Source organism: Halichoeres trimaculatus, unplaced genomic scaffold (assembly GCF_033239565.1).
Source record: "Halichoeres trimaculatus isolate MK-OKI-2021-1 unplaced genomic scaffold, fHalTri1.1 fHalTri1_scaffold_6, whole genome shotgun sequence".
Classification (NCBI taxonomy): Eukaryota; Metazoa; Chordata; class Actinopteri; order Labriformes; family Labridae; genus Halichoeres; species Halichoeres trimaculatus.
In genome coordinates, this window is record NW_027437184.1 from 35,259,088 (window position 1) to 35,401,564 (window position 142,477).

The 142,477-nt window shown below is 40.9% G+C and overlaps 4 protein-coding genes, 5 non-coding genes and 1 pseudogene across 15 annotated transcripts; 3 read left to right on the forward strand and 7 right to left on the reverse strand.

Annotated features, from left to right (window-relative positions):
* The first annotated feature begins 15,324 nt into the window (after nucleotides 1-15,324).
* LOC141791404 (uncharacterized) lies at nucleotides 15,325-25,476 on the forward strand. Its single transcript, XM_074671839.1, has 2 exons — nucleotides 15,325-15,579; nucleotides 23,873-25,476. The coding sequence occupies exon 2, from the start codon at nucleotides 23,887-23,889 to the stop codon at nucleotides 25,066-25,068; it is 1,182 nt and encodes a 393-aa protein (XP_074527940.1). The 5' UTR covers nucleotides 15,325-15,579; nucleotides 23,873-23,886; the 3' UTR covers nucleotides 25,069-25,476.
* Nucleotides 25,477-27,947: 2,471 nt separating this feature from the next.
* On the forward strand, nucleotides 27,948-34,792 carry LOC141791403 (uncharacterized). The gene is made up of 2 exons (XM_074671838.1): nucleotides 27,948-28,208; nucleotides 31,994-34,792. Exon 2 carries the CDS (start codon nucleotides 32,008-32,010, stop codon nucleotides 33,241-33,243), a length of 1,236 nt encoding a protein of 411 aa, XP_074527939.1. The 5' UTR covers nucleotides 27,948-28,208; nucleotides 31,994-32,007; the 3' UTR covers nucleotides 33,244-34,792.
* A 5,150-nt stretch (nucleotides 34,793-39,942) lies between these two features.
* LOC141791251 (excitatory amino acid transporter 3-like) lies at nucleotides 39,943-42,737 on the reverse strand (annotated as a pseudogene).
* Nucleotides 42,738-46,346: 3,609 nt separating this feature from the next.
* Nucleotides 46,347-46,418, reverse strand: trnap-cgg (transfer RNA proline (anticodon CGG)). The gene has a single exon. It is a non-coding gene; the product is annotated as a tRNA-Pro (tRNA).
* A 3,030-nt stretch (nucleotides 46,419-49,448) lies between these two features.
* On the forward strand, nucleotides 49,449-63,892 carry LOC141791232 (mitochondrial fission factor homolog B-like). 6 transcript variants are annotated; one of them, XM_074671510.1, is made up of 9 exons: nucleotides 49,449-49,489; nucleotides 53,307-53,345; nucleotides 54,783-54,972; nucleotides 55,161-55,285; nucleotides 56,638-56,744; nucleotides 59,954-60,178; nucleotides 60,911-60,997; nucleotides 62,982-63,051; nucleotides 63,391-63,892. In XM_074671510.1, the coding sequence occupies exons 3-9, from the start codon at nucleotides 54,783-54,785 to the stop codon at nucleotides 63,520-63,522; spliced, it is 936 nt and encodes a 311-aa protein (XP_074527611.1). In that variant the 5' UTR covers nucleotides 49,449-49,489; nucleotides 53,307-53,345; the 3' UTR covers nucleotides 63,523-63,892. The 6 variants fall into 6 exon arrangements, with proteins under 6 accessions (XP_074527611.1, XP_074527613.1, XP_074527608.1 ...); XM_074671512.1 differs by lacking the exon at nucleotides 49,449-49,489 and having other exon boundaries at nucleotides 53,294-53,345; nucleotides 59,954-60,017; nucleotides 60,114-60,178; XM_074671508.1 differs by lacking the exon at nucleotides 49,449-49,489 and adding an exon at nucleotides 53,473-53,553 and having other exon boundaries at nucleotides 53,295-53,345.
* Nucleotides 63,893-66,487: 2,595 nt separating this feature from the next.
* amot (angiomotin) lies at nucleotides 66,488-115,657 on the reverse strand. Of its 2 annotated transcripts, XM_074672531.1 has the most exons (14): nucleotides 115,324-115,657; nucleotides 95,348-95,604; nucleotides 92,048-92,108; nucleotides 86,635-87,673; nucleotides 81,409-82,066; nucleotides 78,628-78,772; nucleotides 77,928-78,020; nucleotides 74,986-75,131; nucleotides 74,318-74,467; nucleotides 73,806-74,002; nucleotides 73,460-73,588; nucleotides 72,837-73,075; nucleotides 72,484-72,738; nucleotides 66,488-70,026 (listed from the first exon to the last, which is right to left on the reverse strand). In XM_074672531.1, exons 3-14 carry the CDS (start codon nucleotides 92,106-92,108, stop codon nucleotides 69,893-69,895), a joined length of 3,246 nt encoding a protein of 1,081 aa, XP_074528632.1. In that variant the 5' UTR covers nucleotides 95,348-95,604; nucleotides 115,324-115,657; the 3' UTR covers nucleotides 66,488-69,892. The 2 variants fall into 2 exon arrangements, with proteins under 2 accessions (XP_074528632.1, XP_074528633.1); XM_074672532.1 differs by lacking the exon at nucleotides 92,048-92,108.
* A 12,475-nt stretch (nucleotides 115,658-128,132) lies between these two features.
* Nucleotides 128,133-128,204, reverse strand: trnaa-ugc (transfer RNA alanine (anticodon UGC)). Its single transcript has one exon. It is a non-coding gene; the product is annotated as a tRNA-Ala (tRNA).
* Nucleotides 128,205-128,768: 564 nt separating this feature from the next.
* trnaa-ugc (transfer RNA alanine (anticodon UGC)) lies at nucleotides 128,769-128,840 on the reverse strand. The gene has a single exon. It is a non-coding gene; the product is annotated as a tRNA-Ala (tRNA).
* Nucleotides 128,841-130,020: 1,180 nt separating this feature from the next.
* trnah-gug (transfer RNA histidin (anticodon GUG)) lies at nucleotides 130,021-130,092 on the reverse strand. The gene has a single exon. It is a non-coding gene; the product is annotated as a tRNA-His (tRNA).
* A 1,135-nt stretch (nucleotides 130,093-131,227) lies between these two features.
* On the reverse strand, nucleotides 131,228-131,299 carry trnaa-ugc (transfer RNA alanine (anticodon UGC)). The gene has a single exon. It is a non-coding gene; the product is annotated as a tRNA-Ala (tRNA).
* Nucleotides 131,300-142,477: the final 11,178 nt, after the last annotated feature.

Below are 142,477 nucleotides of genomic sequence, written 5' to 3' on the forward strand. Positions count from 1 at the left end.
AGTGAGGCCAAAATACTGCATGGAGAGCAGGAATCATCTAGCGCCTGTCTTCAGTCAGAGCCGACCTAAAGAGCGGGCGCTGATTGCACTCATGAGGCACAGGTGTGAAGTGAGTGCCGCTGCAGGAACAGGTAGAGGGAGAGGGAGAGTTGCCCAAACACAGAGGGAGAGGAAGGGGGAAACAAGGTACTCCAGAGACCAATGAAACCAGGGATCACCACACTAACTGTTCTATGGGCAGTGATTCAGGAAGGTGCTTAAGGTAGGTTATGACTTCATCTACAAAAAGCCCAATCTAATGCTCTGTATACTTTATCCAAACGTCTTTCAGTTCTTGGTTTTTGTCCAACTGCATGTGCCAATGGCTCTTTGAGGAGAGCAAACAGGGTTGGTGACAGATAGCATCCTTGCCTAGTTAACCTCTGTATTCTGAATTTTCCTGTTAAATTACTGTTTATTTTAATTCTGGCAGGGGGATCTTGGTATGGTGTTTTTAAACAATGAACTTATTTCTTATTAAATCCAAATGGTTTCAATACTTTGTATTAGAACAGTGTTACCCAATCCTGGTCCTGGAGTACCCCTGCCCTGCATGTTTTAGATGTGACCCCACTCCAGCACACCTGATCCAAATGAATCGCTCGTTATCGGGCTCGAGCAGAGCTTGATGACGAGCTGATCATTTGGATTAGGTGTACTGGGGTCGAAAACATAAAAAACATGCAGGGCAGGGGTCCCCCAGGACCATGATTGGGTAACACTGTATTAGAATTTCAAATTCACAGCATCTATGCTCACTGGTACGTAAAGCCTTGTTTTAAACTAATGAAAACGAAACTTTTCAGAAAAAAAGAGGACTTGAATACAAAGCAGTCAAATGATATATTCAAGTCATCACAACAATCAACAATATAAACATTTCTATGAGATGTATTAATTTTTTACAGTTTGACAACAGCCAATCTGGAATGACTGGGTGCCCGGAATTTTTTGTACCTATACTGCAGCCAGCCACCAGGGGGGAGCAGTTTTTGTGGCTACCCCACTTCGAACCGAGCAAGATGACGCCTATATATATATATATATATATATATATATATATATATATATATATATATATATATTTTTTTTTTTTTTTTTTAAATTTACTGTCCATGGTTTCATTCTCTGGAACCGGAAATACAAATGAGCTCGGGTTTACCCTGCCCCTTCAGGAAGTAACCTGCAGCCCAAAAGTTCTGTTGGTTGCATGGCAGCCATTAACCTGACACGCCATACGGACAGTTTCATATATCCGCTACGGAAATATATCACTATTCCATCTGGGTAGCAGCTCTTCAGATTTGTTTTCAGAGGCGGGACCTTCAAAAAAAATCAGCAGCTGGTGATTGGACAAACGTTCTAATTGACAAACTCACCACAGACCAATCCGCTTCAAGCCACGTTATGACGTAGCTTATGGTTGCCGACGAACAACTACAGGAACACGAGAAACAGCTGTGAAAATGTTGTTAGACGACTGCTGCTGTTTTTGTAAAGTTAACATTAGAATCAAAGGAACGCTGACAAATACGAAAGTCTGCTGACGTCACGTCTTCTCGTAACTTACGCTGCTCCCACAGCTCCCGCCTCTCTTCCCTGATTGGGCCGGTCAGAATTTAGCCGAGTGAAATCGTTGGTCATTGGAGCCTGACAAGATGGATCTGCAGGATATCAGAAACTGAATCAGGCAGGTCCGTCTGCTCTGCAAGGTTAGGCAGCCATGGTAACTTTACTATAAACAAACCAACTGCCAGACATGACAGCATCATTCCGTTCTGGAGATGTGCTGTATTTTCAAAACAAATTGCTTGAGGAGAGATTTTCAGAAAAGGGGGGCAAGCAAAGAAGGGAGTGGGTGGATCTTTGGCGGTGATGTAGACACGCCAGTTCCACATATTTCCGTCAGTAAACCATATTCAAGTTGATTTTATGTTATATGTCTCCTTAAAAATGTAGACTAGACTAACTTAAAGCTTTTTTATTCAATGAAAGGTAAATTAATTGGAGAAAGGTATGAAAATTAACTTACATTAACTTTGTTAAGCTGATCAGATAACACAGTCAAGATCTGATCACTTGAAATACAGGGACCATCATGAAATCACATTCATCCAATGAATTATTTTTGGAGTGCAGCCATTTTCACTCATTGCAGTCCACTGAGTCCTTATTTAGGCCTGTAATAACAAGCTTCTCTGCACACATTCCCAAATCAATGGCTGCTCCCTAAAAGTTCATTTAACTGTTTCTAAACATCTTTTAGTGCTGTTGATAAACAAAACACTTGAAAAGGCTGCTTGATAGAACATGCAACTTCCCTAACAACACATGACCACTGTTTATGTGACACCCTTTAACCATGTGATATTAAACATGTCAACATCTCAAACACTTCAGGGTGAGACCTGTGAAAGCCTTTTGTGAGTATTCAGAAAACAAACCATCCCATAAACCATGAATTGAAGCTGTTTTTATTCATTCAAGATGTTTAGATTGTAGCATCAGTTTTCTGAAACACTTTGTAATGCTGTGGGAAAATAAGAGCGAGTGTACAGAGAATATTTTACTTTTTCTATTTCAAAAGCTTTTATTAGTTTGTAAAACTTGAAAACACAAACAAATGAAATGCTTATACAGGGTAAATGCTGAAATCCTGAGGTTAAATTCAATACCTTTTTAAGACTTTTTTAAAAACCTTTTAAAAAGTCCTAAGACCTTATCGCGACTTAAAGCTGTTGTCAGCAACCGATCTTTGCAGTTGTAGTTTGCATTTTAACATAAATTATGTAACCTGAGAAGAAATAAAGCTTGAAAGAATAAATGAAACTAAATGTAGGTTAATTGACATTCCCATTCCCACAACAAGTAACAGAAGTTATTTAAGACCAACTTAAAGAAAAAAAAAGCTGAATATTTCATCATCATCAAAATTTAGGACATGCGCTTATGATTGTGTTATTTGCTTTCCATCAGCGCTACATACGGATGGCTACTAAACTACTGTACAAACTGAGTTTGTCGTCATGTTAGCCTACGGATATGTTTGGCTGCTAGCGCTACGTATAGCTCACGCCTCACAAAATGACAACTTTGCTTGTTGTCACGTTTTAAACAACAGCGCTACGTAACTGTATTGATAAATACCTACTCTTGTTGCGTTGTATCCAGTAAAAAGTTGATTTGAACGAAGAAAATTTGTTCCAAAACAAACACACACTGTGATGAGTGTCACGAGCAGAATTATCGTCCAAACACCAGGTGCGGTTATTTTTGAAGGTTCAGACCCTGAAAATGTTTTCGAACAAGATGGACTTTTTCCATGGTGGCTATATGGAACTGTCTGTCTGGCGTGTCAAGTTAGTTTTTAAAAATTTAATACCTCATGACATTACGGTTAAGACTTTTTAATACTTTTTAAGGGCCTTAATTTTCCCACAACTGATTTATCAACTTTTAATACTTTTTAAGACCCTGCGGACACCCTGTTCTAAACATTTTTAGTCCAAGTTATTCTGTAGAGTGGTGGTAAGTGAGGAGCGTCCCAAACCCTCCAGCTCAGAGGAAGGAGAAGAAGTCAACAACGTCCTCTGAGCTGGTCTGGTGGGGGCGCTCCTCCTCCTCCTCCTCTGGGCTGGTGGCTGAAGACAGCGGTGTCAGGGGGTCAGTGGTCTCCTTGTGATCATCCTCCTTGTGTAACGTCCTCTCTGAGCTGCAAAAGAAAAACAATGAGGAAACCTTTGAGCACAACTTTTAAGACTCTTTTCCTAAAGGATGTATGTTACAATCTGATATTAAAAAATGAAATGATAACATTCCCTTACTGAGTGCATTAAAAGCTTCAGCTTCAGCCTGCTCCTTTTCAGACTACCATGTTGTTTTTTTGCTATTTCTTGCTCAGTAAATAAGTTTGTCTGAATAAACTTAAACCTTAAACCAAAAAAAAAAACAAAAAAAAACAAAAGAAAAGCTAACACCGCTCTGTGTCTGGTCCTGAGCTCATCAATCCTTGCACCGGTCTTATTGGTCCTCATCCTTTCTCCTGTAGAACAAGAGAGTAAGTCAGCAGAGTTAGATAAATAATGACTTTTTAAATCATTATTAGTTATTTTTAGAAGATGTTAGCGTGTCTGAGGGTTTTCTGTATCAGTACTCATACCTTACCTCTGTACCACCTACAAATCTCTAACTTACCTTCACTTAGTGGAAAAAAATGACATTTAATAAGAAAAACAATCTCTGTCCATTAAGCTGTGAAGAACATTTCAAACATTAACATTAACAGATACTTACCTCCTGAACAAGCATCAACATTTCAACCAATAAATGAGATACTGTGTTGTTAGTGTTTGTGTGCATGTTTGTGCGTTTGTGTGCGTGTATACTTTCCCTTCCTGCAGTTAACAGGCTCTCTGTTTTAATCAGAGTCGCTGTCGTTGGTCCATCCTGTGGACTGAAAAGGATGGTGCCAGAACCTCCTGTTTGAGCCGGAGCTGAGGCCTGACGTTGAAGGAGCTGGATCCTCTGGGTTCTCTTCACCAGCCGTCCTTGCTCTCTTCAGACCTACCTGCTCCGGGCTACTCTCCTCCCAGTGCCTCTTCAAGGAGCCCAGGCCGGGGGTGGAGGGGGCACACTCTTCTGGACCCTGGAGGACAGATGAAGGACCAGGAGGAGAACCAGCAGGGTCAGAAGGACAAACAGGAAGATCGGTAGGAGGAGCAGGTGGGACCTCCTGCATGAGGGGGCTATGAGGTCTGATGTCATCTTCCTCCTCTTCATCCTCAGACATGGAGCCATAGCCTGAATCTTCACTGCCTCTATCCCCATCAAACTCCACGTTGGGCAGCTGCAGGTCAAACCTCTCCAGGACCACATCAAACGCCCATTCGTGCAGCGGGTTGATGTTGGGCAGCTGTGGGAAGTCATCGTTGTTGACCACCTGCAGCTGCGTCCTCAGGGCGCTCCGTGACCACGTTCTCATCTGGAGAGAAAAAAGTCAGAGCGTTTCAGAGCATGGTTTAAATTTGAACTTGCCCTTCAAAGACTGAATATTTGTTGAAGCTGAGGGACAGTCTGAGTAAGACAGAGACACTTTAGTATTGCAGAAACTTCACACAGCTCAACTCCATCACTGACACACACACACACACACACACACACACACACACACACACACACACACACACACACACACATGCACACACATGGAGGGCGGCTAACACTCACATCACACACTGAGTAGTTCCTTTATTTAAAAAATTACAAGAATAATTTTATGTAATGTGTTGATCTTAGGTCATTTTTCACAATATTAGAATTTCTTTTTCCTGAATAAGAATATTTGAAAGGGGTAAAAAGAAGTCAAATCAGTCAGATGTGACAGAATAAGCTCAAAGAAAGCTGCAGAATCTCCTTCAGGTTCACTGCTGTTTTAGTGTTCACTTCACAGCATTAACTGAGGTGACAAACATCAGTGTGTCAAAAGAGGAACTAGAAAACTGTACCAACTGGCTCTGATAAAAACATTTCTTAGGAAAGCATCTTTTACTGATAACCACTAAAACTCTAGATGAGAGAAAATGTTTGAACACTTCATTAAGAAGACAAAAAGCTCAGACAAATTTGAAATCTGTTTACAAAATGTGCATCAAGCAGACATTTTTCAATCAACTTAATCAACGACTTTATTGTTTACGCCACAAATCTCTGAACAATGTGGTCATGAATTTCACAGGCTTTGCCCTACACACATCATTACATTAATATACTGTCAACAACTTCAGAAAAGATTTTTTTTTCAGTTTTTGTCTTAATTGGCAGTTTTTTGATTCCCTTTCGAAATAATACAATTTATAACGAGCAAAGAGTGAGTGTGTGTTGTTTGATAAGTAAACACAACAATTCAAAGTCCAAAAACAGTCAGTTCACTTTTATAAGATTAACTTGTTGATAAACACGATAAACTAGGGCTGGACAATTAATTGGATTTTAATCGTGATTTCAATTTTGCCATCTGACAATCATAAAAACAATATAATCAAAGAAAAACAATTAATGTGCCAAGCAGATGTAGATCACCAATGTATGCAAGTTCCTGTGCTTCATAGCTCTTCTGTGTTCCATGTGCAGCCACAGCGAGTGTGTGTGACTTATGCGTATCAATAATACTGTATGTGCCACTTGCTGGTTCTTTAAGGTTGTGTTTAAATCAGTACTGAAGTTTTTGAATAAATGAACAATTGTGTATATTAATTGTGATTTCAATATCACTTAAAATAATCGGGATTCTTATTTTTACCATAATTTCCCAGCCCTACGATAAACTATGACAATAAAAGTTCAGTGTATGGTCTCAACAGGTTTATGTTTTTATCGTCTCCATGGCAACGACAAGAAGCCTTTTCATGATTAAAAAATGACTGAATGATTCAGCAATCTTTTCGAATATTTCAGTGAAAATTTAACAGTTTTAATGCCCTGAAATTAAAATAATTGTGTTTTAAAGCCACTACACTAACTGCTGACACATTCCAATCCCAATCTTTCCCTGGATAACTGAGTCATTCCCACCATCAATAAAAATCATTTTACTGTGAAAAATGGTGGAGTGACAGTCAACTCTTTCTCACACTGATTCTAATCAGACGAAGTGAACTTCTCTGTTTGTCCTCTGCCTTATGGGGTACCACAGGGGTCGATTTTAGGGCCCCTGCCTTTCTCTTTGTATTTACTGCCCCTCGGCTCTATTCTCAGAAGGCATGGCATCTCTTTTCATTGCTACAAACGATAGTCAGATATATGTGCCGTTGAAAAAGAATGACACTTTCTCTGTCACACCACTTCTGGCATGTCTTAAAGACATCAAGGCCTGGATGTCTTTGAACTTTTTAAATTTTAACGAGAAAAAAACACAAGTAATGGTGTTTGGTCCCAGTGGCCTGTGTGACCCCCCTCCTGTTGACTTGGGCCCTTTGGCAGACTATTTAAAGCCAACAGTGTCAAACTTGGGTTTTAAGATGGACAGTGATTTTAAATTGGATCATCAGATTAGCTCAGTGGTGAAGTCCAGCTTCTTTCACATAAGGCAGCTAGCTAAAGTGAAGCCTTTTCTTGCACAGCAGCACTTCAATACAGTAATCCACGCTTTTATTACATCTCGGCTGGATTACTGTAACGCGCTGTACCTGGGAGTCAGTCAGGGCTCCCTCGCACGTCTCCAGTTAGTGCAGAACGCAGCTGCTCGGCTTCTAACAGGAGCACGTAAGAGGGAGCACATTACTCCCATCCTGGCCTCCCTCCACTGGCTGCCTGTGCATTTTAGAGTCCATTTTAAGATTCTTTTATTTGTATTTAAATCTTTAAATGGTCTGGCCCCCGTGTACCTCTCTGAGCTCCTCCATCCCCACGCTCCTTCTTGGTGCCTCAGGTCAGCTGATCTGCTGCTCCTGGAGGTACCGAGGTCAAAGCGTAAGCTCAGAGGGGACAGGGCTTTCTCAGTTGCTGCACCCAAATTGTGGAACGAGCTCCCCCTCCACATAAGACGAGCCCCCTCACTGTCCGCTTTTAAAACAAGTCTTAAAACCCATTTTTATTCTTTGGCTTTTAACCCAGCTTGAGACTCTGCTCATGTTTTAGTGTTTTTACGGTTTGTTTTAGTTTTTTATTAATTGTTTCATTGTTTTAAATTATTTTTAGAACAATGTCACAATTTATTTTACTATGTGCACCTTTGTTTTAATGATTTATTTGTTTTATTTACTCATTTATTCCTGCACTACTTTTATGTACAGCACTCTGTTTCAGCTGAGGTTGTTTTAAAGTGCCTTATAAATAAAGTTGAGTTGAGTTGAGTTGAGTTGAGTTGAGTTGAGTTGAGTTGAGTTGAGTTGTTTGAAAAGTTCTCCCAGATTTCTGTCCCGGAAACTTTAAAGAGTCTTGTCAACAAGAAGCTCTCATAAATCATTAACTAAACAAGTTTGATTCAAACCTGCACGGTGGTGAGCCATCAGGTCGGCTAGCCCCAGCAGCTGTTGGCCCAGGCTGGGAGGTGGTCTCCTCAACTCCATTTCAGACCAGTGCAGGTGTCCTCAGTCGGTGATGGATCCAAATGGGTTGGCGTTTCCAAAAAGAAAGGAGGTTTGACGTCTCTATCCTACAATTTCCAAGAAGTTAGCTTTCTTCAGACAAAGTTTAGCAGTTCCCCGCCTCAAAGTTCAGGTGCAAAAGGGGTTCTACAGAGTTCTGCACGCCGTCAACCGCGGCGGTTCTGATGCAGGTACGTCCGTGTGTGCGTCTTAAAAATTAAAATTATTTTTCCCCCTTTTTATTAAATATTAATATTAAATATTAAATATCCCTGCAGGCCGCGAGACTGCAGCCGTGAGACTGTAGCCGTGAGACTGCGGCCTGCGAAGCTGCAGCTGGACCCTTCTCATTTAAACACAGGAAAGCTGTGTAGTTAGCTGCAGCCATTTAAATACAGGCAATATTCTCTGTAACCCTCTTTTTCCTCTGTGTACATACCAAACTTCTTGTGCGCACCTCTTCCTTTACAGCGTCTTTAGTGCCCTAGTGTTTTTCTATATTCTTTATTTAAATTGTTTTATAGTCTTTATTTAAAGTGTTCTCATTCTGTATTTTTAAACTGTTTATATTCTCTTTTTTAAATATTGTATATTTTTTAGTCCATGAACACATGGCAAATAAAAACATTAAATCCTTGAATCCTGAAACCTCAGACATCATGTATTTTTGTACAGCATTAATAAATCGTGTTACACAAATCTCTTATCTCTAATCAATCATGTTTTTCCCTTTCACTGTCATGGCTATTGTTGGAAAAGAGGTGAGGTGTATGACATACATCTAAGTGTTACTTCTACTGTTTTCCCACACTGCCTTGCAGGGTACCTCTAACTGGGGTAATCTTCCCACACTGCTATCCTGACAGAGCCACTTTTCCCACGCTGCCTTACAGGGTACCTTTAACCGTGCACTAAGTCATGTTCCCACACTGCTGTCCTGACAGGGTACATTTTCACACTGCCTTACAGGGTACCTTTTACTGTTCACCTCAGTCAGTTTCCCACACTGCGATCCTGACAGGGTACCTCACAGATAGTTTGTCACTCAAAATGATGTCTTAGCTCTAAATTTCCCAAATACTTAAATTAATTCTTGTTGGAGATGTGATGCTATCAATCTGACCAAAATACCTTAAAATAATTAATCTGACTCCAATCTCCTCTCACCTCTTTCGGTGCAGTTCGTTGATGGGGAAGGATCAGGAGACGTCCTGGTTCTCAGTTGAACACAAATTTATTAACAATAGGACAAGAATATGCATTTACAGAGATCTCTGGTGCAGCCTCATTCCCCTGTTCCCTACATGTTGCAGAGATAGTTCATGAGACTGACCCCGACTCTCTCCCTCAGCACCAATATATAGTCACTAACAGAGTTTCTCTAAGGAATGTAGGTTCAGTCGTCTTCTTATTGGCTCTCCAGGTGTTGCCCCCCTCTTACTGGCTGCTGGCCGTCTTCTGGCTCTGTCTGTGACTGGCATTCATCAAGTGGGTGATCAGCCCCCCTTCACTTATCTGTAGAGAAACTGTTAGACACACAAATCTCGCTTCCTTCCTTCCTTTAATTGTTTACCTTTCTCACTTTGACTGAAACACCTCAACTCTAAAAAAGTAACAACTGACTTGCGTTATTAGTGTTACACAGTTACTTCTTTTTATTATTGGGTATAAACATTAACTTCACTTGTGGTCACTCTACACTCTGGGTGCTCCATAAAATCCCAGGAATCCCCAGCCCCCCTCAAGTGTTCTGCAGTATGTACCCCAACAATGAGCACATGGGTACAACCAAGTTAGTAAAAGCACATCTGTATAGTATTGTTAATAAAAACATGTCTACATGGGCTATACATTCTTTGCATTTTGAACTCATTTCAACATTGACTCAAACATAGGTTAGGCCTATTAAAATCACGGAAACTTAGGCTATTCAAATGCAAATCATGAACATCAGCTCACACAGAGCTTTTTTTTTTTTTTTTTTAGCTAAGTGACATTAAAACAAGGCACCCAGAAATGATGTAGCAAGAAATCACTATTTCTCTTACGAAGATAAATGCAAGTCTGAAACACAGAACTTAGTAGGCTGTATTGACTTTTTATAACATGTTTCTCTGTAGCTTTACAGTTTACTCCAATTTTGTATTATTATTATTCATTTTATTATTATTTTTGATGCTGAAGAAAAGGTCTTACACAACGAAATCATAACCTTACTTAACTTCTTAGTGAAGCTGAAGAACAACTTCTTTCTTTCTTTCTTTCTTTCTTTCTTTCTTTCTTTCTTTCCTCTATATATTCAGAGTAGATAGAACATATGTCCTACTAGGCGCTGCCCAAGTAGCTGCCTGTTGCAGCAACTCTCTCGTCTTTGTCCGTTTCTTGTAATTTCTTCGTCTCTTTTTCGTAATCTTTGTATTTGGAGTGGATCATCACTCTGTATGGTTCATTGTTGGTCATGGACACCAAACTTTTTGTGGCATTGGCGGTATTTTTTACTACTTTTCTCCTGTGTTTGTCTGGAGATCCTACATGTAACCATGGCTGCATTGTTTACATGCGAAATTAGCTGTTAGCAGCCTGTAGCATGTAAATGCTAACTAGTGTAGGGCTTGATGATTTCCCTCGAGGTGAGGAGGAGGAGGTGAGGACGACGTGCTGGTTCTCGGATGTGAGCTGGGAGGTGACGACGTGGACCTGTCCTTCCATCCATCGTTGTTGGGAACGTGGGACCTAGCCCCGGGGGATGGACAGACTAGCCGTGCTAATCCAGCGGCATCGTGCTGTTCACGGACGTGGCTGACGGAGCTGACATCGGACGCCGCGACACATCGGAGGAGCTTCGCCTGCTGTGGGCAGACAGGATCCAGGAGACAGAGACTGAACAGACTGCTAGGGAGGCTCAGTCCTGGACCCTGTGGAGGTGGAGACTGGCTGGGCTGGAGAGTGGTGGACGAGTGGTGGACGGGATGTCGTCATCTAATTTCTTATGGACATTTTTGCACTTTCTATACTCTTTCTTACTTTTGTTTTCTTAAATGCTGCGGTGACTCCTGAATTTCCCCTCGGGGATAAACAAAGTTTTTTCTATTCTATTCTATTCTACTCTTTATTATGTCTATGATCACTACAACCTGCTAGAGACGATTTCAAGCGGCCCTTTTTTTGGATGAAACCAAGTACAAGGAGGGGGGTGGATGTTTTAGGGGTCAGGGTAAAAGGAACAAAGGGGACTTGCTTTGACTTGGAATAAAATGCTAGAGATAACAGATAACATTATTAAACAATAGGGGGGTAGTCGGGAGAAATCAAAAGTTTGGAGCACAGTGGGAAAAGGGTTTAAAAAAGTTACAACCCCGCCCCAATCAGGAGGTCTGCACGATGTTTTCATATTAAATCTGATTTGAAACATCACACTTCGTAGACGAATTGCGAAAAGAGGTAAATTGAAAAATGAGATAAATTGGCCTGTTAAAGGTAAGTAATTATCGGTTAACTACCGTCTAAAATGGCAAGAGAAGCTTCTGGAAGCAACGTCTCCTTTGACTTGGCACATGCCAGCTCCACTGCCGTCCTCTTCGGTAAGTAAAGCTAAAGCTTTAACTGGATAAGCTGATGCCTGTTGTTCTTCTGTGGTACGTATGATATTGAATTTTAACATTTCAAGAATTTTTTGTCGAGTTTTCAAGATCTAACTCCTGCTTAAAGTGTATAACAATATTTCAACTGTCTTTGTCACCATAAAATTTCATAAACAACATGTTACAACAAGTTTTAAGCTGTTATAATATTTTATATTATTCTTCAACCCTCACAAACAGTAAGCCGGTGTTTTTCAGTAGAAACAATGACGTCACCTTCCGCTTCGTGCTTCACACATACAACAGGACAATAGTACCCTTGTTATGGTACGGCCACACCAAACGCGAATTTGCGGCGCAATTACATACAAAGTCAATGCAAAGATGCGCCAAACGCCCCAAACGCGGGTGGCGCGTTTGGGGCGTTTGGAGCGTTCACGCGTTTGGGCGGTAGATGCGAATCCGCTCGAGTTCAAAATATTGAACTATTGACGCAAATTCGCGTGAAGGCTTGCTGTGGCCGCCAATCAGCGATAACATTCCCCCACAACGTCATTGATTTGTTGACGGTTGACGCTCCCTCCAACTGCTCAAGCTACAACATACAAAAAATGGAGGAGAAAACAATCTGTGCGGTGTGTCATCATCCAGAGTTATACGATACAACGTGTGTACTCTACAGAAACCAGAAAAAAAAGCAGCAGGCTTGGGTGAAAGTCTCTGAAGAGACAGGTTTTGAAGGTAACCTCTGTAAACATTTGTTCCCAGCTGGATCTGCCTGCATGGGTCATCACTGAGTCTGACTGTGTTTTCCTCAGAGGAGTTTTGAGCCTGATAGAGAGGAGGAAAGAGCGGGGCAGGGGCAGAGCCAGGGAAAAGATGGAAGTTCTCTGCGGTCCTCTCTTTCCTCGACTCCTTCATCATCCCCCGGGAGACCTCCAGGAACATGGGTTGGGGGTCGGGTGGTCGGGGGTTTGGGGGTTCGGAGGATCGGGGATTGAAGATGAGATCGTAGGGAACAGCCAGGCAGAGCTGGTGGATTACCAGGGAGAGGCAGCAGGCACTGATTGTGATCTCCAAAGCTTTCACACACTCTCCTGTCCTGCTTTTGAAACCACAGCTCATTGTTTTTCAGATGCTCTTTTGGGCTTTCGGGTCTTCAAATGAACGGGCTCTCTACTCCGCATGCGCAGGAACGCGCTAACGCGTGTTCGCCCCTCAGCTTGTCAAAATAGTCCAGCGTTGAGACTCGGGCATTCAGGCGGCGCGTGACAGGCCATTTGCGCGAATAAATTGGCGAGTTCACGTTTGGTGTGGCCGCGGCATAAGAGAGGCATCTTCGTTGTTCAGAGCGACTGTGCCCCCTGCTTCCATGGTTAAGGACCTCCCAAACGTGCACAAAATAGGAAAGTGATCACTTCCCGTCGAGTCTTCTTCCAGGACCTTCCATTCTCCCACTCTTGCTAGCACTGGGGAAGCTAGAGTTAAATCCAGACAAGACATTTTAAGGGAATTGACATCATACAGAGTCGCACTTCCATCATTCATCATTATCAAGTTTATATTATCTAAAAGATCCTCTACCACAGTACCATTAGCATCCTTCCCCTGGCTCCCCCACAAGGGGTTATGGGCATTAATAGAGTCTCCTCCATAGGAATCTCTGTGTGATGGCCAGGGCCACACAGGGGTAACAGCTCCACTCAATTCATTCCTTAGTTAACAACACTTTTTCTTTGAAATAAACCACTGACACATTAGGTTGCTTTAACATTAGTTTATTTCAGAATTTAGTCTTACATTGTTTAAATTTAGAGCGCACATTTTTACAATGCAAGATTAGACACATTTCTGTTGCACTAACCATCATTTCTTTGTTTTGAGTTACCTGGCTGCTGGGGAAGAGCACTTCCTGGAGTGAGCAAAAGGCGAGGCCAAGGGCAGCCAATGCTTTTATACTGGAGGCTGTCAAATTGGAAGAATCCAACTGTTCCGATGTCATGGGGGGGATTTAGGGTTTCTTAGTTTAGTTTTGTATTAGGTTGCACATAGTCTTGTTTTGTTTTCCCCTTGTGTTTGAATTGGTTTGGCCAAACCACTATATAAGTTGTCCTATTGTTTCATTGTGTTAGGTCTGTTTGTTATGTTCACACCTTAAGTTCAGTTTGAGTTGAGTTATATTAAGTTGACCTCTTTTATAGGCTGAATTATTATCAGCATAATTTTTACAGTTCCTTTTCTTTTTGGGTGAATTAAAAAAGAACTTACTTTTTCAAACAAAGACACTCCTTTGTTGCGTCCTTATTGCTTGGTCCCTGACACTCTGACGCACCCCTGCTCTGGTTTACTCTTACCTCACAGGCCACACTCAGTTCATCCAACTCAAATCCTTCTCTTTGCAGTCCTCCCTGTTACTTGAGTTGTGTCCCAAGGCTCTGTCCAGGGGACCCTACTCTTCATCATCTACCTTCTTCCACTTAGCAACATCTGTAAATTTGGTATTCATTTTCATTGCTTCATTGGTTCAGGTTGGAATCCCATCTGCAACACTTGTCCAGAGCAGGAGGTGGCAGTAATGCACAAAAGAATATATTCATCAGAGAGCAGGATAACCCTGATGATGTGGGCATCATCTTGAATGGTGCAAGTTCTGGATGAGCTGGGGAACGTCCCATTCATTGTTACTGGGGGTGCATCTGGATGTAACTTTGTAAAAAAAAAATTGTATAATTAGTACCAATTAATTTTTTTTTTTTTGTTGTGACAGCTCTAGAGTGAGCAGGGCATGTAAGATCGTGCTGTGTATTGGGATTGTGCTCCATGGTGCAGACCATGTATCTGGTGATTTTTATGGTGTGTTTTATGTTAGTAAAAGAGATGTTTTGATGGGCTATGCTATGTGACACGGCTTATCTACAAGGACCCAGGCGCATGACTTGTGTAAGCTTGAAGGATTTATTACAAAAAGATTCTTAGAACAAAAACCAAAATTCAGTCTCCTGAAAGCCACAAAAGTGAAGTCTTTTGTTAAATAGTTCATATAAAATTGGAGAAAATATGTTTAGACTTTCTTGACCCATTCATTTCAATGGGCTGTTCCTTAATGGTGCAGTGTTGCCTGCAGGCAAAATTAAGACATGAAATTTTATTTTTTTTAAAAACGAGTTATTTTTAACATTTTTCGTTTTTTTTTGTTTGTTTGTTTTTTTGTTTTTTTTATGGCATGCATCATAAACTGCGAAGGCCATAAAGTGTTTTTCAAGGGTTTATGAAAAAAAAAATGTGTTAACATATAAATAAATAACTCTTTTTTTATTACTGACCATTATGGTCAGTACAGTGGCAACAAACCCATATATATATATATATATATATATATATATATATATATATATATATATATATATATATATATATATATATATATATATATATATATATATATATTTATATATAATTTTATTTTTTATTTTTTTCTTCTAAGAAAACCCAAAACATTTTAACTGGCATCACTATGGGTAGCATAGGGGGTTAAACAGATATCATCCCCTAGGTGGCAGTAATGCGGCGATCACGGATACGAACTACGTATAACCCCACAGAAGAAGTTAACCTTTCCCAAGAGTCTCGGGGAGGCTCCCTGTCAGACAACAACCCAGTGAAACACACCAGCGTTTAGTTTTCTTTTCCTCATGTACTCTTGGATGTGAGGAAATTTAAGATTCAAGGATCTTAGAGATTTGTTCGAGCAGCGGCTGCTCACTGCGGTTTGCATAGAGAGAACAAAGAACACCGTCTGCATACGAAGAGGAGCTCCAGCCAAAGAAAACGACTGGATTTGATTTTTGTTCCTGAGATAAAGCTGCGCCGAGCAGGTTGGTTTCTGAAAGTGTGTGTGATAATGTTTCGGGGAGTCGAGCCAGCAGCTAAAAATCATAGACGTAAGCTCTGAATGAATACGATTTAATGTGGGTGTGTGTCAACACATCCTCATCAGAGTATTCATTTCTTTTTTAAAGCTGTGTGAGAAGGATGCTTCCAGCCTCAAGTCAAAGGGTTCATTCTCAATCCGAAGCAGAAATTCAGGTCGAAACTGATTCAGGCTTTTTGAAACGGCTTCGTCCGGTGAAAGCTTTGCCAGTCGCGCTTGTCTCCTCTCTTGTGTCAACAAATCCATCTGCAGTGTAATGAATCACGACCAAAACCAGCACAGGCCGAATATCCTCCATGCTAGCAGGCTAACTGCGGTACTACACACAAAGATGGCGGCTTGTATTTTCCTTCTACGACAGAGTAGAAGTCCCTAAACCCTGAGACCTGAGCACTTACGGACTTAACTAAGATCACCTGGGATGTGCTGAGTGCCTGAGTGTAAAAGGTCTTCAAACAGTGCTGATCGAATTAGTACAGCACTTCACCACTTCTCACACATCCTGCATGTCATAATGCAGCACATTCTAGCAGCAATAACTATTATTGAACAAGATTTAGATTGAAATAATTGATATTTTCCCAATACGCTCCTAGTAGTCAAAACAGCTAATCCACCAAACTGAAAGAAATATGAATATACAAAATCTGAATGTATTCTTTAAAGTGCATGTTCTGTATGTGCAAAGTTATGAATATTTGGGAAGATCAAGGTGGGTTTATACATTTATTCTTAAAGACAGGCAGACCTTTGTTCATACACAGTCTACGGTGTAAATGCAGATGTTTTTCACTGCGCTTCAGCGTTCTGGATGAAACGTTGTGTAAACGAGGCCTTAGTAAAATAACCTACTTTAAGTATAACACACATGTCAGCAGATTACATGAGATGTGCCTGAAATAGTTACATTAAACAAACACAGCACACAAACACAAAAATATAAAGAATTTCTTGTGTAGGGATGGGTACCAAATTAGGTACTTTAAGTAATAAATAATAACAATACATTTTATTTGTGGACGTCTTTCAGAATAAGTTGTTTGAAACAAATAAGTTTTAAACTGGGATTTGAAAGTGGAGAGACAGGTGATGTCCTGGGTGGTTTGAGGGAAAGAGTTCCAGAGAAGAGGGCAGCATGGCTGAAAGCTCAGGACCCCATTGAAGATATGCGGGCAGAAGGTGTAGCAAGGAGCTTGGAGGAAGAAGATCCTGGAGAGTCCTGGAGGGTCTGTGGGTGTGAAGTAGTGCTGCACGATTTGGGGAAAAGGTGCGATTTGCGATTAGGTGGACAATATTGCGATTGCGATTGTGCTTGCGATTTAATAAAAAAAGTTGTGTCATGATGAGTCTACAGACTTGCTTGGTTATCATGGAGAAAAATCTGAATTGCATGTGCTGACATTGCGATTGCGATTGCGATATCCTCTGTTGCGATTACGTAATTGCATGTGCTGATATTGCGATTGCGATTGCGATAATCGTGCAGCCCTAGTGTGAAGGAGATCAGAGAGGTATGGAGGTGTGAGGTTATTAAAAGCCTTGAAGATGAGGAGGAGAATCTTATAGTTGATGTGGTATTGGATTGGTTGCCAGTACAGTTGATAAAAAACATTTTACAGGTTAAGTCTCTATGTATTTTCTGCACTATAAGGCGCTTCGGAGTATAAGGCGCACCTTCAATGAATGGCCTATTTGAAAACTGTTTTCATATATAGGGTGCATCGCATTATAAGGCACATAGAATAGAAGCTACAGCAGGGGCCTGTCTGTAGGTTTGTTTATACTCAACTGGCAATTCCAAGTGGTGTTGGGTGATAGGTTTCAATTGCACCAGTTGTGACCAAACAGAATTTCTTTCCTCACCATGAGCACAGGGGTCTGTACTATGAAGCTGGATTAGCTCTCAGAGAGATAACTTCCAGGATAAGTTTCGGGTTTTCCATACTACGAATGTGGATCTCTTTTTATCCAGACACGTTGCCCTGGTAACTGATGCTGAACGCCAAACCTGGTCCGGAGCAGGTTTAGTTCCAGGATAAGAGCTCACGGGGTGTGACAGACCGCCCGCTGACCAATCAGTTCTCTCGGGCGGGCATGAAAGACTGCTCAGTCACCAATTTGCTTAGCCTGAGTGAAGTCTTCTGGCGCGGGACCGCCCCCTGTCTTTTTGGCCCAACATTTTTTGTTATGGGCTGTGAACAAACAATATCTTACTGATCATCATAACTGAGACATTGTCAGGGAACAGTAGAAATGTGTGCAAATGGAATCTTTCATACTGACCACTTTGAAGGATGTTTTTATATTTATTTTTTATTTGCTCCCACGTCCTATTTTCCCCACTGCTATTGCATTTGCAATACAAACTGCCTATAATGAGCGTTTTCCTTGGGATTTGTAGTAAAGTGGACTCTTTCTAATTATGAGGTCAGATATGATGCTGATCACACATACACTGACTGACAACATGAATGAATAAGGACCTGACTGCCCGTGTAGTCACATGATGAGATAGGTCTATTAATATCAGCATTTTGGAAATTTACGCCTTCACAGAGTCGGTGATTTTTTGCAGCAATCCCTCCGGATTATACTGCGGTACTCCTCGTATTTTTGCAGGATTATTTGCTGCTCCTCCGCTGTAAAGTAGGCTACTCCCTACTCCATTGTGGAAAATGCTCCGGGTCCGCTAACCACGCCCATTTTGTGTGGGCGCGCACAGATCCCAGCTCCCAGCTGGATTCACTTATCGAGTTGATAACGAGCTTCGTAGTACAGCAGATCTGGATAACGGAGATCTGGTGAAGTTCAGCGAGTTGTCACAGAGTGATCCTGGATGACTTAATCCAGCTTCGTAGTACAGGCCCCAGGTCTGATCACAAATACAGCAGCTTTACAAGAACTTAAAGCTCAATACAAGTGCTAAAACCAGAAGAAACACTTCAGTGAATAACTATGTTTTTATCAAACTGTCAACAAAAATAAAATCTGAATATGATACAAAACTTAAAAATACACAGTACTTTACGGATTTAAATCAATAAGTGCAAATGACTGCTACAAAACTTAAAAATACACAGACCTTTACACATCTAAATAATAAAGTGAAACTAGGTAGATAGACAAAATAAATTATTCTTCACTGGAACTGAAGAGCCATCCATGTTCACAAATGTATCCTCTGAGTTGGATCAATAACAGTAAGTATGGTAGACATGGAAGGCATCTTAAATAGTTTAATATTGTGTCATAAATGAGAGGATGAGGATGTCAGCATGTCACCTGTCTGTCTTATCTGTCACAGCCTTTTTTGCATCATAAAGGAGAGGCTGTTGGCCAGCCAGCAGCAAACAGGGTGATAATTAACTTATAAATTGTTTAGTCTTTTAATGCACATAATCACAATCCTTGGCGTTCTGTAGTCTGTGTCTGTGTGTGCACCACATCAGGCGGAAAGCTTAACCAGCGTCTTGTGTTTATTCAAAGCATCCTGTCAGACTACGGACAAAGGAGCTGACTTTTGCTTTTCATTTTCTCTGTGTGTCTGTTGAACAAGTGAAGTTATAACTGTTCAGTATTTCAATGGAAGCTACTTACTGAACCGCGATCCGCAGCTCTGCCTGTGCGTCTGTATTTGTGTGCATGTGTGTGTGCAGCATCCGTGCCAGGATAAAGAGTGTAGCTGGCTCCCGGCCACTCGAACAAAGCAGACGAACTCGACAGGTGCACTTTCCTTTATTTAATCGGCACCGTGAAACTGGATAAATAGAACAAGAGACGTTCATTACAACTTAAAAAAAATCGCTCAATTACAAAAATAATACTAAAAAATACTTTGTTGCACAAATTCATTTACTTGAAACACACACACAAAGTCTGTTAGAAATTCAGCTATAGTTAAAATGCACTTTGCATTACTCGTCAAAAAGCATCACAACATTATTGACCATATTACAATACAAAAACAAAACAACACACGTACCTCACTCAAACATCTTTTCACTGATGGGGAGGGGCTTTTCTCCAATAAGGGCCATGAAGGAGATCTTCCAATCAATAAACTTCAACGGCTCACCAGTAAATATTGTTGGCTCTGGGACTGGAAGCCGGCTGGAGGTGAGTGAACTCGTAATTGCTTGTACAAGACTGGCTTCCTCTTGAACTTTCAGTGGGTCAGACAATACAAGACCAGGCCGAAAAGGTGTGGCTTGGGGATTATGAACACATTTATACTCTGTGTTTTGACTGTTATGCAGAAACTTGGATTCAGATTCCTCTTCGCATCCCTCAAGTACATCATAGCTGTTATAAACCTTTACCCGAGCTTCTGCTATTTTGACTTCATTATCCATTTGCAACTGTTGCAGTTTTGTTTCTTCCTCTTCCATTTTCAACTTTGCCTCAGCCTCCTTCTGTTTGAACTCTACCAACATTTGTGTTTCTCTTAGTTTCCATTCACTCTTCAGTTTATCAAGTTTGACTTGTTGAGCATGTAATACTTGCAGGGACTTTCCTTGCTGTAGCTTGGCAGCGAGATCTGGAAGTGGTGCTCAAAACCTCACCCAATTCTTGTGGTGACTCTGACATTACAGTTTCGTTTTTTGTTCTGCCAAAGATGGAACCATACTCCTCCTTGTTTAACACCATCCTCAACCTTTCTTTTTCCAGTCGATCGTTGAATGTTGTGTCCGTGCTCTCCTGTCGCTTGTTGATGAGCTCCAGCACATCTTTGGTTATAGCAATGCATGCATCCATCTTCTTTGTAATCTCTGGAGATTTAATGAGGTTGCGCAAAAACCACTCATAACATTCAGAGACTGTGGAGTGAGTGGACTGTATGACACATTTGGTTTCTTCCAGGTCCTCAGATGAGCAGCACGTCTTTAGCTTGGATCTTACTTCCTTTGCTGCTGTTTTCCATAATTCATAAGCCTTGTTGAAAGCCTTTTCATTTTTCTTGGCTTGATTTCCCTGCAACTCTTTGCCCTTGTCTGTCAGAGTTCGCTCACGTGAACTGGACCTAGTGGGTCTTGTCTCTGGAGATTTTGTCGCTTCGTTTACAACTGATGGCATTGTGTTAAAGGTGTATCTGTTTTACTTTCAGATCTTGGAGTGTTTGTGTCAGATCTCAAAATTGAGAAGAATGGCTCTTTAATCCTAATTTATAGGCTGCGTTACCACCCACATCAGACATCAATACTTATTAGGCACACCAAGTTAATAAACAGAACAGCCCCATAAACACAAATATCGACAACTTGAAACCAGGACAACAGTTTCACCCTTAGAGTTGCCCTAAATTCAGCCTTTATGTTTGCATTGATTTTTTTTCTTTCTTTAAATTGCACACTTCACACTGTGTAACACATATTTAAGGCTATACATATGTTTAAAAGATGATTCGAAGTCCACATAAAATCCACACATGTACCAAAAAACGCACAGCTTCAAGGCAATTAAAGTCTGTATTGCCAAACTTTATTTATAAGTGCGTGTGTGTTTGTGCTGAACCTCTGCTTCCAAACGTCTCCCACTGCTGCCTGCGTCGCTGAATCTTACGCCGTCAGTGGCCGCGAGAACGCGCGGGCACGAGCGTCGTGGTCTGAAGAAGGAGTGGTGAGTTTCACTGTAGCTGGCCCCCGGCCACTCGAACAAACAGACGAACTCGACAGGTGCACTTTCCTTTATTTAATCGGCACCGTGAAACTGGATGAATACAACAAGAGATGTTCATTACAACTTTAAAAATCGCTCATTTACAAAAATATATATACTTTGTTGCACAAATTCATTTACTTGAAACACACACAAAGTCTGTTAGAAATTCAGCTATAGTTAAAATGCACTTTGCATTACTTGTCCAAAAGCATCACAACATTATTGACCATATTACAATACAAAAACAAAACAACACACGTATCTCACTCTGCCGACCAGGGGTGCTAATAACTCTGAGGCAACCTGGATAATCTCTGGTGGGAGCGTATACATGCTACCAAAGGAAACAAATAATAAACAACCGGCCAAACTTCAAAGAACGAAAGAATGAATGAATGAATGAAAGCAAACGGGAGACACCGTGACGTACCATGCTGTGCTGTTCCAAGGAAGAAGCTCGAACAACAACACAGGAGTGCGTCGCTTAAGTACTTCCTGATAGCACACCTTCTGGTCGGAAACAAAAAAAAGGCTCTATGACGGAAAACACAATCAAAAATAATATACTAACGACGTTGCAGAAAGGGCAGCCAGTTACAAAGAGATTGGATCAAACCACTGCGAGGATCACGCGGGGGGTGGGGGTGATCTTTCAGTATTTAAAATCGTCAAACAGTGTGTTTTAAGTAGCGTGACTTGTATTATACCATTAGAAAAACATTACTATACTATTAGAAAATTAATTACAACGGATTTTTTTTTTTTTTTTTTTTGGGGGGGGGGGGGGGGGGCAACTTTATGGAAGTGGGGACATGACCCCTGCATCCCCCCCCGGGATTTGCGCCTATGAGCTACAGTAGTGGCTGGGGTTGTGTTATGCATCCTCCAGATAGAGCTGCGCTAAAGGGAATGTCAACAAAACAGTCAGATAAGTCAGTCAAACTCAGGCTACATCCACACAGAGCCACACATTTTCCTGTCCAACTATTTTCTGTGCCGTGCGCTGTAAAGAGGAAGCCATTTCTGCCGTCCACAAACACAGTTTCCAGAGATCACTTAACATGCCAGACCTTTGGGGGGCACTGTATTGCTCTAACAAATAACAAGAGAAGAAGCCTGGGCCAGCTTGCGAGCTAAAATTAGCACTTGGCAGAATTCCTCTTAACCAGGTCTTACCGCTGTTACTTCGGCGACGCCCCCTGAACATGGTAGCCATGATTAATCAATATTGATCCATTTATAAGGCACATCGAATTATGAGGCGCACTGTCGGCTTTTGAGAAAATTGAAGGTTTTTAGGTGCGCCTTATAGTGCAGAAAATATGGTATTCTGTTTGTAGAACCAACTTTCGATGGGCCTAAAATCAAACGATACTATGTTTAGGTACTTAAACGCATCCTTGTGACTGCGAGGGAGTGGCAGAGTTGGTGATTTTCCATGCTGGACATGAACACAGCATTGCAAGTTTACATATTGAGAAATAAATGTTAAATTGAAGAAACTTTGAGATTGTATTATTAGAATAAATATATTTATTCTTACTTTAACACGGACAAAGTATCAAAAATTGGTACTGTTTAGTACTGATACTGATTGCCAGGTGCTGGGCATCGTATCCTTTCATATTTGAAAGGGAATCATCCTTGTTCTTGTGTGTGTGTCCTTGTGTTGGTGTGCACAGAAAGGGTGTGAGTCAGATGTTCAGTGAACAATTAAACTTGTTTTCTTCATTAATATAAAATAATTTATTCAGTTATTAATAGGTCACGCTATATGTCTGTCTTTGTAACAATCCTACAGTTCTACGACATTTGGCAAAGATCTTGTCCAAAGTGATGTAGAACAGCAGCAGGTGTAGCCTAATGTTAGCGTACGATAGCTCCTAGCTGCGTTGTCCATCATGTCTCTTTGATGGGGGTTCATTGACCTATTTTGTTCTAGTTTTGTTCTTTGGTGATTGTACATCACTGTTAGCTGTTGTCCACAGGGCTCGGGCTTAACATAAATGTTAAATTCTAGAGCTTTGCTTCATTAGCTTATCAGTAATAGCCAAAACAACAGTGTAAATACTGTAGCATCAAGCTAATGGAGAGACACTGTCAGTAAAGTTAGTAAAAATCTGATCCAATCAATTGTATTTATATAGCACATTAAAAAACAACAAGGTTACAAAAGCACTGCACAATAGATAAAAACAGGAAATAAATAAGTAGGATTCAAATTTCAAGATAAAAATGTGTGATATTTTTTCTCATGATGAACGATGCTGAAGCGCTGTCTTGTTGTCTGAGACTGTGATAGCAAAGAGATGGTGATGTGGTTTATCATGTTTGCACTGTGACTTTTTAATTTTGTCTTGTAACTGAAGCTTGTATAAACATTTTTGTACTTCTGGATCCATCCAAAGTTAGACCCCTGGGAGAGAGTCCTCTGTCACTTAGAATATATATTTCCATATCTTTGGTTAACAGGTGTGTGTAAACAGGTGAACTCCACCTTCAGTACTTCTTTGAGATTTGCTTTTCCATCAGGAAGATGATTTAATGTCTCATTAATGTTTGTTCACTGTGTCCTGCAGATGTTCAGCTACTAATGATGATGAAAAAAGAGGAGCTTCCCCCTGAGCAGCAGGAGAGGAGCCCCCATCCAGACCAGGAGGATAATGAGTCTCCACTCATTAAAGAGGAACAGGAGGAAGTGTGGATCAGTCAGGAAGGAGAGCAGCTTCAAGGGCTGGAGGAGGATGATACCAAGGTCCCGTTTACTACAGTCATTGTGAAGAGTGAAAATGAGGAAGAGGAACCCGAGTCCTCACTGCTTCATTGGAGACTAACTGACCACGTGGAAAAAGCAGCTGAAGAGGACTGTGGAAGAGCAGAACCAGCAAGAAACTCAGATCCAGACAGAGATTTTCAAGCAGAGATTGAGGTTAAGATCGAAGCCTCCTCAGATTCTGAATCAGAGTCTGAAGATGGAGAAAATGACTGGAAAGAGACCGAAGACTGTCTAACAAGATTAAATCCTGCTGCAAACAAAAGAGCACAACATGTAAAGTCACACACTTATCCTGAACCTGGAGAAACCGATCACATGGTTTCTCTGACAGAAGAGAGAATTTTCAGCTGCTCTGAATGTGATAAGTGTTTTAAATACAAAAAAAATCTGACAAGACATATGTTTGTTCACACTGAAGAAAAACCTTTCAGCTGCTCTGAATGTGGGATAAGATTTCACCACAAAGGAAATCTGACTTCACATATGTTTGTTCACACAAAAGAAAAACCTTTCAGCTGCTCCGAATGTGGAAAAACATTTAAACACAAAGTAAATTTGACGAGACATATGTTTGTTCACTCAAGAGAAAAACCTTTTAGTTGCTTTGAGTGTGGGAAAAGATTTCCCACTAATGGAAATCTGACTTCACATATGTTAACTCACACTCAAGAAAAACCTTTCTGCTGCGCTGTGTGTTGGAAAAGATTTAACCATCTTGGCATACTGAAAAGACACATGTTTGTTCACTCTAAAGAGAAAGCTTTCATCTGCTCTGTATGTGGAAAAGGATTTAAGCAAAAAAGAAGTCTGACAGCACATATGGTTATTCACTCAAAAGAAAAACCTTTCAGCTGCTCTGAATGTGGGAAAGGATTTAACCATAAAAAATATCTGATTGCACATATGGTTGCTCACTCAAAAGAAAAACATTTCACCAACTCTAAATGTGAAAAAGAATTAAATAACAAAGTAAACATGATAACACATAATAATTCCTAATGGAAAGGCACTGCTCAGCTGTTAAGGTGGGGTGTTGTATTTCCCTTAAGCTGAATTTGGAGCTTTACATTGCAACCCACAGTTGGGAGAAGACTTCCTCAACTGCTCTGAGTGAAACAGATTCTCTTTGTGTTCAGTTATGAAATATGTGTTATATAAACTATGTGAAAAGTATAAATTAAGATAAATTTGTGTCTGCAGATATGATACATATAAATGTATTTATTTTTAAGACAGTTTAGTGTACCCTTGGTGGTGGTGGTTTTAGGGGTTAGGTTTTTAGAGTCCGAGCTTACATTAGACAAGAGTCCTTTATTTTACATTAAGAGGCAAAAACATTTTCTGAGAAAGAGAAAGGAGGGCAATAAAAGGGAGCTGCAAAGGTTTCAGGGGGTTTGCCTTTTTTTTTTATAAGAAAACAATTTATTTTCATTAAAGTTTGGCCTTCTCTTAAGATGGCCAATCTCCATGCAAGGTTGAAGGGACAGTCCTGCAACTTTAAAATCCCTAAAGTGATACTCTGTGATGGAACAAGTTGGGTCCTATCACAAGGTTTAGGGCAGAAATTACCCCTACAGCAGTGTTTTTGTGCAGCAGAAGCCCAGAGCGCTCGCACCAAACACCCCCTCCCTGCTCGTCTGCCGTTTTCCTCTGCACTCAGATGGGGCCATATTTTACTTGAACAAAAACACAAATAAACAGACTCCCACCGAAAAAATCTGATATCGGTCTGCATTTTTCTTCACGGCTGACTGAAAAAAAAAATTATATTCCCGTACAATGGCTGAGTTGAATTGATATGTTCTGTACTTATTTTTCTTTTCTAACAGTTTGAGATCCACATTGGTTTTCCTACATGGTTTTAAAACATCCTGCACTGGATGATCCAGATCATGGCTGTAACTTAACCCAACATATCACTGATAAATGTGTACTTGTCATTTCTAGTGGCATCTCTCCAATTTCTTCTTGTAGACATGCTGTTGGAGTTGTTTTTAGTGCTCCTGTGCATAACCGTAATGCCTGATATTGGAATTTCTTTGTATTTCTTTGTATTGCTGCTTGCTGCTATTGCATAAACAACACTCCCATAATCAAACACTGATTGTATTAATCCGGTGTATATAGTTTTTATTGCTGCTCTATCTGCTTCACAATCACTCACACTTAACTAAACACCTTATGGCATTTAGTTTTCTTACACTTTACAACTTTTTGAATGTGTACTGTCCATGTTAGTCTTTCATTCAACCACATTCCTAAAAACTTGAAATATTTCACTTTCTCTCATTCTTGATTATACAATTTTACTTTCATGTCACTCCCTATTCTTCTCTTTGTGAAAAAAATTGTCCTTGTTTTATCCACTGAAAATGTAAAATCCCCTTTATCCATTCCTCAATTTTTTTTAAATAGCTCCATGTATTTTCTACATGTGTGTGTGTGTTCAGATCTATACAGGTGCAAGCTTACTCATACAGTTACCAAGTTAGGAGTCGCAGTTACTGTACCAGAGTTTCAGATCAAAGTGGGGAAGAGAATCAGTGAGGGTTCATCTGTTGGATATATATGGGTACCTGCACATATAGGGATCAGAGGAAATAAACAGGCAGACAGGGACGCAAAAAGGTCACAAACTACAATTTATTTTATTTCATTTATTTATTATTTGTTTTGTTAGTTTAACTGTAGTCTTGGATGTTTTGGTCCACACTCCTTAACAGTAGGTGGCAGAAATGTACAATTTTGTTTTTTGCCAACTGGCAAATAAAACCCAAAGTAGAAGAAAAATTTAGCTTCTTGGTGAAGGGTTGGATGCTTTGCCGGTTGGACGTCAGCTTGAGGCGGTAAAATCAAATGCAAGAATTGTTTGCAAACAGTTATTTTGGAAGTTTCTGGTGGATTGTGGATTTGGCAGTGGGCATAATCTGGTGAGTGAATGGGTGATGATGGCTACTCCGGGAGTGGATGAGAAGGATGATATGGTTTTAGTAGCTGGACACCAGTGGCGAGTGGGAGAGAGAAGTTGGGCGGGTGTGGAAGCCAACTTGGTAAGAGAGTTTTTGAAGAAGATAGCTCTGATTGAAGGCAGTGGCAGGGTGGTGAGGAAAAGGGCTTTGGTTGGAGAATTTAAAGTTATGGTAAGATTCAATAAGGAGGACAACAGATCAGTCTAAGCCCGATTATGCTGTCAAAGGAGCTTAGAAAGAAAATCGGGGAGGTGGAAGTGGTGAAAACTCTGAGAGATGGAAACCTGATGATAATATGCAGATCGGAGGAACAGAAAAACAAAGCCATGCAGATTGAGAACATTTGCAAGAAAAAAGTGAGGGGGACATTGATCCTGGTGAAAGGGTTACGTGAGGAGTAATAGGTGGCATACCAGTCAACGAAGACCTGGAAAAACTCAGACGAATTATTGATGAGGGGAATGTGAGAGGGATTAAAAGACTGCAACAACATATAATGGGGAAAGAGTAGATAGTTTATCTGTCCTTCTCGAGTTTGAGGATCAAGGAACAGAAATGAAGAATGAGATTTGGGCATACTGGGCTGAACAGTACATGATTTAAGATAGGGTAACATGCAACAGGTAGATGCAATTGTTTGAAATGGAAACTTGTCAGGAAACTTATAAAAATTAAAAGTCTACTTAGTGTTGAAATTTTTGAGACAAAGTTCAGAAAGAAAGGATTTACAATTATCATTTTAATATTTTAGAGAAATTAATGCGATGAGCAGGATAAAGTTGTTTTGTTTTGTTTTTTTTTAGTTGAGTTGAGTTGAGTGACTATCAGAATCCACACTCCACACCAGGTGGTGGCGGTAATGCACCATTTCGTTGTTTGCCAACCGCCAAGAAAACCCACAAAAGAAGAAGAAAATGCTCCTCGTCCACTACACTCTGAAAATCTCCTCAGAGAAGGACGTACAATTTTCTGTTTCTTCGTTGACTCTTGGATGTGAGGAGATGCCAAGATTTTATGGTCTTAAAGATTTCTTCGAGTGGCGGCTGCTCGCTGCGGTCAGCAGAGATATGGATGAAGAAAGAACAACATCTGCATACGAAGAGGAGCTCCAGCGCCAAAGAGAACTACAGGATGTGATCTAAATCCCTGAGACAGAGCTGCACAGAGCAGGTAGGTTTCTGAAAATGTTTCGGTGAATCGCTCCAGTAGCTAAGGTTCAGATAGGTGATGTTGATTTAGATGATTATCTAAATGCGTTTATGAAGGATGTATTCAGCTCGAAGTCTTCAATCAAAAGGCTCATCCTCATTCTGAAACAGAAACTCGGGTCGATCTCTGTCTTCTTGCTTCACCCGGCACAACGGCCAGTGTTCCGCTGGTCGAAGCTGATTCAGGCTTTTTGAAACGGCTTCAACAAACCCACCTTCAGAGCAGTGAATCACGATCAAAGCCAACACAGGCCGAATATCCTCCATGCTCACAGGCTAACTGCAGTGCTACAAATAAAGATGGCGGCTTCTCTCTTCTTTCTATGGCAGGGATGTCCAACTCGTGCCATGGAGGGCCAAGAGGCTGCAGGTTTTCTTTCCAACCAAGAACTCCACCAGCTGATTCCACTGATTAGCCCCTGCTCTCTGCTTGAAGGTGAGGTAATCAATGGAATCAGCTGGTGGAGTTCTTGGTTGGAAAGAAAACCTGCAGCCTCTTGGCCCTCCATGGCACGAGTTGGACATCCCTGTTCTATGGTGTCACTTTTGCTGAACACTTTTCGTTATTGTCTTACTGCCCTCTACTATATAATAATAATAATAATAATAATAATAATAATAATACATTTTATTTAAAAGCGCCTTTTAAAACACCCAAGGACACTGTACAGGATAAAACAACAATAACATCAATCAAATCATCACACAAAACAAAACAAAACAAAAAAACTAAAAACAGCAAATAGAACAGAATGTGATGGATAACTGAATGAGAGGGAAAATTCAAGGTATGGTATATGCAGAACGAAACAGGTGGGTTTTGAGTCTGGATTTAAAAAGAGGCAGGGAGGTGAGATTTCTGATACTCTCCTCGAAATCCAGTCTGAGTGAAGCCAGGGGACAAAAATATTTTTTCTCTCTCGAAATTCTAATTTTTTTAAGGCAAACAAAAAAATCTCTGACATACTGTGATACTTTCACAAACTTTAAAAATACTGTGATATCATTTTTGCTATACCGCCCCGCCCTAACTGCTCATGTTATTGTATTATTGTTATGATCTGTACTTCTGTCCATGCCCCTCCCACCCCAAGTTATCTTTATCTTGATCTTTACTTGGCATCTTCATCTCCATGATGTCACCAATCTGTTTCTGACGTGTAATTCTGAAGCTAATCATCAGCTGTTGCCATGCTGGAAATGAGATGGGCTTTGAGGCGCCTCACTAACAGCTGCAGGGTGCCTGCCTGCCAGTCCTCTGAGCTGTGCCTGCAGTTGTAGTTAAAGATCATATGAGGTTTTCAAAGTGAAGTCATTTTTTGAGCCTGTCTGTTTTTGTACGTGTTTATTTCTGTAGTTGGCCTGGGCTGATAACAAATTTAGCTATTGACGATAAACAATAATATTGGCAATTTTATTTTCAGACCAAATTAACCACTGATATAAAAATAATATATCATAGTAATGCAACACACCCTTTTGGATGAAATAAAACTTTTATTTCTCATGAGTATCTTTTTGGTATGGTAATGGGATATCAATAACATTTAAATATCCTAAAGAAAAAAAATAGACTCTAAGTCAAGAATTGGACTTGGATTAAAAAAAAAACTATTGAAATGCAGCATTTCTTTTGCGATGTGAAAATGACACTTTCTGTGTCCATGTAAATTCTCATCATGCAGGTCAGAGTTATTCTTAACACTCCAAACTGAGGCAACTGGACTGTTCAGAGTTGGTGGAGGCTTCATCAGCTTCATCTCAAACTGTAAACAGTCCAGTTGTCTCAGCTTGAAGCGTTCAGAGTACTTTCTATGAGCACACACCATTTTTGCTCTTTTCTGTTTGTATTTCCTCTGACCATTAAACTCCTCAGTGAGCGCTGACTGTCAGGACGAAGGCTCTGCATCTGCAGGTGCAGTTTTGTCCCCAGCTGGGAAAACTGGGTCAGGTGGTTGTATTGTAGGTGAGTTCTACACTGGGGCTTTGGCGTTTCACTTTACAGTCATCTTTTTTCCTCCTAACATCTGCTACGTTAACCTGCGCTGCCTCTGATGAGCTCATGAGGCTCACTTGTTGCACTCTGTGTGTTTGGGCAAGGCTGATGCTAGCAGCCCTGCCTCACCCCGGAGACCAAAATTTTGAATGACTGACAGCACTGTTCATTCTGCTACGGACCAAACACGGCCAGGTGCTGAGAGCGATGCACAGAGTGAACCCTCTCATCTTCCAGCCTGTTTGGAGGAGAGAGACGAGGAAAACAAACACTTATGCACATTGCAATACATGGAGGCCTAAACAATTATTAAGTTTATTGCATTTATCATTCGATTAATTGATTTACTGACTATTGTCCCAGGCCTGATCTGCAGTACAAATGGTCTTTCTTGGCTCAGTTTGTTCATGGCTTCTGATACTTGTGGAGCCAGCCCTAAGAGGACACTTGACAAGCTGTTTTGGTGCTTCTGTATTGTCTTCCTTTCTCACAGTCAGAGGTTGCCACTTGGTTTTGACTGAGGTAGAGAGGTGGGCTTTTGGCATCCGTGCAAACCACAACAAGGTGCCAGTCATGGGTTATAATAGGTTATAATCCATTGACAACAGGAACAGGATTTATCTAGTGTCTTTAGTGCCTTTGCTAGGCGCCGCCCTGTTGGCTATGGCTGCCTTTTGCAGCAGCTCTCTCTTTTTTGTCTGTTTCTTGTAATTTTTTTCGTCTCTTTTTTTTGTCATCTTTGTATTTGGAGAGGATCATTACTTTGTATGGCTCATTGTTGGTCATGGACACCAAACTTCTTGTGTCTTCAGCGATATTTTTACTACTTTTTCTCCTGTGTTTGTCTGGAGATCCTACATGTAACCATGGCTGCATTGTTTACATGTGAAATCAGCTGTTGGCAGCCTGTAGCATGTCAATGCTAACTGGTGTAAGCCCTGATGTCTTCCCACAAGGTGAGGAGAAGGAGGTGAGGACGACGTGCTGGTTCTCAGGTGTGAGCTAAGAAGTGAGGACATGGACCTGTCCTTCCATCCATCGTTGTTGGTAACGCAAGATCTATCTCCAATAAGATGGACGAGCTAGCTGCGCTAACCCAGCAACAGAGGGAATACCAGAGGGCAGAGTAGCATCATGCTATTCACAGACATGGCTAATGGAGCTAACATCAGACACCAACGCCATGTTGGAGGAGCTTCACCTGCTGTGAGCAGACAGGATGTGGGAGACAGAGATAGAGCATGACTGAAGAAGCTCAGTCCTGGACCCTGTGGAGGTGGAGGCTGGCTGAACTGGAGAGTGATGGACTTATCGTCATCTATTTTCTTATGGACCTTTTTGCACTTTCTATACATGTTCTTACTTTTGTTTTCTTGATTCCTGAATTTATCCTATGGGAAAAATGAAGTATTTTCTATTCTATTCTATTCTATTCTATTCTATTCTATTCTATTCTATTCTATTCTATTCCATTCTATCCTATTCTATTTTATTCTATTTTATTCTATTTTATTCTATTCTCATTGATCAGATGGATAAGGTGGGTTTATATTAAAGAGTTAGACACCAGTGAGAGTCCTCTGTAACTTAGAAATGTATTAATCCATATCTTTGGTTAACAGGTGTGTGTAAACAGGTGAACTCCACCTTCAGTACTTCTTTGAGATCATTGAGTTTTTTCTTTCAGATTTGCTTTTCCATCAGGAAGATGATCTAATATCTCATTACTGTTTGTTCACTGTGTCCTGCAGATGTTCAGCTACTAATGATGAAGAAAGAGGAGCTTCTCCCTGAGCAGCAAGAGAGGAGCCCCCATCCAGACCAGGAGGATGAGTCCTCACTCATTAAAGAGGAACAGGAGGAAGTGTGGATCGATCAGGAAAGAGAGCAGCTTCAAGGACTGGAGGAGGCTGATACCAAGGTTTTGTTTCCTTCAGTTCATATGAAGAGTGAAAATGATGAAGAGGAGCCCGAGTCCTCACTGCTTCATCAGAGACTAACTGACCACATGGAAACAGCAGCTGAAGAGGACTGTGGAAGACCAGAACCAGCAAAGAGCTCAGATCCAGACAGAAATTTACAAGCAGAGATTGAGGTTAAGCTCGAAGCCTCCTCAGATTCTGGATCAGGGTCTGAAGATGAGGCAGATGACTGGAAGGAGAACAAAGACTGTCTTAAAGGATTAAAATGTGAAACAAATGAACAAGCAGAGACTGAAAAGTCAAACAATAGCTATGAGCTGAATAAAACCAACTATGTGGTTTCTCTGACAGAAAGGAGACCTTTCAGCTGCTCAAAGTGTGGAAAAGGATTCACTCGTAAAGGAGATTTGGTCAGACACATGTTTCTTCACTCTCAAGAAAAACCTTTCAGCTGCTCTGAATGTGGGAAAAAATTTAACCAAAAAGGAACTCTGAATTTACATATGTTTGTCCACACCAAGGAAGAGAGACCTTTCATCTGCTCAGAGTGTGGAAAAGGATTCACTCGTAGAGGAGACTGGGTTAGACACATGTTTATTCATTCGAATGTAAAACCTTTCTGCTGCTTTAAATGTGGAAAAAGGTTTAACTACAAAGTAAATCTGACGGCACATATGACTGTTCACTCAGAAGAAAAACCCTTCAGCTGCTCTGACTGTGGAAAAACATTTAACCAAAAGAAAAGTCTGGCAAGACATATGATTGTTCACTCAAATGACAAACCTTTCTCCTGCTCTGAATGTGGTAGAGGATTTAGACATCAAGGAAATCTGAAAGGACATATGGTTGTTCACTCAAAAGAGAAACCCTTTAGCTGTTCTGAATGTGGAAAAAGATTCAACCAAAAGAAAATTCTGACAAGACATTTGTTGGTTCATTCAAATGAAAAACCTTTCCGCTGCTCTGAATGTGGAAAAGGATTTAACCAAAAAAAAAGTCTGATAAGACATATGCTTGTTCACTCAGAAGAAAACCTTCCAGCTGTTTTGTATGTGGAAAAGGATTTTACCATAAAGTAAGTTTGACAATACATGATATATAAATGCAGATGCTACTCAGCAGTTTGAGTGTGGTGTTAGATTTCCCATTTTCCCCCTGAATCTGGAGCTTCACATGTCAATCACATGTCATTTCGAATATCTACCTGCTTCTACTATTGCCTCTGGATGAACTTCAAGTGTGTAATATTAAATATTTATTCTAATGTTTGTTTAGAAGTTGAGTGTAGTTTTTTAACAGAGAACAGGATTCATGTTAGTCAACAGCTTTAGACGAACACACTTGACCAGGAAGCCAGGTTAGGTTTCAGCAGGATTCTGAGATTGCAATCACGTATGTGATCCTGAACATGCAGCGATGCAACGTCAGTGTTTTCAAAGAGTGAAACAAAACCCAGATTTCAAAATTCAGGTGAACCAGTCTGAGCTGAAAATGTGAAAGTATTGGGTAAGCAGAAAGTCTTTCATAAATGCCCAGTGTACAATCATCCTGTTTATTAAGATAAGTTTAGTTCACAGGTTGGCAAACAGCCTACTGGTCACTAGGGGTGGGAAAGATAGTTGATTTACAATATATCAGGATTTTTTTGTCTGACAATATCAAAATTGTGGTTCTTTGTCAAAATTTTTTTTTTTTTTTTTCAAATTCATCATTTCAGTCTTTGTTAATAAAGTGAATTGGAAAAAAGTAACCACTTTTCTCCAGCAGAGGGTGAATTATTTCTCTCTGACTCAGGTGATGTGCACTTTCTGGGAAAATATGGCTCCTGATTGAGTCTGTAGACATCATCATCATATTTCACTTTTTCACATCGTCTGGTGTTAAAAAATCAAACTAAAAACCACAAAAATCATAAGTATTGAAGAATCGCAAATTAAATAAATTTTCCCCCGAAAAATAGTAATAGAATCAACTAATGAGAATAGCGTATCGTCCAAGTCCTACTGGTTACACAGATTAAACTTAGTATAAAGGTGAAATATTATGCTTTTAGTCATACATTTTACTTTGTTTAGTTGAGTTTCAAAATATTTAAGTGTATTTAGGACATAATTCAAATGAAAATACAAACATGACAATGAAAACGCAACACAGGAAATAAATTTCCATTTCAAGAATATTGGTGCAATATTTGTGTCATAATGTAAATTAAATACCAAATATTCAATTATCATTTTCATCTTCAAGATTGAACTTAATGTGATGTTATTCAATATTAAAATGAAAGGGGTGTTTGCATTTATTATTCAAAAAATGGTTAACTACTGGACATAATCTTGAGATGAAAATAATATTTCTTTACTGCGTTTTCATTTTGGATGACTCAGAGGTGACAAAATCCAAATGAAAACGCAAACGTGAAAATGCATAACAGGAAATACATTTTCATTTAAGAATATGGGGACAATATTTGAGCCATGATGAATATTAAATGGCAAATATTCAAATATTTTTATTTTCATCTTGAAGACTGCACATTATGTGGCATTATTCAAATTTAAATGTAAAGAGTGTTTACATTTTAATTTTCAAGAAATGAAAATGAATACTGGACTTAATTCAAATAAAAATGCAAATGGGAAAATGAAGATGCAATACAGAAGTTGCATTTTCTTTATCTGCTTTAACAAGCACAATGTGTGACATATTTCAAATGAAAAGGAAAATTTCATTTCCATTTTAATTTTCAGACCTGCCCTCAGACCTGGGGCCTGTGCTACGAAGCTGGATTAGCTCTTAGAGAGATAACTTCCTGGATAAGTTTCGGGTTTTCCTAACTACGAATGTGGATCTCTTTTTATCCAGACATGTTGCCCCAGTAACTGATGTTCAATGCCAAACCTGGTCCAGAGCAGGTTAAGTTCCAGGATAAGAGCTCATGGGGTGTAACAGACCACCTGCTGACCAATCGGTTCTCTCGGGCGAGCATGAAAGACCGCTCAGTCACCAATTTGCTCAGCCTGAGTGAAGTCTTCTGGCGCGGGACCGCCCCCTGTCTTTTTGGCCCAACATTTTTTCTCATGGGCTGTGAACAAACAATATCTTACTGATCATCATAACTGAGACATTGTCAGGGAAAAGTAGAAATGTGTGCAAATGGAATCTTTCATACTGACCCCTTTGAAGGATGCTTTTATATTTATTTTTTTATTCACTCCCACGTCCTTTTTTCCCCACTGCTATTGCATCTGCAATACAAACTGCCTATAATGAGCGTTTTCCTTGGGTTTGGAGGAAAGTGGACTCTTTCTAATTATGAGGTCGGATATGATGCTGATCACACACACACACACTGACTGACAACATGAATGAATAAGGACCTGACTGCCTGTGTCGTCACATGATGAGATAGGTCTATTAATATCAGCATTTTGGAAATTTACGCATTCACAGAGTTGGCGATTTTTTTTGCCAGCAATCCCTACGTCTTCTCGCGGCCCGCGTCGTGCTCCTGGCCTGGATAATACTGCGGTACTCCTCTTATTTTTGCAGGATTATTTGCTGCTCCTCCGCTGTAAAATAGGCTGCTCTCTTTTCCAGTGTCCATTGAAAATGCTCCGGGGCTGCTAACCACGCCCATTTTATGTGTGCGCGCACAGATCCCAGCCGGATTCATTTATCGAGTTAATAACGAGCTTCGTAGTACAGCAGAACTGGATAACGGAGATCTGGTGAAGTTCAGTGAGTTGTCGCAGAGTTATCCTGGATGACTTAATCTAGCTTCGTAGTACAGGCCCCAGCATGACCATACAATGGTATTGTTGACTCCAAGGTTGTGCACATAGATTGTATAAAACATGGACGTGGTCTGGTGAAACACATCATATTGGTAGTGGCAAGGGCGCCTGTCAGTCACGTGACCATGAGCTGTGCCTCTGATTGGGTGAGCTCAAAATCTTGGTATCCTCTGAGCCGCCGAGTTAGAAAGAAATTCACCCCCTGAACAGTGTGTGTTGATAGTAAAATTAGCAATTCTGACTCAGACAGGAGACATTTTTTGAACCAAGCTTTTTTTGGCTTGGTGTGTATGTGACTTCCTGTACTTCTGGAGCCAGCCTCAAGTGGACACTCAAGAAACAGCAGATTTTAGCACTTCCGCATCTTCTCTTAATCTAAGATCAGAGGTTGTCGCTTGGTTGTTCATCATCTTCAACAGTAGGTGGCGGTGTGTATGCAATAATATTGAAATGTTGACTCATGTTATTGTCTTCGAACACATATCAATGGATACACAGAGGCCAAAGATGTTTTCTTTCAGTCAGAATTGAACACATTCAGCAACACAGCAGCTCTTTCAAAATGTACACAGATTCACGTAGCGTTCACTTCCAGCTCCTCAAGACAGAGGAAGATCAACCTCTATCACACGGCCGCATATCTCATTCTGGCTCTCTCAGGTTCCCCCGCGTTGCGTAATACTGAACAACAACTAACAAGGTGCGTTTATACATAGTTCTGGGCCTAGTTTAATATTACACACAAGTTCTACACATAAGAGCGTCCCAGCTCTGACTCTCCATCAGTTAGGGGGTCCTTGGTCTGGGAAACATAGGCCTCTGGTCTACACATAAACTGTATAAAACATGGACGTAGTCTCGCCAATGTCACCCATCTGTTTCTGAAATGGAAAATGAAGCACATCGGCTATAGCGGCCATATTGGTAGTGGCAAGGGCTTCCCCTACAGCCATAGGGTGCCAGCCATCACGTGACCCTCAGCTGTGCCTCTTATTGGGGGAGCTCGCTATCTTAATATCATATGAATGGCCGAGTTAGAAAAAAAATCACCCACTGTACAGTGGGTGCCGGTAGTAAAATTAGCGACTCAGACAGGGGACGTTTTTTGAACCAGGCTGTAAATAGGTTAATTTCTGCTTTGAAAATGGCTTTTTTTGGCTTGGTGTGTATGTGACTTCTGCTACTTCTGGAGTCAGCTTCTAGCGAACACTCCAGAAACAGCAGATTTTAGCACGTCCGCATTGTCTCAGACTGGAGGTTGCCACTTGGGTCTACACTGTAGAGCAGTGGATTATAAAACACAGAATCATTCAATAATTGCATCAGACAGCCCATCAGCTCCAAACAGAATCAAATCAGAGAAATTATGCAGACAAGACAGTTTTTATGAAGTATATTCTATGATATGTAAAATACAGATCAATGGGTTGTCTGTCAGCTCTGTTTGGGTTCCTGCCCACTGAGTAGGGCTGGGCGATTATGGTCAAAATAAGAATCCTGATTATTTTAAGTGATATTAAAATCACAATTAATATACACAATTATTCAGTTTTTCAAAAACTTCAGTACTGATTTAAACACAACTTTAAAGAACCAGCAAGTGGCACATACAGTAATATTGATACACATAAGTCACACACACTCGCTGTGGCTGCGCATGGAACACAGAAGAGCTATGAAGCACAGGAACTTGCATACATCTACACTGTGTGGCATAATTGTTTTTCTTCGATTATATTGTTTTTATGATTGTCAGATGGCAAAATTGAAATCATGATTAAAATCTGATCAATTGTCCAGCCCTACCACAGAGGGAAATGAGGGGGCAGACATACTATATTATTATATATATATATTATTCGGTTGCTAGGCGCTACCCAAGTAGCTGCCTGTTGCAGCAGCTCTCTCGTCTTTGTCCGTTTCTTGTAATTTTTTCGTCTCTTTTTCGTCATCTTTGTACTTGGAGTGGATCATCACTTTGTATGGTTCATTGTCGGTCACGGGACACCAAACTTTTTGTGGCTTCAGTGATATTTTTTACTACTTTTCTCCTGTGTTTGTCTGGAGATCCTACATGTAACCATGGCTGCATTTTTTATATGCAAAATTAGCTGTTAGCAGCCTGTAGCATGTAAATGCTAACTAGTGTAGGGCTTGATGATTTCCCTCGAGCTGAGGAGAAGGAGGTGAGGACGACGTGCTGGTTCTCGGATGTGAGCTGGGAGGTGACGACGTGGACCTGTCCTTCCATCCATCGTTGTTGGGAACGTGGGATCTCGCTCCGGGGGATGGATGAGCTAGCTGTGCCAATCCAGCGGCATCGTGCTGTTCACGGACCTGGCTGACGGAGCTGACATCGGAAGCCGCGACACATCGGAGGAGCTTCGCCTGCTGTGAGCAGACAGGATCCAGGAGACAGAGACTGAACAGACTGCTGGGGAGGCTCAGTCCTGGACCCTGTGGAGGTGGAGGCTGGCTGGGCTGGAGAGTGGTGGACGAGTGGTGGACGGGATGTCGTCATCTAATTTCTTATGGACATTTTTGCACTTTCTATACTCTTTCTTACTTTTGTTTTCTTAAATGCTGCGGTGACTCCTGAATTTCCCCTCGGGGATAAATAAAGTGTTTTCTGTTCTATTCTATTCTATACTAGTTAAACACTCAAGGTGCAAACAGTAGACGTACAAGTTGAACTTACATCAGTAATACTGGGCGGTATTTTCACAATATCCAAAAACAAGTTGTTACAATGAGGGAAGTGGGCAGGAGCCTAAGAGAAGAGGTAACCTTGATCTGACTCCAGATAGGACAGACTGAACTCAACAATACACTTAATATGACTGGGGAACATGCAACAGGATCATGTCAGTACTATCCAGAATCAGTGAAGCATGAACTGATCATGCTGTATAAAACATGGACGTTGTCTCTGGGACGTCACACACCTTATTTATTTATTTATGTTATTTACGTATGTTTACATTTTTTTTTGTTTAATCTTCATTTTTATTTACTTTTAATTTCGGCACTTTTGGTCCTCTATAGACCAGGAAGACTGTATGAGGATCACAGGTGTTTATCAGTCTGAATGAACCCGTCAGTGTTACAAATGCACTGAAGAAAGTCAAACTCTGAAAAAGTAAGACTTTCGCATTTTGCATGTTGTAAAGACCTCATTGTAATAACTAATAATGGTATATTAAAGTCTTGAGGTAAATCTTAAAGTTGCCCAAATATAAAGAGTTATTAAGAACAGGCATATTATACAGGTCACACAGAAATGGAAAAGTACGTCTGCCCAATCCTGGAGAAAGTTAGGTTGGAAAAATACAACCGGGTTCTTTGAAACCCCTGCTCAGAATAATGCCCTGAAAAGAACGATTTCATGATGGAGGTCCTCACCATTCTCACAATATGCTCCTGAAAGCTCATCAGTGACGTGAAGAAAAGGTTCTGTCCAACATTTATTGCACGATTATTACACAATTGGAACAGAAGTTCAAATCCTTCTCTGACGACAAACCACGGCACTGATGAACTTTCTTTCTTTACCTACACAAAGATGTGCAGACAGAAAACATTTTCACAATAAAAGCATGGGTTAGCTGTTGGGCTCGCTCCATCATTTAAAAATTGGTTTAACCCACCACAAACCTCTCATTGGTATGATTGTCATGTGACAGGTGTCACGACCTGGCTCATAGGTCGCAACAAAAATAAAGGGGGAGCACACGATCAACTTAGCTTTAACAAATATTTATTTAAAGAATATACAAAAGTTTAAATGATCAATATAAGGATGAGGTGTGTGCGTCAGTAGATCAGTATGTCTGGTGTGGGTGAAGTGAATGTGTGTGTGGCATGTTGTCCAAGTGCAAAACTAAAACACAAAGAGGGCCGAAGCCAACCAAATGAAAAGCATGCTGCAGCTCAGAGCGCCTGGAGGGAATGAGAGAGAGAGAGCAGGTGATCAGCCACGGCTTAAATCCACCTGGGAGACTGGCCAGGTACTCCCAGGTGCGCTGAAACCCCGTCCACCAGCAACCTGCAACAGATAAGACAAGCCACAACCTGGGAAAGACAAACACACACTACAGCAGGCCCTAGTGGGAGGGCCGTCACACAGGCCTTGTTGCTATTCGGCTGTTGTGGTATAAATGAGGATATCTGATATGCAGAATTATTTCAGAAGCTCAACCATGCAAGAATTGACATGCTAATTTTTTTATTTCCACAACGTGGCATTTCCTTGCTGTCGGCCTCAGACCTGGGTCTCATTTTTTCTCCCCATTTTCAGCAGCATTGGTCCCGGCCAGGCAAAGAAGAAATTTACCAATGTGAAAAAAGGATGGGACATGCTCAGGACGGGAAAACAAAAGGTCTGCAAATGGAGTTCAAACAAACAAAAAATATATATATATCACTCCTTCTACCCATATCCGGCTCACCTTGGCTCTGCCTGCTCCTCAGTGCCTGTCATCGCCAGATCTTCCAGCATCAGTGCGTCTATCAGAGCAACACCAATGCAGTGTCCCAAGACATTGATGACAGTGTTGAAGCGGTCCCTGGGAAAATACAGCACCTTTAATAGTTTTTATTTTCTATGTGAAGTATACATTCAGCAAAAAACAGGAACAAAACATAATAAAGCCAGCTTAAGCTCAAATGAAAGGTCTCATGTCTGTTTATGATGAGGTTTGCTGTTAGACAGGCTGTACTAGCAGCTGATGAGTGTTTGGCCACCCAAGAAAAAAAATCTCTGAGGGTTTATATTCAGGGTTGGATCATGGGAAAGAGAAGAAAGCAGAGTCACGTTTTTACTGTTGCCTCAGGAGATTTTTTTCCCAAGGTATGTTACACAAATCTGATGTTTTGTTAAGTTTTTGAATCAAATGATTTTTTTCTAAAAATGAATATTCAAATATTATCCTTCACCGTAAAAAGCCTGTATTCATAAAGCTTTCTGCGCCAGTCTGAGTCTGTCAGTGGACACACCAGCTCTGCTACCACTGACACATTTATAGGCTACGATTGCTGCAGACACACCATGCCACCTGTTACTACTGCTGCTGCCGTTGGGATTGTTTTTGGAAAGTCAAAATGTGTTAAAGACAGAGAGGGAGCTGGACAATATGTGCCACCATCCAGCTTTAAACCACTAATAAAACTTACAGGATCCATTCCACAGCCACCAGAATGGCCACTTCCTTGGCAGGCACACCCACTGCTGACAGGACAAAGATGGTGGTCACTGCACCTGTGGCAGGGATTCCCGATGCTCCCACGCTAGACAAGCCCGCTGTCACCCTGCATATCCAAACCAGGAGGGAGTGGCATCAAGCCTGACATTTTGGCTGCACTTCCTCTTCAGGATTTCTTCTTAAATGGTCAACATAGGGAACAAAAGTCTCTTACAAAACAGTGACTGTCTGGCTTGCGTCCAGCTGGAGCCTGTTGAGCTGGGTGATGAAAAGTGCCGCAACCACCTCATAAAGAATAGAATAGAATAGAATAGAATAGAATAGAATAGAATAGAAAATACTTTATTTATCCCCGAGGGGAAATTCAGGAGTCACAGCAGCATTTAAGAAAACAAAAGTAAGAAAGAGTATAGAAAGTGCAAAAAGGTCCATAAGAAATCAGATGACGACATCCCGTCCACCACTCGTCCACCACTCTCCAGCCCAGCCAGTCTCCACCTCCACAGGGTCCAGGACTGAGCCTCCCCAGCAGTCTGTTCAGTCTCTGTCTCCTGGATCCTGTCTGCTCACAGCAGGTGAAGCTCCTCCGATATGGTGCTGGCGTCCGATGTCAGCTCTGTCAGCCACATCCGTGAACAGCACGATGCCGCTGGGTTAGCACGGCTAGTTTGTCCATCCCCCGGAGCTAGATCCCACGTTCCCAACAACGATGGATGGAAGGACAGGTCCACGTCGTCACCTCCCAGCTCACACCCGAGAACCAGCACGTCGTCCTCACCTCCTCCTCCTCAGCTCGAGGGAAATCATCAAGCCCTACACTAGTTAGCATTGACATGCTACAGGCTGCTAACAGCTGAGTTCACATGTAAACAATGCAGCCAAGGTTACATGTAGGATCCCCAGACAAACACAGGAGAAAAAGTAGTAAAAAATATCACCGAAGCCATAAAAAGTTTGGTGTCCGTGACCAACAATGAACCATACAAAGTGATGATCCACTCCAAATACAAAGATGACAAAAAAAAGACGAAAAAAATTACAAGAAACGGACAAAGACGAGAGAGCTGCTGCAACAGGCAGCTACTTCGGCAGCGCCTAGAAACCTACAAAAAAAAAAAAAGAAAAGAAAGAAAGAAAAAAAGAGCCGTCCCGTTCATTTTGATGCTGGTTCCAAGGGGCACCACAGAGCGGGTGACTGCTCTGTCCAGCCCGAGCCGCTCCTCGCAGCAGAGTCTGGGGCATTGTCGCAAAGCTTGCAGAGACACATTATGGGATTTCACTGCTAATCTGTTGCACACCTCTTCCACACCTGTTGTACATTATCTTACCTGGATGACATGGCAAATGCAGAAAACAAGGCAGGAGAGACACCCTTGATAACACTGAAGGGGTTTTGCCGGGTGACCACGTAGTAGAGCAATGGGAGGGTTACAGCTCCGTGGACCAGAAGCCTGAAACACATCACGGAAACTGGTCAAATCCAAATAGGATCGATCATACTCTCATGGCAGCCAGGGTCCTGTGAGCGTAGACATACATAGACGCCACATTGAGCACTGAATCATACCTAGACATGGGCGTTAACGTATTGGATGTGGCAAGAGTGAACAGAGAAGTTACCTAACTCATGCTGCAGTGAATTGTACCGACCGGTTTGCAGTCCAAAACAGATCTCATGGGCTCACCACTCATGGGTAAGACTTTTGGCCACTATAACATCATTTTAGGAACAGAATTTCTTGATTTTGTGGCTAATACTATAAAGTCAAACTTATAATACCATGGATTTCTGCAGTGAAACCAGCCTCTGAAAAACTAAGATGCCTCTCTTATACAGCGAAATTGACCCCAAGTAACTACTCTGATTATTGTTAGTTGCTTAGCTAACTTTTCACATACTACAGAGCTTCCCCTAAGATAAAGAGCAGAGAAAGCTGTGGGAAAAAAAAGAACAGTTGTCAGACCAAGAAAGGTTTGATCTTACCCAGCAACAATCACCACCGTGACCTTTCCCAGTAAGAAGAACCTCTCCCAGTCTTGACCCTCAACAATGGTAGTACAATGGTAGTGGCGATCATCGACATGATGCCAATTGGCATTACGCTAGAAGAGAAACCAAAGAAACATGGATCAAGATTAAAAACAAAACAAAATGCATAAATGACAAAACAAAAAAAAGATACACAACAGCAACGCTGTGCCTGTGTTTTGGAGGAGAAAGTTCATGAGTAAATATGGAAGAGAAATAACTCAGATGTCCATGGCAACATACGCTGAATTGCTAACCTGCTCCGGGGCAGGTTAGGTTCCAGATTGAACTCGCGGACTATAAAAACCCCGCCCACTGACCAATGAGCCCTCACAAAAAAATGGCTTGTCCGTTCTTAGAGGATCCCGTGGACATCGGAGCTCGCATTGTCCGAGGAGCACTCCGGCGCGCAAGAGTTTTCAGGGACCACACCGACCCACTCTCTTTTTCAGATGACCACCTTTATGAAAGTTACCGGTTTTCCAGGGAGGGGTTGGTAGTACATGACACTTTCTACAGGTAGTTAAAGGGAATGAAGAACTGTCATTGCCGTAATAAGATCTTCAATGCCAACACTTCTGTTCCATGACAATATTTTATTGCCAGTATTGAAATTGTGACAGGAATTCATGGAGGGCTCAAGTGGGCTGCATATCACACAAAAACTGTAAACACGATAGGAATGAACAAATGAATAAATTCATCTAAGAAATAAATTCATCTGAATCAATAAATTTCAATTTATCTCTTTCCTGTTTTTCTCTTTACGCAATTCGTCTGCGAAGTATTAGGTTTCCAATCAGATTTAATATGAAAACATCGTGCAGACCTCCTGATCGGGGCGGGGTTGTAACTTTTTTAAACCCTTTTTCCCACTGTGCTCCAAACTTTTGATTTCTCCCGACTACCCCCCTATTGTTTAATAATCTTATCTGTTATCTCTAGCATTTTATTCCAAGTCAAAGCAAGTCCCCTTTGTTCATTTTACCCTGACCCCTAAAACATCCCTCCCCCTCCTTGTACTTGGTTTCATCCTAAAAAAGGGCTGCTTGAAATCATCTCTAGCAGGTTGTAGTGATCATAGACATAATAAAGAGTAGGACATATGTTCTATCTACTCTGAATATATAGAGAAAGAAAGAAAGAAAGAAAGAAAGAAAGAAAGAAAGAAAGAAAGAAAGAAAGAAAGAAAAAGAAAGAAAGAAGTTGTTCTTTAGCTTCACTAAGAAGTTAAGTAAGGTTATGATTTCGTTGTGTAAGACTTTTTCTTCAGCATCAAAAAAAAAAATTGGAGCAAACAGAGCTACAGAGAAACATGTTATAAAAAGTCAATATAGCCTACTAAGTTCTGTGTTTCAGACTTGCATTTATCTTCGTAAGAGAAATAGTGATTTCTTGCTACATAATTTCTGGGTGCCTTGTTTTCATGTCACTTAGCCAAAAAAAAAGGTCTGTGTGAGCTGATGTTCATAATTTGTATAGCCTAAGTTTCCCTGATTTTAATAGGCTTAGCCTATATGTTTGAGTCAATGTTGAAATGAGTTAAAAAAGCATAGCCATGACAGTGGAGGGGAAAAACATGATTGATTAGAGATAAGAGATTTGTGTAACATGATTTTTAAGGAGGATGGGGTGAGAAATGGAAATAATACAGTAGAAGATACATGTTGTACTCACGCTGGCTAAACAGACACCAATGTTTCTTTTCTTTTTTTTTTTTTGAGTGTACTATGAAATCAGTGTGGAAAGGGCTGCCAAAAAGACATGGCCCGAAGGAAATTAGGGATGACGAGAGAGGTCCACTGACTCTAATGACGAGCAAAGCAGAGGCCAGTGTGCCCAAGACCAATGGCTTTTTCTGATGCGGCCACAAAGCAGAGTACTAACCACAAGGACACAATCACAGCAGCTCGGCTGGAGAGAGTAGTCTGAGCCCTGGACTCAGAATCCACTCACCTTTGGCGTCTCAGATGGTTTTCCTTTGGGACAAGGGGCTTCCAGGACAAATTGCTGTTAGAGAATGATGACTGGTAGGTGGTACAACGGAATTAGGGCTGAACAGTCAATCGAATTTAAACCAACATCGCAATGTAATAGAATGCAATTCCAAATTGCAAAGGGTGCAATTAGAAAAAAAAAAAAAAAAAAAAGAAAGTTTCAAGTACAGAGACCTGGAGGGAATACAATAACTTGTACTCGTTCAGCAACTCGTTCGAACTCAGCAAAAGTCAATATGCAGGTTTTTCTGGTAAAAAAAAAAATCTGTGAGCTACAGAGATCTATACTGTAGAATGGATGTTGCTGACAGAGCCATACCCCTTGTTCACTTTATTCTGTTTGGTTTTTTTACTCTTACTGTCAAGAGGAGCTTAGTAAAATTTCATAGTGTTCCCTTTTCTTTTTCAATCAAAAAATGCAGGAAAGAATTGTTCATATGTTAACAGTATTATTTGTCATGTTGGTCATAATAAAGAATAGTTTATTGCTTGTATTTAATGAATAAAGCAAAGGATCCCCCCCCCCCATAAATATATTAATTAATTAATTAAAAATAATAGATTAAAATTAAAATTAAAAAATAAAATAAAATAAGATTTAAAAAATGCATGCTAAACCACAATCACAATATTGGTAAAAAAAAAAAATAAAATAAAAATAAAATAAAATAAATAAATAAAAAAAACGCAATGACATTATTTTCCAAAATCGTTCGGCCCTAAAAGTGGAAGTGGCGCTGTCCCAGATTTGAAACAAGGTCCTCTTGTACCATCAGTGAGCAAGGGATGTTCAGATGAAATATGACAATGTGTATGTTTATCCGAATCAGAATGTCTGGGTACAAGCATCATCTCTGACACCCAAATTATTTTTTCTTTCAATTGTTGGCTGAGAGCATAACCATGTTTTTACAGTCCACATTGTAAGAAGAAAGAAAATTCTCAATCACTGCAGTGGAGAAAAGTAGGATTCAGTTTGAACGAGAGCTTCAAGCATCACTGAAAACGATTGCACACATTTATCTGGAAAAAGCCACTGGCAGGGGCGTGATCAGAGAGGTGGCACAACCACCCACACAAGGACACCTGAATGCTCAGTGTTGAGCTCCAACTCGGAAACCACCATCTTAAACTGTCACTGATTTTATCAGCATTGCTGGGCTCGTCCGGGATTTGAACCCGGGACCTCTCGCACCCGAAGCGAGAATCATACCCCTAGACCAACGAGCCACAAAATCCTTGGTGGATGCAATGGTATAAATGTGGACACCAATTAAAACTATCTCTCTTCTCCAGGTGCTACTGCTTAGCATGCACAGGTGTCTGCTGTGAACGTGATTGGAACCAACCAAACAACAGCACTCCCACTATCACTGCACGGGCACTGGTGGAAAAAGGGTGTAGGTCTCCTCATTGTTGCTTGAGCTGCCCCAGTTTCCCAGTAAACCAAGGTTTATTGTTGTTAGTGCAGACTGTTTGGTTCTGCAGGTCCTCAAAAAAAAGGATATAAGATATCACAGTGTCACATAGTCCATGAATGTCTGTGGCTGTAGCTTCAAAGACACTCCGATCTGTGCAGTGGAAACAGGCCTCTAGCTCCTGCCTTGAGATTTTACTTTCTGCCAAAGTCAATTTTTCCTGTTGGGGAGGGGCAGTTCATCTATCTTGTCTGACAGAGAGTGGATGTTGGCCTGGTGGGTAGATGGGAGCACAGTGCGTAATCTTTGCGGCTTCCCCCACTGGCATTTCCTGTAAACTCCATACAGAGCTGCTGCTCCTTCCTTGTTGTTTTGATCGGTGAGAAACAGAGACAAAGTTCCAACAGTTATTAATACAATGTTTATGAGTTCCTACCTGGTGTAGGTGACCAAGGAAGGAGAGCAGAGTGCACCAAAAACACAAAATGTACAAGAGAGTACTGAAGTGATCAGCCACGGCACCATCTTGGAACATTGCTGGGGAACAAACTGAGGCAGTGTACAGACCATGCATGAAGTTCGCTCCTGTAAACCCGTGTTTTTAATTTTTACGGCTCAAAAATTTAAATGTTGAGAGATGAGTTGGCTCATCATTTTCTATTAAGGTAACATATAGGCTAGTCTGGGATTCAAACTTAGAATCTTTCACTCAATCATAATCATACCCCTGGACCAACAAGCCACCATACCTATACTATACCTTAAGAATAAGAACTGCATATTTCTGTACAATGATTGAAGATTTTTTTTTAGTTTACTAATATAAAAGAACTTTGAATTTTTTTGTATTTATTTTAGAATTCCATGAATGCTTTTGTCTACCATTTCGAATTCTACTTTTTTTCTGCAGATTTATCAAAATATAATAAAATGATAAAGATATTATTTGATGTAACTACAGAAGCCTATGACTTTTTATCTATTAAATAATTTTTTGCCTTTTTTTTTCCTAACAACTTTTATGAATACTAGATGGTCTTTTTTGCCTGATCCAGTGTACACAAGTTCTAAAAACTTGAACATATGAACAAATTCTATTCATTTTTCAAACTAAACACAATCGCTTTGGATTTTTGTTCCTAAAAATACATGTTATCTAGATTTGTTTCTATATAACCAAGTATAAGTCTGTAGAGAAACACAACCACAACAACAGAGGACAAATAAACATACCAATAAAAACAACAATAAACCTTTCCATCGCTGTCCCTTCATGAAAGCCATAGGTTGATTTGACACAGCAGCAAAATTTTCTAACAGCATCGCTTTGGTTCATGATCATTACCTCTTTGTACAGCACAATTATTCACTTTGTGAGTTGTGTTTCCTTGTTAACAAAATACTGCATATTCAGTTTAATTTAGTCATTTAAAAATATTTTAAAAAATAAGCTTTACATGTTTCAAACCAACAACCAATATTGATTTGCATTAGGATCATGAGGCCTTGCTTTCATGTATTTTAGGTTTTTGTTTTTTTTATAAAGAGAGTTAATAGATTTGTTTCATTCTGTTTATGTTTCTGTAAATAAAAGTGTAACTAGTACTTGGATCAGTTTTAAAAGGAACATTGTAAGGTTGTTTAATTGAATGTCTTTGTTCACTCTTTCAATAATTGATTTGTACATCTCTTCATTATTTTTTTTAAATTCTTAATGACTTTTGATTTATTACATTTTCTTCTTAAATGATTAGTTTTTATACCAATTTTTTCCTCAACCTACTAAATAATGAACACATTGTTTCACATACTGGTCCACGTTTATTACTATATTTTGTGATTTGAAAGATTTTCCATTTATATATATATAAAAAAAAATCTGTTAGTGGTATTAATCCATCTTGTTTATCAGATTTTCTTTATTAGCCTATATGTGCCCAGAAGTGCTCCCAGAAAGTGCTCTTTTAACTGTCTAAAGAAAGACCCACTGTGTGGCAACTTTTAACCACTATGGCCCACCTCTGTGAGGACCTGAGGGCTGAACAAAGCTTACACATTTTTAAAAGCATACTCAAGACCTACCCTTTTAGCATAGCTTTAAACAGAGTTTTTATCTTTAACTGCTTGGTTTTCTTTTTATTTAGCTATTTATTATATCTTTTATTAAAAAGATTTGAATGACCTAACTATATGATCCACAGAGTCCCTTTCCACTTTTAAGAGATGTCTGAAAACTCATCTGTTCAGGGAACACTTGAGCACTTAAGCTGACCCTTCTCTTCTTTGTCCTCAGTGGACAATGAGTCCTCAATGAGTCAGAAGGTCTAAGACTTTGCTCTTATTGATTTTTCAGCACTTATCACTGAATGTTGTTGAAGGTTTAAGTATATTGTTGCAGCAATTGATTGTGGTTTGTTGGCTAGATTATTTTACACTATTGAAAAAAAAATCCTGCACTTAATGGCAGCCGAATAACTTGTAGCACTTTTTGGCATTAACTAGTTTTTCCTTCTGTCTAAGTTCTTGCTTGTGTTGTACGTCGCTTTGGACAAAAGCGTCTGCTAAATGAAGCTGTAACTGTAAAACTGTAAATCTGTAGCTCTTCTGGCTTTGTCTTTCAGATTTAGTGTAACATCTTACTTCTTTTGACCGATTTCATCTTTTCATATTTTACTATCAAATTGATTCATTTTGATTTGGTTGATTTAGTTTCTTATCCTGAGTTTTACATACAAATAAAGTCTGATTGATTAAAATCGGTGCCCCGGGGTGTTTCGTGTAATCGATTCTCACTCCACACCAGATGGTGGCGACTGAGCGCCAAATTGGTGTTTTTCAAACACGATACACTGAAGAGGAGAACAAGAGGTAAAGAAGGAGAACAAGGAGAAGAAGTTGTAAAAGGTTGGAGTTAGAACAATTGTTAGAGGTTAAAGGACAGGATAGAAGTAGGGTAGTTTGGTGTGGTGATTTTAATGCTCACAGCACTCTGTGGGGGGGATCTCAGACAGATGTGAATGGAGTAAGGATAGAAGAACTAATGGACGAGAAAGAATTAGTGTGCCTTAATGATGGTAGGGGGACCAGGTTAAATTGGGCAACCAGTAATGAGTCTGTTTTGGATCTGACATTAGTTTCTTCCATGCTTGCTGGGGTGAGTCAGTGGAAGGTTTGGTCTGAGTCCACTATTGGTAGTGATCATTATCCCATATTGTGCACATTAGGTGGTCAGGTGGAGAGGGGTGGAAAGGGTGGTAATTCTCGGTGGGTTTTAGATAAGGCGGAATGGAGTTTATTTCAGATGACTAGTGAGGAGATTGTAGCTAGGGTTGATTTATTGGCAGATATTGATGAGGTAAATAAGGGGTTCACGTCGGGGGTTATTGAGGCAGCAGAGAGAGCAATACCTCAGAGTAAAGGTGGGAGGGAGAGAAAGTTGGTCCCATGGTGGTCTGAGGAATGTCAGCAGGCGGTGAGGGAAAGAAACAGAGCATTTAAGTTAGTTAAGAAGACACTCTCCCAACAGCACCTGTTCCAGTATAAAAAAGCCCAGGCCCTGCTTAGGAAAACAGTGAGGAGGGCGAAGAGAGTAGCTTGGAGAGGGTATTGTAGTGGAATAGGGCGAACAACACGAGTGGGAGAAGTGTGGGGGATGATAAAGAAAATGGGGGGAGACATGAGAGAATGGGGTTACCCAGTGTTACAGTATGGTGAAGAGACAGCCATATCAGACGGGGAGAAGGCAGAACTTATGGCTCGGTCTTTCTCTAGGGTGCATGATTTGAAGAATCTTTCTGAAGAAGGAATAAGGAGGAGGGAAGATACTCTGAGTCTTTATTCAGGTATGGTAGGTAGGAAGGAGAGGGGGGATGATATTCTTGATGAACCTTTTACATTAGCTGAGATGGTAAGAGCTATAAATAAGTCCAAACCTACTTCTCCCGGTAAAGATAAGGTGTGTCATAAAATGCTGCAAAACCTGGGGGATGAGGCTTTGGGGGTGTTGTTGTATATTTATAACAGAGTATGGGAGGAAGGGAAATTGCCACAGGGGTGGAAAGAGGCAGTGGTGGTGCCGATCCGTAAACCAGGTAAGGATCCTACATTGCCATCTAGTTACAGACCAATAGCTTTGACTTCAAATATTTGTAAAGTGATGGAGAGGATGGTGACGGACAGGTTAAATTATGTGTTGGAGAAGAAAGGTGTATTTGCGGGATATCAATGTGGTTTTAGGAGAGGAAGAAACACCATGGATGCTGTGATTAGACTAGAGGATGAGGTAAGGAGGGCTCAGGCTAACAAGGAATCAGTGATTGCCGTATTTTTTGATATAGAGAAGGCATATGATATGATGTGGAGAGAGGGATTGCTGATTAAACTGTACAAGTTGGGAGTAAGTGGAAGAATGTTTAATTGGATCAGAGATTTTTTGACTGATAGAAAGATTCAGGTTCGGATTGGATCTGTCTTGTCTAGTCAGTTCCTAGTTGGTAATGGAACTCCTCAGGGGAGTGTCATTAGTCCTCTTCTTTTTACTATTATGATTAATGATATTTTTGCTGGTGTACAGGTGGACATAGGGAGGTCCCTATTTGCTGATGATGGAGCTCTGTGGAAAAGAGGGAAAAGTTTGGAAAATGGGGTTAAGAAGGTGCAGGAAGCAATAGATGAAGTGGAACAGTGAAGGCTGAATTGGGGTTGTAGATTCTCAGTGGAGAAGACGAAGACTGTGTTCTTTACAAGGAAGAAGGTGAAGGATGGTCTCAGGCTTCAATTATATGGACAAGAGCTGGAGAGGGTTGATTCTTTTAAATATTTGGGGGTGGTATTTGATGCTCGGTTGACATGGGAGAGCCATATTAAGAGGATAGGAGAAAGGGGGAAAAAGGTGCTAAATGTGATGAGGTGTTTAGTTGGAAGGAGTTGGGGTGCTAGTTGTGAGGCTTTGAGGGCAGTGTATGTGTCTCTAATGAGGTCGGTGCTGGATTACTGCTGTTTGGTGTATGGGTCAGCGGCCCAGACACATCTTAGGAAGCTTGATGTTCTGCAAGCCCAGGCATTAAGGATTTGCAGTGGGGCATTCAAATCCACATCAGTGTCTGCTCTACAAGTGGCTATGAATGAAATGCCATTGGAAATAAGGAGGGGACAGCTGATGGCTAATTATTGGTCTAGTTTGCAGGGACATGGAGATTCTCACCCTACTATGGGGGTGCTAAGGGACTGTTGGGAAAATGGAAAAAGTAGAAAAAAGAACTTTGGTCGGGTAGGTAAAGAAGTGGCAGAACAGTTTGGAGTAGGTAAGTTACGATTATGTCCATCTGTGGTATATCCAGTTGTGGCTCCCTGGATGCTGAGGTGGCCAGTGGTGGATTGGTGGCTGTTGGAGAAGAAAAAGTCGGGAAGGGGGGTGGATTTTGTAGGAGTTTTTAAGAGTCATATTCAGGTTTCATATAGGGATTTTATTTTGATATTTACAGATGGATCGAAGGATTTGGAGACTGGCATAACAGGGTTTGGAGTAGTTGTGCCAGATAGGGGGGTGTCACTTAACAGAAGGACTACGAACAGACTGAGTGTGTACACAGTAGAGATGGTTGCTGTGCTGGTGGCGCTCAGATGGGCTGAGCATGCTAGGGTAGAGAGGATGCTAATATGCTGCGATTCTGCTTCAGTGTTAACTAGCTTAAGGTCCTTTCATTCTGGAAGCAGGCAGGGCTTGTTATATGAAATTTTGATGTGCATTACTCGGTGTATGAATCAGGGAAGTATTGTAAGATTTCTGTGGGTCCCTGCTCATGTAGGAGTGGGGGGCAATGAAGAGGCAGATGCCTTAGCTAAGAGGGCTCTAAAGAAGGAGAAGGTTGAAATGCATATTCGATTAAGCAAAGCAGAGGCAAAAGGGATAATTTGGGAGAAAGCAAATCAGCTGTGGCAGACTAGATGGGATAAAGAGGAAAAGGGTCGGCACTTCTACCAAATACAATGTAGCATTAAAGGACAGGAAGTCAGGAGTAGCAGCAGGAGGGATGAAGTAGTGTGGATGAGGCTTAGGTTGGGACATTGTGCACTGAATAAAACACTGAAGATGATAGGGAGGCACCAAACAGGGCTATGTGAAGGGTGTGGGGAGGAGGAAGAGTCAGTTGAACATGTGTTACGGTGGTGTAGGGCGTATGAAGAATATAGGAGAGAATTGAGGAGCAAAATGAGGAGTGTGGGGATTCTGGGATTTGAAATGAAGGATATACTTAGTGAGGGTGGTGGAGATACTTTAAAGATGGTGGTGGAGTTTCTCAAGAGCATAAGGATTTATGATAGATTATAAGGATTTTTTTTTTTTTTTTTTAATTATTTTTTATTATTATTATTATTTTTTTTTTATTTTTATTTTTTTTTTTTTTGGTGACTATTATGTATTTGATCATATTATTATCAAATTAAATAGATTTATTTGTTTATTTATTTATTTAATTATTATTATTATTATTATTATTTCATTATTTTATTTATTTGTTTGTTTATTAAATTCTAGTATTTTGGTTATTTAGTGGTTAATTTCCATTTATTTACGTAGGACAAGAGAGAAGTAGGTAGGGTCATTGGAGCCTGGCCCACTCCGGGGCCAGAAGGTGGCGGTAATGCCCGTTTTTAAGGTGGCCAACCGCCGTTAAACACCACAAAGAAGAAGAAGAAGAAGGAGAAGAAGTTGTGACTCCGTGGTCTTGAGTTAAAGGTCTGACATCGTTTTGTTTCGTAAACCCTTTTTATTCTTCGTCTGTGTACCGGCACGCGACGGACGGCAAGCGGCACCTGGCCTCGCGCTGTAAATGTGACCTATCTGTGTGTTTGTTGTTTGTTAGCTGTCTCGAGCCACCTGTTGCTAACTGACCTGCTTTCCAACGTTACTCAGCCAGCCGGCTGTCTAAGGTGATTCTGGACAGGTAAACAAAACTTTAAGGCAGAAAACAGACAGAAAAAAAGAAGTTAGAATGTGATAAACAAATCCCAATGCTCTCTGTAAAGAAAATGTTCGTGCAAAGTGATAAAAGTTAGTAAATTCAAAATCTCTATTAGAATAACCTATGTACAGTAAATGGCTGCTTATTTCTAAAAGCCCCATTAAAGTAAATGCAAAATGTTTTAAGCAGTGATAAAAGGGGTTATTAAATGCAATTTAAAGGACAAACTATTCCACACGAATTGGAACATGGTGACTTGCTTTGCCATTTCTGAACTCTGTGTTTGACTGAAGAAAATGTGTGTAAGATAACAGTGGTCATTGTTGAAATAATTTAAAATTATTCACAGAGGAACACTTATGTTATCAGTGAATCTGATGATTTTAAGTATTTACAGAATTTCTACAAGTAAATATTAAAGTTTCAAAAAGTGATATTTTATTTAAATCTCTACAAAGTGTAAGAAGTTATATTTAATTATTTGTAAAATTTGCTCTATAGAGACACTTTGGTATTGCCTGAGAAGAAACACACCTCAATCACTTTAAAATAAATTTGATCATGTTGTGTTATGTATATATAATTTGCTCTGTTGACAACTTTTATATTGCTTAAAAAATTATCCACAGTCGCTGGTAGGCATTAGACAATTTAAAAACAACAACATGGCATTTGCATTCGCATTGTTGCTTTTCCATTATTGTTTTGGGTTTTTCAAATCAACATCTGCTGGCCACAGTAATTATCAACCTTTAAAAAATGAAATTTCTAATTATACTTTTACAGTTATTTTTTGGATTCCCCATGTGGTAGATTCTATACCCCTGGACCAACAAGCCACCATACCTATACTATACCTTAAGAATTAGAACTGCCAATTTCTGTAGAATGATTGAAGATTTTTTTTAGTTTACATATATAAAAGAACTTTGATTTTTTTTGTATCTATTATAAAATTATATAAATGCTTTTTTCTACCATACAGAATTCTACTTTTTTTCTGCAGATTTATCAAAATATGATAAAATGATAAAGATATTCTTCAGTGTAACTATAGAAGCCTACGACTTTTTATCTATTTGATATTTTTTGCCATTTTTTAAAAGAACTTTTATGAATATTAGATCGTCTTTTTTTGCCTGATCCACACACATTTTTTAAAGTTTATGTTCAGGTGTTTCATGTAAACATCACCTTGTGTCCTCATCCAGATGTCTCAGGTCCCAGGTCAGGACCCGGCCTTTATGGAGGCCATTCAGAAACACATGAGGGTCCCTGAGCGGCTGAGTGTTGGGACGGGGCAGCAGTGGAGGAGGGACGAGGAGGAGGAGTCCAGCAGGAGGAAGGAAAGGTTTCCCTCTGCTGTCACCATGCAGGTCCCTGATAGGCTGACATACACAGGTAACCTCTGCACCTGGAAATGAGAAAATACAGATTTTGAGTTATTTTGATTTGATTTCATTTTGGTGATTGCTTTTTTTTAATAACTTTATTTAGCAAGTAGAAAATAAAGAAACAGCTTGTCTGACAGTTTGAGGCAGGTGCGTGTGACCTCGTCATTAATTTTCCGTTTCTGTCGTAACCCACAGAAGCCCCCGATATGAGCCCCTCTCCTCTGTTCTCCCCCACCAAACTGACACTCGGTGGACCCCTGAGTCTGGACCCCAGCTGGGAGAATTCACAAGGAGAGGTGTTCATCAGAGAAGCCCTGCAGGTGGGAGCACAGATGTTCACCCTGTCGGCTTTGAATACAAGGTTTTCATTCCGTCACAGTAAGAAAGACAAACAGTTTCCATTCTGCCATGTATACATCACATGTACATGAGCTCTTCTTTATCAGGACCTCAGAGAAGAGTTTATTAAATCCTGTAAACCTGTCTGTAATGGGATCTACTCCATCATGTGATTAACTCTGCAGTTTGGCATCATAACTTTTCAAGACTCACGGCTTTACTAGACAGCCTTCACATCATTTACAAATATCTGAGTCTGAGGAGCTGTAGGAAGTGCTCAAGTGTCAGCTGTACAGTTCAGAGGTTTTCCTCCTTGGAGTCCGGCCTCATTTGATGTGAGATGTCAACCTGTTTGGCTGTGTGAGGAAAATCATCAGCTTATAAGGACAGCTTTCAGGGGTAACCTCGTGAGGCCGGCCTGCTCAGGGTTAGAGGTCTAATTCCCTCAGGTGAAGCTGGCTTTGATAAACAAACGTGTCCAGTGTGACACAGCAGACGTGATCAGTTTATATAAATCGGTCAAAAATCTTTCATCTCTGAGTTACAGAGAAGAGTTTATGATAAAGTGATGGATCCATTGGGACCCCCTTCTTTCCTGGTCTGTAAAGGTGGAACTACAACTGACATGGATCTTTATTTTTATTTATTAAAGAGAATAGTGACTTCTCTTTGCTAGTTTTGGATAGTTGGTTCACAACTTCAATATTTTCACCTCATGTCTAATACCACAAACACTCTGGTTTGCAGATTTGACAGCTGTGACATAAACGAGTATTAAAAACGAAACAAAACAAAGCAAAAACGAAAGCCGAGTTAAAGCAGAAAAATCATAGAACGCACAAATGAAACAGTCAGCAGAGACCAGAGCAGGAAGGTGTCAGAATCTGGGTATTGTTCATTAAATTGATTTTTAATTATGAATCAAAAAACAAAAAATTGAAAAAATATTTGTTTTCTGTTTTTTTCCTTTTTGAAATGAAAATGCACAAATAAAAATTTGTTCATTTTTTAGCATCCCGTTTTTAAATAAAGTCTAAACAAAGGGAATTTGAATTATAGGCCATAAGCTGATTTTAATTTTATAATTTGATTAGTCTGATCATTGGGACCCTGAAGAGTTCCTTCTCCGTCAAGAAAGCATAGAGGTTGAAAGCAGTGTGAAAAGAATTTGATTAGAAGGATTTGGTTCATTCCAATAGGGGTGCTAATCTATGAAGAAAGTCCTTAGTGCACCTTGTGTTACCTCCTGTCTCCTGGTAAAGTTTAACAGAGCACACGTGTTTTCTAACACATGTATAACAGCTGTGTATGAATCTCTTTTCCTGTGTGACAGAGTCCCATTCGAAGATCTTATAGCGACCAAAGTTTTGGCAGGACACCACCCGGGACACCAACGCCCCTCAGACAGACTCTGAGCCTGCCCAGACAGCCATCCAACCTGTGAGTGCTGACACGGCACACACCCACACTTTAATCAAGGATAACACCACATGATCAGAGTTTAACCCATGACATCACAGGGTTTTAATCTACAAATTACAAACAACATTAAAAAACACTGTCCTGTGCCCTGAAAGGTACAACACAACAGATCTGTCTTCCTCTGCTGGGTGCAAACTGGGAGCATGCTGCTGCTCACAGAACAGCGCAGCTTTATATTTTGAGTGTTAAAGAAGTAGTTTTGAGGCCACCTGGGACCTGCCTCTATCTTCAGCCTATTCATTCATCTAGGTAGATTATTTCTTGGCTGTAACAAAGCTTCTTGGTAATAAATCCTATACAACCCTGGTTACAAACCCTGGTTATTTCTCTTTTAAGACACATTAGTAAGAAACATTAATTTATGAGATGAGCAGCAGGGCTGAGTTTGTGGGTTGAGATCATGAAAAATTTCTACCATGATAACCACAGGTGGCACCTGATGGTCAGCACCTGTGAACATGGTCCCTGCCACATTGGTCAGTAGGTTGCTGACTTGACTTGACTAGGTGTCTGCTCCAAGAATCAGCACGCCATGTTTGACTGATCTGGATAGATTCCTTGAGATAGGACTTGAAGCTGGTGCCCCGCAAAACAAAGTCATTGCATTGTTTAGCATTAGCTCTGGTACCATCTCCAACGTGAAGGCAAAGTTTCATTAAACAGGGGATTTTAAAGACAGACCACAGAGTGGGTGTCCCAAGAAGAGCACACGCACAGAGGACCATTTCTGCATAGCCTGGGACTGAACTCTATCCTCCAGGACGACAACACTTGCCCCCAAAGAGCAGGATTTTTCAGAGCGCAGTCACACTGGCCATCTGAACTATGCCCAAGCACGCTTCAACCCCCAGGTCCAGTTTGTTTGGTCAGTGTGACGGCAAGTGTGTCATGCTCAAGTAAAATTCACTTCTCTTCTTTGGCACGCTTCGGGGAGGTGTCTTCAGTGAGGTCCACTCAATGCATGAGCACAAGCATGTCATGTATTATTCATGACATATGATCGCTGCGACCGCTCCTCCCAACAGTGGTTTTAGACAATAGCAGGGTGCTGGAGGGCTGTGTCAGACAAAAACAACACTTTCATAATGGAGTAGTGGGACCACAAGAGAAGAGCAGGACAGGGGGTGGTTGTAATCATGCCTGATTACTGCACAGTTTTGATGGTTAGTGTAACTGCGCCCTCAAAGACAACCTCCAGACTTTTGCAAACTTAAGTTTGTTTTTTAGATTTTTCTAAGTAACCCTTAAATGGGCAAGTACAGACAGATGTTTATGAAAATTATTTAATTGCTATTTTCTAATGTATCTAGGCTATAATAACACACTTCCATGATTTTATCCTAAAAATGATCTTTATATTCAATTTTACACCCTGTATCCCTGGGGATACGTTGCCCATTAAGGGGTATAAATTTGAGATTTTACCAATTTTTTAAAAATGACATTTTTAACTTTTAAAACATATGAAAAGCAATTATTTAGCTCTCCTTTAGATCTAACGCACAACTTTTTGAAAAAAGTTGGAAAAAACTGAACAAATCAAAATGTTTGACACATGTACTGAGCTGTGGAAAGGTTTATGCAATAAATCTATACTATAGGATACTATACTATACTATACTATACTATAGGATACTATACTATACTATACTATACTATACTATACTATACTATACTATACCATACTATACTATACTATACTATACTATACCATACCATACCATACTATACTTTGCTATGCTATACAATACTATACTATACTTGACTGTACTATACTTAAATATACTATACTATACTATACTATACTAGACTAGACTAGACTAGACTAGACTAGACTAGACTAGACTAGACTAGACTAGACTAGACTAGACTAGACTATACCATACTGTACTATAAATCAAATTCATCACCAGCATCAATGAAAACATACAGTGACAGGATGGCCTGTGGCCACCGCCTGCAGAACAATTCCTTTATTAGTGTTGTCTTGTTTATTGCCTTTCATTTTCACATGTTATCAATTCCGTTTGCTCAATAGCAGGTGAAATTGATTCAAAACCAGTGTTGCTTCCTAACTGAGCAGGTTGATATCCCAGAAGTGTGACTGACTTGGAGGTACTGAATGATTTTTGTTACCTTTATTTCTTGAGCAATATATATATATATATATATATATATATATATATATATATATATATATATATATATATATATATATAAATATATATAAATATATATATGTATTTTACAACTTTCTATGATTGGGGATCTATACAGTGTTGTCCTCAAAACACATATATATCTGTGTTTGAGTTTTCCCATTTTATACCCCTGTCCAGACAATGTCTCCCACAGGATACAGACAATCAGCACCTGATTATCAAAGCTGTGTAGATGTAATTCATTATCTCTAAAAAGCAATACATAATTCATCCTTAAGGAGCAATATTTTATTAAAACAAGTTCTGCCAAAATATAATTTACATGAAAACAATTAGAACTTGCCTAATGGTCACTGTCTTTTTCCACGTAGGCTGCCATTTTGAAATTTGATAGAAATTTATCAATATAATTTTGAATGCTAGCATGAAGTCACATGACCTGGTAATTGACTCACCCCCCCCTTAAATTTTTCCTAAAATAAAAATCTCCCCCCCCCCCCACAACCTGCCAGATGTCTGTATCTCCCAGGATACAAAAACCATTGAAGGGTTAAAGGAAGCTGGTTGATGTGTTTGTAGGTTAGATTTGGCTCAAAGACACTTTGTTTTGATGAGTGTGATTTAGGTTTTTTTGAGTATTTGTTAGTTTGTAGTTGGGTCGGCTTTGTTGCCTCCACAGCTGTTTTACCACTTTCCCAAAGATAAAACTGGGTGGCAAAACAGCAGCTCTCCCCTTCTCAGCACCCAGGAAAAAACAGTTAGTGAACAGATTCCTGAACATCCAGTATGAGGGGTAACAGCAAAAACACCCGTTTCAATAACAGTTAATCTAAAACTTTGTTTCAAATGAACAAGAGTTGGGGTTAAACCCTGCTGAAGGTTTGACGTCACTCTTCATTCTGGCCCTCTGCACCTCCTAACTTCCCTCTGTACACCTGTTCCCTGTCCTCTGCACCTTCTTTTCCCTGTATTCACCCTCTCTCTGTCCTCTGCACCTCCTCACAGTCGTAGCTCGGGCCGTCCTTTCCTCCAGAGATCTCTTCCTCACACCCTCAGCAGCAACTCCCAGGTCCCGTCCCTCTCCTCCACTCACAGCAGAGACTCTGAAGCCTTGCCCCCCTCCTCCAGCCCTCCCAGCCTCTCATCCTCTCGGTCCTTTTTGCAGACGGCCAAGACGCTGGGCCTGCAGGCCACACAGCGCCTCCTGCAGGCAGTCAGCCAGAAATACAGGTCTGAGTCAACAAAAAAAACTTTTTAATGATCTTTGGGTTATTTACACCATGAAAATCTGCAGAAAATGATTTTTTAAACTTCTTTTTCAGAGAGTTGGATGGAAAAGTCTTATTGTGAAATTCCCTAACACAGAAAACTACACTCAAGTTTGAACACTAACATAACATGAAACAGTAACTGCCTCTGATTGCTTCTGTTCTCTGTGCTACCTGAAGGATTTCATGACTTCACCTGTGTATGTCTGACCTGTCATAACCCTTTTATTGGTCACCTGTTTCCTTTTAATGCAATTATAAAGTCTGAGCAGCATTAAACCCTTCAGCTTCTACAGCACTAACATCCAATTACTGCAGTTTGTAGATTTAACCCTGCCTGTGTGTCACGTCACGCTACTCAGACAGTTAGATGTTTCTGATCAGGGTGTTTGATTGAATCATGTCAGAGGTGACATGTTCCTCTGGTCCTGCACTAACAGCTAAAAGAAACAGTGTGAAGCTGCTCTGCTGGCCCTTGTTGTGTGTTGGGATTGTTGCTGTCTGCAGATAACAACAGTTTAAATCTGTGCGCTTGGCTCTTATCGTCACTAAAACGTCCTCCCACGCTGCAGCTGGACTCACTGATGCTAACTGTCTGTAAGCGCTGCTCAGCCCTGAAACCTGTCACAGCAGTTCACTTGTACATCTACCTGTTGGCAGTGGTTCAGTTTCTCTTTGTCTTATTCGTGCAAAGATTCAGAAACCAAGAGAAGCCTCCGGCAGCCAGGTTGACGGGTGAGGGTTCAGCAGCAGCAGCACAGGTGGAGCTCAGCAAGAGAAGGTGACTGAACACAAAGTGTTTGTGTGTCACAGCTACACAAAGTGTTCCTTTACCGCTTCATATATAGAGTCATTCAATGGCCTGTTTTACACCATGAAAGTGACACGGTGTTATCAGTAAGTCGACCAGGTAAAAAAAGAGAAAGAGAAAGTTTGGCGATCTTGAACAGAGTAAATGTGTGGCATTTCCGAGCACACAGTAGAAAACCTCAATAATAAAATCAGTCATATGAAAGCTGCTTTGAAGAACAAGCGCTGCAGCAATGCTCCAGTAACTTCATGAATAACTCTTAAAGCAGTTTATGAACCCCAGCATTTCACTACATACATCTTAAAAGACCCAGACGTATAAAAGCAAAGAGCGAAGTAAAACTGATGGCAGAGAGCCTCACTGGTTTGAGACTTCGATTGTCCCTCTTATTTAGGAAGCGTATTGCATTCACTTGAAGAAAAAACAACTCAGGTTTTTCAGAGTAATTAATTCTTTGGTTTGTTTTTTGTGGTAATTAATTTTATTTTTCTGATTAATATTTTTTAATGGTTTGTTTTTTGTTATAATTATTTCTGATTTTATGAGTAATTTTTTTTCTGTTTTCAGATTATTTTTTTCCTGTTTTTTGGAGTGTTTTTTTCCTGAAGTATGGAGATACGTAAAAATCCCGCGAGAACCTCAGCCTGCTGTTTATCGTGGTAATTTGTTCCTCCTGTTTTTAGGAGTAATTTTTTTTCCTGAAGTATCGAGCTACTTCAAAATCCCGTGAGAACCTCCAACCTGCAGACGACTCCCGTGGATGTGTGGTAGCTCCTGTGTCTCGCACGGATCAGAGATCCTGTTCGGCACATATATGCCTTATCCACAACTTTCTACCAGCTTTCCAATGTAGAAGCAATGCATTTTTTAATGGCACATCTTCGTCTATTCCTTAAGTATTACATTGAACAATAGGCTTGAATAAAATATAAGGATAAAGTCGAAAACATAACAAGGGTATCATACCCTGTGTGTGACTAATACCTTACCTTTATTTACCCGGTACTAACCGGTAGAAAGTTAAGGATAAGGCATATATGTGCCGAACAGGATCTCTGATCTGTGCGGGACACAGGAGCCACCACATATCCACGGGAGTCGTCTGCAGGTTGGAGGTTCTCACGGGATTTCGAAGTATCTCGATACTTCAGGAAAAAATGACTCAGAAAAACAGGAAAAAAGTAATCTGAAAACAGAAAAAAAATTACTCATAAAAACAGAAATAATTATTAAAAAAACCCCAAACCAATATAATAATTATAACAAAAAACAAACCAATAAAAAAATATTAATCAGAAAAACAAAATTAATTACCACAAAAAACAAACTGAAGAATAAATTACTCTGAAAAACCTGAGTTTTTTTTTTTTCTTCAAGTGAATGCAATATGCTTCCATACTTATCTTATCTGTTTACTGTTAAAAAAATGTTGTGTCTCCTAAATCTAAAGTTGCTGTATGGCTACACATCCCCACCTCTCCAAAGGATTGTCCACTGTCTTTGCATATTTCCTCTTAAATGGTTTAAGTCATTATAAATTACTGATTAACTATTTGCAAATCATGAGTTGATGATGCAGAAGCATTTTTGCTTTCCTCTATGAACCCAAATCCAACAAAAAAAAGCTAAAAAACAGACCCAGAAGAACAGTCAGACTACAGGGGGTGGCCAAAATTATTAAAACACCTGACAGATCTGGAAGCATTGACTTTTTTTGCATTGCAACATTCAGGTTTCATAGTTTCTGTGTCAGCTCCTCACTGTAGTCCAGTCCACCTGAGCCTACCTGTCCCTGATGTTTGACCTGTCAGACTCACCTCTCTCTATCTCAGGTATCAGATGGAGAAATGGGTCGGTGGTGGTCTGAGGTTTGTCTTCAGTGAGGGTTTGCGGTGTTTGACACTCAGTCTGTCACAGTGTTCCTCTAAAACCTATCTGTGGGCTTTGTGTTCAGGCTGATAGACGGCTGGAACTCTGAGGAGGACGCAGGAGCTGCAGTGGAGTTCATCATCCTCAGGAGACAGGTGAGACTTCCCTCTGCCTGTCTGTCCATCTGTCTTTGCCTCTGCCTGCCTGTCTGTTTGTTATTAAGGTAGATGTGTTGCAAAATAAGAGTGCTTGTAGAATGTGATGTGAGAACTCAGGGTGAAAAAGTGAACTTGTAAGTATAACTGTTTACTTGAACGAAAAATCCACACATATGAAATTGGTGGTGTCTCAAATAGAGGAAAAATGTGAAGCTAAGTTAAAACTCGAACTCAAAGAAAATATTCACACATGTAGACTGATATTCACGCAAATAAAATGTCTGTCTCTTTCTTTCTCTGTCCGTCTGTCTGTCTCTTTGTCTCTTTCTGTCTCAGGTGATAAAGATGAGTCGTCGTCTGGCAGCTTTGGAGCGTCACAGCGCTGAGCGGAGGAATGCTGAGCTGGTTTTGTTTTCTCTGCTGTTATCGGCCTGTGTGCTCAACGTGTGGCTGTGGATACGCAGATAACATGCACACACACACACACAAACACACACTCCTTAACACCCAAGAACAAATGTATTGCAGCTTCTATCCTCAGGTGAATGTTTGACCTTAGTACATATTGGGGGTTTACCTGTGGGTCTCATCCTGAGGATCCGTCACACCTGCAGGTCTAGGTCCCTCTGAGTGCTGATGAGCTCATGCAGGAACAGATTTAACGTCACAGAGTGTTTCTGAAGATGAATTCTAGTTATTTTATTGAAGTGATGGTGTGAAACTACATCAGTGTACAGTGTTAGATGTCTCTCTCTAAGCTGTGCCATTCACCTGTGTGTAGATCTTAACTGTTACTGTCTGTTTATTCATGTGTATCTGAAGTATTAAAGTATGTAACCACTGCTTCTTTATTTAATAAAATAGTTTATCTGTGAACTTTTGAGGCTCTGCTTTCTGAATGAGGTCAGCTGACCCTCACAGGTATCACAGGAGGTCAGAGGTCAACTGCTGCATGTATCCAGGTGTGTGCATCACAGACTGATGAAATCAAAGCTCACCTGTCCCTCAGGTGTCTCTGATCCCAGATGATCAGTTTTCTGCAGTGTTACATGCTACATTAACCTCAGCAAACTCTGCTTCTGACCAAGGAAAATGTCTTCCATTAGGGGGCGATATGGAGAAAACATGTAGGATGTCTTTATGTCAGGAGTAGGATCTGATCAGGATTGTTTTTCATATTCAGACTATTCTGACCTGACAACAACATTTTTAGACCCAAACATTTTTAATCCTGCGGCCTGAACTGTTTTTATAAACATCTTTTTGGCTTTTCTGCTCCATTTCATAGCTTTAATCTGGTCTTGTGTCCTCTGGCGTGTTTTTTGAACTCTCATATTTTCATATCACAGTAAAAAATGTTAATTTAAAGACGTCAGCTGTAAGAGTTGTTGGGTTTCTGCAGAATGCACAGAGCTTTAGCTTTAGACAAGTAGAATATGCACTGTCCAAATGTAGTTCAGTGAGACCTTATAGATAGACTTTGGTTTGTGCACTCAACAGAAAATGAGAAAGATTCATTTCAGTGACATAATTAATACTTTGCAGATGAACAGACCATGTACCACCACTTCCTGACTTTTGGACATGCCTGATCTACATGTTTGCCTGATTTTTAAAAAGCACAGCGTATCCTATAACCGTTTGTATGCAGACGACACTCAGCTTTACCCGCCAATAAGGAAAAGTGATGGCAGCTCTTTCAAATGTCTGCTGGACTGTCTGAAAGACATTAAAAACAGGATGGCCCTGAGCTTTTTGAATTTCAGTGAAAATGAAACAGAACTGATCATTTTTGGCCCTGGTGGGGCCCAGGTGGCACCTCTCAGGGACCTGGACCCTCTTTTACCTTATTTTAAACCCACAGTTTTAAATCTTGGTGTAAAGACTGACAGTGATTTTAAATTAGATTAACACATTAATTCAGTTGTAAAATCCAGTTTTTATCACCTTAGGCTTTTATCCTAGAGTAAATCGGTTTTATCTTTTAACGACTTTGAGCGGGTAATTCATGCTTTTATTTCTACGCGACTAGACTACTGTAATGCTCTCTAAGTTGGTGTTAATCAGGCTTCTCTCGCACGCTTACAATTGGTCCAGAATGCAGATGCTCGTCTTTTAACAGGAGCACAAAAGCATAAAAGCATCACCTCGATCCTGGAGTCCCACCATTGGCTTCCTGTTCATTTAAGGATTCATTTTAAAATTGTATTATTTGTTTTTAAATCTTTTCAAGGATCAGCACCTCAGTACATCTCCGACCTTTTAAATATCTACACCCCCTCACAGTCCCTGAGGTCTGCTGGTCACTTTCACCTCTTGGTCCCAAAAACTCTTTTAAAGACCCGAGGTGATCGAGTCTTTTCGGTGGTGGCTCCCAAATTGTGGAATGATCTGCCACTCAAAATAAAAACATCCCCCACCCTAACGACTTTTAAATCACGTCTTAAACTCACTTTTATTCTTTGGCTTTTAACTCAGCATGAGAGTTGTGTGATCCGTGTCCTTTGCAGCACTTTGGTGAACTTAAATGTTTTTTTTAAATGTGCAATATAAATAAAGTGGATTGGATTGGATTGGATCTACATGTTTGTACAGTAACTCAGAGATTAGACCAGGCATGGGCAAACTACGGCCCGGGGGCCACATGTGGCCCGTTAAACGTTTTAATCCGGCCCGCCGAACTTGAAAAAATTAAATGAATAAACCTTGTAAATGCTTTATTTTCCCTACAATTCTGATGAGAGTTCACATTTAATATCAAAATATCACACAAACAATTTTGACACAATCTTTTATTATTTTTTGTTTTTTCATTTTTAAAACCAGGACAGAAAAACGAATTTTTCTGTTTTTCTGTAATTCCGTTTTGGTTTTAAAACAGAAAAACAAAAAAATAAGTCAGTTTTTTCTTTTTTTAGATTTTGTTTTGAACAGAATAATGAATAAACTAACCATACACGGATTAAAAATCCCATTATAATTCCATTCTCTCATATTCTAATTTTAATTTCAAAACAAAATCAAAACAGCGAAAAATAGACCGTTACGTGTTTTCTGATTTTTGATTTGAAAACGAAAAATTGAATAACAAGTCAGCTGTTTTCCGATTTTGGATTCTAAAACGGGATATGGAATGAACGAATGATACCCTGATAGTTACCGAAGCACTCCATCCATCTGCTCCTGGTCCGGCCCCTTTGTCAAATGTTAGAGCCCATTGTGGCCCACGAATCAAAAAGTTTGCCCACCCCTGGATTAGACTGTCACAGTTAACTAACTTCTCTAGATGCCCAATGCACAAACAGAAATGTGAACCTCACATTTTATAAGTGCCCAGGTGAAATGAAGGTGGTGTGTGTTGAGGTGGGCTGTGCGGTGTATTTCAGCTGATGTCCAGACTGAATATCTGAAAACAGTTTAATATATTCAAGCATTTGTTTACAGGGATGAGTACCAATCCATTCTGTAACCTTTGGTCAAAGATCATTAAAACAATGGAAGACATTCACAGTCAATCATCATCATCAACGCTCCTCTATGCATAGTGTACAGTAATGCTAACCTGATAAGCCTGGTATGGATGTTAAGAGGGTGTAGCAGCAGCTGCACCTGGTGTTGTCTCAGAGTCTAAAAACATGCAGACACTCTGAAGCTGCTTCACCCTTAAACCTCAAACTCTATCAGCACACACTCACCAAACTCAGGGTGTGTGTGTGTGTTCAACAGTCACTATACGATGAGCACATGACTGAAATACTAAAGGATGACTCCTCTCCATCTTTTAACACAAGGATTGAAATGCTATAAATGAATTAATGAATGCATGATGCACTTTACAGAAACACTGTTACTGTCGGCTGGTACTCTGTACATTGGTGTGATGTTTGTTCAGGTGAGTGCAGACCATCCACATAAAGGATATTTGACCTATTACTGCTCTATGAACATCTCTGTATCCCGCTGAATCAGCTGACACCTTCCTGAAGTGTAAGCTCTGAAGCCTGACCTTTGACCCATTGGATCAGGAATCAGTTAAGGTCCTTATGCAGCATTTTTCTTGAGGTGTTTTTCTTAAAAAAAAAACACCCAAAAGGAATCTTCTCTTCTTCTTTCACAAGACCTTTAGTATAACCAAATGGGGTTTTATGATATGGTCATGGAAGTACAATAAATTGTGCACAGCTGTGTGTGTATATGTAAACCATATGAAAATGAATGTATGGTAGTGTGTAAAAGTATTGTGTATAAAAGGAGCTTGCATAGTTAATTGTGTGTGAATGATAATGTGTGTATCACTGTTCGTGCAACTGTGTGCGCAAAAGGGTTTGTGAATAACAAAATGAGTTGAATGATACTTTCGATTTTGTATGTTAATGTGTGAATGATAATGTATCATAAAGCGGTGATTGTTAAGTAATGTGAGTATGAGAATGTGTGTATGAGAATGTCTATATGATAATATGTGATTGTCTAGAAGTCGGAGTAATGTGTGATTGATAATGTGTTTGATCATGTGCATATTAAAAGTAGTTTGTGTATCTTGTGTGTGAATGAGACTGTGTTTAGTAACTGGTGTATGAGAATGTCTTAATGATAATGTGTAATTCTTTAGATGTACAGAGTAATGTGTTGTGTTTTTTATTGTGTGTATGATAAAGTGTGAATGATAAAGTTAAGTTTTTTGTGTATTACAACGCCTAAATGAGAATTTGTGTTAAGTAAATGGTTCATGAGAATATGTATGTGCGATAATGTCTGTGTGATAAGGTGTGTAAAGCAATGTGTGATAATGTGTGAATGAGAATTTGTGTTAAGTCACTGCATGAGAATGTTAGGGATAGTAAGTTTATGAGTGTATGATAATGTGTGTATGATAAAGTGTGAATGATAAATTTGTGAGTTAATTTTTGTTTTATAATGTGTGAAACAAATTTGTGTTTAGTAACTGGTGTATGAGAATGTTCTAATGATAATGCACAATTCTTTGCCCATTATCATTAGGAGTAATGTATTGTGCTTTTTCTTGTGTGTATGACAAAGTGAGAATGATAAAGTTGTGAAGTTTTTTGTGTATTACAATGCCTAAATGAGAATTTGTGTTTAGTAAATGGTGCATGAGAATATGTATGTGCGATAATGTCTGTGTGATAAGCACTAAATGTTTGAACATGTGGGACTGAGAAAGTGTGTTTAATTACTAGCGTTTGAGAATGTCAGTGATATTTTATGTGTTTACTTAAATAGAAAACCATGTAAAGTTATGTGTGTATGATAATGTGTGATAATGCGTGAATGAGAATTTGTGTTAAGTAACTTCTGCATGAGAATTTGTTAGTGATAGTTATAATTTGTGTTAAGTTTCTGGTGTATGAGAATGGTGATGATAGTTTAAGTTATGTGTGTATGATAAATAATAAAGCATGTAAAGTTATGTGTGTATGATAATGTGTGTTAATGTGTTAATGAAAATTTGAGGTTCTATTCAATAACAAAATATGTAGTTTTAGTAATTTGTGAATAATTTAGGAGTACAGTGGTGTGTGGAAATTTGAATGATAATGTGAGTAAGGATATTTGTGTGTAGTACAGTGTGTGTAACAGTGAATGTTAAAGGTGTGTGGGTGCAGTGATGTTTGTGTACAGGAAACTGTTTACAGTTGTTACGTTGGATTATGTGTGTTTGTTTTTGTTGTGTGACAATGAGTGTTAGTTTCGGAACAGTAATCTGTGTATTGTGTGTAAAGTGAAGTGTGTATTGCTGTGTGTGTAGGGACATGTGTGTATCTTTTGCTGACTCAGACAGTGGCAGTGGGACAGTTGTACTTTAGAGCGCTCACCACAGATCTTCTACCTGAAGACACAGAGGTGACCATCACTGAGTACCAGTACTAGTGATGGTTTGTTTCAGTACCAGACTGGACTGAGGGAGTAACTCTGGAGTGAAACCATGAACAGTAACGTCCTGATGAAACGACAGACTGACAGAAGAGGTGGAAATGTAGAAAGGCAGAGTAACACAGGACTGGAGAGCACAGACACAATGTAAAAACATCCTTACACAGTTAGTGCCACGTCTGACTACTGTCACAAATACACTTAAATACTAGCATGAATATAAAGTAACATGATACAAAGAAATTACATTATTACAATATTAGTAAAACATTATTAGTGCAATTAATGCAACAGAGAGAGAGCTGATACATTTGGTCCGATGAAGCCCAGCAGCTTTCACAACACTGATCATCTCAGCTGCTTTCTTCCTCTCACAGACACAACTTTACATCACCATCATCATTGTCATCATCATTCTCATCTGTCTGAAGGTTGGACACCCAACAGATGCTACATGCTAAGCTAAGCTAACACCTTTAAGTGTTGAAATTGTGCTGCAGTTTCAAACAACGAATCCTCGAAGCAGCAACCAGACAGAAATCCTTCACCATCACCTGTGTATGGGTATGTGTGTGTGTGTGTGTTAAGATGTTAACGTGTGTGTAAATGTGTGTGCTCTCTGTGTTTTGGTATCAGCACAGCGAGCCTGTGTGTCTCATATCTTTTCGTCATCAGAGGAATCAACCATGCTGTGAACTTTTCACGTTTTAAAGTTCCAGTAACAACCTGACATTTCAGAAACCTGCAAAGCTGAGATGAGGCAAGAGGGGGCGCCACTCTCCTGCTGTCTGAGTTTTCTCAGAAGAAGAGGCAGCAGAGGAAGGGATGAAGGCAGGAGGGTGATTACAATGTAAACATGAGAAATGTCTGATGCGTTGTGATTGTCTGATGGAGCTGCCGTCCAATCATTCGTCTCCGTGAAGGGTAGGAGGGGGTTAAGTGGTCAGATGAGGATCTCCACCATGTCGTTGTCCACTTCCTGTTGGGAGGCGGGGGCAGGGGGAGGGGCCTGCTGCTGGGGGTGGGACTGTACAGGAAGCCTCCTCTCCAGGGTGCTGCTGTGAAACCCAGGAACATCTAGAGAAAGAGAGGAACACAGTGACCTCTGACCTTATCTTCCTGCATGGCCTCACCATAAACACACTACCATTGCTTTGATTCCTCGTGTTGTACATCACACAGATCTGCTACCTGCTGCCCGGAATGATAGCTTGTATACTCATGATTTAGGCCTTGTCCACTCATAGCTGGGTATCTGGAAAATATTTTTTTATAAAGCCTGTGATCTACATGAAACCCCAGGTTTACATCACCAAAAACATTATTTTCCGAAAACCCCGGGCAAAGTGAAGATTTTAAAAATTTTGTGGTTTTATGTAGACACCGGTAAACTTAGTTTTTGGTTCTCAAATCCACAGCAGAATGACGGGAGCCTTATTCTGATTGGCTGGCACGGGTTTTAAGTCTGGAAAAAAATATAGGTTTGGCTTGTCTCGAGCCGCACTTATCGGCGGATTTGCCTGCTGCGTGAGGACGAAAGTATTTTTAAAAATGAACGTTTTTGAAAATGCCCAGCTACGAGTGGACATGGCCTTAGTGTAGTTAGTGTTTTTTTTTTTTAAACTTTGGTGTTCGGTGTGCCTCCCCTGGGGGGCGCCCAAAGAGTTTCAGGGGAGCTGCGAAAAGAGGCAAAAACAAAGCACAACAAAAAAGAGAGAATGCCTGAAGTCAGTGTAGACTGAGTGTGGTGTTTCTGTCTGATCTGTCTCTTCGGACACGGTCACACTGGTAAACCGTGCCGTGTTCAAAGGGGACATATCATGCTTGTTTCTCCTTTTCACTATGCCAGACTAGGATGCCTGTAAAGCATTTCTGCCCTCAGTACAAGTCATTTAGTTCCTTCATTGCCCCACAATAGCGTTCTCAATATCCTCATTTTAGGCCATTCTGAAGATCTCGTTGAAACGCTCCGTTTGGAGAATGACCTCCAGTAACCTCGTAACGTCACAGCCCTTTGTGCTCTGATTGGTCAGTTCTATCAGAGGGGCGGAGGGGGTAGAGCCAGGGGGCGTTATTTGCAGCATGGCAGTATTTACAAAATCGCCACATTGAAAGGGCCAGACTGAGCGAGTTTGCTGTTTGCCAAAACTTCACCGTAAGGCATTGATAGCACTAATAAAATGACAGAGTGTAGGATACGTCCTTTTGTATTGGACCCCGAGTCAGACCCGGACGGTTCTGCAGCTCAGGAGGAAGAAAATCCACCTGGACACAGATCATCTCAGGACGCTTCAGTGTGGTGAGTCAAACCTGTACTGTAACATGTATAGTTTATACGTGGAAATATAGGCAGACTTCACCAATAAACTATTTCTATAACAGGGCTCCATCCTGCTCCTTCACTTTTCTCTGTCTGTTTTATCCATCATGCTGAAAGTGTCGTCTAAAGATCGCCTCTACCGTCAGTTCCTCACTATGTTATTACCGCAGCATTATTGTGGTCCAGGTTCACAGTGCATGTCAGAACAAGCATGCAAATATCACAGTCTCACAAGTATTACGACGTCTGCTAAAACTACAGTGTTTTAACTGCTAATTCACCATGTAAAGCCGAGCTGCTCAGCAGAGCAGAGTCCCTACATCCAGCATCTGAGGGGGAATACTCGGCTCTTGGTGGGTGTATCCCTCGGTGGCAGCTGTGTGACTAACTGACATCACAGAGGAGGAGCTGCTTTATCAGATTACTCCAATAAAAAGAAAGGATCCTCGTGTCGTCACGCAGGTCGAAATCTCGCTGCCAAATGGCAAAGACCTATTTTCAGAGGCATCAAATCTCGTTCTAGGATATCAGAAAAAATAAAGTATCTTATTTTTTGAAAATTCAGGGGGTGTAAGGTCTTGTTTTCAAATGTATTATATTATATGTAAGTATTAAATCAGGGATCAGCATGATATGTCCCCTTTAAGCACGCTTCACTCCTCTGCTTTGGCACGCTTCAGAGAGGTGGGCTTCAGTATGGTTTAATTCATGCACGAGCACAAGCACGCAGACAGCGCGTGTGATCCATGACATATCATCACCATGAGTGCATTTCTCGACAATCATTTTAAACGAAGTGGGGTTAGAGGGCGATGTCAGACCAAAACAACTTACCATAAGTCTAAAAGTCTCTAAAGTTGTAGCAGTGCCCTCTGTGTCTCATTGTGCTGACTGTGATGAGATCGCGCTTCATGTAAACAGACGCTTCACAACGACTTAGGTGAGTCATGTGCGTGTGTGATACCTGCTAAAGTCTGGTTGATATTAGAGTAGTGTGACCGCTGGCCGTACTCTCCAGCTGAGGAGTGGCGCTGCGGGGGGGCAATCGTGCTAAGCACAGCTCTGATTGGATGGCCCGTGTGACCGTGCCCTTAGTGTTTAATCTGTTCCTCACTGCCCACCTGCACCTGCGTGTGAGGCCCACCTAAAGAACAGGACTCTAAAATCCTCACACCTGCTACCGAGCTTTACAGTGTGCCCTGGCTCAGACTGACCTGCGATGCGGTCTGGGATGTAGACCGGACTGGGGCTGGACAGGCGTGCGGGCAGCGTCATGCTCTGCAGGGCTGGCGTGCTGGGTTTACTGCTCTCCTGGCTCTGACCCTTCTCCGTCTGTGTGCAGCTGTCTCTGCTGCCTGTCTTCGAGTGACCCGCCGTCATCGGGGTGGAGGGGAGCACCGGGGAGGGGGATGAAGAGATGGATTCAGTCCTGAGAGACTCAGTGCGGTACTCTGGACCCAGCAGAACCCCTGGAGGTACCAAAGCAGAAAGCATGAGTGAAAGTGACGGTTCCAGCTCATCAGACACTTTAGACCCTTCAGAGCTCAGTCCAGCCCCGCCTCCTTACCCAGGCTGCCCTTCCAGCTTGTGTCCTTACGCTCCTCGGTGATGGGAGAGCTGCTGAGTCCCAGGCTGTGTGAGAGAAGTCCTGAACCACCAGACCCCGTATTGGAGATGGACATCAGAGACTTGGAGGGCCTCATGGCAGACGGCACGTCAGACTTGATGGGCTCTTTCCTGGAGCGCTGGTGGAGCACCTTGATCATGGCGTCCTTCTCTATGATCTGTGCATGGAGGTTCTTGATCCTGGATCAGTACCAGAACAGAGCCACAGTGAGACCAGGACTCTCATGTCCTAACAGCTTACAACATGAATGACATTCTGTGACAAAGTCAGACAGTGTACAGCGTTTTCTGTCAGGGTGTCCTCCACAGCTGCAGGGAGCTCAGGGCTGAGCAATGTGACCTGATGTGACACATTTTAACTCTCGCTGAAGAGAGATAATCAGGCTGACGGCTAAATGAAGCTAAGCTTCCAGTAAGCTCATGAACAAAATCATTTCTACAGTAAAATCAAAGATAACTGATTAACCTGCAGCCTGTGCCCACACCTCTTCAAAGAACCCTGACAGCCAATAAGAAGCTGTCAATTTTTGAGAGTCCACATCTGAGCATGCTCAATGACTTCACCTGCTTTCCATGTCCAGGCAGCGCCGGTTGGCCATCAGGATTTCTTCCTCTTCTTTCTGGATCCGAGCCTCCACCGATGTGTCGTAGCTGCTGCTGGGGGAGTGAGAGATGACGGTGGCCGACCGATCTCTGCCGGACAGGGACGAGTCTGTGTTACAACCTGACTACACCTGTGCTGACAGTCTCACCTGAAGGGTGCAACTATACCACAACAGAGCTCACAGCTCAAATCCACAGTAGTAAATACTATAACAAACAGTGACTAATGATATCATGAATCTGATCTGTGTGGTTACTGATATCTGACAGCGGCTCAGTTCCTACTTTTAAGAATCACTTCTCAAACCTCTGAGTGGCGACAGACGCTGCAGCATCCAGAGCGAACTGCCTCATCACGCTCTCCTCCAGGTACTTCTGCTCCCATTTGGTCATGTCCGCCTCCAGAGCCAGGATCCGCTCCTCCTTCTCCCTCAGGTGCTCCATAAGTGCTGTGGCGTTGTACTCTGATGGGACTGCACCGCTGCCCTGAGAGCCTCCCTGACGCTGTGATGAGATAGGAGATGAGAAGAGGGAGGAGAAACAGGAGGATAAGGGGAGAAGCAGAAGGAGGAGGTTCAGAGGAAGGAGGAGCAGAGTGAGAGGACTGATCTGTAAATTGAAAATTAATCATGTCTCTGCCATCAAATCATTTCTTAGCATGTGATGTCAGGACTAAAACAGAAAGAAAGAGGTATAAAGAGTAGGAACCACACTTTGAGCTAGAGTGTGTGTGTGTGTGTGTGTGTGTGTGTGTGTGTGTGTGTGTGTGTGTGTGTGTGTGTGTGTGTGTGTGTGTGTGTGTGTGTGTGTATGAACTACCTGCTGCATGCGCAGAGACTCCAGCTCTCTTTCCAGTCGGGTACGAAGGCGATGCTCCAGCTGCTCTCTCTTCTCACAGGCTGCTTGAAGCTGAGCCAGAGCCTGCTGCATCCTCTCCACCTTCTCCACATACACCTGCTTCTTTTTCAGCTGCACACACACAAACACACACACACACACACACACACACACACACACACACACACACACACACACACACACACACACACACACACACACACACACACACAGGATATGATATACATGATACTTGGTGTCGGTCGAGTGTTCCATCTTAGGGTTTTTCTGTACTCAAATTCCCACTGAGAGGAACAAAGTGTTGTTTAACATCTTCTGTGTGGAGTTGTTTGGTTTTGCTGCCTGTCACTACCGGATTGACTGTCCAAAATGTGCTGCCAAAGATGTTTCAGGGATTTTGAGTCATTCTGTGCTGCAGATAAGTTAATTGTGCTCACTTGTATTCTAACATTAATCATGATGATTGGTTAATCTGAAAAATGAAGCTCTTTTGACAGCTCTAATATAAACAAGTTTATATACTGAAAAAACAGGCATTTGGGCCCTTTACAAAGCAGAAAATAAATTGTTCAGACAATAAAAACTAACATGAACCAGTATGAACCAGTATAAACCAGTGTAAGCAGTACCTCTTCCTCCAGTTTGACAACTTTGGCCTGAGCGTTATTGAGAGCCTGGTCTCTGATCTCGATGTGCCTCCTCTGATCCTCTGTGGTGGAGCGAAGAGCGCTCAGCTCCATCTCCAGCTTCTCCTTCTCACGCTGAGTCTCCTTATCTGAGTGAACATGAAGGAGGTGACATCATGAACACATGAATACAGGAAAGAGAAGACATCATGAAGACATGAAGGAGGGGACATCATGAACACATAGGGATGGGTACCTTTCACATTTTGACCGATAATGTACCGATGCCCAGTACCTGGCAATTGTTATTGGTGCTCAATGGCAGGGGTGTAGCTACAATTAGGCAAACACAGGCAGTTGCCTGGGGCTCCAAGATTCCCAGGGGCCCCCAAAGCATCTCTTAAAAACTGATTTATGAAGTTCTCTTCAATTGAAAGCATTTCTTTTTTCTAAATCTTACTTCACATGCTTCAAAATACATCAAAAGGCTTAATCTTTAATGATGGTTTTGGGTACTCCCCCTCCCTTCTTATTCAATGGGCTATTCCATGTTACAACACATCTGAAAATTTGATTCAGGAAGAAAGTGGTAAAAAACACTTTTTTTCCCTATTTTTTTCTTATTTTCAACCAAGTCAGAAATAAAAACAATGTTGCTCTGAGATCTGAGATAAACATTGAAGACTTTTAGGATTTTAAGGACTTTATCTAGCCCAGGAAACAGGGTCATTTTCTCAAAATCAAACTTTTTGAGTTGGTGATAAACGTTATTGTACAAAATCTCTTTTTTGGGAACATAACTCACTGGACAGGGGGTCAAATAAAATACTTTAACTTTAAAAAAATAGTACCAAAAAGTATGGAAACTGTAAATATCACCATTGTAATGTTTTTCACTTCATACTTTGTTTGTTACTGTTACTCTGTAAATTCCCCACTGTGGGACAAATAAGCTGTCAATTGACCATGAAAGATTTCAAATCCAGGACAAAGTGGACTAAATTATGGATTCACTTTTTTCAAAATCAAACTTAAGTACAGAACTTGAGGAAATGCATTTAGTTGCATCAAGTTACCATGTACAAGATTAGCACTGTCTCATGCCTTGATTCTCAGAAAGAGACAGTGGACTAAGGGAAGGCCAGTCTAGCTCTGAGGAAGATGAGTTACAAGGACATGGAGGGCCCTATTGACTGGGTTTGCCTTGGGCCCCCAAACCACTAAATATGCCCCTGCTCAATGTTACCAATTTTTTGTAATTTTGTGTGTTTATGTGGTAATATATCAATTAGCTTATTGATAAATATGAATTAGTTTAGTAGTTTAATAATAAAATCTCAAAGTTTTTTAATTTAACATATTTATTTCTCAATATATAAACTTGCAATGCTGTGTTCATGTCCAGCATGAAAAATCACCTTCTCTTCCACTCCTACAGTCTCAAGGATGTGTTCAGGTACTGAAACACAGTACCGTTTGATTTAATGTAAATTCGTACTCGGTACAACAGACAGAATTCGGTTGGTACCTATAAAAGTAACTATTTCGGTATCCATTCATATGAACACATGAAGGAGGAGACTTAACCATTTCATAAATACATGAAGGAGATGACCTGAACACAGTGAACAGATAAAGGAGGTGCCAGTGACCTCCTTGCCCATTCTTGACTATGGGGACGTGCTCTCTTTAGGTGGGTCATCCAAATGTCTCCAGTCCTTGGACACTGCTTTTCATTTGGCACTGAGATTCATCACTGGCTGTAGTTGTTTTACCCACCATCGAAAACTGCCTGTGAAATCAAACTTGCCCTCTCTAACTGTATGCAGATACGCACATCTGTTGACCCTCACTCATAAGGCTCTTTAAGGCTTGATTCCTCTCTCTGCACTCAGACTGGGCCATTTTTTACTTGATCAAAAACACAAATAAACGGACTCCCACTGAAAAAATCTGATATTGGTCTGCATTAATGCTTTATTTAGAGAATTTTCAGCGCGTTACTTTCACACAAAAACACTGCTAAATAAGGCTCTAGATCTTGTCCTAAAACGGCGCTACCTCCGCTGCAGAGCCACAGCTGGCTACGAGGCGCTCGCCGCTTAGTGTATCAGTCTGCCCTGTCTGAGTGCAGAGGAAACCGGCAGAGGAGCAGGGAGGTGGTGTTTGGTGCGAGCTCCCTGGGCTTCTGCTACACAAAATCACTGCTGTAGGGGTAATTTCTGCCCTAAACCTTGTGATAGGACCCAACTTGTTCCATCCCGGAGTATCACTTTAAGGCTGACTGCGAGGATGAGCCAGATTACATCTGCGATTGCACACCTGGTGAACCACCATGGTGCCTGGTTTTAGCAACAATTTTTACAAAACTTCCATGTCCAAGAAGTTATTCCATTCCACATGTGATTGGACCAGAGAAGTCCTGGGCAAAGATGACACAAAGTTCTGCTTGTGTGTCTCTATCCAAAAGTGGGTTGCATTACCATCTAGAAACTGCTACCGGCTGTAATTACAGGACCATCAGCCATCTTTTTGGAGTTGACCTGAGCACCGTGTTCAGCTGTGTCCAGGAATTCTGTGATGCAGTCTTCAAGGTCACCCTGTTCACAATGCTAACCCAGACACTAGCCTGGAACTAGCACAAGCATCAGCTTGGTTGAAAAGGGGTAGTTGAAAACCTTGAACCATCATTGGTCAGAAGTCCCAAGGTGGAGACACTGAAGAGACACTGAATTTCACTTTTCCAACTTCAAAACTGCTTTTCCTAGGCCTGCGTCCAGTTTACTTCTGTTTGTTGAGATTATTCATTAATTTGGCAGTGACCATGGCTTTCTATATAGACTGGTAACTGTGTGTGTGTGTGTGTGTGTGTGTGTGTGTGTGTGTGTGTGTGTGTGTGTGTGTGTGTGTGTGTGTGTGTGTGTGTGTGTGTGTGAGTTTCTCACTCTGTGTCAGCAGCTGGGAGATGGTTTTGCGGTTGTCCTCTGAGCCGTCGCACTCTTTAGCAGCCAGCTGTTTGTTTGCCGTCTCCATGCGTTCTTCAGACAACAAGCACAGAAAACACACACACACATTAGCACAGGTTCAGAAGACACACATAATGAAGGTCTGTAACACTGATTCTGTACTACAAAATAATGGAATCACACTCAAGAGTCTGTAGCAGAGGAGAGCAGGGTCATGCCCCTACACACCTGACAGTCTTTCAAAACGTTCATTTCCTCTAAAGCTTGTTTCATCACCTCTGTTTTCTATTACGTTTGATCCACTGAACACAGCTGGTGTCATACAGATCAACACATGCAGTGAAAACTTCCTCAAGGTCTTTAAAGACTCATGAAAAAGATTTTTGTGAAGACTCAGAGTTTAGAGAGATAAAAAAGATTACAGGCAAAGTCTTTGAAAGACACTAATGGACCGCTCCTGTGTACCTGTCTTATAAGAGGGGTTTTCCTTAACTTATGGGAGCAATAAAAGAAAATATGCACCACGTGAATTCACTGACAGCTGTAGGTGATCTGTTGCAGCACGGCCCAGACGTCAGATTTTTACCTGTCACCTTCTTCCTCCAGTGCATTTTCAGAGTGTGTGATAGTGATAATAAACAGCCCGTGTCAGCAGCTAGTAACCCCCCCCCCCCCTCACCTCGGAGGTCCCTGTTGAAGTCGTGCAGGCGGCGGACCTCCAGCTCCAGCTTGTTCCTCATGGTTTTTTCCAGAGACTCCCTCTTGGACGAGGACTTAGCCAGGTTTTCATAGGCCTCTGACACCAGCTGGATCTCAGTTTCCAGCTGTTTACACACACATACACACACACACACACATACACACACACACACACACACACACACATGAACAGACAGGAATAAAGAGAGTACAGTGAATCTGTTACAGAGTCATGTCATAGTTTTTCGATTATTAAAATCTGTGGACTTCATGAGCTCAGGAGTAATAAATGTTTACGTTCATGCATGTGATGAAGCCTGTCTTCTTATAAATACCCAGAATTCATTAGTGGTTTACTGTCTGCTTAACTTCTTGTTCAAAAACTTGTAAAGACGGCTTTCATTGATTGATGTTTCATACAATCACTACCAACTTTATCAGATCCAGCTGTTCAGCTGCTTGTTAATGGAAATATCTAATCAGCCAATCACATGGCAGCAGCTCTGCAGCATGTAGTCATGTAGACATGGTGGAGATGATTTTCAACCCACAAATCTGCAGCAGCTGTGATGCTATCATGTGAATGTGGAGCAAAATCTGTGAGTAGGGTTTCCAGCACCTTGCTGAATCTATGACACCAAGGGCTCTAATTTCGTGGCGCAGCGCAGGGGGCGCAGCGCAGGGGGCGCAAGCCTGGCGCACCCCACGCAGTATTAATTTCGTGCGGCGCACTGCCCTGCGCTGCCAATTTGACAATTTGGTAAACCGTCTGCGCAGAGATGGATGTGACGGCGCGCCAGGGGGAGTTGACGGCGCACCAGGGGGAGGTGTTGGCATATTCATGATGGGGCAGTGACAATTTCGTGCCAAAAACAGTGCAGAAAGTGCGCTGAAAGCTCGCCAGCTCCAACCTGGTCTATTCTCGGCGCAAAGTGGAGTGCACCCTCCGCAGCTGTAATTTGGTGACAGGCGCACATGTCATCAAAGCCTCAGAGGCAGGTTTCCAGAGTGTCAGGCACATTTTAATGCAATAAACAATCACAGCAATCACTATTTAATGTAACTGTCTGAACCAGCATATACATTTATATCTACATTAACTGTCCTGTCACATCTGATGTCAGATTAAAGCCGTTTGTCATAATGGAAAGTTAACCTTGAAGTTTGATGCACATCTTACAACTAAACAATAAACAGCCTTAACATCTGATACTGAGTACATCTGGTTCTCTCATTTCATTTAATTTAAAGAAAAGAGGGAGAGAAAAGACGAAGAAAAAAGAGACAAAATAAATGTGTCACTCAGGATTTACCCGTGATTTCCCATATTTCTCTGTTTTAGTCTTTATTTTTAACGTGATCTAAAAAGATGGAGTACATTATTGTAAGGAGGATGAGGTTGAGACTCCAGGAGAGTATACAGTATATCACCAAAGGTTCTGCTATTTGGCGATGACAAACCAGGAGTGCAGGTGGATCAAAAGTATTCTGAATGGATAAGCCAGCTGTGTAACTGTCTCTTCATTTTGTACTTCTATTAATGACAAAGGAACAGATTACATCTGTCCTGGGAGCTGGCCCACACGGTGACGCGCTTTGTGTCCTCTGATGTGCCCCGCTGTCCATTCTCCTGCTGCAGGGACAGCAGCTCTGACCGTCTCCACTACCGAGCCATGTTTCTACCAAGCGGTTCAGTATGGATCAGTACAGTTTGGTACGGGTCAGATCTGTGAAGCCTGGTTCTGTTTGTGTTTCCATAGCCAATTGTGCTCTACTTGGTAAGATGATGATGACAGCCACGTCAGCTACATAATAGCGTGACGCAATAGCAGTGCAACACAGTGTACCCCTAAATAAATCCAACAAAGATGAAAGACGTCACTCAGTAAACAAAGAGCAACGATGAAAGACATCCAGCTATTCATCCTCTTTGCGATTGGCATGTGTCTGTTACAAAGAACAATGAAGTTTTAAACATTTTAGGGTTACGTGTTGTTCTTTATTCCTGCTGTCCCACAGGAAGCCACGCTTCTTTCGACCAATCAACAGACTGCTGTGTTTCTAGCTCCACCTTCTGGTTGGATTGGTTTGTTTGGCACCCCAACAGAAACCAAAAAGTGGGATGGTACAGGTTGGTAATTTGGGGGCCTGTCCCAGTTCTATTCAAAGGAAATGCCACAAAACGTGTGTCGTACTGAGAAGAACTGAAGTAAACCGCTGGCTGGAAATGTGGCTTAGGTCACAGGCATTTCCAAAATTTCAAGGTGGTTCATTTTTCTCTTTGCTCCCCTCATTTCCAAGAAACCTTTTTCTTAATTTGAAAAGTACTACACACTCTGTTCCCAGAGTGTGACTTTAAATGGAGTCAGAGAGCTGAAGGTTCCTGGAGCTCCTGCAGCCTGGAATTTGCTGCAGGAGGATTTAGGTTTGGGTGAGCTTGTCCCAGTAAATGTTTTTAAAAGTGGATTGAGGGCACTGGAGGAACATGCAACAACTTGTAGATAGTGTGAACTTTCCGTTATGTGATCCAGAAAATGTTGACGTGACTTTAAAAATGATTTGTTTATTGTAACTTTGTTAGACGTGCTGTTTATAACCTGGGTACTGTTGCAAAAGAGATTTTTGATCTGGTATGAGGTTTTCCAGGTTCCAGGTATGTGTTCATATATCATAAACATATGTATTTTTGTTTGTAAATCAATATGTGCAGATATTCATGTGCTTGTGATCATGTATTCATGTTTTCATGTGTTCACCTCACCTTGTGCAGCTTGGTGACTTTGTCGCGGCAGGCGTCCATCTCCTGTCTCAGCATCCTGTTCTCCTCCGTCAGCACGTCCACCATCTGGTGTGCCCGGGCCATCATTGCATAGGGCTCCCCCTGCTGGTGGGAGAAGGAGTGTGGGTGGGGGAAATGTGAGGCCTGGACCGGGGGCTGGAGCAAAAGAGGGGGGTTCCCTGCAAACTGCTGCGGCTGTTGTTGTTGCTGCTGTTGTTGTTGCTGTTGTTGCTGTAGCTGTTGTTGTTGGTACTGATGCTGCTGTTGCTGATGCTGTTGCTGCTGCTGGTGCTGATGTTGCTGCTGGTGATGGTGCATCCTCGGGGTAGAGCCATATGGGTCATGAGCCAAAGGGTGACCCCTGGGTGGATTAGGGTGCAGAGGCCCCAGGGTGAAGCTGTCTCCTGCTGGATGGGGGCCAGGAGCCTGAGGGCTGCGGGGCCCCATGGGGGGGTAGGGGTCCCCCTGGTTGTGGGGGTGCTGGTGGGGGAAGGAGGGGTGTGAGGAGTGTGAGGCACTGAGCATGCTGCTGAGGGTGGAGGACTGGGCACGAGACAGGGAGCCCACAGAAGTGACGGAGGAGGTGGGGCTGTGCTGGTGGAGGTTCCTCTGGGAGTGAAGAGACCCCTCCTTATTGGACCTGAGCAGAGGAGCAGAGGTATGATCACAGGTGTGTCTGACACAGAGATGACTCCTACATGAGTGACATGATTACAGCTGCAACAGGTACAGGTGTGATGGAGTGACTGTTATAGGTCTGATACGTTTAATTTGTTTTTATTACAGGTGTGAGTCAAACAGGTGTGTGAGTCTCACTGTGGGTGTTAAATCAGGTACTTGTACGGTAAAGGACTCTCTTTGAACTGCAGTTCTCTGGTGTGACTGCTTGCATGTTGTACTCACCTCATCATGAAAGTACTGTTTGCAGGGCAGCGTCAATGAGAGGCTGGAATCAAACGTGTCTCTTGGATGATAGAATCAGGGGTGATTAACTAAATTTTGGCTCACAGCCCACAGGCACTTCCCTTTCTCTGTTGACCCCTTACATATTAGGGCCTCTAAACTCAATTCAAGTTTGGCACAAGTTGGATCAGTCTTGGTAGGAGGTGTGTAAGCGAGATGCCGATAGCAGCGTCGTCAGCTACGTAAAGGCATGACAGCATAGCAGTGCAATACGGTGTACCCAGACTTCAGTGCTTCTAGCTCCACCTACTGGTGTCTAATCAGTATAGCTGCGTTTCCACCAAGCAGTGCGGTTCGGTTCAGTACAGCTTGGCACGGTTTGGTACAGTTAAGCCTGATCCCGTTTGCGTTTCCGCAGCAAAACTGTGTCCTCTTGTGGTAGGCGGCGTGTAAGCTGCATGCCAAAAGCCACAGTTGTTAAACGATAGCGTGACGCCATAGCAGCGTGACACAGTTTACCCTGCTGATAAATCCATCAAAGAAGAAAAACGCCACCCAGTAAACAAAGAGCACAGATGGGAGACATGCAGCATTTCGTCCTCTCTGTGATTGTCATGTAGCTCTTTGAAACAAAGTGCAATCAAGCTTTGTTTCAGTGAAGTCTGTGTGCCGCCAGGAGAAATGCAGCCACTGTCGCGGGGTAAGTGATGATTCTTTTGACCAATCAACAGTCTGCAGTGTGTTGCTTCACCTTCCGAGAGAGATCGGTTCAGTCTGGCACCCATACAAAAGGGTCCCAAAAAGTGGGATGGCTTGTCTCGGGATCCGTCCCGGGATAAGTCAGTGGAAACTCCACCAAATGCGTGCTGTACCGAGACTAACCAAACCGGTCTGCTTGGTGGAAAGTCAGCTTATGTCTGGCACCCCAGCAGAAGGGTAACAAAAAGTGGGGTGGTACGGGTCAGCAATTTGAGTGCTGTACTGAGACTGAACTGAACCGCTTGGTGGAAACGGGCTTATGGTAGAGAAACCTAAGGCAGGTGTTGGAGTGAGCCATGGTACTATCTTCAGAGTGAAGGCCATGCTCAATATGACTGCCTTTCTCAGTCAGGCTCTCTAGACCAGGGGTCACCAACGTGGTGCCTATGGGCACCTGGGCGCCCACAAGAACCACTACAGGTGCCTGCAAGGCATGTTCCAAAAAAAAAAAACACTGGTCACAATGGAGCTCCTTACTACTGTTGTTGTTCTGTAAATCATTAATAATAATGATGAAATAATTAACAATGATATGTGAATTTTGTTTAGAAGGTTTTTATCAGACAAGCAGTCTTTCGTACTGCTCATTTCCCGTAAGGTAGCCCTCTGTCTCAAAAAGGCTGGTGACCCCTGCTCTAGGCTCTGGTGTCAGCAACCTGATCTGAACATGTGGAGGAACTTCATGTTCAGCAGCAAGTCCAGATTCTGCATAGAGCAGTTGTGTCATACGGTGTGGAGACGATGTGGGAAATGCTCTGCTGATTGCTGATAGAGTGAAATCTTGTGGTGGAGCAGGTGTAATGGTGAGGGGGACTACACTCTCACTGGAGAAACAAAGCTTGTCATCATTAGAGGCCGTCTCAATGCAGAGAAATATCAAGATGAGATTAACTAGTGGGCACATCCCACAGTGCATGTTCCTCACAAATGTTGCTCCATTTAGAAAAGAAAAAGGCTTTACAACACTGTAAAATTAAAAACCAAGCATAGTTTCAACAAAATAATAAGGAGATCCCTTTGTAATGGGACCAATTGGTGATGGTAGTATTGATAGATTTACTGACACTGAGGTCTATCAGGCTATATTACATCTCAATGACAATAAAGCAAGTGGCTCTGACCAAATTACAGCAGAGCATCTCAAGTTAGCTTGCCCAAAGGTTCCAGTTCTTCTTGCTTTGTGTTTTAATGGTCTAATATCCCATGGCCTGTTACCAGACGCCATGCTGTCTATTACTTTAGCGCCTGTCATCAAGGATAAAAGGGGTAAAGTGGCAAGTTTAATAACTACAGGCCTAATGCTCTTGCTAGTGTGGTATCTAAGGTCCTGGAAGGGGTTCTCTTGGGGCTCATTTCCAAATATATTAATTCTTCTGACAATCAGTTTGGCTTTAAAGTGAAGCATGGTACAGATTTATGTATTTATGCTTTTAAAGAAGCTGTTGATGTATATAGAAGGAAAAATTCTTCTGTTATTGTAGGTTTTATTGATGCATCAAAAGCATTTGATTGTGTAAATCACAAGAAGCTGTTTATTAACGTATTACGTGAGGGAGTGCCTGAATACATTGTTAGAATCTTGTCGTATTGGTATGCTAATCAGAGTATGCAAGTTAAATGGGGAGACACAATGTCATCCCTGTTTGGTGTTAGCAATGGGGTAAGACAGGGGGGGTTTGCTCTCACCTGCGCTTTTTAACCTCTACATGGATGAATTATCTCAACAACTGAATGGGTGTGAAACTGGTTGTGTGTTAGGAAACAAAATAACTAATCATCTCATGTATGCTGATGATTTGGTCATCTTTTCCCCCTAGCAGTGCTTGGTTTCAGCAGCTACTTAATATTTGTTCAGAATATGGAGTTAAATATGATGTGCTATATAATGCCAAAAAAAAAAATACAGTACTTATTTTTAGATGTAAAGGAGACAGGGATCTCAATTTCCCAAATTTTTGGTTGTCAGGGCAAAAGCTTAGTCTTAAGAATAAAATAATAAATAAAATAAAATATCTTGGGCATTTTATTACTGATAATATGTGTGACGATGAGGACCTGTATCGACAGTGCCGTATGCTTTATGCTCAGGCTAACACTTTGGTGCACAGATTCTCTCAGTGCTCTGATAGTGTGAAGATAACTCTTTTTAGGACGTATTGTACTCCTCTTTATACTGCCCCTGTGTGGATGAGATATAAAAAGGCTAGCATTCGTATTATTATTCTATTATTATTCTATTATTTTCCTTATACTGTGCCCACATGTCTAAACTGTCTTTTTCTTTTTCTTTTTATAATTTCTTGTCTTGTCTGAGCAGTTCTGTTATATTTTTGAAAAGTTAAATAAAATATTTTCAAAAAAAAACAAAAAAAAGGCTAGCATTCAGAGGCTAAATGTAGCTTACAATGATGCATTTAGGATTTTATTGAAGAAACCAAGGTGGACTAGTGCAAGTGAACTTTTTTTGTAATGCTGGGGTTTAATCTTTTAAAGCTCTGTTGAGAAATCTGATATATAAATTTATGTGTAGATTGACAGACTCTCAGAACTCTATATTGGGGCTGCTGACTAATCCCCAGCTTAGCTCCATTCGATACCAGTCTCCCTGGTGGAGACACTGGTACAGATGTCTTTTATAATTAATGTCTATTTTGTGTCTATTAATGTCTATTTTTATTCTATTTGTTGTTGTGTTTATGGACTACGAGTCTGAAAATAAAGTATCTATTTAATAACCTAACAAAGGCATTGCCTGACTTTTTTGTTAAGTACTTCTGCTCTTCCTTGCTCCATGTCTCCAAGCACTCATCAGAAAGTGAAAAATAAAATAAACAAAGATGGGTCTCAGTTAAAATGCCTCTTTTAAGAAACTGAATCTGGAGAGCGCACATACTTGAAATAATTTATGAGCCTCTTGTTGATCTGATTCACCTGTCTGACTGATTCACCTGTCTGTCTGTCTCACTGCCTGTCTCAGTAATGTGGGAAAACACCCTCTCCAAACCGGCTCTATTGGGAGCTAACATTCCTGCCTTTATCCTGAAAAAAGAAATAATGTCATCAGAGCGGAGCGGGTCAAGTCCTGACTTGTCCTGCCTGATGATTTAAACCTGTGGTATTCATGTCTGTGTGAATCTGGTTCCTTCCAGGTAAAGAGGCTGAAACAGGTCTGACAGGATCCTTCCTCATCATTAACATCACCATCCTCATTCACCAAAACACTGTTTGAGCTCTTTTGCTTTTTATCCACTGTTTGATTAATTTCAGCCTGCCTGTTGTGTGTATTTGATAAGTGTGTGCATTTTCATATCGTTCACAATGGGCGTGTTACCAGCAGGGGAATCGCAGGGATAATGCGTTAGCTAAATGAATCATTTTGAGTCAGCATGTTTACGTCTTTAGCCACTGGCAGTGTGAGTAGATGGACACGTTATCACCCATTACACACAGCCCTGTTTATCAACGCACAGATCTGAAGTTTCAGACTTCTGAATTGGTGGGAAACATTTTTAAATAGATTAAAAATGAGTGTGTTTTGATGCTCACCTGAAGGAGCCGTACTCAGGTGGAGGCTGGTATCGGACATGCGGAACCTCCCTGGAGTGCTCCCTCCCTCTCTGCTCCTGGTAAAAATGGCCCCCAGGATCCTGTTGTTTGGAGGGGGAGCCCAATCCTTTGAAGGGGTAGTCCGGCGGTGGGCCTCGATGCTGTGGTTTGTAGTAGTCACCTGGCGGCCCAGGTGGGGGCAGCAGGGGGGAGAGTGGGGCGCTGGTGACGGGGGCATGAGCCTTGACGCCACTTGTAGCGAGGGAGAGCTGCATCAGACGTTCACTGAGAGAGCGAACGTGTCCCTGCTTCAGATCCTTCAGCCCATCGTCCTGGTGCACCTTGCCTGCCCCGCTGACCCGCTGCACTGTTGGGCGGCCCTCAGTGCGCACCTTGGGATTGGTCACCCCGGTGACATAGAAGGCGGCGCCCACCGACGCAGGGAGGGGAGGCTGCTGGTTGTTCTGCTGCTGAGGCTGAGGGGGTGGAGGACCATGACCACGGAAATACTGAGACTGCACTTTGGCCTCCTCGTATGTTGGGAGGTCCTCAGGGTTCTGACACTGCCCCTGAATGCTCCCACCTCCAATGCTGCCCCCTCCTCCTCCCAAAGTCCCCAAACCTCCTCCCCCTCCACTGCTCCCACCACCTCCTCTACTGGAGCCCAGCTTCTCCACGCCACTATCCGTCTGCAGCTCCTGTCCCTGTGGCTCCTGTCGGGCGATGTGTGGGGTCATGGAGTGATCATCAGGGAGGTTAACCTGACCTTGACCTGGGTAACCTCCACCTCCCCCACCACCGCCTCCTCCCCCTGCTCCTTGTTGTTGTTGTTGCTGCTGCTGTTGTTGTTGTTGCAGCACATAGTTACGGTTCATCTGTTCCTGCAGGAGGCGCTGTAAGACGGTGCTGCTGCCACCTCCTCCTCCACCTCCCACACTGCTGCTGCTGTTGGACGACTCCTCTGCTGCTGCCCTCATCTCTGCCTCCTGCTGACTGCGCACCTCATGAAAGGACAAACTTCGGCCACGGTCAATGCTCCCTATGAGGAGGAGGTGAAGGGGAGGAGGAGGAAAAGAAGGAGGGGTAGCGTGTCAGAGGGAATCAGAGATTTATTACAGTAAAGGATTTGATGTTATTTCAGAAACAAACGATCAGGTGAGAGCACAGACAAAGAGACAGGAAGTACTGAGGTCTCCCATACCTTAACGTCCCAACCCCGCCCGAAAGCCCAAGAAGATGCAGAGTTTCATGATGGGACAGACTGACAAAGACCATCCAACAGAGAGATAGAGAGTGAAGACTGTGACGGCTGTGTGATGACTGAACAAAGTTTTGTTTTAGGTCTATGGGAGCGGGATAAGTTAGCATTGTTAGCACTGAAGCTGATGGGGTCTGATGACTGAGTGATGAATACAGTGTCTGAAGATCTTAAATCAGAAATGTGCTGTGGCTGATGACCTGGGAAATTTGGATTTCTACTGGTGTTTCAGTGGTGTGTAAAAAAGTATACACTGAATCTTTGGTACATGGGTAAGAAAACAAACAGGTGATGCCTGGAAGATTAGGAATGGGTACCGAATTAGGTACTTTTATTGGTACCAACTGAATTCTGAACGCAACCTTGTGTTCCCTGTGAGGGAGAGGTAGAGCAAGCAATTTTCAATACTGGACATAAACACAGCATTGCAAGGTTATATATTGAAGAATAAATAAGTCAAATTAAACAAATATATAAATTTGATTATTAAACAAATTGATATTTTTAACCACATAAAAAGAAAAAAGTACAGAAAAATTGGTACCGTTGAGTACTGATACCGCTTGCCAGGCAACGGTACCGTATTGTTTCAAATGTGAAAGGTACCCACCCCTATGGAAGATATGTCTTTGTTTTGAGGTGTCCCACAAGGCTTCTGTCTAAGAACTCTTTTGTTTTAAACTGACATTTTCACACCTAGTTATTCATATTCTTATAAATCTATGCTTTTTTATGCTGATGACCAGGGCTTGACATTAACACCCAGGCCAAATGCGGGTGGATTTCTGCAGTGGCTGGTAACACCACCACACCCTCTGGCCACTTTGGCGGGTTGAATTTTATCTCAAACATGGAGCAGAGAGACAAGCAAAAAGATGACTGATGATGAAAGCTCTGAGGAAATTTAATTAACCTCTCCTTCATTGTCATTCTCATGAAAAAATAAATGATTTTCTGATTACAATCGTTGATAAAGGCGAGGAGAGGCGCTCATTTGATTGGTGAAAACAGCGCTCGGCTGTGTTAAACCCACTCGCGGCTTTTCTCCTCCCTCTCTGCCATTTGCGCGGAGGGAGGCGTGGACGCGCAGCTCTGCGCTCATGTGCGCCTGTACTGCACCTCTCTTGGCAATGCAGGAAACTTGCAAAGTGCGCTGGTCACGCCCTGTGGACACGGCGAAGGCCGGCGCAGGGCAGGTGCACCTGCGCCTGGTCTACGAAATTAGAGCCTAAGGTCTTAATAGACTGCATATTTTCATATGAAAGGAGCACAATGTTACACACAACTTTATCAGAGCTGAATACCTGATTAAGGACCTGTGGATTTTAACATTGATATAGTCTTGTTTTGAGTGTGGATAGGGGTCATTTAGCACGTCATCATCGGCTTGAATTATATTAAACATAATTATCCAACAACAAATTGTGGCCAGTGAAAATACTGAGTGGCTAGTAACTCAGGGATACTACTAGCCACAGTGGCTGGTGAGCAAAAAAGTTAATGTCAAGCCCTGCTGATGACTCTACTTTATCAGCTATCAAAAAAACACAGATCCTTACAGTCTAACAGTTCACCTCTAAAAAGTTGAACCTGGGTGAGTCACTGGCTCAGTTTAAATATAGCACTAATGATGGCAATGACTGCCTGATAAGAATAACAATAATTTAAGTTAAGACCTCAATCAGGGAAAAAATTAAGGAAGAAATTTTTTTGGGATAGAAATACATGGGGCCTTTAAAAGATTGTGGATTGCTGGATGTCTCCATGGTCAAAGAATAAAAAACAACATTGAGTTGTTCTAACAAGTTAGATAAAAGCTAAACACAGCCAGGATTACAGATGCACTGATCTGATCATGGAAGTGAATATTGGCCTGACACAAAATAAAAAAGTTAGCTCAGTATCAGCGGTCATACACCGATTCACTGAGCAGATCCACTGGGCCCGCCTATACAACTCCAACCAGAAAAACCTCCAGTTGCCAAAATATAACTCTCAGTCTCATCCTCATCATAAGGAACAGAGAATGGCATGTGAGGTTCTCTGAGATTTTAAGTTTAAAAATGATGAAAAAGTGTTCAAGAGGTACATGCAACTCTGACACTACGTATCCTGAGAGGCTGGGTGACAGGGGTATTTTTAACCCTTTCCAGACACATCTGAACAGAGAAAAGTGTTTTCTTTGGATAAAGTTGTGCAGCAGAACTAGGGCTGCACGATTATCCCAATCGCAATCGCAATGTCAGCACATGCAATTACGAAATCGCAAAAGAGGATATCGCAATCGCAATGTCAGCACATGCAATTCAGATTTTTCTCCATGATAACCAAGCAAGTCTGTAGACTCATCATGACACAACTTTTTTTATTAAATCGCAAGCACAATCGCAATCGCAATATTGTCCACCTAATCGCAAATCGCACCTTTTCCCCAAATCGTGCAGCACTAAGCAGAACACAACATCAACTCTGTGTGAATCAAATGAAGAAGGATGTCTCCATCTGTAAAGTAAGCTGACATCATATTTTAGGCAGCAGATTGTCACTTTGCTGGAAAGAAATATAAAAGCTATCTTTAGCATCTCTAGCATTAGCTAAAGTTAGCCTAACCTTAGCTTCTAGCTGTGTTGTTCATCATTGCTTTTTGTTTGATGGGAGTTCATCGGCCTGTTTTGTCCTAGTTTTTGTTCTTTGGTGATTGTAGAAATGTTGTCCAAAGGGCTCTAGTTAAGCTAACGTAAGCTTCTGGGAGTTTATATTCATTAGTTTATCTGTAATAGCTGAGATAACAAAGGTGAACAAATGTTGCGCTGAATGTGTGAAAATACTGTAGCTCTAAACTAACAGAGACACACTCTTGGTAAAGATGGTAAAAAGGTTATATTTTTGTCATGACCAATGCTGATCCTCTCTCTTGTTGTCTGAGATGCTGATGCTAACCAGATGCTGTTTATGACATTAGCACATAAAATGATTCATAAATCCCTCCACTGTGGAGTTGAAGAGCCTTTTGGTGACTTCTAGATGATAAATGATCTTTGTGTCTACAAAAAACCATCAACAACATCCTGTGAAATGTCTCCTACTGTGACACCTGACCATAGTGCCTGTCATTGATGTTCATTGTTCGGATTTAACAAGTTTGATTGGTGCATCTCTAGCCAGAATTCAACAAACCATTGACCGAATAAAAAAAAAGGGAAGAGTTTGAGGGGTGCCTTGAAATTCAAACTAATACTTTTATTCATAGGACATTCATTTCTTTTAACAAAAAACCAAAGCCCTCCCCCAAAATTTCCCGAGTTAACTCGAGATTTTCTTCATCTGTGGACAAACTTGCTTGTGAAGATGACAGTGACCTCTTTGTTTATTATTGTGAAATGTTTTTCAGCTCAGCTTAATTTCTTGTTTTGAATATGGTCTTTTTTGTAAATAAAGCTCTTTATGCGATTTTCTTATGGAGGCAAAGACAATTTTCCACAACATTGCGAAAAAGGTTTCTTTGTTATCTCTTTTGATTGACTTCTATTTCTGTATCCAAATGTACTGATATGAAAGTTGAGGTGATATTGGAGCTTTCATCAGAGCACTGTGTTGTTTTCAGACAACTGTACCACACCACATCAGTCTCCCATTTTGTCAGTCGACAACCAGGATGAGAATCAAATTATGATAATCACACAGGATCACAGCGACCCCATTCGACCCCTCCACAACGACCACACAGGAAGAGAAAGATTATTCAATGAAGACATGTGAGACTGTAACTCTCTGACTGGTGCTATAAAAAATATACAAGCTGTTGAGACATTGGAAAGAATTAAAACCAAGTGATTTAAAATATCCACACAGAGGAAGAGGCAGGCGCTCGTGTGTTCAGTTCAACATCCAAAGTTGTCAGAGTGAAACCAGCCGCAGTGGATCTGCTGTGTGTGTGGATTTCTTTTCTCTGGTTTGAGTTAATAACAGTTCACTGTTCATTAAAATGTCTGAGTGGTCTGCTTTAGACTCTACAAGGGTTTTTCTGCATCTGCAGAAGATGTATGATCCCCATCACTGTGTTATGTTTGGAAGCTTGTTTCTTCTGACAACACTGAATGTTAAAAACTGTAAAATTAACACCTCTGTCTACAGAATAAAGAAATGAATTATTACATCTAGCGCTTTCTGTTATCCTTCTCATTCTCAACGAGGAAGACGCTTTTTTCCGAAACATCTGCAGGTAAATAAAAATCATGAGACAAGAGACAAAATGTTAGCTGTGGGCAACAACAAGTCACTTCTCTTCCAGTTGAAGAGAAGGTGAAGAACAAAGTATGGAGGGAGGCAGGAGGCTGGGTGGAGAAAACACACACAGGAACCAGAATGAGATTTCCACATGGAAACCCTCAGATCATGTATCATCAAAACCATCACTATCATCTTTCTGCTCACTTAGAGACAAAACTATTCCAACACCTTTGGCTTGTTTTTTGAGTTGGATAGAATTTCTGGCGAAATGTCTGACTGGACTCACTCGTTAAAAGCAGAACACAGAATATACATGTCAACACATTGTGATAATCAGCTGAGAGGGATAAACTGAGACTGAAGGGAACATGCTAGCTTAGCTTTAACTGTTTCCTGTCCTCAGTCCACACACGCCACCTAGTATTTGATTTACACATTTCCAAACACTCTGGTTTCTGCGTGTGTCCTCCACCAAGCCCACACTCTCTCCAACATACTTCAACTGCTTTGACTGCAGTTCAGCACCAACTCATAGGACCTTTGACGCCCCCTCATCGTGATCAGGAGGAGGTCAGAGGTCTGTCAGACAACAGACAGAGAGAGGCAGCTGAAACAGGGCGTCTGACAGGTACGGACAGGTGAGAAAAGGTGAATCATGGTTCACATGCACATTTACCCTACTGTTTATTTCATTGGACCATACAGTTGTGCTCATATGTTTACATGCCCTGACAGGGTTAGTGGCTTTTAGCCATTTTTCAGAGAATATGAGTGACAACTTTTCTTCACTCATGGTTAGTGGTTGAGTGAAGCCATTTATTCATAAACAACTGTGTTAACTCTTTGGAAATCAAAGTGACATCTAGGGATGGGTACCTTTCACATTTGAAACTATATGGTACCAATGTCTGGTACCTAGTAATTGGTACCTTTTTTCGGTGCTTTTTAATGTTTATATAGTAAAACGGATCGTTTGCTCAATAATAATATCTCAAGTTTTTTCATTTTTACATATTTATTATTCAATATATACACTTGCGATGCTGTGTTCATGTCCAGCATGGAAAATCACCTACTGTTCCAATCCCTCATAGTCACAAGGATGCATTTAGGTACCTAAACATGGTACGTTTTGATTTTACATGAATCGGTTCTCGGTAGGGCTGAACAATTCATCGTTTTCAGATCGAAATCGCAATTTTAGACAATGCAATTTCGAGATCGCCAAAGCAGCAATTTTTTGCAGCGCCCCTGACTGACTCAGGATCTGTTGTGTCAAGTATTATAAACATTCTGTTTTACAAATTTGTAGACAATCTATATGTTAAAAGTGCTGGTCAGCAGGTCAACAACACAAAGCCTTTGTTTAGGAGTAGAAGTTGATGAAAATAGGTTATTTATCATCTCTATTGATGATTAAAAAATCGTGAATTGCAAAATCTGCCAGAAAAATTAGATATTTTCTTAAAATCGTTCAGCCCAACATGTGAATATCCCAAAGCTTGATTTGAAGAAAATCGTAAATCGAATTGAAATCACAATATCTGCCAGAAAAATCGCAATTCAATCTTTTCTTAAAATCGTTCAGCCCTAGTTCTCGGTACTTTTGACAGAATTCGGTCGGTACCTATAAAAGTACCTGATTCGGTTCCCATGCCCAGTGACATCACCCAAATGACCCTGATCAAAAGTTTACATACCTTGGTGAGTTGCCCTGATGACATACAAGTTGACGCAAACAGGTTTGAATGCGTACTAAAGCCCTGTTTCCACTGCGGATGGGTACCCTTCACATTTGAAATGATACGGTACCAATGCCCGGTGCCTGGCAATTGGTATCAGGACTCAATGGTACTTTTATGAGCGTTTATGTGGTATTGGATATTTTCTTAAATTAATATCTATTACAATTGACACATTTATTTTGAAGTTCATAAACTTGCAATGCTGTGTTCATGACCAGCACAAAAAATTGCCAAGTACCACTACTTCCACGCCCTCACAGTCACAAGGATGCGTTTAGGTACCTAAACATAGTACCGTTTGATTGTACATGAATCGATTCTCTGTACTACGGATAGAATTTTATAGGTACCTATAAAAGTACTGACTTGGTACCCTAGTTTCCACCAAGCGGTTCAGTTTTTCCGTTTCTGTACACATTTTGTGGTGTTTCCTTTGACTTAAACTGGGACAGGTCCCCAAATTACTGACTCGTACCGTTCCCACATTTGGTACCCTTCTGTTTGGGTGCCAGACATACCTGACATATCTGACCCCAGAGGTGGAGCTAGATACACAGCATCCACTGATTGGTCAAAAGAATCATCACCTCCTGTGCAACAGAGCCACATGGAAATCACAAAGAAGATGAATTGCTGGATGCCATCAATTATTGCTCTTTGTTTACTGTGTCGTGTTTTTCTTCTACGTTGGATTTATAAGCAAGGTACACTGTGTCACGTTGCTATGCCGATACAGTTTCATGAAGCTGACGTGGCTATCAGGATCCATGCTGCCTACCAAGAGGGGGCACAGTAAGCTGTGGAAACGCAAACAGGATCAGGCTTTACCGATCCAACCTGTATGTAACTTTACTGATCCATACCAGACTGCTTGGTGGCAGCTTAACCATCTAGAGATAAAGAAAATAAAGAGCCTCGTCCACAACCATCACAAAAGACTTCAATCTGTCACTGATGTTAAACAGGGAGATACAAGGTACTAAGAACTGGGATATGTAAACTTTTGACCTGGGTCATTTGGGTAGTGTTATTATTATCTAAAAAGAAAAAAACACAGTTGTTTTGATCATGAATGGCTTCACCCATGTTTTTGTGTTGTCATTTATATTCTCTGAGAAATGGTTGAGAATTTATTAACTCTGTCAGAGTGTGTAAACCTAAGAGCACATCAGAGCACAACTGTACTTTGGTCAACCAAACAAAGGTACCACACTAGTCTCCATGAGTCCAGTCCAGTCTCTTTGGCTTAAGTCTAGTTTAGTCTCTATCAATTTAGTCCAGTCTGTCAGAAACCAGTCCAGTGTCTGTATGAGTCATGTCAAGTCTTTACAAATCCAGATCAGCCTCTGTGAATCAAGTTAATGTTTGTATGACCCGAGATTCTAATCATGTACTGGTCTAAACATGCACAGTTTATAACAATGTTTATATTCAACTTAGTTTTACAACTAACCCCCAACCCTCCCCTTTTCATACCTACCTGTGTGGCTGCTCGCGCTGCTCTCTGCCTGCAGGGGGCATCAGGAGCTGCTCATACTGTGACACGGTTGCAGAGGCAGTCCTCTGGGGGCAGGGTAAGGTCCAGTGGATGGTTTGAATGAAGCTGATGGAGGGTGGATGATCAGGAAAACTTGGTCCAAAGTGATATGGCCCAGCTGCTAGTTCTGGTCTTAGTCCTGGCCTCTCTGCGGGTCTGGATGTTCTCTGGTTCTTCAAGACGTGGCTTAGTCTAAAACACTGCAGAAAAAGAGAGGTACAAAGCTGAATGTCTGCAAACATGTGTCAAACAGTTACTGTGGGTCCAAAAAAATTTATAAAGTCTGACACAGACTGTGTAATACATGGTTATGATACAGAGTTCTGATGCAGAGATCTGAATAGGGATGTTCGATACCACTTTTTATGCAGACCCATACTCCTACTCGAGTACTCTGTCTTGAGTCTCACTGATACAGAGTACCGATTCTACTAGTACTTTTGATACATAAAATTTCAGTGACAACAGTGAAAGATCATTTTGATCAAAGACAGCACAGTCACTCTGACATTAAGTCCAAATAAAACACAAACAACTCTCTGAGTTTAGAACTTTTTTGATCAAAATTTAAAAAATAATAGGGATGCACCATATTGGATTTTTGCCGATATGCCGATATATCGAAACCCCTTTTGGCCGATACCAATACCGATAATCACAAGTTTGTTTGTTTTTTTCACTGTAAAGAAAGCTAAGTCTATCCTGTACTGGAATTTATATGTTACTCTTATTGTGACGGTCTTATTTGTTTAAGAAACACACATAAAACAAGACAAAAAACATATGATTTTACCATAAATAAGAAAGGTATTATTTTTTCAAACTCAAGACATTCAGTATTGAAATACTGAAAAATAATTTCTTTAGATCACATGAACTTTAAATGTACAATGCATTTTTAAACATAACCAAGTTGTATTTGATTATTTTAGAGCTACTGTAACAACCTGGTGACAGACACAGAGCTCTGCAGTGCAAATAAATGAAGTGCTACATTCTATTTAAGGAGCTTATTTTTCAGATGGAAAATAATATTAATCCTAACTGAATAGCACCTTATCGGCTGTGCCTATCGGCAGAAATTTTCATATCTGCAGATACCGATAAACGTGTTTTTAAGCTTCTATCAGCTGATACCGATATTGTGCCGATAATATCGTGCATCCCTAAAAAATAATAATATTAAATGTGCACAATCAAACTAACAACTGTCAGAGTTCAAGTATCTTTTAAAGTAAACTTAAGTGCAATATCAAAAAGTGTAACTGTTAACTCTTCCTGGTTCATTCATATTGTCTGAAAACGACCTGGCGCACATTTGCAGTTGTGTTGAACCGGTATCTGGCCATCCCTTGTTCTGAAACACACTCGGTCACTAGATTAAAATGCTGAACTCAACCTAGCTTTGTTTGAGTCAGGATGAGATAAAGGGGCGGGGCTTTTAGTATCTTTGCAGACAGCTACAGGGTGACCACCTGTCACTAAAGTCAGTCATGTCTTTATATGGGTAAAACTCATAAGCTTAATAACCTTAAAAACAACAAGGTATGATACATCAGGACTGCACAGTGGCGGTTAGTGCTGCAGCTTCACAGCATGAAGGTCACCAGTTTGAATCCCGGTTCGGGATTCAGGCTCCAGCTTCCTCCCATGGTCCAAAAACACACTCAACAGGTTAATTGGCCACTCTAAATTCCCTTTAGGTGTGAGTGTACGCATAAAAGGGTCTCTGTCTCTGTGTGTCAGATTGACTGGTCATCAGTGCAGGGTGTACCCCACCTCTCGACCTAAGACAGCTGGGATAGGCAGCGAGCCCTGAACAGGACAGTTGGTAGAAGATGGATAGATGGATGATAAAGTTGTATATTAAAGCAAAAAGCAGACCAAGAAAACTATAAACCACTGCAAGAGAGAAAACCACATCATGGACTGAAAGAGGCTGAGGTCGTCCACTTGGAGAGAAACAGATACCAGCATTAGATTAGGGGGGGTGTGAGGATCAGGAAGCCTAGAGGACAGTAAACCAGGATGAGGGGTTCTTCATGCTGTCACACACCTGGGATGCTACCCTTGGATTGTCAAACAACAGAAGGCAGTCATACTGCAGCTACTCAGTGGCTGAGCTACAAGAACTCTCCAACTGTGTTGTTGTTAGTGTTTATCATGATGAATGTTTACACATCTATATTAGCCACAATCTAAACCTTGTCTAAGAGAGAAACCCTGGATCAGAATCAGTCACACCTGGTTCTACAGAGAAACAAACTGTTTTTGTCCTGTTTACAGATCAGACAGTTTCAGCGATCATTGAAGCAGCCAAATATTTCACAGTAAGTTTGAGGTTTTCTCTGATTGGTGTCGCCTGCTGTGATCAGCTGATCGTCTCCTATGTCTTTTAAAACATTGGACAGATCTCATTCTCTTAATGTTTGGAGGAAAGTTACTCATGGGAAGTCATACAATACACACACACACTCACACACACACTGTATGAGGACAGGACAGAAGGTCGGAGAGTGAGTCAGACGATCAGTATGACAGCTGAACTAACCCTCCTCCTCTAAAGAAGAAGAAAAAAATAATCACCTCCAGATGTGTGACTCCCCCCTCCATCCCCCTCCCCACAGTCATGTAAATAGTTTATTCAGCAGCAGAGGTTGGAACATTTACGTGTCTGAATGTGTTTTAATGATGAATCCGTGGGTGTATCCTGATGTTTACATTACCTTAAAACATTATCTTTGTCAATCAAAAATAATCATTACTCTCTATGTGGAGGCTGCAAAGACCCCAGATCAACATAAACTCATTCAGCACCTGCTGATACATCCTGTGACAGTTCATAAATCCAAAGATAATGTACATTATGCTGCCTGTTTGAAACAACTTGTAAAGGTATAAATGCATACATTGAGGAGATACCTTGGTATAGAGAACATCATATTGTTTTAATCACTGTCTTTACATCATTTAACTTAAGAAAATATATCAAACTGTATTTGTTGCTTCTTTTGGTTTATAAAAGTTATGATGACTTACATTGCAGTGTAACTGAATCTTTCTTTAGGTTAGATAGCTTTTCATAATGCATATCACATTGTATCTGTTGTTTCTTCTGTTTCTTTAACTTTGAAGAAAGTACTTCCAACTGTGTATTTTGCTTTTTTGAGTTAGTACTTTTTGATAATGCACTCATGGTGCATCTGTTGCGTTATTTACTTTATGAAAAATTGATAATGTACATCAGAATGTTTATGCTGCTTTCTTGAGTATGTACATCTTTTAAAAAATAAATTATTTATTTTTTAAGTATTCTATTAATTATCTTATATCTTTTGTATAAATTTATCTTACTGTATCTACTACTTACTTTGGCTGAAATAACTTTTGAAATGCATTTCATTCTGTATGATTATTTTTTGGTATTCTGACTTTTGCTTATGTCAATCATGCAGTTTATGTTGCTTAATTATAAAAAATTGAGATAATTTTCGTGATACTAAATTTGTTGCTTTTTTTAGTTTATGAAACATTTAATAATGAACATTGTACTGTAACTAAAACTTTAGTTTCTGTAGTTTTGTATGTATATCATACTGTATCTACTGCTTACTTTAGTTTTGGTTATGTGCAGGGATGGGAATTGAAAACTGGTTCCTGTTGAGAATCGATAAGAAATGTTTCAATCCATCAATATCATTAGCCTTTGTGCTTAACAATTCCCTTATCAATTCTTTACATTGTGCCGGAGCCGCCGGGCCTTACATTGACTAGTCTGCTGCAGCTATCTTAGCTTAGCAGTTATTTAACGTTTCCCAAGAAAACTCTGATTCAGGATTTTCATATTCAGTACATTCCAAATGGTATAAATCACCTTATTTACAAAAAAAAAAAAAAAAAAATAGCGCAAGCTAGATGCTAATGTATATAGGAAACCGCATTGATGTGCTAGCAGTTAGCATACGTCAGTATATCTTCAGCTTCAATATAGAATTTCAGCTTTCATCACAGAAACATATCACATCAAGTCTTTGTAAAAAATACAGAGAATTTCAAATGTCAAAACTAACAGGCAATTGAAAGGCTCATGGTTGACTACCTTACTACGTAAAGCTTCCAAACAACTTAAACCATTGCTATAACCACTTTGAGACACTAGATGGCCTACTTTAATTATTAATTTATTACAACACAGTACATCAATGTCATATTGTGTGCAATTTTTTACTTGTTTCTGTATAATTATGTCCAGAAATATCCAGACTCAGGGACCAATTACATTTCATTCACTTACAGTATAAACTCAATTAAATGTTGTTGACACAGAAAACCTGTAAAGCTACTTTTTGTACCATGAAAATTCACAACAGGAATTGATAAGGGAATCGATAAACAACCAGATCAATAAGCAGAATCGATAAGGGCATCGGTATTGACAAAATCTTATCAATTCCCATCCCTAGTTATGTGCATTAAACTGTATTTTTTATGCTTTTCCTGACTTCATTGGTTTTGATGTTACTGTTTTCTTTAGTTTTACCTTACTCTAAATTATGTACAATCTACCGTACTAACTTCTTTCTGTAAGTTGTACAAATGAAATAACTTGTATCTTACTGCCACTTTATTTGGGAAACATACATTTTATTTGTATATTTCATACTATATCTGCTGCTTATTTTATTTTATATTACTTTCAAAAATATACATCTCACTATATCTGCTGCTTTCTTTTGTTTGTATATCTTCACTCTCCTGGTTTGTTTTGGATTTATAGCCTAAGATAATAATACATATCCATTGTCTCTCTTCATCTCATTGCAGATGTGTTTTGTTTTGAATACGTAAAAAAATCTGACACCAGCCCACATAATAGAGATTATTGTATTAAGTTCTGACTCTAATGAACCATAAAATGCACTAATCCTTCAGTCAGACCAGACCTATATACAGTATGACCCTGCTGTTTTTACTGTCCTCACTTTTCCAATGAGCTGACATGAGAAAGTAAAGTCAGCTGAGAATAATGTGGATCAGTGTTCAAAGACAAGTTTACACATGTTTTTTTCACACTTCCACATTCTTTGGTCAACACTCATTCAATCACTGGCTTCTTTTGTTTTTATTTCAGTCAATTTTGGTATCTCACACCAACATATCACCTTCTGCATTTGTAAAAGTGAAATTAATGAATAAGAAATGAAAAATCAAAACAGTGTTTGAGAAAAGTCCTCAGAGCAACAGATAAACACAGGAACAAAAACCTCTGGGAATAAAATCCATTAGGATTCCAGGGTTTAGAGAAAGTATGTTTTAAATGAACTGGTTTTGACTTTGATTTAAGGTAAATAAAGAAAAAACAAGTCTTTCTTGTTTGTCCTCCACACAAGACTGAACTAGACCCTCTCAGTTTTTAATTTCTCGACACAAACCTGACTTCATCACAGTGATATATTCTTACAAATTGGCTCAAAAGTTAAAAAAGCTCCTACCTGCGCAAAAACCACCAAATTCTTCTCCTTAAACCACAGGACACACACAACGCTGAGTCTGAATTCTCCTAGCATTCAAGCTGACAGTGCAGGTTTGAGGCGACGCACCTCTCTTTCCAGTCACCCCCCGCCCCCCTTCCCTCACTGCAACAGGTGGGGCCGGGAGGGCGAGACAGGTGGATCTGAGCCACTCCTTCATACCTGTGTGCTGGTGTAACTACCTGCGTTTACTCTGCCAACCGTCAAATAAGAAAAAAACACTCAGAGTGCTGCTGAGCTGGGACCAGGTAATGATTTTTATGTTATTACTGCGGCTGCTTCTAAGAAAATCACATCATTATTATTTCTTGTCATGAAAACAGGCAAATAATATATATATAACAATTTATATCGGGTAGAATGCTGTCAGACAATATAAGGAGGATGTTAAATATAATAGACTATGCACAGAATAACAATACAAATCTATTACTCTTGACGCAGAGTGCAGAAAAGGCATTCGACAGAGTACTATGGTCATTCATGTTTGAAATTATAAGGAGCTTTGGATTTCATGGAAAATTTAACAAGTGGCTGAAAGGAATGTATAGAAATCCAATGTCAAGAGTAAAAGTAAACGGCACAATATCTAGAAGATTTCCAGTTTCTAAAGGTACAAGACAAGGAGATCCGCTCTCAGCAGTAATATTTGCCATATGTATAGAAGGTCTAGCAGAAAGCATAAGGAAAAGTAATAACATCAGAGGAATAACGATAAAGGAGGAACAACATAAATTGGCACTATATCACCAATGCAGTCCTTACCAAATTTAACTGAAACAATTTCTGAATATAGCAAACATTCTGGATATAAATTAAATGAGAATAAATGTGTAGCACTAACAATCTGAGAACAGATAGATTTGGAAATTCAGGAAAGATATAAACTGAAATGGGACGTAAAGAAAATCAGATACTTGGGAATATTATTGGAGACATAACAACACTGTACACAGACAACTATCAAGTCCTTGAAAATAAAATAAGAGAAGACCTCAATAGATGGAAAACAACACCAGAATCCTTAATGAGCAGAGTAGAAAGCATTAAAATGATGATCCTTTCACAGTTTTTGTTTTTATTCCAAACCCTACCAATTCCCATTCCATGGGGTAGTTTTAAAAGATGGAACACAATTCTTTTAAACTTTATTTGGAATTACAAAAGCAAACGGAAAAAACTCTGTACACTAACTCAAACAAGAGAAAAGGAGGGCTCAATTTTCCTGATTTAATGACGTATTTCCATGCAACCCAAATAGATGTAATAATGAAATGGATGAATAACTCAGTTCAAACAAAATGGAAAGAAATAGAAAAACAATCAATATTAATATCAATAGGAACATTATCCTATCTGAATCCAAAGGATATTCAAAGTAGGAAATAATAGATGCATAGACAATACCCTTACAAACTGGAAAACAATTAGGAATATGTATAAATGCCATGATAAATGAATTTATTTGAGAGAGATAGCCAGTGATCCAGATTTTTTACCCTATAAAACAGATAAAATATCCCAAGAATGGGCTAGGAAGGGATTACAAATGTACTCACAGATGATTAAAAATAATAAGATAGATCCATTTGAAACTTAATTTAATACATTAATATAAGTAACCACCACTTTTTAAGTACTTCCAAGTTACAAGCTATCTTCTAACACAGCAGAGGAGTCAGGATCAAATAACACATACACTAATGGATTTCTTGAGTAAAAATAGAAATAGTGAAAAGACAAAAATCTTGAAACTCTATAAAATCATGCAAGAAATCAAAATACAAGAAGATAATACTAAAGAAAAATGGGAAAATGAATTATTAGTAAAAATTACAGATGATGACTGGAAAGAAGCATGCAAAAGAATCTTTAAGACAACACAATCTAAGTTTTGTTTTTTAATAGTATTATTTTGGCCACTGTGGATGCTTTTTTTGTTTTGTTTTGTTTTGTTTTGTTTTATTTTGTTTTGTTTTGTTTTGTTTTGTTTTGTTTTGTTTTTTCCTGGAAATGTACTGTAAAGTCCTGCAATAAAGTATCAAAAAAAAAAAAAAAACAGGCAAATAAAAAAGGTGTTATCTCACTGAAACATGCATCAGTAGGAGTTTCTAAAAATGTCATTAAATGTCCACATGATGACACACAGCTGACTCAGGACATACAGTATGAATACCATCAGACTGCAGACAGGGTTACACAGGGCTGTCAGTCAGAGGGCTGTCATCTGAGGTCATTGTCACCCACACACTCACATATTTACAGTGACCGCTTAACCTGAGTCTTTGGTCTGTGAGAGTAAACTGCAGAAAGATCTGTTTGACAGCACAAACCTCTGCACCACCACACAGCCCAGCATGATCCCAGCACACGTCATCACACACACAAAGGTACCGTGAACATCTCATCCTCAACCTCTTCTACAACCTCTTCTTCTTCACTTTCTCCCAACCTGCTCCTCCCCCACTTCTCCTGCACTTCCTCTTTCTCCACCTCCTCCACCAAATTCCTCTTTCTCTTCTTCCCCTCCACTTCTTTATCTTTCTCCTCCATATCCTTCCCCTTCACTATTTCCTCTCCTCCCTCCTCCTGTTTCTCCTCTCTTAAAAAGTCAAACTCAGCAGTTTTCCAACTTACAGGTGGCCTGTTTACCACCTGTAATTCCCCAATCTCAGCTTGTTTCCTACTCTATCCACTGTCCGATCCTCTTGAATTAAAGGCATAACAAGCCTGAAAAAAAACAACTTACAAAAAAAAAAACATTACCAGGAACTCTGTGGTTCCTGTGGTCCATGGTTTATCCACATTTCCAACATGGGCAAGTTAGATGATGTTAATCAGACCAGTAAGGTACGGAGGAAAAAATAAAGGTAATCGCACTACACCACCAGACCAGTAGAGGGTAGTAAGACAAAGATAAAGACCATTTGGTAAAAAATGATCCAGTAGAAAGAGAAAACAGACCAGAATCTTTGTCTGAAACACCTCCATCACTTGGAGGATCTACACATAGCCAGGTGCCAAGGAAACCATACTGTTATATGTTTAGGCCTGTCACCCACGCCAAACCCCAGTTTGACGTCACTAAAATTGGAGTTTTCTGAAAACTCCGGCCAAAGCAAAGATTTTGGAAAACTCCAGTTTCCTGGTTTCGTGTAGACTATTGGAAACATAGTTCTTCATTCTCAAATGACACAGTTAAACGACAGGGGTTCATTCTGATTTGCTTGCATGGGTTTCAAGTTTGAAAAACACTGCCGTGTTTGGGTTTGGCATGCTTTGAGGTGCACTAATCTGTGCACTTGCCCGGTGTGTGAGGACAAAAATGTTGTTTTTAAAAACAGCAAAAACAAAACAAAAAGGGGGGGGGGGGGGTCGTTTTTCAAAATGCACAAGGCTTTAGCCTGTACTGGTTTTGATTGTTATTTATCACCCTGCAGATGGATTTATTGACTAGGGGTGTAACAGTACATGTATCCGTGCCGAACTGCTCCATAAGGCCGTTGGGTTCCGTACAGTGCTGTATTCGAAGGAGTTCAGTAAGGCTGTTTTCGAATTCGCCTACTACATACTGCTTATTAAAGTAGTATGTAGTAGGCACTGCCTACTACATACTACTTTCATAAGCAGTATGTAGTATGACTGTTCAGTTGGGTTAATTTTTGTAGTATGCTACGCTGGTTTTCAGTTCGAAGAAAACGGAAGTTGGCTACGGCCGACTTTTTTTCCCAAAAACACTTTATTGAAAATGTAGAAAATAAACGAACCACGAGTAACTTATCTGCAAATATATTGCCAGAGAGAGCATTTTATATTAACTTTCAGTGATGGAGATGATGAGGATTTAAAGATAAAAAAAGAAATGGCTCTCATATTTATATTCCTCTGCTACTCCGGTTGTTGTTGCTCCGCCCTCTGCCATTTTCACTTCTGATATGGGACCAGGCGCGTTGCATTGTGGGTAACAGTATGCAAAGCAGACTGGTCCGATGCATACTGTGGATTTTTCCCGATTCAGTACGTCATCCGGGTGTTTTTCTCATACTACAACTCTGACATTTGTTCGCATACTGCATACTGCATACTGCATTTTGGTCGAAACAGTAGGCACTGCTAGTATAGTATGCAAATTCGAAAACAGCCTTTGTTTACGTTTGCTGCTGCACATGGCTCTTTATTATTCACCTGAGTACTCGTCTATGATTGGCTGAGCAGGGAAGGCGTTTTAATATTCATGAGGAAAGTGGTCTGTGATTCGTGCTTTGCGATCATGTGCATATCATGTGGACGTGACGTCTCACAGTGAGCCAATCAGAAGATGAATATCAAAGAGCTTCCGTAGCCACAGGAGCTTGTGTCTGAATTGTGCATAATAGCTGCTGCTAACGACCAACCGGAGCTTGAAGAGCCTCCCCCCTCGCTGTTTAATGGCAAGTTTTTGGTTTAATAAACATGCTAAACAAGCAAATGGTTTCGCGTTGTCCCATGCTGTACCGAAAATGTACCGAACCGTGACCTTAAAACCATTTTTGTGTACCATTACACCCCTATCATTGACACATGAACGGGAAAAAGCTGGCGTCAAAGCCATTGCCAGTTAATTACCCTTAAGCATCAGAAGCATGGTGGCTGAAAAACAAACCCATTGATCAACAACTGGCGCAAATTTACAGAGTGTGTCCAAAAAGCCTCTTTACAGTTTAACAAACATTTTTCAAAGTCAATTGATGAAATATCTGGATATCTTTATCAGACTTGCTCGGTGTACTCAGTATTTATCTAAGTTTTAATCATATTATATTTGTGTACTTCAGGTGTTGTGTGGATAAAAGAGTAGGGGTGTTCGATACAACTTTTTATGCAGACCAATACCAGTACGAGTACTCCCTTTTGAGTACTACTTCTCACTAGGGATGGGTACCTTTAACATTTGAAATGATACAGTACGGATGCCCGGTACCTGGCTATCGGTATCGGTACTTAACTGTACCATTTTCCGGTACTTTTTTTGTGTTTATGTGGTAAAAAATATCAATTAAATAAAATTGAATAATAATTTAATTTCAAATTTCTTTATTTTAACAATTTTTTTCTTCTTTTTCAATGTATGTTAAACTTGCAATGCTAGGTTCATGCTCAGCATGGATAATTGCATACTCTTCCACTCCCTCACAGTCACAAGGATAGGTTTAGGTACCTTAACATGGTACCTTTTGATTTTACATGAATCGGTACCAGGTACTTTTGACAAAATTCAGTCGGTACCTATAAAAGTATCTAACTCGGTACCCATCCCTACTACTCACCAATACCAAGTACTGATACTACTAGTACTTTTGATACATAAAATTTAAATCAACAGTGACAGATCATTTTGATCAAAGACAGCACAGCCACTCTGCCATTAAGTACAAATAAAACACAAACAACTCTCGGAGCTTAGAATTTTTGATAAATATATATTTTTTAAATATTAAAAGTGCAAAATAAAACTGTGTTGTGATAAAGACATCATGTATCAGACAAAAATATTGGTGCTACAGCGAAAACATGGCAAGGAATCAAGGACGGTCTTGAGGTGCTTCTTGCAACTTCTGGTTACCATACAGAAGTGTATTGTTAAAAAACTTCAATATCTAGCCCTCATTTTGTTACAATTTCCACATTTGAGTCTGCTCATTAGCTTTTGAAATAATTTTTAAATTGCATAGACTTTATTGACACCCTATAACCCCAGAACTAAATCATGACCCAGTTTCTCAAGTTGAAGCTCCTTGAGCAACATGATGGGAATTCTCCACTTATTGGTCAATGAGGAGTTCTGAGATTTGCATGCCCTTTAGAACAGCACTAAACTATTTTATTACATGTCTTTACAGAAACAGATTGGTTTGTTCCTCTACGCCCCGGGTGTGAGGTGTAACGGTGATCGAGGAGGAGCTGACAGAGTTACGTGCTGGAGCACAGAGAACAGATTGCTGGAGACACTCTCAGTGCGTCATCCTCTCTGCAGAGCCACAGATAGATCAGTGTTTGTCAAACAGTGAGGGGCCAACAGGACAGGTATGCACACCTGGTCAGTGTCACAGTGACTCAGTGGGCTGACGCTCTCAGATGAAATGATCCATTTCTAAATCAGGCTGAGGGAGTCAAACTGAGAAACAATTTCCTTTGAAAGCTTCAATCAGGGCGGTGTGATGTTGGTGTCACTGCAGACTCCAATGATGGATCTTTATTCTTTCTAAAAGCTGAAACTCTCTTGGTCATATCAACAGTGAAGAGACAATCACTGATTTACAATAAAAATTGCTTTCTGGACCTTTAATCTGCGCAACATGTGGATCGTTCACAGAATTTAAGTGAAATGTTGGTGTATTGTTTTCCCCATCACTGTTTCCAACAAGGTAATTTGTCCGTTTTTGACTATAATTTGACAGCCACCCTACCAGTGATACATAATAATCTCAATATTAAGGACTGTGTACTCAAGTAATCCTTACGTGACTCCAAACTGACTCAGCATCTCCTGTGGTCACTGTGACTTGATTCAGACTTGACCACAGAGGTCTCAAGTTTTGCGACTCAGCTCCAGCTCTGCCAATGACAAATACCTCAAACAACCAACGCAATGCTAAAGAACAAACTATCCCTTTGGCACGAGTAACATCCGGTTTCACTCATTTTGAGACATATAGGTCAAAGCGAATGCATGAAAAGTGATGTACGGTGAGCGGGTTGTTGTGGAGGAAGAGTCCCTTCACAACGGCCCATAGAGTCAAAAAGTAAAGGCAGAAAGAAAGACAGAAAGACAGAGAGAGAGGAGTGTTTATATCACAGAGGAGCTCTGACAGGAATTTCCAGGCGGCGAGTCAAACCCAGAGGGCCCCTCGCTCCAATCTGAAACCTCGCTCTCTGTCGGTCCGTCTGTCTGTTTCTCTCTTTCTCTCCTTTTCTCAGACCTCGCAGAGTGAGCTCAGAGTCATCACGAGACAAACCTCTGATTCTGAGAACATATTTAACATTTAGGGCAGTAACAGCACTTTGAGCTCAGAGACAAGCCTCCACTATGATGCTGAGGATCACTGCTCCAATCATCTCAGAGGATTAATACACTTCTTTATCACAGTCTGATGATGAGTGTCTGCAGGGGGTTGTTTTCTTTATCTACACAGAAACAGAGCAAATCTGCTCACAGACTGAAGGAGCCACTCAGCGTCTGGAGGAAACGCTTTCTGCTTTAAAGCAGTATGAAACAAACATATGTTTGGTCAATGTGCACTGTGAAGACAGTAATCAGATTTTATTTGTTTTTAATAAAGAGTCTGCTGATTTGATTATCGCATGTTAGCATCTACTCTCCTTTAGCATACTAGCTTAGCTCTCAGGCTAGGTCCAAAGAGACGAGGAAGAAGGTGTTTGTGTGTGTGTGTGTACAGGTGCCGACTTTTTAACCACAAAAAGTCAGGTATGAGTTTAGTTTAGGGGTGAGAAATGTACCAATTGAAACGGCCCTGCCTCTAGGGTTGGTACTTTCCGGATGTCCAGGAACTTTGAGAGGTGGGGCCTGCAAGCTAAATGTTTCTGATTGGCGGAGCACCCACAGGGTTTTTAATTCTCGCTCTGTCAACAAAAAGATGACATCCAGCTGTGACTGAGTTGGTTTAATAACTTCTAGACAATTGTCTGAGACTGATGCATTGCGCTATAAGTAGTACATCAACAGGGTTGTTTAAAGAAAAAAAAACAGGTTTGTCCCTGATGTCTTCTTGCTTTAGAAGACACAGTGTTCCAGGTGCCGATGCTGCCTTTGACCAGCAAGGCTTTGCCACTCATGTTTGTGTTTTTGTGATACCCCCTTTTCTAGTGGGTGCTAGTTTTGGACCAGTACTTGACTGAGCGCTGGTTCTTTGTGTTTCCACTTACAGAGAACTGGCTCCAGGTGCTTAAAACTAGCAATAGAGGGATATGGATTTTTCCGGGCTGATACTGATACCTATTATTTGTAGTAAAGGAGGCCGATAACCGATATTTGATGCCGATATTAATTTGCAGTCAAAGTGCAAATATTGGTGTCAAAATTTTGAACATTACAAACTCCAACACTTAACTTCAGTCAAATACCTTTGGTTTATTAAACACCTCCCCGGCTTAGCAGCATGTTTTATAAAGTTAAATGAAAACACTGAATAATAAAAAAATAAAGTTTTCTACAGTAAATAAAGTTTTCCAACATTTTAATGTTACTGCAATAACTGAGATAACTGCACTGCTGATTGGCTGTTTCCCAAGCCATGGCTCTGCTTGTAACCAATCAGATGGTTCTGTGGGTGGGACAGTGCTGGGGACTGAGTTGTGACTGTAGACAGTGAAGCGGCTGCATTATAGCTGCAACAATGCAGTTTTAAATTTATTGGCTGTCCGATTAAGTAAAAGGCCGAAGCCGATGTGCCTCAAAATGCAAAATATCGGCCCGGCCGATAATCAGTCTATCCCTACTCAAAACTGGTGCTTAGCAAGCACCAACATTCAACTGGGCCAGAGCTGAGTATCGACTACATCAGGGGCCGGGGGCGGGGCTACAGTGACCAACGAGCAGCGATGAAAAACAATCATTTTTAAAAATAGAGAGTTGCCAAACTCTCTGTATCATGCATGGCAGAGTTTTGCCTCGATGTGTTTACACACACACACACACATACACACACACACACACACACACACACACACACACACACACAAGATCACACTGTGTAGCAGACAGTCGGGAAAAATAATGTCACAACCACCACAAGAAACGCAGATTAACAAAACAAAATTTCTCTCCTTTTTTATAAATGCCCCAAGTGCCATCTTTGTTGCCTCCCCCTGCCCTCTGTACTGATGTAAAAAACGGTGACTCAATGATGTGGCTCCAACTTGGCTTCTTGATGATGGAAAACCAAACTGGTTCTCAGGAAAAACATGATTAGAACCAACTAAGCAATAGCATTACACCGAACAAGCACTGGTGAAAAGGTGGTACAGGTGTCAGGAAATGTATCCGCAGCACAAGATAGCACAATCAAAACTAGCAGAGGCTGGATATGCTCCATGCTCACAGGCTAACTGCCGAACTTAAGCAGACAGGTCTTTATAGCGTCATCTTCACTGAGCAGACTTCATTGTCTTACTGCCCTCTAATGGTCTACCCAGGTCATCAGCCCATAGTGACAATGGAGACAGACAATGGACCACAGCTGCTTTGTAGTTCCTGGGAATGTTTTACCAGGAACTAAAAGTTCCTGAACCTCCTTGTCAAAAGGCACCTTTTATGTGTGTGAGTTTGAGCCATCAACATGATTTGTCTCTATTCTTAATGGCTCCCTTACCAAGCTATCCACTTAGTCCTGCTAGCCTTGCAACAAAATAAACCAGCAATAAAGCAAGACTCACCATTTAACAGGATCAGTTTTTCAACAGGAACACTGATCAAGCATCCCAGCTAAGCAGTGAGAGTATGTTTGTCCTGTCCATGTTAGCATTAGCATAAAGCCAGCAGGCTGTGGTGAGGCCACAGGAATGGATAAAGGAATGGATGGATTAGCAGGAGTAATGGCATTGGTATGAACTAATCCTGAACTATGACTAATGTGTGAGTGTTGATACAGTCAGTGTTTTTAACATTACCAAAATGAATCTTCATCACCTGATAAGCTTAATTTAGCTTTCATTAGAATTATTTTTTAAACATCTGGTTGGTGGTTGACATTTTAATGCTTTAAATGGACCTTAAGGGGAATACACAGATCAGATACGGATATGTGCATTTATCTGACTTACCTAATGATCGAATGTTCTCACTTTAGCTTTTCAGCACCAGAAATTCTCACTTGTTCAACTGATTAGTAATATTTATAACATAATGCTATAATGCTACCAGGAGGACAGATGACCAGACTCATAGAGTGGTACATTTTTTTCCTTAATCAAAAAATGGGGATTGAGCTGTTTGTAGGTTTTGTCTGGTTCAACTGGCGTATAACCACTTGACAAAGCCAAATGGACATTAACATGTAAGGCGAGCTAACAGCTAATGCTACTGACTACTGTTACTGGACATAGTTTTGGGAACTTAATTGACTCCTGGATCCTTTGTTAAGTGATGATAAATGTATTGTCTTCAGTTTTAATCATTCTCTGAATGTCTTACCTTTAGATCAGTCTTATTTAAATTTTTCATCTACGTTGAAAAGCGACAAGGGAAAATCAGACTCCTCCTGTCTTCTCTAATATGGGCTGAGTATCAGAATAAAAAGTGTCTTACACTGATAACGGTAGTCAGAAATCTTAATTTTGAAAAAAAGACATCAAATTCTTCTACTTTGAAAAAAAAAAAAAATTTTGAACAAAAAACGTTTTAAGATCTGAATAGTCCTATTTTTATTTGCTGTTTTTGACTGCCTATGCCTAACTTTTTTGTTGTTGTTGTTTAAAAAAATTAACAAACAAAAAAAGCTCTGACTGACTAAAAAATCCTCCAAGAGCTCTACAGCAAACATCCATAGATTCAAATATTCATTTAGAGCCGACAGACTGAACTTAGACACACACCCATTGAACCTACAGACTGTTGTATACATGACCCACGTCGCCACCACAATACAGAAAGCTTGAACAGAGACGGAGCAGCTTCTTTTTTCATTACAAACAATAGGTTGACTATTCAAAAGCAGAAATGTTTAAAACTGAAAGATAATTATTCAATGTAGTTGCTCAGAAAGACTCGTCTCACACCACCACAGAGGATATAGCTCTGCAGGGGGCGACTTAAAAAGCCAATGAGAAAACAGTCAACATGTCAGCTGGTTTATTCCCTGAGTAAACTTATCTTCCTTAAGAAAACACGAACTAAGTCAGTGCTTCTCAATTTTTTTTTCCGTGATGTACCCCCTGTGAAATGTTTTTTTTTCTGCCAGGTACCCCCTAGCATGCGCGACACAGTTTTGGCTGAAAAAAGGCGTTAAATACAGCGCTGTACTATTAGTGCAATTACTGTCCGATTTATCAAATATTCTTTATTAACAACAACTTAGTTAACACTGAAAATTGTGACCAGATAGGCACAAAACATTATAGATACATCACTATGGAATAAAAATAACTGAAGATGTATAGTAAGAAAAGATTTGTGCACATAGAAACAGTTGTCAACTCAAAGTGCCCTCTTCTGGCATCAAAATAAAGGGACCTTCTCAAACTAAAAGTATTAACTTAACAATTAAAAAATAAACAATAAATAAATCATATATATATATATATATATATATATATATATATATATATATATATATATATATATATATATATATATATATATATATATATATATATATATATATATATATATATATATGCAGCTGAAGATGTGCTGGCTTCATGCTACTGTTGATTCATTTCTCCCCACAGAACAGCCAGAGCCTTAAGCAGGATCTCAACTTCTGGAAGTAAATCCCATTAAGCACATTTTTCTAAATACTAACAAAAATCTGCCTGTTCTGGTTTTGCCTTCTTTAGTGCATGTCCTCCATGGTTTTAGCCGCATTCCTGGTATGAGGGAGGTATGAAGGAATCGAATTCCCCATGGGGTATAATATTCAGTTTATGAACTTAAACTTAAATCAGATTAAAACATTGATTGAATAATAGTGTTTAATGAATTTGCTTGGTTGCTTTTTTTTTTTTAATACATATTTTCAAACTTGTGTATCTCTTGGAGCGCCTTAGCATACCCCCCTGGTGTTCATGCACCCCCATTTGAGAACCCCTGGCCTAAATATCTAGTTTTAAGTCTTTCTCAATACAGCATGGTGTTCATTGAAATGGTCCTGTATGGTTTGGTTCAGTTGTTTTAATTTCTTTATTGAAGAGTGCAAATTTATGAGAAGATACATTTCAGTCCTCTTAATATTCAATGTTCCAACATAGTGAAGAAGATATAAAAAAGAAATGTTGGTATTCCCACTCCTCACTGTTTTTTCTTATTTATTAATTTTTCTCCAGGTCAACCCCCCATGAACCATGTAGGAGCCACACTTCTACTTAAAAATAAATAAGTACAATAAATAAATTTAAAACAAACTGAATTTAAAAATGAATAAAATAAACAAATAGATAAAAGGAAAGGAAAAAAAAGAAAAATAAATAAATAAAAATTGGAGGAGTAACAAAAGAGAGTGCTAGTTTTTGTTCAGTCTTTTGGTAAAGTCTTTAGTGAGTTGAAATATGTCAGGAAAGGTCGCCATTTTTCAAAAAACATCTCTGAATTTCCCTTCAGCTCCTCTCTTATCTTCTCTAGCTTCAGGAAAAACATTACATCTTGAAGCCACTGAGAGATCAATGGGACCTTTTTAGACTTCCAATGCAACAAAAGTCTTCGTCTTGCTAACAATGACGTAAAGGCTAAAACTGTCAGCTGGTGAGAGGTAAATTGGTTATGTTCTTGAGGTGTACCAAATATTGCTATAAAGGGACAGTTTTTAATGATCATGCCTAAAACTTTGGACAGAAATCCAAAATAATTCTGCCTGAAGATTTTTAGCTTTGAACACTGATAAAAAATGTGGCTTAAGTTGCATGGAGATAAGTAGCATCTGTCACACCTGTCTTCTACAGTAGAAAACATTTCAGCTAATCTAGTTTTAGAAAAATGAACCCTATTTAGAACTTTGTATTGTACTAGCCCAAGTCGAGCACATATTTTGGTGTTATGGGTTCTTTTAACAGCCCTTTGCCAGCAGTGCTCAGTAAAGGTAATACCTAGTTCTCGTTCCCACACCTCTTGTACTCTTTTACTAGAGGTTTGGTTCAGTTTTGAGCAGTAAACCCTGATCATGCTTACATTTCCACAGCAAAGTATGAGAACCCTTTGGTGCTCCGGCAGGAAGCGTGTGATAAGTCCAGAACTGCTTGGGACCATTACAAGCTGTGTTAACACTCGGGCTCATTTTGGCGTGCATGTTAAAAGCTCACACTATTTATTTTGCCTGCCACACCAAAAATCAAGAGAATAGAGGGAATTTTTTTTTTCTGGAAGCCAAGCGCAGATCACGTCCAAAACACACAGAAACATGATCCACTGTGGTCTGTATTGTATTGTATCATATCAGCTAAATTAATGTCAAAAGCATGAAAAATAAAGCATAAAAGCATTTCCAGAATTCTTTCCAAAGAAAATAACCCATTTGTTTTTTCTGTTCTGTGGAGAGACCTCCCCTTGTTATCAAACCAGTTTTAATCTTTAAGATATGCCCTAGACTGCTTGCTGAAAGAAGTAACTTCCTCTGGAGAAAGAGGAGTCATGAATCACGTTGGTTGTGAGTAAACTGTATTGATTACTCAATAACATCAGGTTACAGGGTTAATTCAGTCTTTTGTGCTCTCTTTTTGCCTTTGTATCTATCCCCTTGCCCCGCTGACTGCACAGCTGGCATCTGTGGTAAGTGTCTGTTTTTAAAACAAGATTTCTTCATGATAAGATCATCCTCTGACAGTATGGCACAGCAAAAAAAAAAAAAACAATTTTCTACACTAATTTATTACTACCCGTGGCCAATCACACTTCTTTTACAATGCAAACACTCTAAATATCACTTAATGGTTCTGCAGATTTAAACCGTTTCAGTACACACTTTAGCAAAAATTAACAGACCGATCCACAGGTCAAAGGGCACCTGCTGCAGTGGCCTGTGTGCTGCATTCACAGGCCCAAGCAGAATGCAAGAGTTCAGAGCTTCGTATCCAGGTTGTTAGATTACCTCTTGATACTGTTTCAGTGTAAACAGTGTGATAAACTCTGAGATTAAGCAGATTACAGTGAGCACATTAACATTCTCGGAGAAAGCTGCAGTTTGCATCAGCAGTGACCAAACACAACAACAGAATGTTTCCCATGTCAACCCCCCCTTACAAACACACTCATGTAAGGCCCCCAGCTGGGGAAGAGATGAAGAATTAATGCAGAAAACAGGAGGAGTGTAGATCACATCACCAGTCTGCAGAATAACGATGAAGGTTTGCACTAAATTCCTAGCAGCAACCTCTGAGTCTCAACTTTCATCACTACAACTACACACCGAAACGTCATGTTCGTGATGCCTTCACGGTACAGAGAAAATGACTCTAACAGATCTGGATCAGTTTCACTGTCACATCCGTTTGATGCCTTCAAAGCCGAAACTCATGAACACGTTACAGTTTCAGACAAAATCTGATTATCCCTACAGCTTTACTTTACTACTACTCAACGCAGTTTTCCCTCTAAGTTTAGCATCATGAACACACCACGGTTTGACACTCTAGCTGTAATACATCATACAGTGCCCATGCTAATGTCAGTTATCTCAGTTTTACCTCAGTGCAGAGCTCCTCCTGGTCCTCTGCTTCTCTCTGCTTAGCAAAACATCATTTCTCGGGTTTTTCTCGGGTTTTCTGCGAATCTGAAGCGGCTTTGAGGAGCCGAAAAACTCCTCAAACTTTACAGTAACAGTTAGGAAACCCCGTGACGCCGCTCGCTCCTCGTCCACCCCGCAGGTTTTAGTCCTTTCCCCGGGAACAGGAGCTCATACTCAGCCTCAAAGTCTCCTTCTCTTCCCGTTAGTTTCATGTTTAATCGTAAGAAAAGAAGCGGTAGGAGAGCAGAGGCAGGAAGTTGTCCCCCCCGCCTGGCCTGCAGTATGAGAGGAATGTCCCTCCTTCCCAGCCCCCTCTCCTCCTCCTCCTCCTACTCATGGAAACTGGGGGAAAAGGGTTTTTGGAGCAAGGAAATCCCTCCTCCTCCACTTTTTTTTTTTTTTTTTTTTTTTTTTTTACTGCCCCAAAGTATGTTTTCATTAAATAAATTAGACTTTTATCTAACAAAAGTATGTCAGAGCTTCACTGAGGCTTTCTGATTCAACTCTTGAAGTTTCATCAAATCAAGCCTCAATCTGCGGTTTGTTCCCAAAATAAAACACTGTTCTCTGTGGTCTAACTGAAGTTTAATCGATCCGAGACCCTCCTGGAAACTTAAACTTTGAACTTGTTTCATGGAGTTGTTAGCACAACGCATTTCTCACAGAACCTGAGTTCACCCAGTTTCAAGGATGATAATCCCAGGATTAATGCCCACCTTCCTAACCTGTGACAGAGAGAAGGATGAAACGGGAATAAGAAAAAGGAGAAAAGAAGAAAAATAACAAAGAGGCTTTTGTGAATCTGAGCTCTGTTACTGATGATGCCTTCAAGTGCTGACGGAAATAGTCGGAATATAGAGACACACACGTGCCATAGATCGAAAGCGGCTTCAGCTAACAAAAAAGTGCAAGGTAATCAAGGAACCTGACGGCGAACAGTGTATAAAATAACAATAATACCGTAATATAATGTAAAGTAACAAAAAATGTAGAACACTCTTTGATGGCATGATGTAAGATTATCAGAATAAACAATATATTATTTTAGACCATGATAGTAACAATAATATAAAGTTAACGACACAATACAAATAATGTATTTTTATTACAAAAACAGAATTCCTATTATTAAAGTTAGAATAGAATTGAATTAAATTGAATTGAACTGAATATAACAAAATTGAAATGCCTTTTGTTATAAGTTACTTAACAATGATGTGGTCACAGAGGGGTTTCTTCAAGGTAACAAATAAAAAGCAAGACCTACCTTTCTAAATAAAGGTGAAATAAATAAAAATATAATAACAACAACAATAACAACAATAATAATAATAATAAAAATAATAATAATAATATAAATAAAAAGAATACGCAAAATAAAGGAAAAAAATGGAAATTACATAATTAAAAGTTGACAGTATGATCAACTTGGTGTAAATTATGAGATGAAAAGATGAAATTATGGGATACTAATTTATAATCAAGAAGTCCTGTGGTCTAGCCTTAATATTTCAACAAAAAATAGCTTGTCTAAAACCATGACTTAAATATTTCTGTTTGTAATAAATGTATACAATCAGGGCAAATCCCTCTTTAATGTGTCACCTGGCCGTATCGGGCTTCCATATACCATACACACGCTGTCATTTTCACTTTATCTGTCGTGCTGTTTCACAAAAACATTGGGCAGTATCTGCTGTACCATAGAAAAAAGAAATACATCCGTCAGGTATGAGCACTTTTTGTTTTTAGAGATTTATCAACTAGTTTCAGCTCAAATTTTTTTTATGCGAATCCAAAACAGCTGTCTTAGATTTATTTTCCCATGCTAACGGTATCAGTTTGGCTAACAGGTTGTTCGCGCATTTTAGACTTTTTTATTGAGTGTTGCGCGAATTATTGTGTGAAATTTAAACCCTGTCGTGCTATGTTAGGGTTAAGTAAGATTTACGCTTAAATTTAATTTTGACTGTATTTTGGATTGACATCAGGCAAGTTAGCCATTAGCCGTTAGCTGCCAGACGGCGGCCGTTAATTAACCAAGTGTATAGCTCTGTTAGCATTTTAGCTAACGAGTCACCTGTCAGCAGCAGATAAAGCAGTACCTGGTCAGGTCAGTCAAAAAAGCAATTTTTAAAAAAATCTCTGTTAGAGCTGTAGTATCTAACAACATGAAATGTAGTCATTACACCTGTTACTATCACTCAATATGATTTCACACCTTAAAATAACGTGTTACGGCAATTTTCAGTAAAATGCTGCGCAGTCAGATTCTTTAAATCATATTTATCTGTTAAAGCACGAAAGCGAGAGCGACAGATATATCTATCAAAAGCCATAAATCTATAGGAAGAATTCACTTGTAATGAAAATAGACAATTCGTTATGAAGCTGATAGCTTCAAGAGCAGGTTTATCTGCCAGTTAGGTGACAGTACCCCCTGCTGACCACAGTCTTATGGGGTTTATTCCTCCATGTGGTGATGGGTGTTTTAACAGGCTGATCCCTCCGTGCCGTGGTAGCACCCTCTGCTGAGAGCAGGGTTGCCAGATCTGACTGTGTCCAGTTCAAATACAACGTAAAACTTGACCATCTCAATAAAAAAGCCCAAATCTCCTGGAAACTTAAACTTTGAACCTGAATTTCTTAGCACACAACTGCAGCCAGATACTCAAATTGCCTCCAAACGCTTAACTCCACCACCTTACAAAATGAGTTAACCAATGTAATGTGTACAAGGACACAACAGTAAATTGAAATGTTCCTTTTTGCCATATAATAGCAATTATTTAACAAATATTTTCTCTGGAATGTTTATTAGAAACATGCTATGAAAGACGGCAAAAACTTTATCGACCCACCAACTGCTATTTTTTCCAGCTCAACATGTTTAAAAGTAGCCCGCTTGGGTGAAAACCCACCCAATCTAGCAACACTGACTGAGTGCTGTGTTAACTCTGTTTACTAATCTATTTGTCAGCAGTGCTCCCAGCACACAGCTTTATGAGCCAGGTTTATCTCTTTCTTCAATCACCAAGGTCCTGGGGAGCAGACTCAAAGATGGCCTACCTCCCGTTTCCTGCTCCAGTTCATCTCGGTGTGGTGACATCTGGAGGAGATCACGCCCAGCTGCACAGATTCACCAGGGAGAGGAACCTGAGCAAGATGGAAAAGCTCCTAAAGATAGGTGAGCACAAAAGTTTCTTTATTTTGTTTCTTATGTCATTGATGTTTAAAACACTGAAACTTTTAGTCCTGGTCTGAGTTTACCTGCTCCAGGTCGGCCCTGATGTGTTACAGGTGTGGATGTGGACTGCGTTAACCACCAAGGTCAGACTCCTCTGTTCTGTGCTGCTCTGCGGGGACATGTGAAGGTGACAGACCTGCTGCTGGATTACGGAGCAGACCCCAACCAGTAAGTAGTCTTATGAGTTTTCAGTAACAGCCCCACCTGTCAGTGAACCCAGTCTCATATATGATCCCAACTTCCAGTCGCTGTGAAGACCACAGCACCCCAGTCCATGCAGGTGTGTTTTCCTGTAACCCTTCAGTGGTGAGCAGTCTGCTGGATGCTGGAGGAGACTTGAGACTCCATGATCAGGAGGGCCGGACCCCTTTTGACTGGCTCAGATCTGCACCACAAGAAGGCAGGACCAGGGTAACAACACTGCACACAGAAATTAACAGACGAAAAATCCTACAGATCCAGCGAGCATTTTATCCACATTGCTGCCCCTGGTTATTCAGCATTTCATGAGAAAACACATGAGGAATAGATAGAACACAAAGAGTGGATGGTAGATATAAAACAGTGAGGAAACGTGTTGGTTGAGATTGTTTCTGTGCCTGTAGATGGAGCATTTCTTGCAGAGCTGCATGTCCGCCATGCAGCAGCTGTTGCTGAGTCCAGACCAGGTGAAGAATTGCTGTAGAGCCCCCAACAGCTCAACCTCCAGTCTGCTACAGCCTGCGTCTCTGCTGGGTCACATCAAATCACGGTGCTTATGGTTCACATCAATACAACAGGAGAGTGTTTGTTTTGATTCTTAATGAGAGAAAAACAGAGCTATCTTTGAGAGAAAATTGGAAATTTGATATAAAATCTTATCAGGAATGGATTAAATGTGTTTAAAGTGAAAACAAACCACTATAATGATACATCTCTGTGCTCATAACTCACACACTTTAGTGTGAAACTTTTGAAAAAATAGTTGTAGCAAAATACAAGAGGAGAATCTCATCCATATGAATACCGGATTAAATTCATTTTAGGATCAGTTTACAGCGTGTTATGCTGGATTATCTGAGCTGGGTGTTTTTGGTGTGTGTTCGTTTCAGGGACAAGAAGTTGAACAAGACGACGATGAGCAGGTGTTCCTCCACAGCAGTTTTCAGTTTAGGCTTCGGAAAGGTGAATGAAACATCAGTTATGATGTTTTTGTAGAGACTGAGCAGCTAAATTCACAAGTGTGTTTCTTTGTGTGTGTATATAAAACATGTCTATAGTCTCAGTGACATCACCTGTAGTGGTGTTTAGAAAACAAAAGATAGTGGTGGCCACATTTGATAACCTGAATCTCTATTACTGCCCTAAATCAGACCTTGAAACCTTAAGACTTGGGCTTTGTTCACACAAAGCTAGGTATTTTCAATAATGAATATCCCCTGTCATTTTTTCTAAAAATACATGCAATATACCAGGTACCGGGCTACATGTGGACATGGCTTTAGTTGACATCATGTTGAAAGTGACTGAGCGGCCAAGAGCCAAAGAGGTGTGAGATGAAACAGGACAGTACTCAGCAACTTTCCACATAACCTTCACTGGCATTAAAACCTTGAATTTTACAGTTTCTACTTTATCAAATCCACAGTGCTTTCAGGGCCCAACTGCCTGTTTTTCATGTGGTTCATTCAATTGTCAGTCCCCAACTCCCTGTCATTCCATTTCTGTTTCTTGTTGACAGTTTATCTGTCCCTATTGTTCACCAGGTATCACAGTTCAATTCCTAGTTGTTTTTTGGAAAAAAGAGTGCAGGCTACTTTGTTCCCTCCTGGTCTTTTTTTTAATTGCAGCCTCTACGATTTGAAAATTGCATTCTATTACATTCCAATGTCGGTTTCAATTCGATTAATTGTTCAGCCCTAGTTCAGATGATATTGGGATCGTGAGCTCAATCAGAGGTAGGCCCAATCAGAGGCACAGCTCAGGTCATGTGACTGATAGTTACCCTACAGCTGTACATAGATAAATAAAGATAGATAAAATACTTTATTAATCACTGAAAGGTTTGGGCTCATCTTCCAAATATTAAAGAATTAAAGACTCTGATGGCTGCAGGGAGGAACGATCTTCTATATCTCTCAGTCCTGCAGCGCAGAGAGGTGAGTCCTCTACTGCTGCTGTTTCTCTGGTCAAGGATGATGTGAAGTGGGTGATCAGTGTGACGAATGATGGCCACCACTTTCTTCTGTGTATACCTTTCCACCACAGCCTCCAGTGAGTCCAAACTGGATCCAACCACAGAGCTAGCTCTCTTCACCAGTTTTTCCAGTCGCCTCTTGTCCTTCTGCTTTAAACTATTTAACTATTAAATTTAATTGTTAAGCTATAAACATGAAGCCCTTGCCACTACCATTATGGCCGCTATTCCCAATTTGCTTTATTTTCCATTCAGAAACAGACAGGTGATGTCGGGGGGACTACATCCATGTTTTATACAGTCTATGGTTTCACCCCCAAAAGAGGCATAAAAATCACTGTTGGTTAATAGTGATAATGCCTTGACCTAATTAAGACCAGGTCAAGGCATGATGCATAAGTTCAGGAAAGTATTTCTTATGTATGAATTTGGCAGTCTTTATCCATAAAAATAAGGCAGCACCTTATTCATTTGAAATGTAAGTTGGACCTGACTATACGTCTCAGGACCAGCCAAACAACAATTTCTGAGATAGAGAGAAAGAAGGTTCCTGAATCTTTGACCAGCATTAGATGTAATACTCATGGCAAGCTGTAGTAGCTCAGTAGCATTATATGCAGATGTGTCCTCGGTGAAGGTCAAACTAAAGCCACAGACCACAGACCTAAACCACAGAGTAACAAAAATTAGCTTCTACCGACCAGGACCAACATCCTCCTATTTATCATTCAGTGCAGTATAAAAGTATCATGATGAGTGAAATGATGCCAAATATGGCTACCACTTTAGCTCAGGTATGTCTGCGATGACCCTTCAGTGTATCACCTGGTGGTGTTGGTCTGTACACACTGACTCCTTTGGCTGATAGTGGATCTCTCACTGATCAGTGTATTGGAAGACACAGTGCACTGTTTACTGATTGTTGGATGTTCTAAATATATCTGGCCTCTAATCTTTTTCCAACTGCCCAGACCAAAGTTAAACCTGTAATACCAGGTTTTCATCACTGGAGGGTAGCAGATACACAGTGGCATTACAATCAGTTCAGAAATGGCTTTATGTCAAACAGTCTCTCCTGTAAGCAGGTAGGAAACGAACCAATACACCAACACTGTTAAAAACAGTTTATTGTAAATATCCAGCAAAAACTTACTTAAACTTAACAAATCATAACTGTTGATGAAATAAATACAGACCTTGATAACTGTTAAAGATAGAAGGGAAGCAGGGAAACTAAATTCTCAACAGGGGATCAAACCAAAAGTGAATGAAACTAACGTACAAAACACACAGGTGCAGGATGTAAAACTTAACCAGGCACAGAGAGAGCATGAAATTCAAAGACTTTGCTACAGGAATAGAATACAATTCACAAAAATTAAGATGTCACCACTATTTGATACTACAGTAGAGACACTGACATACAGAGTTTAAATGCTAATGTTAAAAATAAGAGAACACTCCCAGTGTTTAATTTCAGACATGTTCATACTGAGAATCAGACCTGAAGTTTTAATAAAACTCGAACATCACACTCACCTGTGTCCCTGTGCTCACAGCTCACACCTCTTCTCTTTCTCTTTCTCTTTCCTCCAGCTGTGCGTGAACCAGACCTGCACAGGTGTGTCTGTTCCTGCATCAGTTCCTGTGATCACAGACACCGATCTGACTCCCACTCATGATCAAGCTCAGCTCACCCTCACAGCTGGACCTCTGATGTCCATGAGCAGGTGGCACTAACACTGCTTATGAAGTGTTGTATATTCTATCATCTCTACAGACTTAACACATAGATGAGTTGCATTTTTCTGTCAGACTTTTAAAAATTAAAACAAGATAAAAGTTTAATTGTGTGAAAGCAAAACACAAGTAATATTCCACCAGGGGGCGGTGTTTAAGTTGTTGGGCTTAGTTTTGTGATGATTAACTATGATTGATGTATTCACTGTTTCATCCTGATCGTTGTTTGATAAAGAAAAAGACAAACACACAGTTCTGACCATGCCCTCCCACATCAAGGCATTCATGTTGCTCATATGACATTGCTATGCCAGCTGTTAGCTGTCCTATGTCCCTGCTGGGCAGCTGTTTGTGATTTAAATGCTTCAAAATTAAAGCTCCAAAATGTGTTATGGTTTTTGTGAGACATTCTTTGTTGTAAGAAACTAGAACTTCTGATCTACACAGAAAGCTAACAGTTATATTAGAAAGTCCAGAAACCTATAACAGTCAGATTTGTAATGACACTGATGGTTGTGTGTTTTAGGTCCAGCTGGAGGGGTTCCACTGTCTCAGTAAAATCCCTCAGAGTCTCTGAAACAGAACACCAGGACCTGCTGATTACTGAACTACAGTACTGCAGGTCAGTCAGGATAAAACTGTTCCTCCTCTGTGAAAGAGAATCTGCACCATGCTTTTATTGTTCTGTTTTTGATTCCATCACTAAAACTTCATCACTTAAAGCAGGGAGAGAAATAAATCATGTATTAAAACATACAGTATAGTGGAACGGGTGTTAAAACAGGAAACCCAGAACCCCTACTGAGTGAAATACATGGCATGAAAAGGATTCACACCATGCACAGGGGATATGATAGTTCATGGTTTTAAATTAAAGGGATAGTTCAGATTTTTTGACATGAACCTGTATGGCATCCTCATCAATAGTTATGTACATCAGCGCTGTCTTAACCCTGTCAGCATCCTGTGACCCGAGATCTGGTGCGGTTTTGGTCCAGACAAAAGTAGTCCAGCAACATGGCTGGGGTCACGGAAATAAAGCGTTTTTCCTCTCAAAACAAATTGTGTTCAAAAGAGTGATACATTTGTATCACAAAACTGCAAACCGGAAAAAAGTCAGACCCCGTTATTGATTGGCACTACTTTCTGGCACATATCACTGCACTGGTTCAAAAAACCTGTCCTGTCTGAATCACTAATTTTACCATTGACACACTGTAGGGGGGGTGAATTTTTTTCTAACTCGGCGGCTCAGATTAGGGCTGAATGATTTTGGAAAATACACAAGTTGCGATGTTTTTTGACCAATATTGCAATTGTGATTTAGCATGCAATTTATTATTTTTTATTTATTTAAAATAAATAAAGGGGGGGGGTATCCTCTGCATTATTCACTAAACACGAGCAATAAATCATTTTTTAAAATGACCAACACAACAAGGGATACTGTCAACATATGAACAATTCTTTTTTACACTTTTTGATTTAAAAACAAAAAGAAACGCTGTAAAATTTAACTGACTTCCATTTGTCAGTAAGAGTAACAAACCATACACAATAAAGTGAAGAAGGTGTATGGATCTGCCAGCCACAGTTATTCTACTGTATGGATCTCTGTAGCTCACAGGTTTTTTGCCAGAAAATACATGTCGGCGACATTAGCATGTTGACTTTTGTTGTTTTTTGGAAAAAAGAGTGCAGGTTACTTTGCTCCCTCCTGGTCTGTGAACATGAAACTTTTTTTTTTTAAATTGCAGCCTCTGGGATTTGAAAATTGCATTCTATTACGTTGTGATGTCAGTTTCAATTCGATTAATTGTTCAGTCCTAGTTCAGATGATATTGAGATTGCAAGCTCACCCAATCAGAAGCACAGGTCAAGTAACGTGACCGACAGGCGCCCTAAAGCTGTACACAAAGCCCTTAGGGTATGACTTAGTCAGCAAGGAGTGCATGCCCTTGACCAAACTTTTATATGACATCTTACTGCGTCAGTGGTATCCTGTGCAGCATGCTTGGTGGCTTTATGTGTATTTTAAGTATTTTCCAGAGTATAAGTCACATCAGTCAAAAAATGTGTTACAAAGATAAGAAAGTCATATTTAAGTCACACTGGACTGTAAGTCAAATAATTAAGAGTGATTTGGTATGTTTGCAGTATTTCCAAAGAGAAAAATTGATAACTTTAAAAAGTAAAAATTTGTTTATTAGGAGGTTTAAATATTTTTTCTTCAGCACCTCACATCTGTGAGCAGTTAAGTTTCAGTTTCTCTTCTGTACATGTGCTCCTCTCACTCACTTCACTTGTGCACACTCCACCCCTCTCCCTCCTCCTCCATCAGATAAATGTCCTAACTTTTAAAAAGTTACGTGAGTTTTGGCACAAGTTTGTGACTCAAATCCTGAAAGAGATGTTAGTGAACTTGATGTGAGTTATTTCTCCAAATCCCGTTTACCAAGCACTGAACACCAGGAGCTGTTAGAATGTCCAAGACAGAGATGCAGAGCCGCTGTCAGTGTGAAGTGTGGTCCAAGCAGACTAGATATTTCCATATTAATATTTCTTATGTATGAATTTGGCAGTCTTTATCCATAAAAATAATGCAGCACCTTATTTATTTGAAATATAAGTTGGACCTGACTACAAGTCTCAGGACCAGCCAAACAAGGACAAAAAAGTGTGACTTGTCTACATCAGTAAAGTTATATTTTAAACCTCATTTATGCAATCTAAAACAATGCAACATGTATGTAGTATTGTATCTAAAAGTGTGTGTGTGTGTGTGTGTGTGTGTGTGTGTGTGTGTGTGTGTGTGTGTGTGTGTGTGTGTGTGTGTGTGTGTGTGTGTGTTCAGCCAGCTGCTCCATCCTCACCTGTTGCAGCTGATGGCAGTCAGTGTTTCTGATGGACTCCTCAGGACAAGGCTTGTGTTTGAGAAGATTGATGTTGGCACACTTCACAGTCTGCTGCACACTAAGGTAACACGCCTACACACACCTCACAGCCTCACAATGAACTGGTAGGTGCAGAAACAGCATGGCATCATATTCAGGGGGAGGTATTTGTGTAAAACAGTCTGTTTTGAAAAAATATTTATTGACTGAATAAAACTGTTTTAATCCAGCACCATAACCTTTTATAGATGGTTTGAAGTTTTTATAAATGGGGTAATGTCCTCTCCTTTTCAGTAAGTAAAGATACAAAAGAAGGGTGCCCTTTACCTCCCTTGTTACTCACGTTAGTAACTGAATCTTCAACTTAGAAAATCAAAAAAATTATTTTCAAACTAACAAAACAAGATTTCCTTGCATGCAGACGATGTACTTCTATTCCTAAATAATCACGACCCTGCACTGACAGCCATTTTTAAGACAATTGATGAGTTTTACTATATCCAATGCAAATAATTCCAAATTACCCTCCAGGTATTTTTTTAAGAAGTAAATAGTTTAATTCACAGTTTTGTGTGGAATGGCAAACACTCCATACTTAAATTGGAGAGACTTACCTATACCTGTAGGGGGGTGGACATTGCCCAACAAAATGTATTGTCACTGGGCTTCACCAATTGGAAATATTGCTGAATGAATTATTATATTTGGAAGCCACTGCTCAAGCCTGCTCTGTCAAACATTCATTTTTATCAGTGATGCAATTTCAGCACATTTGTCAGAAATACTCTAAAAACATGCAGTAAAGTACATAAACACTTTGGGATTATGGGCCAGCACAGTGTTAAGGCCCTTATATTTGTAACTCTGACCTAGCTTGTATGTGAGTTTCAAAGTATAGTGGGATGCTGTTATTTTTAGGAATAGGAATTAGACATTTTTTCTTTACTTAGGACTGACTTTGAAATTCCACTTATACATTTTTTGTTGTTTATAAATTAGGAGTTACATCCAGTCTGTTCCAACCTATAATAGGTGAAACAGACTAAGTAGATGTGGTGTGGAAAACTTGTGTCTGTTTTACCACACAGTCTAGGACGTAAAGTAGAGATTTCTGTGAGGGACCGATCTCCTATGACAACTCGTCTAGAATAAAACTGGGCGAGAGTTATTATATCGATATTAAATATATTAGATTATAAAAAAAATGTATTATCTTTCTGAGTGTCAGTACTGTGATGAATAATGTCATAGGAGTTTGTTTAGTAGTTTTCCTGTTGATGGGCTTTGTTGAAGAATAAAGTAAATCAAAAGAAGTATTTTAATAACTTAACCATCCAACTAGCTGAGAGTGTTTATGTGTATGATGTTGTGAGCTAATTAAAAAATAATCTTAACCTCTGCCCGTCTTTTTGCGTCTGCAGAGAGCAGAGTTTCCAGTCCTGCAGGAAAGTTGGATCCTAACGATAATCCTCCAGGTTTGTGAGGGTCTACAGTTCCTTCACAGGGGTGCACTGGTGATGAGGGCCCTATCTTCACACAGTGTTGTCCTCACACAGCTCAACATAGCTAAACTGACTGGTTTAGGCTTCATGGTCCCAAGGTAGGGAGATTTAGGCTTAGGTGTTATTAATTACATAAACAGTTGTTATTTATGTACTTTCAGCCAGGTAAGTAAAGTGAATCCTGTAATGTGAATCCTGTAAGCAGAAAAGTCCATTTTTTCTGGTAAATGATTTCAGAACTTTCATCTTGTCTGATACACGATGGATGCTTGCAAATATAATACAAAAATACAAATACAAATAAAAAATCACTTTATTAAGTCTTTTAGTGAAATTAGTGGGTCTTTGGCTTTCCTCCCAGCCCACAAAATGTGGTATTTGATGACAAAACCTGTACTTAGTAGTGCTTGTGAATGTAGAGTCCTGACCTAAAACGAGCTGTTTGGATTTTGGGGATTTGCTGATGTCAGCAATTCCCTTTTTTGACCAATCAAGAGCAAGTCTGACCTGATTGGTCCACCGGGGCAGATACCACCCAACCCCCTCCCAACTCCAGCAGCCATCACTGCCATCACTGCTTTGTTTTTGGCTTCAACCAGCTACATAGTTCCATCATGCACAAACTTCCCATCTCAGAAAAAGACAAGACTAAGTGGCTAGAGTTCATTTATCAAGGAAATGTGCCAGCAATACAAATAATAATACAGTGGAAATTCAGCTTTTACTTTTGAAGTAAAAAACAACATGGGTTGCCCTGTCAGGGTGGCTGGCCAGGTTTTATAGAGGGTATAGTATGCACCTTCATTTATTCCAGCAAAGAAAACTCATTCAAAGTTCATACAGGATTTCTTTAGCACTTGGGCCCTGTATGAGGTGTCAAAAAGTACCCCGACCAGTGAAATGCCTTTCTTTTGTGAGGGGAGGTGTTGAGCTCAATAGAGCAAGTGTGCTGAAAGACAGTTCAGTGTGTTGTGGCGGTCACTGTGGCTGTCACAGGTCACAGCTACCCAAGGAGACTACTGTGTACACTGGGTTCCTGTTTTGTTTCTCTTTTTCTGTGAGAAACCTTTGAAAGAAAGGTGTTGTTGCTCCTCCATCTGTGGTGCTGGTCAGTGGAGATGTCCCTCAGCTTTCACATGTATTGTAGATTCACATGCATTGAAGTGTTTCTGGGGGACACAGACCAAGGCCAAACAAGAGAATCACCCCTGGAGATGCTGGGGATTGAACCCAGGACCTCATACATGCAAAGCATGCGCTCTACCACTGAGCTACATCCCCAGTGTGAATGTATTTGCTGCCCAAACAAATTTGTCCTGGGGTCAAGACAAACCCGTCCATAGGTATTGTCATTGCTTGGGACAGACCAATTTTAAGAGAGAGAGAAAGACAGAAGGACACATCAAGATTCTCTCACTTTAAAGCTTCTCTCGAAGCGTAGTTACACAATGTGAGATCTTCAGTATTCCTAGGTGCCCAAAGTCCTTTACCAGGCAAGAACCAAGAGGAAGACACTAGTTATGTTTTCCAGTCATTTACAAAATGCACACATCCCCAACCACACTTGGATGTTTAGATGTACATGTGCTGCACTACCAGGTGCCATGCATCCCACTTACCTTACGTTTCAGTGTACCCTTGGAGGACAAGTGCATGCATCCTGTGTATGAGGTCCTGGCTTCAATCCCCAGCATCTCCAAGGTGCCATTTCCTACCTTTTTCCAAGCAATGAAAGACATTCTTTCTAAAAATACTCCCTATTAGAGGTGCTGGTCAGTGCAGATATCCCCCAGTATTCATGTGCATAGAAGGGTTTCTGGGGGGACTGAACAAGAGAATCATCCTTGGAGATACTGGGAATTGAACCCAGCCCCTCATACATGCAAAGCATGCACCCTACCACTGAGCTACATCCTCAGCACTGGATAATGAGAACCTCCACAGACACATTCCCCCTAGGGTCAAGGTAAACTTGTCCATACTTCATCTGTAGTGCAAGAGCTGGTGACAGACCACAGAGTCTTCAATTATTGCAGCCAGTCACTCATCCTGTGAAGTGAGATCAGGTGGTCCTTGTCCTCCTCCAGTTTCCTTTTTTTTCTCAGGTCCAAAATCCTTTTCCATGCATCCACCTTGACATCAAACCACTTATTTTTTGTCACCTGAGCTATAGTGTGGACCCCAGGTGACATGGCATTGAAAACCTCTGTGATAGAGGCTGTGATGAAGGTGTCCCAGTGGAAATTCCAGGACCCTAAGTGAGAATCATACCCTAGAGTCTAGGGTAAATGAAACTTAACAAGGTGTGCATCAATTTCCATCATTAACATATGCACACAGCCCACCTTTGACATCTAGATTATTTGCTCGCTCAGCTGTTAGCTGAGAGCGCTCCACTCTTTTGATAGTCTTAAACATCCACACATGGCTGAGGACATCTTGAGCTCTCAAGAAGAAAGTAAATTTCTGGAGAACAGAGCAAAGTAGGCTGCAGTTTGGACAAGAACTTCAAACTTTGAGGAAAAAGACTGCACAGATTTGCCTGACAAACTGGCTGACTGGCAAGTGACACAGTGTAAGTTTGGCAAAAGCTTTGCATAACTGATAAAGAAGGCTTCAGAGGCCTCAACTGGTACAGGCTGAAGGGCAGTGTAACTATGACAGAGCTCTTCTCAGTTGTCCTGGGGAAATATGAGGATCCGGGAACATGACATTTACCAGCCAAAATTGGCCATGAGCTAGCCAGGAGTCAAACCTAGAATAGTTCTTAGCTGTAGTCAGATGCGTTATCCATTGCGCCACCAGCCCCTGTCGCTGACACATACGCATGTGTGTGGCTGTGTGTGTGCCTCTGGGTGTGTAGCCTGATTACAGGCCCCCTCAAACACTCATACAAAGACAGTGGGCTTACAAGTGGGCTTATAGTAGAACAACTGTGTGGACAAGGCCACTAAAAAGACATGGCTACGAAGAACTCATGGTTGACTAGAATGGTCCAGGAGATTTTCCAGAGCTCTCCATTTTGACTTGTGATGAGCAAAGATGAAGCCAGTGTTTCCAAAAGCAATGACAGAAAAATAATTGTGCCCAGCACTTTTGCCGTGACCCGGATTCGAACCGGGGTTGCTGCGGCCACAACGCAGAGTACTAACCACTATACGATCACGGCTGCTTGGCTGTGTTACTAGAGAATTGGGGAAAGGACTTTGGAGTGAAGTAAAAGCTCTATGACATCCGCTGTTTCCTGCTGCAAGGACCAAGCAGATGTAGCTATGCTTTGCGCCTCTCAGCCAGGTTTCAACTGGCTTGACTAACAATATATTGCTAATAGCACATGCAGCTAGGAAGAGAAACATACTACTCAACAGTGAGCTATAAAGGAACTACTCAGCTGTGATCAGTGGAGCTGGAAGCCAGCTCAGAGGGCAGCTTTGCCTGCTGCTACACTACACTTGTGGTGCAGTGCAAAAACCTCCACATCTCACAAGCCCTGAGTGTCTGTTGTTGAGCCACTTGTAGGGTCACTGTTTAATTGCACTGAAAGACAGTGAAGTGTGTTGTGTCAGTGACATAAAATCCAGGACATTCTAAGCTACTGTGTACATTGGGTTCCTCTTTTAGGACGGGGTCACACTGTCAACTGTGCTTAAGCACGCTTCAGCCCTAAAGCACGCTTCGAATGGCCAGTGTGACCGCTACTGTGCCGTGCTTGAGCATGATTCACTTCTCTGCTTTGGCACGCTTCTGAGAGGTGGGCTTTGACATGGTTTACTTCATGTATGAGTACAAGCACGCGGACGGCCCGTGTGATTCATGACGTATGATCACGAGCGCATCCCTCAACAATCAATTTAAATGTAGCAGGGGTGTTAGGGGCTGTGTTAGGGGCTGTGTTAGGGGCTGTGTCGGGCGAAAACGACTTACCATAAGTCCAGAAGTCTCTAAAGTTGTAGCAGTGCTCTCTGTGTCTCATTGTTCTGACTCTGATGAAATTGCGCTTCATGTAAACAGATGCTTCACGATGACGTAGGCGTGCCTTGCACACTTGTGATACCCGCTAAAGTCTGGTTGATTTGGAGTAGTGTGTCCGCTGGCCGTACTCTCCAGCTGGGGAACAGCACAGCAGGGGAATTGGGGGGGGTCGTGCTTAAGCACGGCACTGTTTGGATGGCCAGTGTGACCGCGCCATTAGTGAGAAACATCTGAATGAAAGATATTTTTGTTTCTAAAACTACTCTGTCAGAAGGGTAGATGTCTCCCAAGTGCTCAATTTTGTGTGCCAAGAATGATCAAGAACCTGCCCTTGGAGATACTGGGGGTTGAACCCAGGACCTCATACATGCAAAGCATGCGCTCTACCACTGAGCTACATTCCCAGTACATGGTGTGCACAATCTCAAGCAGCTGAGATTGAGGTGTAGGCAAACTTGTCCATAGCTCAGTGGTAGTGCCACTGCTGAGGACAGACAGGTCAACTGTTTCACAAAGTGCATGTGTCATATTCTCAGCCAGTGTTGGCTGCTGGACACAGTACAAAATGAGCAAGCCAGCGCTCCTTTCACCTGCAGGATATCCAGATATCTGTGTCGTCGAGAGAAACCCTCAGGGAGATACAGAAAATTGACTTCTTTTTTCTGCTGAGTTATTATGCTTTACCATACTCCGTATTTGTGTTTATCCAAGCAGTGAGACCACATGTGTCGGACCCCCCTACCACATAGCTCTCCCTCCCTGCCTGCATAGATGGGCTGCCCCTGAGGTCATCAAACAGAGACTTTGCAGAGAGGAGGCTGACATCTACAGCCTGTGTGCTCTGATCCTAGAGCTATACTCAGGTACGTCCCATTTCTGACTTGATACTGCCGGGTCAATACTCCACTCAATGTATGAGCTGATTTAGCTCTTTCAATGAAGTTAATGTGTTAACTTTGAAATGGGAGCAGGGCCACGCCTAAACCACACCTTTGATCACCAGACAAGCCCACCAGCACGTTGTCCCACCAATCATCTCAACTTATCTGTGATTCTCTGACAGACCAAGCTTTAAGCCCGAGCACTTCATTGTATTTCAGAAAAGCTCAAAATGAAACCAGTGGATCACTCACCATGGAACTTGGATGAATAACTGTATGGTGAACCTTTCAAGCCTCCACCCATATAGCAGCAGTCAGAAGAACACAACAATGCCTGACCACAGTCTCCATTCAAGCTCAGCAAACAAGATATCTCCAACTTACATAAGATTTTAGGCCTATTCTCCACCATCAGCTAGACCGATACACCAAGATGCTACAGGAAAGGGTACAACAACTGGCACTCTCACATCCCAGTGACCAACAACCAAACACAGCACCAAGCAGTCTGGTATGGATCAGAACAGTTTGGTACGGGTTGGATCAGCAAAGCCCATAGACTGTGTAAAACATGGATGTAGTCTCTGGGACGTCATCTATCTGTTCCTAAAACAGTGAAATGAAGCCAACCTGCTGACGTGGCTATACTGGATATGACACAGGCTTTGAGCTTTCTTTCTAACAGCCATAGGGCACCTTTCAGTCACATGAGCTAAGCTGAGTCTCTGATTGGACAATCAGACGATCCTAAATTCTCCTCAACCACTGAGTTAAAAAAAAGCCCACCCTGAGTGTGCCGATGGCAAAAAGAGCAATTTAGACCTAAAACCTTTTTTGAACCAGGCCTTAAATATGTTTTTTAAGGTGATGAAGTCTGTTTTTTTGGCTTGGTGTATACATGGCTTCTGATCTTTCTGCAGCCAGCCTTAAAGTGATACTCTGGGATAGAACAAGTTGGGTCCTATCACAAGGTTTAGGGCAAAAAATTACCCCTACAGCAGTGTTTTTGTGCAGCAGAAGCCCAGGGCGCACGCACCAAACAACCCCCTCCCTGCCCGTCAGCCGGTTTCTTCTGCACTCAGACGGGGACATATTTTACATGACCAAAAACATAAATAAACGGACTCCCACCGAACTCTGATATCAGTCTGCATTCACGCTTTATTTAGAGAATTTTCAGCGTGTTACTTTCACACAAAAACACAGCGAAATAAGATTCTAGTTCTCATTGTGTCTCTTCGTCCTGGCAGACTACCTGCATTTGTTTATATGTGGCATGCTGCGCGCGGACTGATACACTAAGCGGCGAGAGCCTCGTAGCCAGCTGTGGCTCTGCAGCGGAGGTAGCGCCGTTTTACGACACGATGAGAACTAGAGCCTTACTTAGCTGTGTTTTTGTGTGAAAGTAACACGCTGAAAATTCTCTAAATTAAAGCGTGAATGCAGACCGACATCAGATTTTTCAGGTGGGAGTGCATTTATTTGTGTTTTTGGTCAAGTAAAATACGGCCCCGTCTGAGTGCAGAGGAAACCGGCAGAGGAGCAGGGAGGGGGTGTTTGGTGCGAGAGCTCTGGGCTTCTGCTGCACAAAATCACTGCTGTAGGGGTCATTTCTGCCCTAAACCTTGTGATAGGACCCAACTTGTTCCATCCCGGAGTATCCCTTTAAGAGGATTCTTAATGGACAGCAACTTTTAGCACTTCTGCATAGGCTTCATTTTTCTAAACTCGTAAAGCTTGATCCTGTTTGCGTTTTTACAGCCAACCTTGCGTTGCCTGAGTTGGCGGCATGTAAGCTGGAATGCCGATAGCCACATTAGCTATGCAATAGTGTGACACCATAGCAGTGCAACACAGTGTCCCTGCCAATAAATCCAACAAAGAAGAAAAACACAACACAATTAACAAAGAGCAGCGACAGAGGACATCCAGCAATTTGTCTTGTTTGTGATTGACATGTGGCTCTTTGATATAAAGAACAATCAGGCTTTGTTTTAGAGAAGGCTGTGTACCACCAGGAGAAATACAGCAGCTGTCGCACAGTATTCTTTCCACCAACCAATGGTCTGCAGTGTTTCTAGCTCCACCTTCTGGGGTTGGATCGGTATGTCTGGCAACCCAACAGAGGGATCCCAAAAAGCGGGGCGTATGGGTTAGAGATTTGGCGATCTGTCCCAGGATTAGTAAATGGAAACTGCCAGCAAAATGCATGCAAAAGGCATGCAAAAATGCATGCTGAGACAAACTGAGCTGAACTTTTGGTGGAAATGGGGCTTAAGTGAATTAAGGCAGTGGAGCGTTTGAATTTGTGTGGGTCATGTTGATAATTCAGATGTATAATTGCCTTCATTTTGTGAATTTGTGCGTGTATTTTGCTCTCTAAGTTCTTTCTACACTGTTCTAGATGATGAACCGTGGGGCACAGTGGACCTGAACAAGATCAAACTGGCAATGGATTCAGGCCAGACCCTGACAGTGCACAGCAGTGTGCCACAGCCTTACCATGACATGGCCCTAAGAGGCCTTCAGCTGGAGCCACAGAACCGAACCTGCAGCCTGCAGAGTCTGAAAGACACCCTGCAGCAGGACCTCAAGGTGACTCTGCAGAGTACCCAGATTCTACTGTATAACTTTATAATGTGTGTGTGTGTGTGTGTGTGTGTGTGTTATGCCTTCACATGAACCATGTGTCTGTATCTGTTTATCTCTCAAAGCAGAGGCTATCTGTGGAGGAGAACATGAAGGGTAACCCCTGTGCTAGCCCAGATCATGATACAGGTCCTGGAGTCCAGACCACTACTCAACATACCACAACTGAGGAGCCAGTTCAGAGTGGGGCTGAGCACAGACATACAAATCATTTACATGTAGATTAAGATTATCTGTGCACTGTACATCTTTGATTCATCAGTGTGTTCACTGTGTGTTTTTCATAAAGTTAATTTGTGGTCAAACTTGGTCTTCTTCAGGTGATGGTTCAGCTGTAAGTCCTGTCGCTGCCAAGACAGACACTGCAGAGGAGAGACAGGAGCTCAGAGAGGAGCAGCTGGACAGAGACATGGACAGATGTACAGGAGGATGGTACACACACTGTAACTCACACATCTCTCCTCCTCTGTTTGGTAATTCTGACTCAGACAGTGGTGATGAAGAGTCTGACTTTGGTGGTGATGAAGAGGAGTCTGACTTTGGTGGTGATGAAGAGGAGTCTGAGTCTTGTAATGATGAAAAAGAGTCTGACTCTGGTGATGATGAAGAAGAGTCTGATTCTGGTAGAGTTCATGGGGAACCTGCACCTGACTCAGAGACTGAGGAGAAGAGTGAAGACCTGAGGCTGCCAACAGTGGATCAGGAGATCAGCACGATACTGGTGAACATCAAAGTGTCAAAGGAGCTGCTGCATCAGGCACACAGGAGCCTGGACACAGTGGAGAAACACGGCCAGCTGATGAACAGGGAGAAGGATCAGCTGTACTCATTGACAGCACTCAGAGATGCTTCGCCCTACCTCCCTATGTCCCCACCTGATCTCTGCAGGGCCTGTGCTGCTGTTGGACCTCCTTCAGGGCAGTACACTCTCCTCCCTCAAGGAGGAATTATCCAGACGGAGAGCCTGATGGCCCAGCTCCTGAGCAGAGACTTTAAGATGCTGAGTGAGGAGGAGCTGTCTTTATGGCTCAGTCTCTTTCCAGACCTGCAGCAGAGTGAGCAGAGCCGGCCTGTGCCAGGTCTCTCCTCAGGGGAACCTGATCCATGCTCAGAGGGGCACAGCTACTATGTGTCAGCTGTTGATGAAAGCAACCTGTTGAAAAGAAAGCAGCAGGTACACGACTTCACTCCACAGCTCTTTTTTAGGGTCAGACAGTGCACAGTAAACGTGTTTTTTATAGTTTAAACATCTTCTGAAACTATTCAAAGCTCTTGTTCTGTCAGAACCAACACGTGCAATGTCTCCTGCAGACATCCAGTTCAGATGAAGATGCAGATGTAACAGAGGAGGTGTGCAGACCAGCAGCTACAGGGACCCAGCTGCAGGGTACTCACAACACCCATAAGACATCTGCTGGTGTCTCCAGTTTCCACTGTACTGTCCCATGGTTTAAACTTATGACACCCTGTGTTTGTTTTCCTTTCAGAGTACGAGGGTTCACCAAAACACTGTGAACAATCTGGCACTGAGGTCACTGTCAAAGCTGGCACCACCATGTAAGAGTTCTGACCTGAACATGAGCTTTCTGTGAAACTGTCTCATCTGAGGAATTGTTATTAACCGAGCATCAACAGCCTTCACTATCTGCACACACACAGGGTCAAAGTTTTATAGTTTGAAGTTTTCTAAAGCTGGTTTCCCACAAAGTTCTGCAGCTCTTTGCTATTTGCACCTCCACTTTCTGCAGCTCTGCTGCTGAGCTGTGCTGGGCACTCTCATCCTAACAGAGCTCACATGAGAAGCTTGGTTTAGTTGTAAAGTTGAATCTTGACGGATATGACCTAAATCCTACAGTTTATATCCAGGGTACTTCCTGAAGTGAGCTCGGAAAGAAAAGCTTGTTCAGATAAAATGATAACACTCCATTGTTTGTGCACACTGGTACAGTTTGAATGTGCAAAAGCTGAGTTGTGGGAGACGTATTGAACTCCTAATTACTTTACTACTTTAAGTAAATGACTGACTAAATGACTGCATGGATTAAATGCATGAACACAGCACCTGCACATAGGGACATTATATGCTGTACAGTTTGTAGTGTATATCTCTTTATATTCTCTCAGGGCAGGGATGTCAAACTCGTGCCATGGAGGGCCAAGAGGCTGCAGGTTTTCTTTCCAACCAAGAACTCCACCAACTGATTCCACTTATTACCTCACCTTCAAGCAGAGGGCAGGGACTAATCAGTGAAATCAGCCGGTGAAGTTTTTGGTTGGAAAGAAAACCTGCAGCCTCTTGGCCCTCCATGGCACGGGTTTGACATCCCTGTCTTAAGGAGTCAAACAGTCTTTATTGACTCAGACTCCGCATGTTTGTAGATGTCAGACTTTTGATTGACATCCTCAGCTGAGGATGACACCAAGGATCAGGTTTCAAAAGTAAATTCGCTATCTTAAAATCATTTTGTTAGACGAAAGGTGCACTAATCAACTTGAATCAGTTAGTCCACAGCTTTGTTTTTCTCTCCATCAATCTCTAAGCTTTTGTCGTTTCATCTTTTGAGTCACGTACTGAACGTAGAGAACTGATCCAAAATCTGGTTTATTTTGATATGAGGGGAGAGGTTGGAAAGCAAACATTAGATTCTAACACATGATGTGTGTGTTTCTGTGTGTGTGTGGGGGTCAGGACTCCGTCATACATGGCCCTATTGGCTGAACTGTCCAGCATCACTTGCTCTCCAGCTCAGCCTCAGCACAAGACCTGTAGTCCATGTGTGAACACACTAACACTGCCTTACAACAGCACCCCTCACTGCCCAGGTAACACACACACACACACACACACACATACACACGTACACACAAACACACGTACACACGTACACACACACACACACACACACACACACACACACACACACACACACACACACCGACTGATGTATCGGTATCATCAGTTCATTAGAGACTAATAATGACTTATGGGTAGGCCTGTCACGATAACAAATTTTGCTAGACGATAATTTTTCCAAAATATTATTGCCTATAAACGATATTATTGTCAATATTATTTTGATTTTTTTCCATTTTTTTCATTGATGTAATTATGATAAATGGGATAATAAAGTGAGTACACCATATCAAAAGCAAGAAACTTTAATTTCTTAAGCGTATTTAACTGTAATTAAAAGGTCAGAATCTTTTAAATAAAATTAATTAAACAAAAAATATAATAAATTTAACAAACAAGAAAGAGAAAAAAATACAATGAAAATGAAATGGACTCTCTTTTAGAAAAAATACATGTCAATGAAAAAAATTAATACTAATCAAAAACAAAACATAGACCCTGTCTATAAAGAAAAAATGAAACTCCAAAAAACAACAACAATAAAAACTATAGCCTAAATGAAAGGAAGTTTATACAGTTTCTGAATTGTTTGTAACATGTACTTTTCCCCAGTCGATCCGTACTGTCTGTCAAACATTTTTAACATTTTTGGCTTTCAACCGTATTGAAGGGCTGCAGTTCTTTGGCAATGTATCTGTCTTTGAGCGCCCACCATTTGGCGCTTTTATTTCTATTTACTTTGCCGACCAAAAGCCTCAGTAAGAGCGGATTGTCAAAGAACAAGGCTCCTCCCCGCTGCACCTCCCCTTCTTCTTCTTCGTCGCCACTATTTTCAAACAAACGTGACATATCAGCTCGTTGGTGTTCATGAGCTCACACTTTGTTCATTCTGATAAAAAACAAAATATTCCCACACTGCGACTGCGGCAGGTGGCTTAAGGACCGTATCTTTCGTGCCATCACTCATATTAGCGTGTGTGTCCTCCTTACCCCTCAGGACGCTCGCTTCAGCTCTCTTTGTGTGTACGCGCGAGCAGCCCCGTCTTCACCCCAAAGATCGCACTTTTGACAGATGCCCTCTCCGCTATAAATCCGCTAAATCCGCTATAGAACCTATGCACCCCGATGTTAGGAAAGATAGACGTAGTGAGCCATCTTCTCATTCAGCCTCTTTGGTGGAAAGAGAGGAGGAAAACAAACATGCATGCACGTGTCAGTTTATCGAGGCTGGCAAACTTACCGAGGACATTTTTATTTATCGTTCGGTTCATTGATTTGTCGATTATCGTGACAGGCCTACTTATAGGGAAATATGTATTACCTATGGTTGCATAACGCCCTTAGAGCTGCCCATCCTGATTGCCAGTTTCAGTGACACTATATCAGGAAGTTCATATTTCCACTGTGTGTTGACAGATGTACATCAGCGTGTGAAGATTATGGAGGCCAGTCCCCCACCATCCCCTGTAAATCTGAGGCCTTTCAACACACCAGTGAAGGTTTGCATCTTTTCATTCACATGCTGAGGTTATTCAGCAGAAACAAATCATTCAAACAGGCCAACAAAGGCTTTTAACTCACCAGATACAACTCCTGTATGATCGCTGAAATGAGCAGGTCTCTCTGTTTTTAATATACTGCAGAAATATGTGTGTATGTGTAAAACACATTTCTGTTTCTTTTGTTTTAGATCTGACATGTGTTTTTGAAATGGCAGAGTGTTTTCTCTGGTGATAAGCTGTTTCTGTCTTCAAAGCTTGTCCTCCATGTTGAACACTTTCTTCCAAGCTGACACTTTTATCCTGTGAACTCTCAGGACTTCCTCAGTTCCCAGCAGTCAACCTTCAGGGTGGACTCTCCCTGCAGTCCTCAGACTTTCGTCACTGCCCATCTGCTAGAGGACACCGTATATCCACCCTCTGTTCTCCACAGCACAAGAGAGGAGCACAGAGAGCAACCTGAGGAGAGGGTTGAGTCACCCAGAGGATCTGAGCCAGAGCAGGAGGAAGAGGATGAAACCAGCTTCAAACATCCAGAGGTATATGTGGGGGAGGAGGAGGATGAGGAGGAAGAGGAAGAGGAAGAGGAGACACCATCTCAGCATCCTAGTGATGGACAGAAGAACATGAAGGAGCAGTTTGATGAGGAGGAGTGTGGTCGAAAGTGGGATTCGACAGAGCAGCATTTTCAAGGAAGAGGTGATGAAGACGAAGTTGATGAAGAACTCAGTGATGAAGAGGAGCTCTTTGCAAGAGGCAGTGATGAAGAGGAGGCTATTAAAGCATACTTTGATAGAAAAGAGGCCGTTGGAAGCCACAGTGACGAAGAGGAGGATGTTAAACAGTGCATTTATGAAGAGGAGGTCATCGGAGAGTGTGGAGATGAAGAGGAGGCTGTTGAAGAATGGAGTGATGAAGATGAGGCTAATGGGGATTACAGGGATGAAGATCAGGCTAATTATGGTGATGAAGAGGCGGCTGTCAGAATGTGTATTGATGAGGATGAAGCTTTTGGAAAGTACAGGGATGAAGATGAGGCTAGTGGAGGTGATGAAGAGGAGGTTGTAAGAGAGTGCATTGATGAAGAGGAGGCTGTCAGAGAGTGCATTGATGAAGATGAGGCTAGTGGAGGTGATGAAGAGGAGGCTGTCAGAGAGTGCTTTGATAGAGATGAGGCTAGTGGAGGTGATGAAGAAGAGGCTGTCAGAGAGTGCTTTGATGAAGATGAGGCTAATGGAGGTGAAGAAGAGGATTCTGTCAGGGATGAAGATGAGGCTAATGGAGGTGAAGAAGAGGATTCTGTCAGGGATGAAGATGAGGCTAATGGAGGTGAAGAAGAGGATTCTGTCTGGGATGAAGAGGGGGCTGTGTGTGACCTACAGAAAGGTGAGTAGATTACAGGTGTGTATTGGTGTAACTGAATTCAAGTTTATTTGCAATCATGATACAGCTGCTGTAGGTTGGTGATGACAATCAGCCAATGAGACATCAGGGGAGGCTGGGTCACTGTGGTCCCACCCACTGAGCTTCAGAAAGCCCCTGTGGCTTCATCTGAACTTGGTCATTTTAAGTGACAGCTTCAGAAGAGCTGAAAGTCAGTCCTTGAGTTGTTGTAACATAAAGATGATGATGTTGTTCCTGGGGACTGAAAATTAGGGATGATAGTGACAGGAAGAAAACAACACACTTAGGCCATGTCCACACGCAGCTGTGTACTTTCAGAAACGAGTATCCCCCCGCCTTGTTCGTTTTTAAAGATACTTTCGTCCACACGCAGCCGGCAAATCTGCTGATAAGTGCAGCTTGAGGCTTGCCAAGCCCATATTTGGTCATGTTTTCTAGACGAAAAACTCGTGCCAGCCAATCAGAATGAGCCCCTATCATTCAGCTATGACGTTTGAGAGCTAAAAACTCCATTGACCAGCGTCTACATGAAACCATGAAACTGGATTTTTCCAAAATCTGCACTTTGGCCAGAGTTTTCAGAAAACTTTGTTTGTATAGACGTTATGTAGAAGCCCATAACGTAGTAATGACCCATAACGTAATCAAAGTCCTTTTGACCAATAACGCAATAACTTATAACGTTATTGGCTGGTTATTATGTTATGGGCCTGATGCAAAAAAAAACCTTTGAAAGTGTAATAACTGAGCCGATAACCAAATAACCAGCCAAGAGTGTAATACATTTGCCCTTTTTGACAATGTTATAGGCAAACAACATAATAACTGACCGTAGCATATCAGTTAGTGCCTCCAAAAAGTACTCATTTTTGCCATGAAAAATGCAATCTTTATTAAAACTCTGTAACAGTTGTTCCTTAAATCTACTATATTTGTTATGGCTTATGTTTTCAAAATAAAATTAAACAATAAATAACAAAAATGAGTTTTGGTCTCAACAACTTAAGATCCTGAACTGAAGAATAGAACAATAGAATTGAACATATTTAACCTGAGCACAAAAATAATGAAGATTGCTGTTCCCTTTTCTTACATTTAAACATAAAAAAAATGCAATTCAAATTACTTTCACACTGAAAAACACATCAACTTGTCTTTGGCAAACAGCTCTTAAAAGGAACCCTGACTGTAAGGACTAATAGGCCAAAAAATGCTTAAATGCTTTCTCAAACAAGAATTTGTTGTTAAAAGACATAAAGAATTGTTTTTTCTTTAAAAAAAAATACAGTTTAAAACACCGTTTCTATTCAACGGGCGAAGCCATTCTTTTATTCTTGGTTGATGATGTAGATTGGTTGCTTGGTGCCGAGCGTCTGGATTTCGCCGTTTACTCACTACTAGTCGCCGTAAGTCACTAGGTTTCAGGAGCAAAAAAAACGATTATAAGCAGCACATTGCACTGCTTTTGGGTGCACTTTTCAGTCGAAAGGAAACGAGGAGACTGATGTTAGTCTGCACAGCTTCCGAAAAGCCAAGAAAAAAAGGAAGTTGTGGGAAATCGCTTGTGGGCGTAAACAACTTCCATTGGACAACATCAAGTCGTCGGTCATCCTCATGTAAAAAACACAACAGCGGAGGATTCTAGTGACTGAAATTATTTTTGATAGCATTAATTTAATCAAAGGACAGTTAGATATTGTTACCTTGAACGGCTGATGACAGAAAGTGAACCTCCTTACAGCAGACGCTCTCCCTCTCCGTTGACATAGCCACGCAGCTGCCGCAAGCACACCAGTGACTTTGGCCGGCTCTCGCCTCTTCGCGTCCTCGTTCGTCTTCATTTTTAAGTTTGTTTGATTGTCTGTTTTAAGTATTATCATTTTCACTTGCGTCTCTCTCGGGTTCAAACTGAAATGGTTGAACAGACAACATGACTTTGCATTGTGAGGTTAAATCCTACATGAAATTGAGACCGGTGCAACCATATGACGTCACTACCCAGACATTGTTGCGGCGTAAACAACAATGGCAACCTACGAGTGAAAATATTTTGTCAAATTTTATACAAACTAAGATATTTTGAGAGATATTATCATCGTTCTTATGTAGCTGGTAAAAACACTGATCATTTAGGAAAATGACGTTCTGGGATGGGTACCTTTCACATTTGAAACGATACGGTACTGATGCCTGGTACCTGGCAATCCGTACCGGTACTCAGCGGTACCAATTTTCGGTACTTTTTTGTGTTTCTGTGGTAAAAAATACCTAAATAATTGTGAATCTAGTTATTGA

What these genes read in the sequence shown, in the direction of transcription:
- LOC141791404 (XM_074671839.1), top strand. Translation starts at nt 23,887, where the DNA reads ATGATGATGAAAAAAGAGGAGCTTCCCCCTGAGCAGCAGGAGAGGAGC.
- LOC141791403 (XM_074671838.1), top strand. Translation starts at nt 32,008, where the DNA reads ATGATGAAGAAAGAGGAGCTTCTCCCTGAGCAGCAAGAGAGGAGCCCC.
- LOC141791232 (XM_074671510.1), top strand. Translation starts at nt 54,783, where the DNA reads ATGTCTCAGGTCCCAGGTCAGGACCCGGCCTTTATGGAGGCCATTCAG. An exon ending in TGATAGGCTGACATACACAG is followed by an intron (nt 54,973 to 55,160) that starts GTAACCTCTGCA and finishes CGTAACCCACAG; the next exon opens with AAGCCCCCGATATGAGCCCC. An exon ending in GTGGAGCTCAGCAAGAGAAG is followed by an intron (nt 60,998 to 62,981) that starts GTGACTGAACAC and finishes CTTTGTGTTCAG; the next exon opens with GCTGATAGACGGCTGGAACT.
- amot (XM_074672531.1), bottom strand. Translation starts at nt 92,108, where the DNA reads ATGTTTCGGAAAAAAGCGTCTTCCTCGTTGAGAATGAGAAGGATAACA. An exon ending in CCTGAGTACGGCTCCTTCAG is followed by an intron (nt 82,067 to 86,634) that starts GTGAGCATCAAA and finishes TCCTCTGCTCAG; the next exon opens with GTCCAATAAGGAGGGGTCTC. An exon ending in CATCCCAGACCGCATCGCAG is followed by an intron (nt 70,027 to 72,483) that starts GTCAGTCTGAGC and finishes CTCTTTCTCTAG; the next exon opens with ATGTTCCTGGGTTTCACAGC.